Here is a 144,179-nt window from a genome sequence, read left to right on the forward strand (position 1 = left end):
ATGACTTCTAAGTGCTTACTTTTGAGTCTTCAAGCTCTCAGCATACAATTATAGCAACCTTGGCTGCAGGATTGAAATTGTTTAGTGAGAATTTAATCTGGTTATTTTAATAGTCTGGTTCAGCTATCGACTGGAAAAGCTTCTGAGTTATTGAGAAGATGATTTATATATCTTAAGAGGTATTTATTGTATCTGAGAATAAAATACGAGAAGCTCAAATGACTACACAATTGGTTTACATATCAACTTGACTTCTAATATACTTCTGATCATATCTTTGATTCATCAGAACTAAAGAAATTAGGACAAGACAAATTTCAACAAGTTGATGCTTTCTTTATTAGTAACTTGTAAATAATAAGTCTAACATAATATAGAAAAATAAGTTACAAAGAAATGCACATTCTGTGAATTTCTTAGGTGAACTCTTCAAACTTGTAATTACTCTTCAGCTTGGACTACTACTTTCTGTAAAATAAACATGTTTTTGCAATTAACAAATAATCCAATTCTTGCATGGACTGATTTCTTGAACAGTATTCTAAATATAGTTGGACATGAATTTTCAGAACAAATCACTGAGAAATGATATTAAACTAGCAGGATACTAGTAATAATCAATCTGTTACCACAATGAAACTCCCCAAAATAGGTAGTTTCACTTAGTTTCAGAGTGAAATAACATAGAGTTGAAAGTATTACCCCTTTCACTGCTGTCAGCACTTCTGATAGGTCTCACTTTTTCCTCAGCCAAGAACAACCCCATTCCATTCTCCACAATGATTAATATGGATTTTGACTAATTTTATTGCATTTCCTACACTTCTCAGAACCACAACAGGGTTATTTTGGTCCTCAACCTTTCCCGCCCCAAGCTTCCTCCTTCAAAAGATCATCCTCTCCTATTTCCTCCACTTCCAGTATGATGCCACCTATTTAGCCTTCCAAAGCGACATTCTGGTTCACTCCTCAAACAGCCACATTTTCAACACCGTTACATCTCTTTGCAGTACCTTCTCATGCCAACACAGCTATTTTTGCCCCCATATTCTCATTGTGCTAGTCTCCAAAACAATCCTATGTGAAATGAAAATTTAATTTTACTTCTTTCAATTCAATACACTATATTTATTTGGCAGGATGCGTCCTCTTCTACGTTTGGGCGACATAATTCAGATTTGGACACCATGCTGTGGAGTATCTCCATTCCACCAAAAGTGTAACCCTTACCTTCTGGTTGCCTGCAGTTTAATTCTCTACCCCACTTTATCTCTCACCTTTCTAGGCCTCAGCTTCTTATGCTATTGCAAAATAAGCTTAAAGATTGTCATCTCATCATTCAATGATGCATTTTATAGCCTTCTAGGCTCAACATTGTTTCCAGTACTTTCAGATCATAAATGTTGCCTTTATAGTTTTACTTTTGGATGGCCCCTTTTATAATGATTCTGTTTTAACCAGGTACACATCTTTTGTTTCACTACTTGTCCCTTTTTACCTTGTGATATCAGTCCATTTGTCACATAATTTCTTCTAATTTTCATCTTATCACAAACCTTCCCTGTTATTGTTTTACTCTTCCCTTATTTCCTTCCCATGCCTAAAAATTGATACACCTCTAAGCAGTTGTGTTAAAGAGTTAATGGCTGGAGGTCTTGGCTTTGCTTCTCCCTCTCCAATGCTGACAGGCCCACAGAGTATTTTCAACAGTTTTAGTTTCTCTTCAGAGTTCCAGCACCTATGATCTTTTGCTGTACCACTTGTCAATGCATTGGAGCAGAAAGTGATTGTTACTGAGTAAAGTCTTTATACACCCCTACTGACAGGAGCAAGAATTTGGTGCAATTATTTTCAGAGGTAAAACTAGTAAAAACTGCTGAATGAGACATACTGTTGCAACTCCTCTTGTGTACTTCAAAATGGAAGTCTTGTACGACCAGTACATTCATTTCCAGTATAACATGCTTTTAAAACAAAGAACTACGGGTGCTGGAGATCTGAAGTACAAGCAATTTCTGGTGAAACTCAGCAGGGCTGGTAGCACCTGAATCGGTTCTGATGAAGCGTCAGGGGATTTGAAATGTTAACACTGCTTTCGCCCCACAAATGCTCACAGCCCTACTGTGTAATGCCAGGATTTTCTGTTTTCATATAACATTTTTAAAAACTGTTCTTTCTTTTTGGGATTGGTATGCCCTGTTGTCATTGTTGTTGCCACATCCCACTCCCAGTCCCATTGTCTTCTCCACTCACTGCCTTCCATTCGCAACTCTGTTCTCTGCTTCCCTCATCCAGCTTGCTACTCAGCTTAACATATCGCTTAGAGACTTGGGGCAGTGAGTAAGGCATACAGATGAGGCAATGAAAGGTTAGGGATTGGGAGTAGGGTGGCACAGGGGGCAACAGGAGGGGCAGTGAGTGAGAGGTAAGCAGAATGTTTTTGAGTGAGGAGTTGGGGGAGTGAGCAGGCATCCAAGGTAGGTCAAAAGACTCAAGTTGAGGGCATATATGGATTTTGGCAACACTAAGAGGTGAGGTATTACCAAACTCATGAGGGAGAAAGTGAGGCGAGTAATTGAAGCACCATTTTAAAAGAAAGTGACCTCCCAAGTATACAACTGCTTATGTAGTGAATATGTTGTGGCAGCAAATACAGCCTTCGCTATTATGTGTGTGTTGAAATCTAGTGCATTGATAAACCTGGCTAGCAAAATAAGCAGGGTCCTATTCGCCTCATCTCAAACATTACATTTAAGGAGTAAGGATTGTACTGTCCCCAATTCCCAAGCATTTAGTTTTTCTTCAAATTTTATACATTGCTCCCTTGACTGTTTCAAGGCATGCCAACAGTTCTCTTCTGTGATAGAAACTGTCAGACAGAAGTCGTGCACCTAGATACAATTCTGTCAGGCTGGAGACCTCTTGCAGCTGCTAGTGGATTAATATCTACAGTTAGGATATACTAATGTAATAATATAGAATTAAACGCTTCAGATGAATGTGACATTTAAAACAAAAAGAAAATTACCTGGACATCACGGCTTTTAGCCCTGAGTTTGTTGACCTGGGATTCTGCAATATCAGCACGCTCCTCCGCCTCCTCAAGCTCATGTTGCACCTTTCTGAACTTGGACAAATGAATGTTAGCCTGTTCCTCCTGAAATGATGTCAAAAAGAGTTATGATTTGGCATAAGAATGTAGTGGTACATTGAAAATGAAATATGGCACTGAAACACACTCAGTCGACATAAATGAACACCAAGTAACTTCAAATAATACAGCATTCAGAATTACTTACAGACTCCTCAGATTGCCTCTTGTAAGCTTTAACTTTCATTTGTAATTTGTCAACCAAATCCTGCAGTCTCAAAAGATTCTTTCTATCTTCCTCAGACTATTTAAAAATTAAAACAAGAATATGTAAATTTGTCCTTATCCAGTATCTTGTAAGCAAATGTGTTGAATGGTGAATTATCAATGTCAGTAATTTTATTGTATTTAAAATGTCATTTCCAATATACATTCTGTACCTGATAGGTGAGTTCCTTGACCCTCCTTTCATACTTGCGAGCTCCTTTGACAGCTTCTGCGCAACGCTTCTGCTCAGCTTCAAATTCGTTCTCCAGTTCACGTACCTAAAGTAAAAGAATATAAACAGTTAGGCTCTCAAACAAAGGAAATGCTCCAGATTTCCATGCCACCATTTAGACTAGTATTTTAGCATTTAGCATTGCTACATACCCTGGCTTCCAGTTTCTGGATCTGTTTTTTTCCCCCTTTCATGGCCAACTGTTCAGCCTCATCCAAACGGTGCTGCAGGTCCTTCACTGTTTGATCAAGGTTTTTCTTCATTCTCTCGAGATGGGCGCTGGTATCCTGCTCCTTCTTTAACTCTTCTGCCATCATAGCAGCCTTATGGTAATTAAGAATGATATATTTATTTCTATACATCAGCAAGAAGTACCTAAGTTTGACTGGCTAGTTTGAATGCAAAACTTACATCAGTAATCGCTTTTTTGGCCTTCTCATCTGCATTTCTTGCCTCTTGAATAGCATCCTCTACCTCAGACTGAAGGTGGGAGATATCTGTTTCAAGCTTCTTTTTGGTGTTGATGAGGCTGGTATTCTATTAAAAGTTAATCAATTGTATGAGAGAAGTCGTGAACGTTTATTCAGCCTAAAATCTTTGAACAATATTCTTCAATTGTCCAGCAACAAATTACCTGAGTATGTAAAAGCTGTACACGCTCACTAGCATCAATAAGTTCTTGTTCAGCCAGCTTTCGAGCTCTTTCTGTCTGTTCCAATGCTGCTCTCAATTCTTCTATTTCAGCTTGCTGAAGGTTGTTTCTGCGTTCAGACATAGCCAGTTGCTCCTTCAGGTCCTCATTGCTCCTCAAAGTTTCATCAATTTGTAACTGTGCTTCCTGAGTAGCATTGAGAAAGTTTCTCATTAACTTGCAAATGTTAATTTTGTAACAGCTAATGCAGTAAGTAATGCAGAGGTCAGTTAATTCAATTTTAATATTTGCTATAAATGTTTGAAGGAATACAGTGAAGCAACTATTAACCGTACCTTAAGTTGCGTCTGTACAATCCTGAGGTGCTTCGTAGCTTCTGTAGCCTGCCGATTTGCATGGCTCAATTGAATCTCCATTTCATTCAGATCACCTTCCATTTTCTTTTTGAGTCTTAGAGCATCATTTCGGCTTCTGATTTCTGCCTCCAAAGAAGTTTGCAGAGTGTCTACAACTCTCTGATTGTTCCTCTTAATTTGATCAATTTCTTCATCTTTCTCAGCGATCTTTCTGTCAATTTCTGATTTTATTTGATTTAATTCCAGCTGGATACGCATAAATTTGCTTTCTTCATGCTCAAGTGATGCCTAAGTAAGACAAAAAAATGTATTTGTTTTAAGCAAAAGTATTGGATGCTGTGTGTTTAGCCTACTTTAAAATTTATTTGAAATGGTGTAATCTCTTCAATGAAAATCTTGACTATTTATTCACGTACCTCTGCTTCTTCCAGAGCTGTCTGAATTTCACTCTTTTCTGTCTCAACCTGTTTCTTAGCCTTTTCTATCTCATGCAGTGCCTTGCTACTCTCTCCAAGCTGTTCAGTCAAATCTGAGATCTCCTCTGTTTAAAGAAACATAATACTTTCTCTTTAGCAACAAAAATTGCATTTATAATATCTTTAATGTAGTGAACTGTTCTATACGTCTTCAGAGTGATATTAGAAAATAAAATTTGACACTGGGCCAAATAAAATATTAGAACAGGCAATCAAAAGTTTGACCAAAGAAGAATGCTTTAAATAGCATCTTAAAGAAGGAGAAGAGATGATGAGGCAGCAAGATTTAGAGAATTACAGAGCTTAAAGGATGGCAATGGCCACCAACAACAGCGGAATTAAAATTGGGATTACACAAGTGAGTAAAACAGGCTAAGAGAATGCTATAAATTTGAGAAATAACACACGTTGAAGATTCTTGTTCTCTCGCTTAAGTGTTTCAAGCTGGTCCAAAGATTCCTCATAAGCATTCTTCATTTTGAAGAGTTCGGTGCTTAAAGATCGAGATTCCTTCTGAGATGCCTCCAATTCAGACTGGCATTCTTCGTACTTTTGTTTCCAGTCCGCCAGAATCTGTCAGGACACAACAGCTTGAAAAGTTATTCTTTATCCTCAGGCAGAAAGGCTCATAAGTTTTCCACTTTTATAGAACCAAGTTTTAAGGAATTAAGGGCTACGGGGAGAATGTGGGTAAGTGGAGTTGAAATGCCCATCAGCCATGATTGAATGGCGGAGTGGACTCGATGAGCCGAATGGCCTTACTTCCGCTCCTCTGTCTTATGGTCTTATGGTCTTAAAACAAATTGTTTTTACAGGATGTAGGTGACGCTGGCTAGACCACTATTTATTCCCCATTCTAATTGTCTTTAAGAAGAAAGAGGGGAGTTGCTTTCTTAAACCGTTGTAGTCCATGGGGAGTAGGTAAACTCAAAGTGCTTTTAGGAAGAGAGTGACAAGATTTTGATTCAATGATTATTTGTCACTATTATGCAGTTCCAAGAAAGGATGATCTGTAGCTTGAAGAGGAGGTTACAGCATGATGTTCGTATGAATCTGCTGCTCTTGTCCTTTAACATGATAAGTATCACAGGTTTGGAAAGTGCTGTTGAAAGCAGTTTTCCAATTTGCCAGGTTCACACCAGCAACTTGGCTAAGAGTGCAGCTAGTTCTGGAGCACAAACTTTTTGTACTTTTGCCAGAACATTGTCAGGGCTTATAATCTTTGCAGGGGCTAGTACTTTCAGCTATCTTTTTGATATTATGTGAAGTGAATAAAATTGGTTGGAGACTGGCATTACCCAATAATATTGCCAGAAGGCCACCCTCTCACCTTGTCAAAGTTCCTCTGCTTCTTATCAAGAGCAGCTGCAGCAGCATTAGCTCTCTCCACATCAATCATTAGATCTTCCACTTCATTTTGAAGTCGCAGTTTGGTCTTTTCCAGTGATGCACACTTGGAATTTACTGCCTCGATTTGATCCTCAGCCTCTTGGAGTCGCTGGGCAAGTTTTTTCCTAGGAAATAATTATAGTAGTATGCAAAATTGAAATATGGTAATTTCAGAAGAAAGAACTGAAAAATGTACACAATGATAAAAACCAGAGCAATCAGGCTCTTTTTCACAGGGGTAAAATTGAAGAACAGCTAATGTTCTGGGGATCTGAGTCCAAATCCCACCATGGCAGGAGGTGAATTCTGAATTCAATTTTAATAATCTGTAAATAATCGTCCTAATGATTTCCCTGGATCCATTTCGATTGTAGAAAAGAATCTTGATTCACTAATGGCCTTTAGGGAGGAAAACTACCATCTTTGCCTAATCTGGACTACACATGACTCCAGACCCACAGTAATATTTTTTGATTCTTAACTGGACTCTAGCCAAATAAAGATAGACAATAAATGCTAGCCATGAATGAATAAAACTAAATCTTGTATACAACCAAATTTAACAGGCTGTTCAGCACTCTGTCTCCATTTTATTAGAGGATCAGATGGAACTGGAGAAAGTGCAGAAAGGGTTTATAAGTATAATCTAATAACTGAGAATTACAACTATCAGGAATTATTGAATGATTTGGTGCCTTTTTCTTTAACAAAGGGAAGGTTTATTGTTTACTTAAGAGATGGAAATGTGTTGCTGGAGAAGCGCAGCAGGTCAGGCAGCATCTAGGGAACAGGAGAAAATTGCAAGGCATCTATACAGAAATTGTCCTTTGGGCAAATGCAGCATGGGTTCATGAAGGGCAGGTCATTCTTAACTAATCTTTTGGAATTCAATGAAGACATCACGAGCAAGGGACCCAATAGATGTGGTGTACCTCGATTTCCAAAAGGTCTTTGATAAGGTGCCACACAGGACACTGCTGCATAAGATAAAGAGGCATTACGGGTGAAGTATTAGTGTGGATAGAGGGTTAGTCAACTAATATGAAGCAAAGAGTGGGGATAAATGAGTGCTATTCTGGTTGGCAATCAGTAACTAGTTGTGTGTGTCATGGATCAGTGTTGGGACCTCAATTATTCACAATTTATATAGATGATTTGGAGTTGGAGATATTTTGTAGTGTAGGAGAAAGTGAGGACTGCAGATGCTGGAGATCAGAGCTTAAAAATGTGTTGCTGGAAAAGCGCAGCAGGCCAGGCAGCATCAAAGGAACAGGAGAATCGACGTTTCGGGCATAAGCCCTGAAGAAGGGCTTATGTCCGAAACGTCGAATCTTTTGTAGTGTGTCAAAGTTTGCAGATGACACTAAGAAGAGTGGCAGAGCAATGTGTGCAAAGGACTTTGAAACTTTGCAGAGGAACATGGATATTTTAATTGAGTGGGCAAAGGTCTGGCAGATGGAATACAATGTTAATAAATGTGAAGTCATCCATTTTCGTAGGAATAACAGTAAAAAGGACTATTACTTGAATGGTAAAAAGTTGCAGCATACTGCTATGCAGAGGACATGGGTGTCCTTGTGCAAGAATCACAGAGGGTTGGTCTGCTGGTACAACAAGTAATTAGAAGGCAAATGGAATTTTGTCCTTCTTTGCTAAAGGGATTGAGTTTAAAAGCAGGGAGGTTATGTTGCAGCTGTATAGGGTGCTGGTGAAGCCACATCTGGAGTACTACATGCAGTTTTGGTCTACTTACTTGAGAAAGTATGTACTGGCACTAGAGGGGGTGCAGAGGAGGTTCACTAGGTTGATTCCAGAATTGAGGGGATTGACTTATGAGAAGTGACCGAGTAGATTGGGATTATATTCATTGGAATTTTGAAGAATGTGGGGGGACCTTATAGAAAAGCATATAAAATTATGAAGGGAATAGATAAAATAGACATTGAGAGGATGTTTCCACTGGCAGGTGAAATTAGGACAAGAGGGCAGAGCCTCAAAATTAGAGGGAGCAGATTTTGTAAATCTGTCGAATTCTCTGCCCACTGAAGTAGGTTTATGCTACTTTAGTAAATGTTTTTAAAGCTAAGACAGAATTTTTTAAACAATAAAGGAATTAAGTGTTATGGTGAGAGCGTGGGTAAGTGGAGCTGAGTCCACGAAAGATCAACCATGATCTTATTGAATGGTGGCGCAGACTCGAAGGGCTAGATGGCCCTCTCCTGCTCCTAGTTCTTATGTTCTTATATTTTATTTTCTAAGATGCTAAGAGTGAAACTCACTAACACAGACACTATAAATAAATGCATGTATGTAGAGATAAGCTAACTGCACAATGGAGGAATTCTGGGAAACGGCACTGAAGTCAACACAACTGGGAAGCAGATCACAACAGGACACCCTCATTGATGAATGCAAAGAAGAGTATTGAATCGGAGGATGTCACTAAGAAGAATTCTTGGAGATGGCATTGCAGTCATTAAGACTGGTTTAAATATTGCAGAGGAACTGGTGTCAAGGAGTGGTTAAACTACAAACACTACATCTGGGTGCAGTCCAGTCTCCCTAACAACTACGAATCGTGGACCCCCAAAGGTCAGCAAGAGAACTGAGACAAGAGGCACCCAGAAAGAAGGATAGGCTGGAGCAGAACAGATGGTATCCAGCGTGGAGGCACAGCAACTGACCCAAGCTCCAGATGGAGTCAATGGAGGTGGAGGAAACCAAAGAGGTGGGGGAGTGGATACCAGTGAAATAAGTAAAGGAAAACCTGCCAGGCCCCCAAAGCCTCACAGCAAAGTGGAAAGAGGCACTTACATGAAGATGACACCAGCAGGATGACCACCATCAGAAAAAGAGGCGGAGCCCCACAGGGGAAATAGAGAGGAGTACCCTCCAATCCACAACGACGGACCCTCCAAGGGGACTGGTATAACCTAGCCCCAACCTGGTGAGAATCAGGGGGTACCCACTGCACCGCCGCTCCAGGCAACTGGTAGCTGTGATCCTCTGACAGTCCCTCTGTCAGACTCAGGACTGGACTCTGCTGACCTTGTTCTCACCCTGACAACACCAGACCAGGGAAGTGACCCCAGGGAGGAACTAGACAGCTACCTCAACTCTGTGAGGGTCCAACAGTTCATCCACACCACGGAGATGCAGTCAGTCCCCCCAGCCACAGACCATTGGTGAATGGACATTGGTAACCTTATAAATTTTAAATGGGTATTAAAATTGCCAGCATTAACATGCATTGTGTTAAATCTTCTGCACAATCTGTCTCCATGTTGGCTTTCCTAAAGCTTGGGGCAGGTATCTTCACATCCTCTTTGACCACAGGCAAGGTTCAAGAGGACTGGAGATTAGCCAATGTTGTTCCCTTCTTTAAGAAAGGAAGCAGGGATAATGCAGGAAATTATAGACCAGTGAGCCTGATGTCTGTGGTGGGGAAGCTCTTGGACAAGATTCTGTGGGACAAAATATATGCACATTTGGAAGAAAGTGGACTAGTTAGTGGCAGGAAGCATGATTTTGTACAGAAAAGCTCATATCTCACCAACCTGATTCAATGTTTTGAAGAGGTGACAAAGGTAATTGATGAGGGAAGGATTGTGAATGTAGTTTATATGGAGTTTAGTAAGGCATTTGATAAAGTCTTACATGGCAGATTGGTACAAAAATTAAAATCACATGGGATTCAGGGTGGGCTGGCTAGGTGAATACAAAACTGGCTTGGTTATAGAAGACAGAGTAGTGGTGGAACAGTGTTTTCAGAATAAAGACTGATAACCAGTAGTGTTCCACTGGGATAAGTCTTAGGTCCTCTGTTGTTTGTAGTATAGATAAATGATCTGGAGGAAAGTGTGGGTGGTCTGATTAGTAAGTTTGCAGATGATGCAAGATTGGTGGAGTTACTGATAGTGCCAACGATTGTGAAAGGATAGAATAGGATATAGATTGATGACTTGGGCGCAAAAATGGCAGGGGGAGGTTAATCCAGACAAATGAGAGGTGATGTGTTTTGAAGGATCAAATTTAGGTGTGAATTATACTGTAAATGACAGAGCCCTTAGAAACATGAACTTACAAATGGATGAGGGTGTGCAGTCCACGGTTCCCTAGAAGTGGCAACATAGGTGGCCAAGGAAATCAAGAAGGTATATCGCATGCTTGCCTTCTTCAGCCAGGACATGGAGTACAAGAATTGACATCTATATAAAACTCTTGTTAGGCTGCATTTGGAGTATTTTGTGTAGTTTTGGTCACCTCATTACCAGAAGAACATTGAAGCTTTGGAGAGAGTGCAGAGAAGGATCACCAGGATGTTGCTTGATCTCAAGGGCATTGGCTATGAGGAAAGGTTAAAACGACTAGGATTGCTTTTACTGGCAGCTGAGAGGAGACATGATAGAGGACTACAAAATTATGAGAGGCATAGTGGATAGTCAGAGACTTTTTCCAGGGTTGAAGTTTTAGTTACAAGGGGCATAGGTTCAAGGTGAGAGGGGGTAAGTTTAAGGGAAATGTACAAGGGAAGGTTTTCACAGAGAGAATGGTAGGACCCTGGAAATCACTGCCAGAAGAGGTGGTGGAAGCAGACACATTGGTGACATTTAGGAGGCATCTAGATGGTTACATGAAAAGGGAAGGAATACAGGGACACAGACCAAATTAGGGTAGAAGTTTTTTTTAGTTTAGTTAGGGCATGATGGTCAACATGGGCATGGAGGGCCGAAGGGCCTGTTCCTGTGCTGTACTTCTTTTTTGTTCTTGAGAAAGGAATAGAGGATACTTTGATGTGAATAGGTAAAGTAGGATGATAGGAATCTTGTGCAGAGCATAAAATGTGGGCGGCACGGTGGCACAGTGGTTAACACTGCTGCCTCACAGCGCCAGAGACCCGGGTTCAATTCCCACCTCAGGCGACTGACTGTGTGGAGTCTGCACGTTCTCCCTGTGTCTGCGTGGGTTTCCTCCGGGTGCTCCGGTTTCCTCCCACAGTCCAAAGATGTGCAGGTCAGGTGAATTGGCCATGCTAAATTGCCTGTAGTGTTAGGTAAGGGGTACATGTAGGGGTATGGGTGGGTTGCGCTTCGGCGGGGCGGTGTGGACTTGTTGGGCCGAAGGGCCTGTTTCCACACTGTAAGTAATCTAATCTAATCACTGTTACAGAACAGCTCAACAGCACGGCCTGTCTGCCTTGTAAGCTGTAAGTAAAAGATTATGGAAATCTGTACGCACTTGGCCTCTTCCAGTTCCTCTGTGCGCTGGATTGCATCAGTTTCGTATTTTGTCCTCCACTGAGCAACTTCACTATTGGCCTTGGACATGCCCCGTTGGAGCTCGGCCTTTGCTTCCTGTTCCTCTTCATATTGTTCACGGAGCAAATCACAGTCATGGCGGGAAGATTGTAGAGCATGCGCCAAGGCATTCTTAGCCTTTAAACAAAATATGAATGAAAGGAAATGACCAAGTGAAAATCTTAAATAATCTTGTATTTCAAGTACAGGTACGTATCCCTTTATCCGAAATGCTCGGGACCAGCTGCTTTGTGGAAATCGGAATTTTGTGGTTTTCAGAATGTGACAGTTTAATGGCGAAATTTTTTAAAATCTTACTGGAGAAGCAGACTTCTAACGAAGAACGTGCTTGGCTGCGCCCACCCCCCACGTTACATCTGAGTGACACGCATCGAGTGCTTGTGACATGGGTGCCTTCACAGAGAAACCTCAGGCCTGTTGGTGCTTGACCACGCCCCCTCCCATGTCACCTCTGAGTGACACACATCAAGTGCGTGTCGACTTGGGTTAACTGCTTGCTTGCCAAACAATCTTGTTAATGAGAAAAAAAACTTCACAAAAAAACTTTCGGATTTCAGAGCTTTTCAATTTTTGGATGTTCGGATAAAGGGTTACGTACCTGTACTGGAATATATACTGACATTTAAAAATTACCAAAAACCAAACTTGAAATTGTGTGCATGCATGCATTAAATATTAGCTTGCTATAATCTGTGAAATGACAGAGACCAAAGTTTTTTTCACAAAACTTGGACACACACTTGGCATCTTGCCAATCTGTTCACCATTTTATTTCCTGTTTATCATACTCCAATTGCCTGCAAGTTGAATACCTTCAGTTCTTCTTCCAGTTGTCTCTTTAGCTCTTCAATCTGTTGAGTGAATGCTTGTTTTCCTCTTGTCAGTTGAGAAACGAAAGAATCCTTTTCTTCCATTTGGCGTGAAAACTCACCTAGGAACAAGTGAAGGATTGACTGCAACTCAAGTTTTAAAATTGCAGGATAAATGGTATTATGCTTAAATGCTCTAAATTCTGACTTCATTCCAACAATTACCATTTTCAGTTTGCAGACGAGCTTTCTGGGCTGATAGATCATTAACTAGACGTACATTCTCATCGTTCTTTGCTTTTGTCTCACTAAGTTGGTCCTCTAGGGTACGACAGAGCTTCTCAAAGTTAGCCTTTAAGGAAATAGTCTCTGTCAGTTTCATATGTTAAACCAAAGAGCTGCTTCATTCATCCAACAATCATTGTTTTTCAGAAACATACCTTAGATTTAGATACAGATTCCATGTTGCTTGCTAGGTCATCAATCTCCATCTTCAGCTCACTCTTTTCCTTCTCCAGCTTCTGTTTCACCCGTTGCAGGTTGTCGATTTGTTCCCCAAGTTCAGCCACACTATCAGCCTGCTTCTTGCGAAGAGCAGCAGCTGTGGCTTCATGCTGGAGGGTTGCTTCTTCCAGATCGCGGCGCATCTTCTGAAACTCTGCTTCACGTTTCTTGTTCATTTCGATCTGTGCTGCAGTCGCACCACCAGCTTCTTCTAGTCGTTCACTGATCTCTTCAAGTTCCCGAGCAAGGTCAGCTCTCTGCTTCTCAGCCTTAGCACGAGAGGCACGTTCAGCTTCAATTTCTTCTTCAAGCTCTTCAATACGAGCCTAAAGTAAACAAATATATATCTTTAACTGTGCTTTATGTGATCCTACATGATACATAAGTTATTCAAAGTTTTGTAAACCTTGTGACTCACCTGAAGCTCTTTGATTTTCTTTTGCAGCTGAGCACCAAGGACCTGCTCATCCTCAATCTTACTTAGTAGTTGACTGATTTCAAATTCCTTTCTGCAATGCAAATAGATTGATTTAAATAACTTGTCTACATAAAAATATGATACTCTAGCTGTTTAAAACCAGAATATCAATTCTTCTTACTTCTTCAGTTTCTCATCCAGTTGCTGTTTGTCATTTTCCAGATCCATTATTGTTTCTTGAGACAATTTAAGATCACCTTCCAGTTTTCGCTTGGCCCTTTCAAGATCCATGCGTAATTTCTTCTCTTGTTCCAGAGATCCTTCGAGCTGATAACATACAATGTAAAAGCAAGCACATCTTTTCAGAATGACAGCAGAAAGAAAGGACCTATGATAGATTTATATATTTTATTGCAATGGATACTTACATCGTCAACTTGCTGTTCCAACTTTGACTTGGCCTTAGTGAGTGTATTGACTTTGTCTTCCTCAGCTTGCAAGTCATCCAGTGTCTGCTGGTGGGCCTCTTGTAGAGCTTTCTTTTCCTTTGTTAACTTGACAATGCTTTCATCAAGGGTGGCCATTTCCTCTGTAAGGTTCTTGACCTGTTTGCAAAAAATGAGTGTATAAATTCTACTGGTATCTACCATTTGTAACATCACTTGGATGAATCAATTATTTTGACATGTCTCAGAAAAACATCTGCATTTTGCCTTTCTATAAAATTGACAATAAGTAAAGTCACCGTAATCTTACCAGACCATAGGGCTGCTCTTTCATTAGAGAGAGTCAACTGGTGATGTTTTAACCTAAGTGTCACCACATACCAGGTGAGGGGAGATGTTGAGAAGAAGGGTCCTTCATGGTAACCTCAGCTGGTCTGGGAATTGAACCCATACGGGTAGCATCATTTGTATTGCAAACTGGCTGTCCAATCAACTGACTTAACTGACCCCCTAAATTGGCAATATGATCACTATATATTTGAAAAAAAAAGACACTCAGTACGTGCAAAACAATTTAAAATCTACATGTATTCATACCTTGTTTTCTGTAGCATGTTTCTCCTTTTCAACTTTGGCTAAAGTAAGCTCCAAGTCATCGATATCTTTTTTCAGTTCTGAGCACTCATCTTCCAATTTTCTTTTCTTGGCAGTAAGCTCAGCATTTATTTCTTCTTCATCCTCTAGCCTTTCATTTGCTTCTTTAAGTTTAGCCTCAAGCTGAATTTTATTTTTAATGAGCCCCTCGCATCTTTCTTCAGCATCTGCCAATGTTTCACTTTCCTGAAAGATAAAATGTGCATGCTTAATAACAAAGATCATGAGATATGTAAATTTTGCTGAATGCAACCTAGGACAGTGGGCTGGATTTTTATTTCTGGTGGGGCGCTAAATAAGATTTTCTGACCACATATCAACACTGGATGTAATTTCAAAGTGGTCTAAAGAGAGTTGGTATGGTAGAGAATGGGTGAAAGAGGAATATGGCAAATTCAGATTGAATGGAAATGAGGTCATTATTGTGGTTGATTACTTATTTTATAGATACTAATGACACCAAGATAATAGCACAGTCAAGTGATGTTGAAGTAATAATCCACCATGATCAAATTAATGATGGAGTAGGACCAATTGTCCAAATGGCCTCTGCTCCTGTTCCTGTGTTCCAGTGGAAGAAAAAGGAGATAAGTGGCCGGGCAGAGCAGGCACTTGTGAAAGAACTACACTGTGACTGACTGATACAGGATTTTAGAGGCAGTGGCCATGTTACATGTGAAGCATTCTATTTCCTACAATAGGACTCCTGTTATATTGACACACTGGCATTCTTAGGAAGCTTACTATTCATGCACCATGTAGAGACCCTATAAACACATCTTTGTTGTCTCCCAGCCTTCATTGCTTAGCAGTATAACCCTCGAGATCAAGAATCTGCCATTATTGCTGCTGGGGTTCCTCCTGATTGATGCACAATTCTTAGAAGCTTGTTCTTAATTCCAGTAATGGCCTTACCTGCCTCCAGCAGCATTATCATGTTTTTTTCTGCACTCACTGCTCTTCCCCATGATCTATGATGACTCATTTCCCACCATACTGGCCACAACTGACCCAACTTGCATTGATTACACTCTGAAAGAGCACTGAAAACACTGTGTCTGTTCTGTGCTTATGCAGGATGCCATCCTTGGGATCTCCTCTTTTTATATAGTGTTCTGAATAACATCTGTCCATAAGAGTGTACCTTTGTCTCATGGATCAGCTTTGAGACCCTTTGTGTCTCTTGCCTCCTCTAAGGAATTATAATTGACCCATCAGCAAGTTGACAGTTTGTTCATTGGTATGCTTGATTACCGAGAGACCATTTTCAGGAAGCTAGCAAATTCTACCCACTTTTCACAATCAACAGTAAGTCAGAATCTTCTTAGGAATCCATCATGCCATGTGGTGGTGAGATTTCAAGTGTCTATCTTCGTTCCCACCTCTGACACGCTATAAAAACTTGGTCCAACATGTTACTAATCTAAGAGAGAGCTAGAAACAAGTACAATGTTTCAAATCAACTGAATTATGCCAACATATTTGGGCACATATTATTTGGTTTCGAATTTAATTCATTGTATCATAGCACTTTTTTATTGGCTCATCGTAACATATATCAAGATCTCTTTTTACTGATATTAAAGTTTCAATTCTGAGGTCTAAATTTCATTTCAACAAGAATATTGGAATTAAATTGCACTCATACTGTTATCTTTGCTGCATTTAGCACCACAGGATTGCACATAATTTAGCATTAACTGGCAATATTTCTATACAAATTTAAAACAATGGTTGGCCTCCAAAATACCAAAAGGTCAGAAATGAAGAGGTCACAAGCTGTTTTAAGCGCTGAAAGCTGGAGTAGAGTAAGACCATAAGACGTAGATGCAAAATTGGGGCGTTCAACCCAATGAGTCTGCTCTGCCATTTGGCTGATGTGTTTCTCAACTCCATTCTCCTGCCTTCTCCCTCTTACCCTTGAACTCTTTACTAAACAGTAAAATGGCGTCATTCATTGATGCTTCAGGTGTGTGAAAATAATACACGCAAGCATTTATTGTCCTACATGTTGAGTGCAAAGTTTCATTGAGAAATTATAGAAGTTTAAATATTTATTAAATTCAGTAGAAGTTGAATTATCTAAGTAACAACGACTGCACTGAATTATTTTATCAAGAATTGTGATCAGGATTTTGTAGAGGTGTAGAGGATTCTTTAAGACCGAGATTTCTGCTTCTCCACGAGTGGAAAAGCACCCAGGAACAAGTGGCAATCTGGCAGTTAATTTGTCATCCAGTGGGCTTCTTCATGATTCAAGTCCAGGGATAGTGAGGCCTTGCCCTGTTTGAAGCACCTGTCAATTAGAGGCTGGCAACCATTGTGAGAAACTGTTACCAAGGCAGGACGCAGATGATGGAGTGGGCAATGGAGGGAGAAGAGAGAGGGAGTCAGAGGCAAGGGTGGGGGTGTTGATTTCAGCGGCCAACCCAATAATCCTCATTCATGCCCCAAGTTACTGGGTTAAATTCAATTATTAATTGACCATTTAAGTATCTTTATTGGTGACGGTTGATCATGGATCTTCCTGCCCTTAATTGCTGAGGTGGTGCCTGGTGGCAACCCATCCAATTATTTGCTCTTTTCAACACCTATCCACCAGGCCTATGGGGGGAGAGGGGGGGTGTTCCTGAAATTCAGACTTGATATATATGAAAATTGATGTAATCAGAAAGCGTACCGACTGTACTTGAAGAACCAGGTCATTTTTTTCCTGTATCAGTGTCACCATTTTCTCCTCCAATTCCTTTCTTCTTGCTTCAGATTTAGCTAGTTCTTCTTTAGTCTTTTCAAACTCCACTTTCATATTCGCCATTTCCTTTTCAGATTCAGCGCTCTTTAGAAGAGGCTTGATCTTGAAGAACAGTTTCATCCATGGCCAGTGCTTGACATTCATGAATGCACGGATGTTGTACTGCAGGGTAAAGACAGATTCCCTGAAGGTGAAAATGACAAAGTTAATTGTATAAACAATATCTATACATGATTTACTTACTTTTCCATCTCTTAATACAAAACATACCAGAAAGATGTAAATTAATTTTACCTTCTCTCCATCATTTTCTTGAATTCAACTCTCATGAGAAATCCACGGCTAACAGCTTGTATGCGGGTAACAAGTTCTGCTAACTTGTCATCTCTCATCTCTTCAAGAAGACCAAGGAGACCAGCTTTGAAAAACACCTTTAATGAAACAAATGTTTTCAGGTGGTGACAAAGTCTATTAATCACCTGGTAAAGTATTAGACACATTTTTAAAATGGTCACTAACCTTAGTATGACCAAACTTATACTGGGTGTGATCAACATCGATGGAGCCCAAGAGTTTTTGAGATGCTTTCTTGCTGTCAATGAACTGTCCTTCAGGAATTGCACTTGCATTCAGAATCCTGTATCTGTTATGTTTAATGTTTGAGAATTTTAAGAAGTGTAGCTCCATGTTAATTTTCATCGAATCATTGTGCATTTACACAACTTCTTACCTTTGTTTAAAGTCACCATACAGAATTCTACTTGGAAATCCCTTTCTGCAGATTCTGATTCCTTCAAGTACACCATTACATCTGAGCTGGTGCATTACTAAGTGATTATCCATAGCGCCTAAAAAAAAATGGTAGGAATGGTGGTGATAATTTTTCTTTTAGCTACATTTTTATTCCAATAATCAATGTGTAATCGATATTTATAGGTGAATAGGAAAAGATCAAAGAAAAGTAAATTCTGTAGTCTGCTCCAAGATTTGTTTGAGTTCTAATACAGCATATTTCAACTACCTGGAGTCTTTGTCTCATTTGGAATTAAGCAGCGCACAAAATGTGGGTGAGTAGACCTCAAGTTAGTCATCAGTTTATTCAGGTTTTCCTGTAGAAGACAATTGATCTTCATTATTTTTGAGGCATTTCCATTAATCTGTGTTTACCATTATGCTCTATTGGTAGAAATGTATGGGGGCATTTGAACCAGCAGGTAATCTACCTTAACTTGCTGTTTTTTTGTTTCCAACACACTGCCATCAACCTGGAAAAATTATAACAGTTTTCCAAGGATGACGCTCCATTCTAGTTCCTCAATTAGAGTAGTAAGATGTTGAAAACACATATATCTTTCACCCATTAAAAGGGCCATCATGGACCTGATGGGACACCTATGTTTTCTTTATTATATAGAAAATAGAAATAGGTGTAGACCACTCAGCCCTTCAAACCTGCTCCTGTAGTCAATGTAATCGTGGCTAATCATCTAAGTTAGTGCCCAGTTCCCACTTTCTTCCCATGCTTTCAGATCCTTTAGCCCTAATGACTTTATCTAACTCATTCCTGAAAACATTCAATGCTTTGGCCTTAACTGGCCTACGAGAACTCCACAGACTCACCAGACTCTAGGTGAATAAATTTATTCTTAGTTTTAAATGACCTATCCTATATTCTTGAACTGTGACCTTGTGGCCACAGCTGTTAATTTGACATGTCATGTGTCACTAGCAAGCCAGCATTTGTTATTCATCCCTAATTGTCCTTAACTTAAGAAGCTTGCTAGGCTATTTCAGAGGGCAGTTTAATTAAGAATAGATATGGATGACAAGCTTGCATCTTGAAAAGACATTTGTTACAGAAAGCATGGTCACCATTACTGAGAAAAATATTCAATTCTAGACTTTATTAATTGAATTTAATTCCATAATCATTAATGGAACTTGAATTTCAGTCCTCAAAGCGATATTCCAGTATTCTCTGGAATACTTGTCCGGGATTGTACCCCAACACCATTTCCCCTGGGAGAATACTTCTTGGAAGTAATCACTTCATGACTAAATCATGCAGTTCTAATATATTAAAAAGAAACGTACCCTAAACAAAGCTGAGACAGTCTGAAAAGATGAACCCTTCTTTTTGCCTCCCTTCTTGCCAGCTTCAGCTGCAAGGTAATATTTTCAGCAATTAGTAATGGAAAACTTTTGAACAAAATATTCTCAAAATTGATGATCAAATCATACCTTCTGCAGAATGACCAGCGTAAAGTGTTTGCAACAGTTTCAGAGAAGACTTCTGGTATAGCCCAATAACAGTTTCATTCAGTGGGTCCTTGTTCTTTTCCAGCCAACCAGTGACATTATATTCAACAGTGCCAGCATAGTGGATTAAGGCAAAGTGAGCTTCAGCCTTGCCCTTAGCAGGCTTGGGTTTCTGGAAGTTCTTGCTTTTTCCAAGGTGCTGATCATATAGCTTATTTTTGAAAGTGAGATCTGAAGCCTTGGGAAACATGCACTCCTCTTCCAGGATTGAGAAAATACCCATGGGCTGTTAATTGAAGTAAAAGAAGAATGAATAAAGTGTATCAGATGTCCATTCAATTATAAGCATATGGCAGCTACAATCATATTATATGTCCATTATTAGCATCAATCCTCTATCAATCTTAATGTCCTCACCTTTTCAATTAGCTCAATACAAGCAGCCAGATCCATACCAAAATCAATGAATTCCCATTCAATTCCTTCTTTTTTGTATTCTTCTTGTTCCAAAACAAACATGTGGTGGTTGAAGAACTGCTGCAGTTTCTCATTAGTGAAGTTGATACATAACTGTTCAAAGCTGTTAAACTGCATAGTATAGAACAATTAAAAGAGATAATCAGTCATTGAATTTTCCACTTTGTTTTTAAAAAAGCATAATGAATATAAGCACCACTTATATGGACGTGGAACATATTATTTTTATAAAATGTGACAAATCCCTGTCATTTTTTTCCCTTTTCATATCCATACGTACATACTTATATGGAAAATTGCCTATTTAAATTTTGCAGCCTGTAATTACAGCCTACACCAGTGGAGGTGCTATAGCACCACTGTTGCAGTTATTGGGCGAGAGGGTTACACATCAGTCCCACTATAATTGTGAATTTAGAACTTTATAATATGATATATTTATTTGTATATGAAAATAACAGCAGAATGTAGACTAAATTAGACTTTTAGATCAGGTCAAATGATCCCTTGCCCTCTAACCTTGAATCTGCAGTCTCCTTTTGATGATTATAAAATTGAGTGGTAATTCGTTAAAAATAGTACAGCACAACTTATTAATGTGTTATATTATAAGTTCATATTGAACTATTAAAATGAAAACAACCTACGTAAACGTGTCACTATGTAAAGAAATAAACACTTTCCATTTGATATTTATGGTACTTTTTATGACTTCAGCATATTTTAAAGTGACATCAGAAATAATTAACTGTTTTTGAATGCAGCCACTGTTTTAATGTAGGAAACATGGCAAGCACATTTGTAGAGTGCATGGTCACACAAGCAGGAATGACAGACAATCCACATTGGTCATTGGATCAGGCAACTAAAAAGAATCTTCTGCAGTTCTTTGATAGTAATGGAAAGTTTTACATCTACCTAAGAGATCAAAAGAGGGCCACCATTTAATGCCTTATCTGAAAAAGAGCACAGTGTTCTCTTCATACTGAAATGTCAGCCTGGATTATCAAGTCTCCAAAATTGTGCTAGAACACCTATGTTCTAGTTCATAGGCGGGACTGCTGCTAGTGAACCATAACTGACACCACTGAGTCCCTTACTCCAAGTGGAACAATTGAAATGTCACTAGTGGCAGGAGAGTACAATTACACTAAGGCAAGTTTGCATAAATAGTTTTCATTTGAAATGTATGCATAGAAATGTATAACACATACAAAAATAAAAGATTTTACTTTAACACAAGATGTAGTTGATCCCAACCATTTAACTCTGTCAGCTGGAGCACACAGTAGGTATTAACTTGTCATTCAGAAAATACCAACTAGCATCATCATAATACATGTAATTTAGATATTCCTCAAAAATAATGTAATGTCTCTTACATCAAAGATTTCAAAACCAGCAATGTCCAGCACACCAATGAAAAACTGTCTGGGCTGTTTTGTGTCCAATTGCTGATTAATACGAATCACCATCCACAAGAACATTTTCTCATAGACTGATTTTGCAAGGGCACCAACAGCATTGTTTACCTATCAAGACAAAGCACACATCAGTGACAGAATGTACATCAGAACACTAAGAAGCAATTTCACCAGAAGGACATCAGAAGTGAAAACAGTACCTGCTGTACAGTCTGACCTTTTGTCACAAATTCATTGCCGACCTTTACTCGTGGATAACACAAAGATTTGAGTAAATCAGCAGAATTGAGACCCATCAGGTAAGATGCTTTGTCAGCAACTAACAAGGAGAAAAGTGGTTCAGTCATACTGTAAGGTGAATGAAACCAACCATCATGCTTGTATCAGCCATTTGAAAGGATTATTACACTGTCTTGTACTTACAGCTTTGGAAATATTTCCCTTTCTTGCAATTATATAATAACATTTTGAAAAATATTGTTGCATTTTCTTACATCGCTGCACGGAATATGCATTCCAGATTTAAAAGTTCACTCTCGACAAACAAATTCTCTTCTGCTCATTTCATCTCTATGTATTTTATCGATTTGACCTTTGGTTAGAAAATCTTTTGCTCCTTGATTTTGAGCATTTGTTCCAAAACTTCACTTTTTCTGTTCTTTGGAAACAGAAAATACTGGAAATACTTGACAGCTTTGGCAGCTATCAGAGAAAGTGAAATGCAGCCAATTGGCAAAGTCTTCCAGTCCCAAAGGTGGACAGCATTAACATGGGAAAGCAACATAATTAGACCAGGAGTTAGAGTATATACCCTGTCCTGATCTCACCACCACTTGAATTAAGTTCTAGGTGGAAAGAGCCAACTTTCCAGCACCACACCAATTGACATTACTCAACAATTAATAGAGAGCATTCCTGCCTAGCGGCAATTATCTCAGCTTAAATAGAACAAAACAGAGGAGGTCCACCCAACTGAGAAACTAATCTGAGCAAGCTATCATTGAACTGGGGTCTCTCTATCTGCCATAATTTGTCATACCTGATTTGTGTCCGATCCCCCCGGTTTTCCTTTCCTGTAACTATTTTGTTCTATTTCGAAGTGTCTTCTTGGATCCATGTCACTTTATTGGTTTAGTCAGATTATTGCGTTAGAATCCTCATCATTGTGTGCAGATTATTTCATGCCCTCCCCTTACCTCACCTCGCCCCTCTGGAATCTCCATTCAATTCTCAGTATTTTCTAATTCTGGTTTGGAGTTCCTATATCAAGCCTATTTTCTCTATCTCTCTCAAGACATTTAAAGATGCCAACCTTTACTTGTGGATAACACAAAGCTTTGAATAAATCAGCAGAATTGAGACCCATCAGGTAAGATGCTTTGTCGGCAATTAAGAAGGAGAAAAGTGGTTCAGTCATACTGTAAGATGAATGAAACTAGCCATCATGCTTATACCAGCCATTTGAAAGGATTATTACACTGTCTTGTACTTTTAAAACCTACCTCTTTGACTGAGCTCCTCAACATGGTTTATGTAAAATTTTAATTGATAAAGCACCAGTGAAACACATCAAGATTTCTAACACGTACAAAGCTCCTAAATTTCTTTTATAACTTAAAAGATGAGGATTACTCCTGAACTTGCACAATAGCAATTGAGATGGATTAGGACAAGCCCCAAGGAAATTCAACTTCAGAGTTATCACTAGGATGTTACTGATGCAAAATAGTGCTTTATTAAATTTCCATCCTTGTTTTTACTCAAAATGCGAGAAACCACAGTCATAGAACTAGTAATTCACAAGCTTGACCTGCATAAAATGTATGTGAAGCATAGGTGGAACTATATCAATCATTGTTACTGGGAGCAATTGGATGTAATGAATTAATAATATTGCTGAAACAAATCGCAACATTGTGTATTGATTAAGTTGTTTCCTTGTATGTACATATATAATACATAAGACCCACGAGGCTACAGAAGGAACCTTCTTTAATGTCGCAAATTATAAGATCTGGAAAGCCCTGGTTGTGTGAGTTGTTGAAGCAGATTCAGTGATAACTTTCAAAGTAATTGGACAAAAGAATTGAAGGGAATACATTCAATGGTCATGAGGAAAGAGCAAGGGTGGCTGTATCAATGATCCAACAAATTAATGCTAAGCCAAATGGCCTCATTACACAAGAAAGCACAGAATATTGCGCTGCCATGTAAAGTGATTAATATGGTAGCATATCACTTCAGGAATTCTTCATACATAATGCAGCGCCAGTAAAACATTTGTGATCCCTTATTTTATTAGAACTTGTCATTACATGTAGCTCAGAACAGCTTAGTGTGGTCTCAATGATAAGGAAACATGGGAATAATATTCACCAATAGTACAGATTTGACGAAAGTTCACTTCTCCAAACAAAAGATATGGTTATGTTCCATTACCAATGTAACAACAAAAGAATGGGTCAAGGTAGGCACTAATGAGATTCTATCCCTCAGTCGTATACCTGTGCAAATTTAATTTCCAATTCCGTATCATGCTAATATTTTGAGATGCAAGACACATCATTATGCTTTATAACATTCCTCATGATGTTCAATTGCTTTCATGTTACCTTCAGTGCCATCGGGCTCTGCTTGTTCCTCCCGTTGTTTCTGCTTGAACTTTAGGTTGCCATAATGCATTACTGCACCGGTAAGTTTGTAGATGCCTGTTTTCTCTTCGCTTGTAAAGCCCAAAATGTCAATGGCTTCCTAGCAACCAACAAAAATAATCAGTAACATGACAGTACTCTGAAAATGAATAGAAATTTGAAATTCACAAACAGAGTATTAACTTACATCAGTGGCCATCAGTTCCTCATCATCATTGATACTGGGAACAGTGATCTCCCCCTGGCTAACAAAATGGAAGTCGTAGGGGTTGGTGGTAATGAGTAACATTTCTGAAATCAAATAACAGCAGCACATTAATTGGTGAATTTTAATTATTTTTATTTTAGCAATAAATGAACTTAAAGTCTACTAGTAAAAAAAGCAACAATTAGTGAAAATTTCAATTAGGTTAATCTCCAGATCTCTTACCAATAAGTTCTGGCTTTTTGTTGCATGTAACCTGATAGAAAATGTGATAGCTTCTTTCAGCTTTTAACTGGAATGTAACTCTGGATTTCTCCAGGAGATCTGTATTCGGAACATTAGAGTTCATTAGGAATATTGCCTCCTTAATAAATTAATTGGAGCATTTCAAACTTTTATTAGTACATATGAGACTGATAAGTACTTACAAGTTTCAATATCAGCAGAGGCCAGTTTTCCTGTGGCTCCAAAGTGAATTCTGATGAATTTACCCTTTGAAATAGAATTTCAGAAACATAGCTGAACTCCTTGAGAGATGTTTCACAAAATGAGTATTAAATGTGCTTTTAAGGTTTTTGTTTAATTTATTTCGTGTTGTTTAGCATATCTAAAATTGACTTTTAATATGTTATACTGGTGCTGCCCAAACACTTACAAAGCGAGACGAGTTGTCATTTCTCACTGTCTTGGCATTACCAAAAGCTTCCAGCAGAGGGTTAGCCTGGATGATTTGATCCTCCAGAGTTCCCTAGAAGTATATTTGATAAGTCTTATTAATGAAGCTACTGAGTTGTTGGATGAAAACAATATGAACACAATAATGTTTAACTAGTATGACATCAAAGCGGAATTTTGTTAGAACAATATAATTACAGCGTGATTTGTTGGAAAAGTTTCAAAGTTGTGATAGTCAATGGAAATAAACAGTACATTTCAGAGAGAAGAGAGAAAATGTTGGAGAAATTCAGCAAGTCTGGTAGAATCTGTGAAGAGAGAAAATTAGAGTTAATGTTTCGTTCTGAAGCAGTGTCATATCAGACTCAAAACATTAACTCTATTCCCTTCTCCACAGATGCTACCAGATCTGCTGACTTTCTTCAGCGTTTTCTATTTCACATTTCCTGCATCTGCATGCTTTGCTTTTATATGCAGTTGAGTGTAGTTGAGGGGTCTAGCAAGAAGTCACTTGGAGATGTAAGAGATTTGGAACAGGGAAGAGAAGAGTTCTTTTCACTGAAAAAGCTGTGAGATTGCATTGGCATTCTCAAGTGTCTAATTAGAGTTAAGGAACCACTTGCAAATACGTCTTTACACACACACACGCACACATACACACACACTCACAGCTCTGCATTTTCCCAGCTGGGATCTACCCTTGTTTCCCTTCTTATTCTCATCTGTCTGTTGGCCCTTGATATCATTTAAATGTACCATTTTAATGGTCACCTTTACACTGAGGACATCCGGTTCTACCTTGGCACTGCCTGTCTTGATCCCTCCACTTTTGCTCATTTATCAAGCTACTTATCTGACATTCAGCATTAGATCTCTCTCTCCCCCTGGCAACTGTGACCTTGTCATTATATTTGATCTTAAGGTGAACTTCTGACCATATTTTGCCGCCATCATTAACACCACCAGATTCCACTTCTATAACTTCATCAACATTGTCCCTGTCTCAGCTCATCTTTTGTTCAAATATTAATTCTTTCCTTTCTAAACTCTGGGCTCAAGTCTTTCAGTGCACTCCTGGTACATCCTCCACATTCTCTAAAGCTTGAGGTCAGCAAGTAATTAAACAGGTCAATGATATGCTGTTCTTTATTATGAGAAGAACTGAACATAAAAATAAGCGTGTATGCTTCAGTTATACAGAGCATTGGTGAGACCACATCTTGAATAATACTATGTGCAGTTTTGGTCTCCTGATTTAAAAGTAATCTGTAAACTCCAGAGGAGGTAGTTCAGAAGAAGTATATTCAATTGATACTTGGAGTGATCAGGTTGGACAGTTTTGGCTTACTTTCACTGGAGTTTAGAAGAGGGAGAGGTAATTTGACTCAAATATTTAAGATCCTAAATTGTTTTGATTAGGTAAACTTGGAATGGGTTTTCCTCTTGTGCATGAGTCCAATCCTGTTTTAAAATGAAGGATCATGCTTTAGGACAAAAATGGAGTGCAAGTTTTTCAATCAGAGAGTTGATTTTCAAGCTTCTGAGTCTATGGAGGCACAGAGGCAAGTAATGGAATACAGATAGACTCCTGTAAGGCTGACAAATTAAAGTTTTTATAGGAGGTAAATGGGAGTGTGGAATTCAAAATAAAAAGAGATGAATTGTGATCTTATTGAGTGCAGTGCACTCTTGAAAGGCTGAATGATCTACTTCTAATTCATATGCCCATTCACACATTGACCAAGATGCTGCTGCCCTATTCAATTCCATTCATTTTTCTCACCTGTGTTCAGTAACCTACATTGACTCCTCCCTAAAAAAGGTCTTGATGTTAAAATTCTCATCAGTATGTTCAAGTTCCTTCGTGGCTTTGTTCCTCTCAATTCTCTAATGTCCTGTGGTCCAGCAAAACTCTGAGATACCTGTGCTTATCTAATTTTGAGCTTTTCAGCATCTCTGATTGTAATTACTCCAAAACTGGTGGCTACGCATTCACTTGCCTAGATCATAAACATCAAATCTCAACTTGCATCTTTCTGCTTCCATACTCAATTTTCTCATTTAAAAGATTCTTTAAAACCTAAATTCATTGACCAAGCATTTGCTCACCTGATCTAACATCTTTATTTGTATTCAGTATAATGTTTTGTTTTATTATGCTCCTGAGAAGCACCCTAGAATGTCTTATCATGATAAAAGTATTACTAAATGCAAGTTGTGGTGGATTCCAAGTCAACACCTAAGAATAGAGTTGCTAAATAATTGATTACATAGGTAGTTGAGGAAAAGTGCAAGATAAGAAATAGGAGTAGGATCAGACATTGTGAATCTTTTCACCACTTAATATAATCTTGGCTAATTCATGGCTTCAACTCCAATTTCTCCTCCTCCCCCTCAATTTCTGGTCCTTGCATTTCTTGCTATCTCGAGGGAGCAACTACTTGTCTGTCTCAACCTTAAATGTATTCAACAATAGCACATCTATAATCATTTGGCATAGAGAATTCCAAAGATTCACAACTCTCTGAATAAAGTCATTTCTTCTTATCTCAGCCCTAAATGATCAACCCCATATCTTGAGACTCTCTCTCCCGGCTCTACATTCCCCAAACTAGGAATTTAATGAAATGGCAACAAATAGAATGCACAAGCCTTTGACAATTGCTTCTCTGGGTAATAGTCTCTGACAGTAGCTAATTAGACCCAATAGAACATTTCTATGCTGTAAATGTAATGTAATTTTATCTAAAATATGAAGCAAAGGCCTTGGTTTAATTGCATCCGAATATATTTTCTGAAGTGCTAAGCTGCTGCGAATGCTCCAGTGCCAGCAAATTATTACAAAAAGTCACCCTTATATTATCAACAAATGATTTGCTGACATTTTATAACTGAATATTTAGGGCTCTCTTCAGTTTAACCATTCATTTAGAACTTGTTGATTTACTTTAAGTGAACCTCCAGTTTGCTCCTTCTTCTTGGCATCACTACTTGCTGCAACTGAGGCAAAGTACTGGATGACACGTTTCGTGTTCACAGTCTTCCCAGCACCGGATTCTCCACTAAGGACAGAACAGAGAACTGTAAAAATATTTAAGAGTTTTCGTTTCAAAATCAAAAGTACTGTAAGGTTCAGGTGCTAAACATGTACATAAGCTTAACAATCTTACGTGATCAGAATGGACTGATTTTCACGATCTGGAAACAGAAAAAAGACCACCATTAGTATTTCTGCAGTCCTCCACTGCATTGCTTATTAGGATAGGGCATAATCGAAACATGTAGCTTTTGGAATGCTGCTACAGTCTAATCCTAAAAATATTGATATATGCATGTAAATTTTGCTTTACCTCTGCACTAGTCTAAGACACTGTTATTCCTTACAACTGCAGGTAACATTAGGAAAGTGTTTGTAGGTGAGCCAAACAATGAAAAGAGAGCAATGGGTTCTATGACTAAATGATTTAAATTGCAGAAGAAGCTGAAACAAAAGAACTGAACAAGCAAGCAGAGATTGCTTCAGTCCCATGGAAACCAAAGTTAAGTGCCATAGATATGATAAGAAGTAAGAGCAAATTGCTTTTAGATAGAATTATGAGGCCACCATGGACACAAAATGCCTACAGTGCCACAACTGCACTGATAATACCCACAGGAGTAGGAAAATAAGTGTTAATAGAAGTTATCAGACTGAAGCTATAGCAAAGCAGGGCCTTGACTGCATGCTATCCTATGACTAGTGAATGAATGTCACTAAAAGACTAGTCTTGTGAAAGGTAGGAGCTTTGGATGACAGATTGGGGTATAAAAATGGAGTCCAAACAATGGAGCCAGGGTAGATTATTTCAGGAGACACTCAGCAGAGACACTAAGCCTTTGAGCCACAGAATGCTATGAAAAGATATAAAAGAGACCTAAGGGGCAATTTTTTTTCACACAGAGGCTGGTACATGTATGGAGTGAGTTGCCAGAGGAAATGGTGGAGGCTAGTACAATTGTAACATTTAAAAGGCACCTGGATGGGTGTATGAATAGGAAGGGTTTGGAGGGATATGGGCTACGTGCTGGCAGGTGGGACTAGATTGGATTGGGATATCCTTTCGGCATGGACGAGTTGGACCGAAGCCTCTGTCTCCGTGCTCTACATCTCTATGACTGTATGATTCTAAGTCACTTAGTCACCTCACTAATATTTCCAGTGAGGTGCAGACACTTATCCCCAAACCTTTTCATTTATTTTAATCAACTTGTTCAGACATATAATAATATACCTTCAAGGCAGCTGGGACTTGAACCTGGACCTTTTGGCCCCAGAAGTAGGATCATCATTGTTGCACCGCAAGATCCTATTGTCTTAATGCAAGTCCTGAATGGTAAGTTTCTTCTGGTATATTTTAATTTTTGTTACAGTGCTCCTTAGCTGTTTACATGAATTTTAGCTGTTGGTATTATTTTTGAAAAGTTGATAGCGGCTTTGGTAATGAAGTTTCCAACTCACCAGTTTGCATGAACTGATAGGCGTTATCAGAGATGGAGAAGATGTGGGGAGGAGCTTCTTGACGCTTCTTGCCCCTGTAACCGGTCACTACTTCGGGATTGTACACGGGCAACCACTTGTAGGGGTTCACCGTGACACAGAACAGCCCAGAGTAGGTCTAAATTCAGAGAATCGAAGGGCATTAGAAATTCTGCAACATTCTGAGCAATAAATCACATTTCTGCTGTTACTTCTGAGGGAGATGGGTTCGCTTACATAGATCATCCAAGCTGCATAACGCTCTTTGAGGTTAAACAGCACAGCTGGTTCACTCAGATGAGTCATCATGGCCATATCTTCGATTTTATCGAATTTCGGAGGGTTCATTGGAAAGACTTCATCTTCTTTCACAGTTACAGTCTGCAAAATGACCCGTAGATCTTTAGTCACGTTCTTAAAACAAAATAATTGTTAAAGTTTGTTTTATGAAGGCACACTTTTCTGAAACACACACCTGCTTATTTATGGTTTCAACGACCACTTTACCACCTTCTCTGCTCTTGATGGTGCCTTTGGTGAACTCCTCTTTCGGATCCACACAGAAGCAAGCAGTCTTCGCTTCGAAGGGTCGATTTTGGGCTTCAATCCGTTCTTTCTCAGGCTTTCGAAGATAGATCGCCGCCTCCCCAAAAACGGCCATCTCTGCGTCTGAGCTCATGATTGCAGTTCACTGCAGAAAACAGAATTTAAATTATTATTGGAAGATAGTTTATGTAATGATTCTACGATAACTGTACATCTGTGTGTACGTTTTACACTGCATCCCATCACAAAGCCAGACACCTTCAAGTCAACTCTGCACGCCCAACCCAAGTGCTGACAAATAAAACCTAATGATTCTTTTGTTGCCCGCTGCTGTGTGAGATAAGTTCTAACACCAGTCATTTGGCGGTGCAAAATGGGTTCCACCCCAAAGTGAAACAGAGAGTCAATCAGCCTGTTAAATATGTGAGACAAGACATGTCAATACGGCTCTGATAGGAGATCATGGGGCGAAGCAGATTTATTTAAGAGCCCAGGCACCCGTTTATTAAAAGAGCAATTGCTGGAAAAGCTCTGCATCTGTGGAGAGAAATCAGTTATTGTTTCGGTCGAGTGACCCTTCGTCAGAACTCTCAGAATTGAAAAGGGTCACTGGACCCGAAACGATAACTCTGATTTCTCTCCGTAGATGCTGCCAGACCTGCCGAGCTTTTCCAGCAATTTCTGTTTTTGTTTCTGATTCACAGCATCCGCAGTTCTTTCGGTTTTTACCCATTTATTAAAATTTGGTGTCAACTTTTCAGTTTGGAGTAACAGCGGTTTGAAAATCCTTGCAATGATTAAAAATGAGTATATTGGAAATCGATTAGAGATTGGGTAAATCGTTCAGTTGTGGGGTAACTGGACTGGCAACAATAAACTGGACAGCACAAATGGAGACCACCCAGTATCAAACCCAACTGATCTGAAAGTTGTAAACCTCTGTTTGTAACATTGAGATACACCGGTAGTGTCACTGGCCTTGTAACGTTTTTAAAACATTTTCTTCAGAAGAAAACAGACCAATTACAGGCGGTTTAACAATTCACAATGTTTATTGAACATACAGGACCATGTTATTATTCAGAAGGTTTTAGACCTACGTTTGTACCAAGAACTCGTATAGGACTTCAACATATTTAAAATGAAGTGCAATATTTACGTCAACAGCTAATATATATCCAGTACACAATACACATCGCGCGATGCTGCCAATATTGGAGCTATCGTGTTTTGCAGCATGTTTGTAACTCTGGCCAGGTTGCATCTTCAGTTACAATATTCGCTGGCTACCCTACATCATAGAGTCATAGAGATGTACACGGAAACAGACCCTTAGGTCCAACTCGTCCATGCCGACCAGATATCCCAACTCAATCGAGTCCCACCTGCCAGCACCCGGCGCATAACGCTCCAAACCCTTCCTATTCATATACCCATCCAGATGCCTTTTAAATATTGCAATCGTACCAGCCTCCACCACTTCCTCTGACAGCTCATTCCATACACGTACCATTCTCTGCGTGAAAACGTTGCCCCTTAGGTCTCTTTTATATCTTTCCCCTCTCACCCTAAACCTATGCCCTCTAGCTCTGGACTCCCCCGACCCCAGGGAAAAGACTTTGTCTATTTATCCTATCCATGCCCCTCATGATTTTATAAACATCTATAAGGTCAGCCCCCGACCCTCCAAGGGAAACAGCCCCAGCCTATTTAACCTCTCCCTATAGCTCAAATCCTCCGACCCTGGCATCCTTGTAAATCTTTTCTGCACCCTTTCAAGTTTCACAACATCCTTCCGATAGGAAGGAGACCAGAATTGCACGCAATATTCCAACAATGGCCTAACCAATGTCCTGTACAGCCTCAACATGAAACTCCTGTACTGAGTACTCTGACTAATAAAGGAAAGCATACCAAACGCTTTCTTCACTATCCTACCTACCTATCATGTCCTGCTATTGTTACATGTACTATATTCTGAGGCATCTGGAATGCTTTCTTCATACACTTTCACAGTTGCTCTTGGAATGGCGATAGGCGACAACTTGCGTCCAACAAGAATGTATTTCCAGCTGGTCACCGACACATACAGTCTCTACTCATATTCGCCGATTCCCAATATCTGCACTAAACCGTTTGTGGATACTGTCAATCAACCTGTTCCTATCCTCTGGAAGCAAGTGGGCCTTCTTGCCCAGAGGCAGGGGCACTGCCACAAAAGCCCTCACGAAAGCATTTTGTTTCTCTTTGTCCTAGTCAAGGACGTTACTGCACAACTTTGGAGTAGGTGGCACTTGAACCCGGGCCTCTCCAAATGTAACTATGTGTCATGCTAGGATTGGAACCCACATCTCCAGAGGTTTTAGCTTGGGACTCTAGATTACTAGGCTAGTGACAGCACCATTATACCAAGCCTCCACCTTTATAGGTTTGACCAAATTGTTGAATGACCCTACCATATTTGTTTTAATCAAAAAACTGAGAATAATTCAATACCTAAGCTACAGTAATGTAAATGCGCAACCGCGGCATCTAATGTCATAGAATGTACAGGCCATTCACCACAATGCTAATCATATCAGTTTGAAAGTTTCATGCATGGACATTATACTTAGTTTGTCTTACCTTCTTGGATACAAGTAGCCAGAAGTAACGAATCCTGTCCAGTTGCCAGGAGCTGGAAGCAAAAATAAACATCAATCGTCGCCAGGCAAATGTTTTATTGACTTGAAAGACTTTGGGCATGAACCTGCCGTTTGAACCTTGTGATTGATGTACTAGAATTATGGGTTTGAACAGCGATGTTAGCGTCTCTCCCCATCCAGTTTCTTTCAGCGCAATGAATACGTTTCTGATCCTTTGGTCAACAGTTACACGTTGAACTCCCGCAGAAAACGTTTTAAAAGGTGCCTTCCGAGGCAGATGTTCCCCAGTTTAGACCATCAGCATCCTTTGAAATTCAAGATTGGTCTGAACTGTCAAGGACACGCCTGCTTTAAGTGCTTAGTAACTGTCTTGACCAAGCTTCAATAAATGTATTAAACATTTTGCAATTCAAGTGTATTTGGTATAATTTTAAAAATATATTTTAAAAAGACGCAAGAAATTTCATATCAGTTTCAACAGGGCAAAAAGGCAAAAGACCATGATGAACATTAATCAGGAGAGGAACTTAAGAGGAAAATGTGACATAAATGTAAAAAAAAATGCGTTATACAGAAATCTATGGGAAACTGACACTTATGTATCATAGCTAAATAAAAATAATATTTTGTTATTTCTCCATCGGATAGTTTTCTCAGAGCATTGATTATTCTAATGTTTAACGTTAAATAGCCGCGTCCATTCTATTACGAAAACGTGGGAGAGGTGACCCAATCGAACCTACCTTTGCTATTGGTTCAGTGGAGGATGCCGAGAACCATCCACCGCACCTGCTTTTATAAGAAGAATGTTGCCCACATAGCGGCTGGCTTCTCCAAATATGGAAAATGTGACAATTGGCCCGATTCATTGACCCGACGCGGTTGCCAACTATCTTTTTCCCAACGAAGAGTTATAATTAGTCGAAAAGCGTACAACCCCTTAGATATTGGAATGACGGAGTCATTAATCTTCCTGCCACTAAAACATATTATCAGTCGATCCGACGCTGATAGACAGCCTCAGCAATGTTTATATAAACCAGTGAATGATACCTCTACCAAATTGCCTCAGTTGGAGTTGCACAGCAGAGACCAAGACTAGTCTAAGTGTCATTTATTATGGTTTTCAATTATCGAGAGTTGTGTAGGTAAATAACAATTTCAGCCTGGTGTAAGTGAATGCTGCATTGGCAAGAGGCTAGACCTGTTTTTAACTGGAAAGGGGATTTTGTGGGCGGAAGGAAAATTATAAAAGTAACTATAGCGGGAACGTGGAGACGACCTGAAACTGCGGCTTAACTGGGGATGTATCTGTTATCAGGATGTAACCTTGATTTGAAAAGATGAGTGGTGGAAATATCCCAGATTGTGATGATTTAACAGATTAAAACATCGCTGTACCGGATTATTTGCTATCCATTACTTTCAATGGAAGCAAGCCACAAAATACATTTCCAGAGAATTGGAGGTGCCGATGTTGGACTGGGGTGTACAAAGTTAAAAATCACACCACACCAGGTTAAGTCCTAAAATGACTTTGCAGCTCTTGAGAAGTCGTTACTTGCCGTCATCGCCAATAATCCTTCATCAGCTAGTTCTAGCTCCTCAATCAGTTTCTTAGTCTAACTGAACTTCATAGTTTGCATTAGAGAAATCCAGAGAATTCATTACTTTATACACTTATTAAACGCTTAGGACATCAACGCCATTTGCTAGCTCGCCTCTAAGTTACAGCCCATCTTGACTTTGAACTGTATCGTTTTGTCTACAGTGTCGCAGGGTCAAAATCTGGAACCTCCTATTTAACTGCGCTGCCGGTGTCTTTACTGCCTCAACTACCGCTTTCTATTAGGGACTGGCAAGAAATACTGGCCTTGCCAAAGACACTCACATCTCAGGAACTAATGAAAAATAAATTTAAATTAAGCCCCCCAAAAATTTGCAACCAAGACACATATGCAAACGTAGTGGCTGTAGTACCGCCTGCCTCAGGCTGTCTACTTCTTAGTGGAGTGAACAGGCTTGGCTCCCCGTTTTAAATTCTTACAATCACACTTTAGTGCTAGACTGTATAAATCAGCGTGGTCCCCTGGTTTCCCTGCTGTCTGTCTGTGATCTGCTTTTCTCTTTTTCATTCCTGCTTTGGGAAGAGCTTGTGTGGTCTGACAGACTCCCGCAATCAGTGACGTGCCGGTTAGATTAGAGGGTGCATAAAAACCAAGCGGCGTTCGGGATCTCCCTCCTTCGGGAGCTGGAGCGGAACTCTGTCGGAGAGCGCCGCAGGTTTGTTGCTTTCTGAATTACGACAAGGATCGCTCCCAAATCTAAGAATAATTTTTTAAAAAGCATGCTTGAACCAAATTTACTTTCGAGTAAGTAGCTGTTGAGGACAAAGTCAATTGGACAGAACGCACTGGGAATTCAGTGACATTAGGTGAGGAACTCCAGTAAGAGACGTTCTGGTATATGGTTCTTGGGTAATTAGGGCAAAATTATGACTTCGCAAGATGTGTAATGAACTGTTTCTTTTTCACGACCATTTTAAAATGATCGATAATAAACGAGATACATAGACTCCGCTCCCGTTTGATGCTAACGTGCACATGCCCAGGCAGTTAATTTACTAAACAAAAACCCGAAAGAACTGCGGGTGCTCGAAATCAGGAACAAAAAAAACCAGCAATTGCTGGAAAAGTTCAGCAGATCTGGCAGCATCTGTGGAGATAAATCAGAGTTAACGTTTCGCGTCGGGTCGGGAAGGGTCGACCCTTCCTCTGAACTGTTAATCTACTGCATGAAGGGTTCTTGCGTTTCTTTTAATGCTTGGTGGTTCAACCCCTAAAATATCACCCTTCTCTACAACAAGTAAAACAATCTGAAAGGCAAGAAGGAAAGTTCCTTACAAAAGAGACCTAAAGGGCAACTTTCTTTCACACAGAGAGTGGTACCAGTATGGAATGAGCTGCCAGTGGAAGTGGTGGAGGCTGGTATAATTGCAACATTGAAGAGACATTTGGATGGGTATATGAATAGGAAGGGTTTGGAGGGATATGGGCCAGCTGCTGGCAGGTGGGACTAGATTGGGTTGGGATATCTGGTCGGCATGGATGATTTGGACCGAAGGTCTGTTTCCATGCTGTACATCTCTATGACTCTATGACTATATGGTCAGTATCTATCTGAAGTGTCCCATTATTACAACGCGTCACATTCATTACTGTGAGCCACATGTCACATTTCCAACATTGCATGTTCCATTGTGTGGCTGGAAAGTCAATGCACCACTTCCCCACCCCCTCGCCTACCCCCCAAGAAAAAGAACAATTTATGAGGAATCAGGCTCCACTAGTAAGAATTTGAGACTAAATGTCCCAAATGTCTCTGACTTCACAACCACTGTTGGCAGTACATTCCATGCACATACCACTCTCTGCATAAAGAACCTACCTCTGACATCTCCCCTATGCCTTCCTCCAATCACCTTAAAATTATGACCATTGGTGACAGCCATATCTGCCCTGAGGAGAAGTCTCTAGCTATCTACTCTATCTATGCCTCTCATTACCTTGTACACTTCTATCAAGTCACCTCTCTTCCTTTTCTCCAGTGTGAAAAGCCCTAGCTCACTCAACTTCTTTTCATAAGACATGCCCTCCAATCCAGGCAGCATCTTGGTAAACCTCCTCTGCACCCTCTCTAAAGTACCTACATTCTTCCTATAATAAGGTGACCAGTGGAGTAAATTGAGGGATGTGTAGGTTAGGTTCATCTTCAATTAAGATAAATGCCTGACACAACATTGTGGGCCAAAGGGCCTGTACTGTTCTGTACTGTTCTATGTTCTATATTCATCTCTGTTCGGTTTAATTAGTTGGATGCTGTCAATGTGTTCTACAGCAGTCGTCGATTATCAAGCTCTGCATCACATACATTGTGTAAGTGCAGAGATGAATTAGAGCACTTTTCCCATTGGAAAATTGCTATTATACAATAAAAACTGAATAAAACACTGTCTGGGAATTCTGTGTGTCATGACCTGAAATGATTTAAATCTACAGCTCTTTAAAACTGAAAATAAAAGTTTCTGCAGCTTACACTTATGTTTTCCATCTGTTGCTGGAATGCATTGATTGACAGCGTACACAGTATAGCTTTAAAAAGAAACACGGTCATAAGTTTTAGTAATTTTAATAGGCTTCTCTGTCTATGAATTGCAATTGTTTCTGCCAGCTGAGTCCATTATGAATACTTGGGTAAGCTCCAAGGTATACACAACCACCTAGTTCAACAATTGGACTGACAGATTAACTTTGAATAATGTCTCAAAACTGTCTTGATTTGTGACAACAAATTAATGACATGAGGGAATCTTAGTTTTTTTTGAATGGCTTTTTTGAAGTGAAGGTTCTTTTCAGCATGAATTGTGTTACTATGATAGCTTTGTTAGATTGTTAGAAGTTTTTTTTAAATGCCCATTTCAAAGAGGCCTCTGAGGTATATTCATAGTGTCATAGAGTCGAGATTTGCAGCATGGAAATAGACCCTTTCGCTTAACTTATCCATGTTACCCAGCTTTTGCATTTAAACTAGTGGCATTTGCGTGTGTTTGGTCCATATCCCTCCATGAGAGAAAATGAGGATTGCAGATGTTGGAGAGTCAGAGTCAAAGTGTGGCATTGCAAAAGCACAGCAGGTCAGGCAGCATTCTAGGAGCAGGAGAGTCGATGTTTCAGGCAGAAGCCCTTCATCAGGAATGTGGGGGGGGAGGTGAACGGAAGAGGGCTGAGAAATAAATAAGAGAGTGGGGGTCAGGCTGGAGGGAGGCAGCTGAGAAGGTGATTGGTGGATGCGAGTGGAGGGTGATTGTGACAGGTCGGTGGGGAGGGTGGAGTGGATAGGTTGGAAGGAAGATGGACAGGTGGAGCAGGTCAAAAAGGGCAGTGCCGAATTTGAGGGTTAGATCCAGGATGAGGTGGGGGGAAGGGAGGTTTGGAAACTAGTGAAATCAACATTGATGCCATATGGTTGAAGGGTCCCAAGGCAGAAGATGAGGTGCTCTTCCTCCAGATGTTGGGTGGCTTGAATTTGGTGGTGGATGAGGCCTAGGACTTGTGTCTCCTTGGTGGAGTGGGATAGAAGGAGCTTCATCACCTGATGAAGGAGCGTCGCTCCGAAAGCTAGTGTGCTTCCAATTAAACCTGTTGGACTATAACCTGGTGTTGTGTGAGTTTTAACTTGGTGGATTGGGAAGGGGAGTTGAAGTGGTCAGCCACAGGGTGGTGGGGTTGTTTGGTGTTTGTGTCCAAGAGATGTTCCCTGAAATGTTCCACGAGTTGACGTTCTGTCTCCCCAGTGTAGAGGAGACCACATCAAGAGCAATGGACACAGTAGATGAGGTGGATGAAAGTGCAGGAAAATCTCTGCTGGATGTGAAAAGTTCCTTTGGGGCCTTGGACAGAGGTGAGGTGGGAAGTATGGGTGCAGGTTTTACACCTCTTGCAGCGGCAAAGGAAGGTGCTGGATGTGGAGGGTGGAATGGTGGGGGACTGTGGACCTAACGAGGGGGCCACAGAGGGAATGGTCTCTGCAGAACGCAGGCAGGGTTGGGAAGGGAAATGTGTCTCTGGTGGTGGGGTCTGATTGTAAGTGGCAGATTAGGACCAGGGCGGTTCTATCCTTGTTGCAGTTGGAGGGGTGGAATTCAAGGGCAGAGGTGTGGAAAGTGGAGGGGATGCACTGGAGGGCATTGTTGATCACGTGCAAGGGGAGATTGTGGTCCTGGAAATCAGAGGCCATCTGGGATGTCCTGAAATGGCATTGCTCCTCCTGGGAGCAGATACGGCAGAGGCTAAGGAATTCAGAGTAAGGGATCGCATTTATATAGGAAAAGGGGTGGGAGGAGATGTAGCCCTGATTGCTGTGGGGGCTGGTGGGTTTGGAATAGATGTCTGTGCTGAGTCAGTCACTGGAGATGGAGACGGAGAGGTCCAGGAAGGTGAGAGGGATGTTGGAAATGGTCCAGGTGAGCTTAAGGTCAGGGTGGAAGGTGTAAGTAAAGTTGAGGAACTGCTCCACCTCCTTGTGGGAGCAGGAGTTGGCACCAATACAGTCATCAATATATCGGAGGAAGAGGTGGGGGATGCCGCCAGTGTAACATATCCCTCCATACCTATCCCATCAATGTACTTGTCCAAATGTTTCTTAAATAATGAAATTGTACTCTCCGCCACCAACTCAGGCAGCCCATTCCAGCCGTTCAGCACCCTCTGTGTGAAAACATTGCTCCTGTCTCACCTTAAACCAATGCCCTCTAGTTTTAGATTCCTCTACCGTAGAGAAAACAGTTGGCTATCTACTTTATCTATCGTTAAAGATAAAAAACTGCAGATGCTGGACAAGGTCGTAACGCAGGAGGCTGGAAGAACACAGCAAGCCAGGCAGCATCAGGAGGCAGAGAGTCAACATTTCGGGTGTAACTCTTCTTCAGGACGTCACCACCTCCTGATGCTTCCGGCTTGCTGTGTTTTTCCAGCCTCCTGCTTGTTACCTACTTTATCTATGCCTCTCATAATTTTAAAGACCACTTTAAGGTCACCCCTCAGTTTCCTACACTTCAGGCAAAGAAGACTGGATCTAAAAGTTAAAGTTCTAAATTGGAGGAAGGCCAATTTTGATCGCATTAAGCAAGAACTTTCAAAAGTTAATTGGCGGCAGATGTTCACAGGTAAAGGAACGGCTGGAAGTTGGGAAGGGTTCAAAAATGAGATAATGAGAGTCCAGAGACAGTGTGTTCCTGTTAGGGTGAAAGGAAAGATTGGTAGGTGTAGGGAAAGCTGGATGACCAGAGAAAATGAGGTTTTGGTTAAGAGAAAGAAGGAAGACAGCAGAGATCAAGTGAATCTTTAGAAGGATATAAAGGCAGTAGGAGTGTACTTAAAAGGGAAATCAAGAGGGCAAAAAGAGGATATGAGGTAGCTTTGGCAAATAGGGTTAAGGAGAATCCCAAGGGATTTTATAAATACATTAAGGATGAAAGGGTAAAAAGGGAGCAAATAGGGCCCCTCAAAGATCAGCAAGGCAGCCTATGCTGTGGAACCACAAGAGATGGAAGAGATACTAAACAAATATTTTGCATTAGTGTTTACTGTAGAGAAGAACATGGAAGATATAGAATGTGAGGAAATAGATTGTGACATCTTGAAAAATGTCCATATTTCAGAGGAGGAGGTGCTGGATGTCTTAAATCGCATAAAGGTGGATAAATCCCCAGGACTTTGTGGGAAGCTAAGGAAGTGTTTGCTGGGCCCATTGTTGAGATATTTGTATCATTGATAGTCACAGGTGAGATGCCCGAAGACTGGAAGTAGACTAGCCCCAGCCTATTCAGCCTCTCCCTATAGCTCAAGCCCTCCAACCCTGGCAACATCCTTGTAAATCTTTTCTGAACCCTTTCAAGTTTCACAACTCCCTTCCGATAGGAGGGAGACTAGAATTGCACACAATTTTCCAAAAGTGGCCTAACTAATGTCCTGTACAGCTGCAACATAACCTCCCAACTCTTATACTCAATGTTCTGACCAATAAAAGAAAGCATACCAAATGCCTTCTTCAGTATCCCAATTACTGCACGGTGGCTCAGTGGTTAGCACTGCTGCCTCACAGTGCCGGGGACCCGGGTTTGATTCCAGCCTCGGGTGACTGTCTGTATGGAATTTTCACATTCTCCCTGTCTTTGCGTGGGTTTTCTCCAGGTGCTCTGGCTTCCTCCCACAATCCAAAGACTTGCAGGTTAGGAGAAGTGGCCATGCTACATTGTCCATAATGTTCAATGATGTGTAGGTTAGATGCATTAATCAGGGGTAAATATAGGTTAGTAAGGTAGGGGTGGGTTACTCTTCAGAGGGTCACTGTGGACCTGTTGGGCCGAAGGGCCTGTTCCCACACTGGAGGGATTCTAATTCATACCTGTGACTCCACTTTCAAGGAACTATGAACCTGCATTTCAATGACTCTTTGTTCAGCAACACTTCCCAGGACCTTACCATTAAGTGTATAAGTCCTGCCCTGATTTGCCTTTCCAAAATGCAGCACCTCACATTTATCAAAATTAAAATCCATCTGCCACTCCTCAGCCCATTGGCCCACCTGATCAAAATTCCATTTCACTCTGAAATAGCCTTCTTTGTTGTCCATTACACCTCCAATTTTGATGTTATCTGCAAACTTACTAAATGTATCTCCTATGTTCACATCCAAATCATTTATATAAATGATGAAAAGCAGTGGACCCATCATCAATCCTTGTGACACACCGATGGTCACAGGTCTCCAGTCTGAAAAGCAACCCTCCACCACCCCCCTGTTGTCTATATCCAAGTGGCTAGTTCTCTCTGTATTCCAAGAGATCTAACCTGGCTAACCAGTCTACCATGAGGAGCCTTGTCGAATGCCTTACCGAAGTCGGTATAGATCATGTCTACCACTCAAACCTCATCAATCCTCTTTGTTATTTCTTTAAAAAACTCAATCAAGTTAGTGAGACTTGATGTCCCATGCACAAAGCCATGTTGACTATCCCTAATCAGTCCTTGCCTTTCCAATAATGTAAATCCTGTCTCTTAAGATTTCCTCCAACAATTTGCCCACCACCTATGTTAGGCTCACCGGTCTACAATTCCCTGGTTTTCCTTACCACCTTTCTTAAATTTCTTTGGAGCATTGGTGGCGTTATAAACGTTTATAAAATAATGAAGGGTATGGCTAGAGTGAATCGATAAGGTCATTTCCTGGTGAAAGAGTCCAAAACTATAGGACATATGTTTAGGTGAGAGGGAAAAGATTTAAAAGGGACTCGGGGAAAAATAAGGTGGTATGTGTATTGTATGAGTTGCCAGAGGAAGTGATGGAGGCTGATACACTTACAACATTTAAAAGGCATCTGGATGGGTATTTGAATAGGAAGAGTTTAGAGGAAAATGGGACTAGATTAATTTCGGATACCTGGTCAGCAGGTTATAGTTCAACAAGTTTATTTGGAAACACTAGCTTTCAGAATGCTGCTCCTTCATCACCAGAGGGGCCTGTTTGTGTGCTGTACATCTCTATGACTCTAATTCCTAGGCTAGCCAGCTTCTCCCTGTAACTCAAACCTTCCAGTCCAGGTAGCATCCTAGTAAATTTTTTCTCCACTCTTTCTAATTTAATAATATTTTTAATTCATGCAGTACTCCAAATGTAGCCTTACCAATGTCTTGTGCAGCTGCAACAAAGTGTCCTAATCCTATACTCAGTGCCCTGACTGATGAAAGCAATCATGCTGACAGCCTTCTTCACCATCCTGTCTATGTGGGACTCCACTTTCAAGGAGCTATGAACCAATTCCCCTAGATCTCTTTGTTCTGTAACCCCCCCCCCCCCCCGGGCCCTATCATTGATTGTGTTAGTCACACCCAAAATTAAACTCCAACTGCCATTCCTCAGCGCACTGGCTCAGTTGATCAAGTTCTCGCTGTATTCCCAGATAACCTTCTTCTCTATCTGCTCTACCATCAATCTTGGTGTCATCCACAAACTTACCAACCATACCTCCTAAATTCTCATCCAAATCATTTAGGTAAATGACAAATAACAGTAGATCAGCAACAATGCCTGTGGCACATCATTGGTCACAGGCCTCCAATCTGAAAAATAACCATCCACCAAGACCCTCTGTCTTCTACTGTCAAGCCAATTTTGTATCCAATTGGCTAGCTTTCCCTGGATCCTATGAGATTTAACCTTACTCTACAACCTGCCATGCAGTACCAAGTTCATGTAGACAATATCTACTGCACTGCACCTCATCCACCATCTTGGTCACCCCTTCAAAAAACTCAATCAAATTTGTGAGACACAATTTCCCATGCACAAAGCCATGCTGACCATCCTAAATCCTTGCCTCTCTAAATGCCTGTATATCCTGTCTCTCAGAAACCCCTCGAACATGTTATCCTCCACAGATGTTAGGTTCACTTATTTGTAGTTCCCAGGCATTTCCCTCAGCCTTTTGTAATAAGGGCACAACATTAGCCACCTTCCAATCTTCGGAAACTTCACCTGTGGCTGTCGATGAAACAAATTTCTCTGCAAAGAGTTCGCAATTTGTTCCCTAGTCTCCTACAAAGCCCTGGGATATATTTCATCAGGTCCTGGGACTTTATCCACTTTATTGCATTTTAAGACTTCCAGCACATCCTCTTCTGCACTGTGAACTCTCTTCAAGTCATCACTATTTATTTCACTAATATCCCTAGCATCCATGCCTTTCTTGACAGTAGATACTCACAAGAAATATTCATTTAGGATCTCACCTACCTCATGTGGTTCCATGCATAGATGGACTTGTTGATCCTTAAGGGGTCCAATTCCCTCCCTAGTTACACTTTTGTCCTTCATGTACTTGTAGAATCTCTGGAGTTTCCTTTACTTTATCTGCCAAAACCATCACATGTCCCCTTTTAGTCCTCCTGATTTCTCTCTTAAGTGTACTCTGACACCCTCTGTACTCCTCAAGGAATTCACTTGATCACAGCTGTATATACGTGACATATGCCTCCTTTTTCTTGAGCAGGGCCTCAACAACTCTAGTCATCCAGTAGGATGCCCTACTCCTGCCAGCCTTCATGCATAAACACAACATGCTGACCCTGAACTCTCATGAACTCACTTTTGAAAGCCTCTCACTTACCAGATGTCCCTTTGCATGCAAACAACCTCCCCAATCGACTTTTGAAAGTTCCTGTTCAAATCCCACCATGGCAGATGGTGGAATTTGAATTCAATAAATATCTGGAATTAAGAGTTGAATGCTGACCATGAATCCATTGTCAATTATTGGAAAAACCCATCTGGTTCACTGTTCTCTTTTAGGAAAGAGACCTGTTGTCTTTACCTGGTTTGGCCTACACGTGACTCCAGATGCACAGCAATGTGGTTGACTCTTAACTGCCCTCTGGGCAATTAGGGATGGGCAATAAATGCTGCCTGGCCAGCAATGCTCTCATCCTGTGAATGAATAAAGTAAAATAAAAACTTTTAACTTGTGGACCAGATCTATTCTTTTCCATAGGTATTATAAATCTAATGGAATTGTGGTCACTAGTCCTAAAGTGCTCCCCCACTATTACTTCCATCACTTACCCTGCCTTATTTCCCAAGAGGAAGTCAAGTTTTTCCCCTTCTCCAGTAGGGCTATCTACATATTGCATGAAAACTTCTTTATGACTACATTTAACAAATTTCTCTCTATCCAAGCCCTTAACACTATGGCAGTCCCAGTTGATGTAAGGAAAGTTAAAATCCCGTGCTTTTACAATCCTATTATTCTTGCAGCAATCTGTGATCTGCTTACATATTTGCTCCTCCATCTCCCGCTAACTATTGGAGGGATAATAGTACAATTTTATTAAAATGATCTCCCCATTTTATTTCTCAGTTCTACATGTAGACTCAGTGGATGAATCCTCAAGAATGTCCTCTCTTAGTACTACCGTGATGTTCTTCCTAATCAAAAATGCAACTCCCCCTCCTCTCTAGCCCACCCTTCTATCCTTCCAGTAGCATCTGTACCCCAGAACATTGGATTGCCAGTCCTGTCCTGGCTCAGCTATGTTTCAGCTAATAGCTATAATATCCCAGTCCCATATACCCATACATGCCTCAAATTCATTTGCCTTACCTGTCAGTTCTCTTGCATTAAAATAAACGCAGTTTAAACCAAACTTGCCTTGTTTCCTGTCACGCTTTCACCTACCATATCTAGCATGAGGATGATCAACTCAGCCTTTATTATTTGACTTGCTCTCATTAAGTTCTGAACCTTCTGTTTTGTCTCCCTACTGCTATAAATCCTATCCCTCTGCCAGACTAGTTTAAACCCTCCTGAGTGGCTCTAGCAAATCTCCCTGCCAGGATATTGGTTCCCCCTCTATTAGTGGATATGGGATGAGCAGATACAGAGGATGCATGGAGGGGCATGAAGAGGGCAAGGGGAATATGAAGGGCTGTGGGGAATGTGAGGGGCATGGATTCATTTGTGGTTAACAGAAATGAGTGCTGACGGCTTGAGGGCCTTACATTCATCATCAAGACAGAACCAATGTCCCAAAAATGGAGGTGAAATTTCTAACCGGTTGGCTAGAATGTTTAACTTTTTAACTTTGTTTCTTTATTTTTCTGCTTTGTATCTAAGATTCTGCACCTTTAAGATGGCACCATAATTGGCGACTTGTAAAGTTTCCACTGTACTCATGTGAGTACACGTTACAACAAACATAATTCTAATTGATATCTGGCCACCTCCCCCAACACCTTTGCCCCGCGGTGAACTTTTGAAAGGAGGTATATTTGTTGAATCAGAAAGTTTCCGAATTTGACCTTAACACCTCCTCCAAGATAATTTGGCCTTTTGGTTTTTTTTTATCTGTTTCAACCATTTGAAATTTTTCATGTTCAAACTGTAACAAACAAAATAAAAATAATTAAATGACTACTAGATATGATTCAAAATTGCAAGCATTTTACAAAAGACAGCTGAAATTAGGATGAAAAGGCTTTAAGTCTTCCTCTCACCCTCTTACATTCTCTCTCACAGGTGCCATGAATTGCTTCCATTTTTGGAATACGAACAAAAATGTACAATTACTGGAGTCTTTCAATTTAGTTTCATTTTTCAAAATTAGTGATCTTTTACTAATTTCACAACATATAAACAAAACCTACATTCAAATACACAAGCCTTTAGCTAAGTGAAAGCAGTCTGGATATAATTTCTGTAATTAAAACTTTTTCCTTTGTTCTCTTTGACTTCTTTAAATAATTGAGCTGATTTAAGAAACATACTGAGGAGGACAATAATGTTTGCAACTTTCTACAACAGACAATCTCAGAAGATGAGCATCCCAGAAAATAAGCATTCCAGAAGAAGTCAAAAATCACAGCCACAATGCTCAATGCACTAGAAGATCAAGAATTTTCATAATCGTAACTTAGCGATATGTCCGACATGTTCAAACCTCAGAATTTGTCAATGATTCACTGAATGCATTCTCTAAATATAACCAAGCTAACACATATTCTAACCTTGCAACTTATTCATGTTGTAGTATAAGTTATGATCCAAAAACTAAGCTCCTTCTTCTTTAACAGCGTAACAATTCTACCTTTGCACTTGTAATTTTATTACTTAATTGCATATATCTCACATTCTTAACTTTTCTCATGGGCGTAATTGTACCGTATAGATGTTCAAAGTAATATTTCATCACAGATAGCTGACCTGTTGAGTATTTTCTGTTACTGAATAAAGTACTACTGAGTACTCCAATTTTGTCCTTACTTTGTCTTTGATTGTGGTATTTAACTAATTTTGCAGGATTGTGCATGCCATTCTCAGGTGATGGCTCTAAGTGTATCTATTGAGATAGTTTAGACTGTAATTTATTACAGTTCAAAGGTGTGTCAATCAGCTGGTGTGTAAACTTTAAGATATGACTTGTAGATCCCTGTTCTCCTTCTGTGTATTTAAGAAAAGATAGAAAATATTAGTCGAGTGCTGATATCCCAAATTTGTTGGTGTGTTGCATTTTGTTACAATGATATTTGTGATGCATAATGTGGTAACTCTGATGTACTAAGAATAGTTTAGCATTGGCTTACAAGAAAATCTTACATCCAGCAGTTTTAAGATATTCATACATCTTTGTGCATTGATGAGTATATCAAATCAATGAAAAACTCTTCTTACAGTTTTTTAAATCACTTGTAGAATGTGAGCTTCATTGTCTGGGCCAGCATTTATTGCCTATCCCTAGCTGCCCTCGAGGAGGCGCTTGAAGTGCTGTTGTCCATGTACTGTAGGCAGACTCACAACGTTATTAGGGAGGGACTTCCAGGATTTTGACCCAACAACCCTGATATAATTCCATGTCAAGATGTGAGTGGCTCAGGAGAAAGTGAGGACTGCGGATGCTGGAGATCAGAGTTGAGTGTGGTGCTGGAAAAGCACAGCCGGTCAGGCAGCATCCAAGGAGCAGGAGAATCAATGTTTCGAGCATAAGCCCTTCATAACATGAGTGGCTGCAAAGGGATCCTGAAGGTGCAGGTGTTTTGATGTATCTGCGGCCCTTGTCCTTCTAGATGGTAGTATGGCTTACCTAGTCCTTTTGGAAGCCCATAGAAAGCTCGCAGTCAATATCTGACAACTGGTTTTATGTTATCCATTTCACAAAACTCCAATCTTGGAATATTATAAATGCAATTTGAACAAACTATAACGCCTACTCCTGAATTTCCCTAAAGTACATAAAATATATCAAGGAAGCTCATTTTCATTAAATTTGATATAACAATAAAATCTCTGTTTAACATTTTCTACAACAAATAGGAACTGTGGAAATGCATTTCTAAATTTTCCCAAATGTATGTATTCAAAAGATTAACAAAACAATTCATAAGCGAATATCAAATGAAACAGCTCTAGATTTGCAAGGAAATAAAGATTTTATTGTTCTTAATTGAATACAAAGAAATTCACATTATGCAGATTTCTTGTAATCACTGCTGAATTTCTGAATCAGCTTCACTCTTCACTTTCTAGTCCTTTCTGTAAAGTAAAATTGAAAACAATAGTTAGAGGCTGATATAAACAAATATATAGCTGATACTCATACTTTAATATCTATTAGTCAAGAATTTACTGGCAAAATAGCATTCACTGTTACTTATACTTAAAAAGTTTAATCTACTTCAAGTAAGGGGTAGATATACAGCTGAATACAAATATCCAAATGTCACAAACTTTATTGCACCTTTCTATTCTCAGTTTCTCAAACATGCTAACTTACACTGTAACACACTACGGATGTACATTGAATGTCATTAGGTTTCTTGATATTTTTAATCAACTTGTTCAGATATGTTATGAACACCCCTGGAACAGGTGGGATTTGAACTCTAGCCTTCTGACTGAGTGGTAGGGACATCATGAGATCCTTTTACTTGTACATTGAGAGAAACAAAACCTTACAGCTATGTAAGGCTAGAATTAATAGTTAATAGCCGCAGCACAGTTTTATTGGCCAATCGCCTCTTTGGCATTGAAAATTAGCCATTATAGATATGGAGTCCTTTTCTTTAATATTTTGATTTTTAGAGGGAAAATGTTAAAAATATCAAATTTTAAACATGTTTGTTTCTTTAATACTTTAATTTCTTTCTCACTTAATCCGATCTTTATTTTTACTACCATTTATCTTTTCCTTGATTTATCAATTAATTCATCCCTTTAATTCTTTTTCTCAGTCTCACAGACAGGACACATCCTTCTCGATCACATGTTCAAACATATTATATAGGTCATCATGGAGACAGGTAGGCCTTGAACTCCGACCTGAAGGAAGGGATACTGAGAGAAGAGTGCTTCTTGATATGTCCTGTATTTATTTGGTCAATGGAGGAGATCATTGCACTGACTCAGTTCTCTTTCATTGCAGCATTTTGTTTTCCCACCTGAACTTGTTTCATATTTACAGCAAGTTTGGTGGAAACACTTTTTGAGCTGAAAGGTGCAGGGGCAAGACTAAATAATTGGCAAACATCATTATATACTTAGTTACTTCCAAAATCTGACCACCAGCTTGAATGTTTTGACATATCACCACACTAAGTTTGAATTTACAATGTGCACGTTACCTTGCTTACAAAATCACGACTTTTAGCCCTGAGTTTGTTGACCTGGGATTCTGCAATATCAGCACGTTCCTCTGCTTCTTCCAATTCATGTTGTACCTTCCTAAATTTAGATAAGTGCACATTGGATTGTTCCTCCTGAAGAAAAAGGTGGATAGAATAGATGTGACCAGCCAAATATAAGCAATTACAATTATAGTTCTGAAAGTAACATATTTATCAAGCAAGCAACAGCAATCTTATTAGCAAAATATAAAGTAGTTGTACTACATTTTTTATCTCTGTTAATTGGAATGTCAAGGACACAAACTTTTAGCATCTATTCTTACGAATCTAACTGTACCCAGAGAACCACTTGGAATGGCTTCACTTTCCAAACCTCCATTTATCTGGTGGCCTCCAAGCATCTATCCTTAAACACTTCTAATCCCTTAGTCACAGAATGCCTGTCAGGAACACAATGGTACCACCCTGTTTATCATTACAACTGCTTTGTGATCCCTCCATTGTTGCTAAATGATCACATGGTGTATCTGATACCTGGTTGAACACAAATTTTCACAAAGTATTAGGAATATGTTATCTTCAGTCCCCACCACAAGCTAATAGTTGATGTAAAGTGAGCTTTTAACCACATGAATGTACAGCCGAAAGATTCCCAATTTTCACCTCCAATACCTTATCCAATCCTGTTCTCGCCTCAGATTATCTGCTACTGAAAACCTCATCCATGCTTTTGTCATCTCTAGACTTCACTCTTGTAATGCACTCATGATTGGTCTCTCATTTTCTACGTTCCATAAGTTTGAGGTTATCCATAATTCTGCTCCCAAATCCTAACTTGCATTACATCCAGTCCTCCTGTGTTCATGATACTGGATTCCATTCCACATATGTCTCAGTTTTAAAGACTTCATATCTGGTTATAAAGTCTTCCAGGGCCTCACCACCCCTTATATCTGTTATTTCCTGCAGCACTGAAAATCTCTGAGACAACTTTGCTCCTGTAATTAAGGCTACTTATACATTATGATTTTAATTACTCCACCATTGGCAATTGCCCTTCAGATCCTAAAGTGTGAGACTTCAAAATTTTCTCCCTAAACCTTTCTTGGTATTCCTTTGAAGACAATCCTTAAAATCTACATCTTTGATGATGTTCTTGGACATCCACCCTATTACCTGTTTATACAACTCAGTGTCATATAGTTAAAGCAATGAAGTGGTGGAGGCTAGTACAATTGCAACATTTAACAGGCATCTGGATGGGTATATGAATAGGAAGGGTTTGAGGGATATGGGCCAGGTGCTGACAAGTGGGACGAGATTAGGTTGGGATATCTGGTCGGTGTGGATGAGTTGGACTGAAGAGTCTGTTTCAGTGCTGTACATCTGTATGACTCTATGACTCTTAACTGCTTTTCCAGTGATTAGGAATTGGCAATAAATGTCAGTAACACAGAACTCCCTTTGTTTAAAAAAATAGTTGATGTCATCTCTGTAAAGTACCATTGGGTGTTTCCTATGTTAATGATGCCACACAAATACATGTTATGTTGACTTAAACCTTTCTTTGCAGTTAATTACATAATCATAATGGAATAAACAATAGCTTTGGATAAAACCACAAGCATAAGCACGTGGATGAAGATATGTTACATTTTCTTAGCTGTGTGCTTGAAAGTATAAGCATTACTTACAGCCTCTTCAGACTGCCTCTTATAGGTTTTAACTTTCATTTGCAGTTTGTCAACTAGGTCCTGAAGTCGCAGATTATTTTTTCTGTCTTCTTCAGTCTGTGTACAGAATTTGAACAGTAAGTTAAGGAGAATATTTACTGATGACATTACCATTTGTAAAGCTCTCCAGCTAAATGTCTGTATTAAACAATTTAAAGTTTTCAGACTAACTTAATTATTTACGACTTAGTTACTTACTGACAGCTCAGCGTTCCATTCTATGAGGCAAATCAAACCAAGCAGGAAAATTCTAAGTTTGAATAGCTGTGCTTTTTTAAATTTAAAAATGTACTTTATTCATAAAGGTATCTTTATGTACATATATAGTTACTAAAGTAGTTCCATTCTGTACAGTAACATATTAAGAAAACAAACAAACTATCAGAGTTTGACTGTATCCAGCAAAGCAACCAAAGGCAATTCTTACTTGTATAAGATTATATTTACATACTTTTGAGGATGTGCTTTTTCATTAGTCGATCAGAGCAACAGAAGTGGAGCAGTGTACTGTTTTTGGTTTAGAGACTGAGAATAGTGTATCAGCCTAGCTTCTCTCTCATGGGACTGCTGTATGTCTGATGTCTGCAAATGATGGGTCAGGACATGTTAATGCTCAGTGAAGGTGGTATCAAGCTTTGCTGTGGCACTCTGTGACTAAACAACTATCATGGACAGACTATCAAGAGATATACATGAATAATAATAATTTGGTGAGGTACCAAAGCATATGCAGATATTCACATCAAATCAAACCCTCAGAAGAATGAAAACTGATGAGAAACAAAATACAATTTCCGAATACAGGATCTTTGAGTTCATAAATATGTAAAATTACTGTTCCTAGTAGAACTGACATAGGGATCAGAAGGCTCCATCTTTTAATTCACTTTGCATTACATCTCAATCAGGATGCATTGCTTACCCTTAGTTGAAAAAGAAAAATCAGGAAAAGCGTCCTGTTACCATTCAGTTTTGGGGAGGTATGAAGCAAGAATGCCGAGTGAATCAGAATTGGGCCAATTAAGTTACTATTCATAATAGATGGCTGGTCAACACACACTGGCTGATATTTCTCACAAAGTGACTGCAGTACTTGAATGAATTATAGAAGGGTGACTAGTCTTTCTGGTATTGTATTGCAACAAGAGGTAAAGGTTTAAAGAAAAGGAACGAAAAACATCTTTGATTTAGAAAATAAATTAAAAGTTAATTCAAATTACATGTCCCTACCTGATACAGGAGTTCTTTGACCTTCCTTTCAAATTTACGCAAACCTTTAATTGCCTCTGCACATCGTTTTTGCTCAGCTTCGAGTTCATTCTCAAGCTCACGTACCTACAATATAAATGAAGTAATCTTCAACAAAAAGCTAAGAATACCTGAATACATTTATATTTGTTCCAGTAGAAGCATTACAAGATTTTCTCTTTTGAGGATCACATTATTCATAAAGAGGAAGTACTAATGAATTGTGCCCTGGTCTAGTTTGCACAATTCTTAAGATTTCATACCCTCGCCTCCAGTTTCTGGAGCTGTTTCTTTCCACCTTTCATAGCCAGCTGCTCTGCCTCATCCAGACGGAGTTGCAGATCTTTCACAGTCTGTTCCAGATTCTTTTTCATTCTTTCCAAATGAGCATTGGTGTCTTGTTCCTTTTTCAGTTCTTCTGCCATCATAGCAGCCTTGTAATGACATTATGAGATATCATCAGCATTAACAGACAGATAAAATGCGTCTTAAAGAGATCTAGTAGAGTACCATGGAATTACTATTAAAATTGATACAGGGCCTTACATCTGTTATGGCTTTCTTTGCTTTCTCTTCTGCATTTCTTGATTCTTGAGTAGCATCTTCAACTTCACTTTGAAGCTGGCTAATATCAGTTTCAAGTTTCTTCTTTGTGTTTATGAGGCTGGTATTCTGTTGAAATAATTGGTCAGAGATACTATGGTCCACATACCATAATGTCACACAGCTAAATCAGTCTGAAAGATTTCTGTTGTTTCACTTTACCTGGGTGTGCAGGAGTTGCACACGTTCACTTGCATCAATTAATTCCTGCTCAGCAATTTTGCGTGCTCTATCTGTTTGTTCAAGGGCTGCTCTTATTTCTTCAATTTCAGCAAGCTGTAAATTGCATCTCCGTTCAACCATGGCCAGTTGTTCCTTCAGGTCATCTTGGCATCGGAGGGCCTCATCAAGATGCAACTGGCATTCCTTAAAACAAGATTGGTAATTGATATTAACAAATTGTACTTTAAAAATTCTCACATACAATCTAATTCTAGCCATCAGTATAATTAGGCATTATTGATGTTTATTGTTTCATTTTTATCTTGCAACCTTCTAGTTTAAGTTAACCCTGCAAGGTAAATAACTAGGTGGTCCATTGACAATACATTATGTACATAATGGAATTTTGCGTGCGATAAGTAATCTCAATTTAAAGATGGACATATTTTACAGCTTTTAAAGATCAATCAAAGAAAATCTTGTACAAACATTAAAAATTCACCATAAAAGTCTTCGATTCATTAACACTAATTTATTATTACCAAGCCTCACGTACCTTGAACTGGACTTGCAAGTTTCGGAAATGTTTTACAGCATCTGCTGCTTGGCGGTTTGCATGATTCAGTTGAATTTCCATTTCATTCAGGTCTCCCTCCATCTTTTTCTTGATCCTCAAAGCATCATTTCTGCTCCTAATTTCAGCATCCAAAGCAGTCTGCATAGTGTCAACTGTCCGCTGATAATTCCTTTTGATTTGGTCAATCTCTTCATCTTTTTCCGCAATCCGCCTGTCCACTTCTGCTTTCACCTGGGTCAATTCCAGCTGAATACGTAGGATTTTGCTTTCTTCATGCTCCAAAGATGCCTTAAAACATGTGACACAGGACAAGATCAAATATTTAATCAGGTAATAGATTACCGCAGCTGCTAGAAACAGTGGTGTACTTGTAATGTCACTGGGCTAGTAAACCAGAGGCCTACGATAAGGGTCTGAGGACATGGGTTAAAGTCCAGAACAACTGGTGAAATATGAAACTTATCTGGAACATAAAACTAATGTCAGTAATGGTGATTGTGGCAACTATCATAAATGATTGTCATGATCTATCTGGCTCACTAATACCCTTCAGGGAGAGCTACCCTTATTGATGAGGCCTTCATGTGACTACAGAGCCACCACAATTGTCTGAGGCTTAAAAACAAGCCACTGAGTTCAGGGGGAAATTAGAGATAGACAATAACAGCTGGTGTTGCTTGGTGAGACTCAGAACTCATGAAAGAATGTTTGAAGAAGGTTTGAGGAAAAAAATTGTGGAGATGCAAATGGTCTGGCTACAATGGCCATCATAACATATTAAAAAAACTAGCTTATCAAAACTCTACTATTCCCATGAGTTTGTGTTACAATATTTTGCAATAGTAACATTATCACAAATGGTCATCCTATGCTGCCATAACTTCTTCAAGAAACTAGCAAGAAATTCTGAAGTCCACATATACGCAGTTAGACACAAATATCCAAAAACTACTGCCAGTGAGACTTTGCTTCACTGCAGAGTAGCCCGTTAAGATCTCTCCAAGGTTGAACCTTTTCGAGATACTTGATCTGACAAGAACTTTGACTCATACACTTTTGATTTTGCTGTTGAAATGTTTACACCATGTTGAATGAAATGTAACTGCCATATTAAGTTCATTGTTCCTGCTAGACAACCTCATAGAACCCGGTAGAGTAAATTCATTGCTGTGAAATAGCAAATTTCCTCGTTAAGAAATTCCACATATTTTCAAAATAATAATGTTCTTGCAACTTTCTTTTTGTTTTCTATCCTAATTTCATGTTTAAATCCCAATTATCTTTGATCTGTAAAATTGAAAGACATAAAAGTGAAAGGGTTCAGTTGTTTCCATTTCTTGGTTTGCTGTCAAGAGATTGTTCACCTTACCTAACGGCAGAATTGTTCCTGGTTTCCGAAAAATCTGCCTGACTCAGTTACATTCAAGCTGACCTTGTGAGGAAAGAAACTTGTATTGCAGAGACCTGACTTTTAGTAATGAATGTAATGAATAAAAAATGTGCAAACATTGCAAGTTCTTGTGATAACTTTCTTAGAGGTCAGAGAAGGCCAGAAAATCCAACTGATTAAAACTAATAATGCTGTCCAAACAGACACATCACTCACAGTGGCAAACATCCAGAACTAATTGGTGGACTTACTTTACACTATCATTTCCTCTGCACTAACAGCATCTCACATTTAGCCTTCTCTTTAATTTTAACAAGATACAATGTTTGCAAATCTATTGCTTATTAAAGTCACCACCAAAAGTTAGAGTTTCCAATTAACAGTATAATTTTTAGTGAAGTAATAAATATTCTCAGTGCCATTCAATCTGTTTGACTAAGAATTCAAAAAAATTAAAGTATTCAAACTCATATTCATACATGCAATCAACTTATAGAACATAGAACATAGAAGAATACAGCGCAGTACAGGCCCTTCGGCCCTCGATGTTGCGCCGATCCAAGCCCACCTAACCTACATTAGCCCACTATCCTCCATATGCCTATCCAATGCCCGCTTAAATGCCCATAATGAGGGAGAGTCCACCACTGCTACTGGCAGGGCATTCCATGAACTCACGACTCGCTGAGTAAAGAACCTACCCCTAACATCTGTCCTATACCTACCCCCCTTAATTTAAAGCTATGCCCCCTTGTAATAGCTGACTCCATACTTGGAAAAAGATTCTCACTGTCGACTCTATCTAAACCCCTAATCATCTTATAAAGATTAGTAAACTTTAATCTTCCATACCATCAAATTATAATCTTAAATTATTTTGTTCCAATCCTTGCAGTCTCTTTCATTGATCTAGTATTTCATTTCCCTCTCTTTATTTATCTTTCTATAGCTGATCTAACAGTAAATTCACCTTATTTCCTCTCAATCCTTTGCTCAATTTCTTTCTCAATCATTAAATCTTCCTGGTTCAGTATTGCTGGTTCCTCCAGTATCTAAAGTCTCAAGATACTCACTTGCCTCACGTTTATATCACTAGCTCACACATCCAACAGGCTATGGCACAGAAAATATTTGAATTAATGGGTACAAGGAAGAGTCAAGCTAAAAGTGAAAGTTATAAGATTTTCTGCCTCCACAAAAATTCAATAAGTCCCAGTCAAATCCAGCAAACAAACCTCAGCCTCTTCCAATGCTGCTTGAAGATCAGCCTTTTCTTGCTCAGCTAATTTTTTGGCCTTTTCCAGCTCATGGATAGTCTTTCCATTCTCACCAATCATTTCAGTCAGATCTGAGATCTCCTCTGGTTAAAGAAATAAATAGTTTTTGAATTAAGTTATGAATAAATTTTCATTTAAGTTGAATGTTTATATGCTTGCCAGAAATCATTCTGTCACTTAGAAGAACTCACGCTGTAGATTCTTATTCTCTCGTTTAAGAGTTTCCAGGTTATCCAAAGCTTCCTCATAAGCATTCTTCATCTTGAACAGTTCTGTGCTTAGAGAACGGGATTCCTTCTGTGTTGCCTCCAGGTCAGTTTGGGTCTCTTCATATTTCTGCTTCCATTCTGCCAGGATCTAAGATGTCACAGGAATGCAGTGAGCATGTTGTTCAAAACTACATGTAACTGACTGTAAATAACTCAACTGTTGTGATGTTACCTTGTCAAAATTTCGCTGCTTCTTATCAAGAGCAGCTGCAGCAGCATTTGCTCTCTCCACATCAATCATTAGATCTTCCACTTCACCTTGCAAGCGCAGTTTTGTCTTTTCCAACGAGGCACATTTAGAATTCACTGCTTCGACATTGTCCTCAGCATCTTGGAGTCGCTGCGCAAGTTTTTTCCTGAAGGTGATAACAACCATTCAACTGTTGCCAAAACAGCGAAAACATCACTCGAAGAAAGCACAAGTTAAAATTCTCTTAATGGACCTACTTGGCCTCTTCCAGTTCCTCTGTGCGTTGGATTGCATCAGTTTCATATTTTGTTCTCCACTGAGCAACTTCACTGTTGGCCTTGGACATGCCACGCTGGAGCTCAGCCTTTGCTTCCTGTTCCTCTTCATATTGTTCACGGAGCAAATCACAGTCATGGCGGGCAGATTGTAGAGCATGTGCCAAGACACTCTTAGCCTGAAATATTTCAATTTGAAAGGAAATGGTTAAAATACTATGTTTAAAAGAGTAAACACAAAAGAATCTTTTCCAAAAAAAAAATAGTAGCCTATGCAAGGATCAATCCTTTATCATAATTATCAAAATAAGCGCAATGAAATATCACTCAAAGAACAAGGCAGCAGATGGCTCAGTAGTTAGCTCTGCTGCCTCACAGTGCCAGGGACCTGGGTTCCATTCCACACTTGGGCAACTGTCTGTGTGGAGTTTGCATATTCTGTCTGTGCCTGTGTGGTTTCCTCCCACAGTTGAATCACGTGGAGGTTAGGTGGATTAGCCATGGGAAATGCAAGGTTCCAGGGACAGTGTGAGTCTGGGTGGGTTGTTCTTTGGAATGTCAGTATAGACTCAATAAGCTGAATGGCTTGCTTCCACGCTGTAGGGATTCTATGATTTATATGAAATTAAATGTCTATAATATTTGAATTAATTCCTAAGATCAATCAAGTATTTCAGAAAACACATTTATAATTCACTAAATGGTAAAGCATGATCATGCCACAGTTTTCACCTTAGTTTCTTCCTCCAACTGCCTTTTTAGCTCCTCAATTTGTTGTGTGAATGCTTGTTTCCCTCGATTAAATTGTGAAATCAGCGCATCCTTTTCTTCAACCTGGCGACTTAGTTCCCCTTAAAATTTAAAAGAAATATAATTGAACCAAACAAAAATTGGTAATGATAACTCTGGTCTATTGTTGGAATGTTTACCTTAAGTACCTCTTCTCACAGAGCTGTACATGAAGATATGAAAGTGGTCAGTATTGAGTTAGTTTTGCACCAATCATGTTTGCTCACCATCGACATGTGTGGTGAAGCATGATAATGGGACTGGTCAAAAAAAATACCATGGATACAAAAGATCCAAAGGAGGTAATAAATGAGAATATAATTTCAATCTGAACCTTCAAGTAGTTATGAAGTTTACAAGAGACATACCATTTTCTGTCTGTAATCGAGCTCGGTGTGTTGATGTGTCATTCATAAGACGCGTTTGTTCTTCATGTTTTGTTTTTATTTCATTAAGTTGGTCCTCAAGAGTTCGATAATTTTTCTCAAGATTACCCTGCAATTCAATTATTTATGACACATAAACAGTGCGTATATATACAGTAATAACTTGTCTGCAATAGTTACAACAGAAAGACAATTTGTGACACACCTTTAGTTTAGAAACCATTTCCATATTGCTGGCCATGTCATCAATTTCCATCTTCAGCTCACTCTTTTCCTTCTCCAGCTTCTGTTTCACACGTTGCAGATTGTCGATTTGTTCCCCAAGTTCAGCCACACTATCAGCCTGCTTCTTGCGAAGAGCAGCAGCTGTGGCTTCATGCTGGAGGGTTGCTTCTTCCAGATCGCGGCGCATCTTCTGAAACTCTGCTTCACGTTTCTTGTTCATTTCGATCTGTGCTGCAGTCGCCCCGCCAGCTTCTTCTAGTCGTTCACTGATTTCCTCCAGCTCACGGGCATAGTCAGCCCTTTGCTTCTCTGCCTTAGCACGAACCGTACGTTCAGCGTCAATTTCCTCTTCGAGTTCTTCAATACGGGCCTAGCATTTAGAATATATTAACTTTGATCATGCTTTATCTGACAACAGCCAAGTAAACACAGATAACTTTTATATAAACATACTTGCAGTTCCTTGATTTTTTTCTGCAGCTGCATTCCAAGAACCTGCTCATCTTCAATCTTACTCTGATACTGGCTTATTTCAAAGTCCTTCCTGCAGTACATATACAATGAAAGTTACAATCTAATATAACATGCAAACCATGAGGATATTACAAAAAAAAGACCATTTCTTACTTCTTCACTTTCTCTTCCAATTGTTGTTTGTCATTTTCTAAGTCCATTACTGATTCCTGAATCAGCTTCAAATCTCCTTCAAGCTTCCTCTTTACTCTCTCAAGGTCCATGCGAAGCTTTTTCTCTTGTTCTAGAGAACCTTCAAGCTGCAATAAGCAACAAAAATCATCAAACTCTTTGAGACTCTCAACAGAAATATTCAAAGTTCATAATATTCATGAAGTAATACCAACATCGTCCACTTGTTGTTCCAATTTAGCTTTGGTTTTGGTTAAGGTATTAACTTTGTCCTCTTCAGCCTGGAGGTCATCAAGTGTTTGCTGATGAGCTTCTTGAAGGGCTTTCTTCTCCTTTGTTAATTTGACAATGCTTTCGTCAAGGGAAGCCATTTCTTCTGTAAGATTCTTAACCTTTTAAATAAATCCCAGGTTTTAGTTAGTTAAATGTGCAATTTATATAAGTTAATAACTTTATTCCCGATGCAAATAAATACCTTGTTTTCAGTGGCATGTTTTTCCCTTTCAACTTTGGCTAGTGTGAGTTCCAGGTCATCAATATCCTTCTTTAACTCCGAACATTCATCTTCTAGTTTTCTCTTCTTGGATGTTAACTCTGCATTACATTCCTCTTCATCCTCCAGTCTTTCACTGAGTTCCTTGACTTTGGCTTCTAAATTAATTTTGCTTTTGATGAGCTGGTCACACCTTTCTTCTGCATCTGCCAGGCCGTCTGCTTCCTTTTTGGGAAAGAAAATATATCCTTTTTTACCTGAGCAACTTATTGACTCCTTGTGATAGAGAGCTGAGGGATAGAGTACTTGTGTACATTTAAGACTGAGTTGATAAATTCCTGATCTGTGGGAAATGAAATGTTACATGGAAAGCACAAGAAAGTTGACATGAGGAATTTTGGATCAGCCATGATCCTATTGAATGGAAGAGCGGGCTCAAAGGGCCAAATGCCTATTCCTGTTCCTATTTTTTATGGTCTTATGGTCTTAATACTCACTACCTAAGATTATAGAGATTGAGAAAAATATGGAACTGCATTTCATACAATTGCATCCCTAGCACCTTATTCTAGAAGACTTCATTTAAGGCCACATTATTACAAAGTAGAGGATCGCAAAGGCATGTACAGAATTAGAGCTTTTCATGAAATGTGAGATAGAGCTGCCAACTCTTAGTGAATGTGTTTCAATTCCAGTCTGGAGTTTATGATGCTTATTAATCAAGAAATTGACAAATCTGTCAAATTGTGAAAAAAGAAGAGTTGTCCCATGATCAGGTCCAGTCACATGCCCAGTCAGTGAGTACTTTGTTAAGTAGTCCAGGGGCTTCAAGGTTCAGAGCCCACACTGAGTTAGAAACCAGAAGGAAGACTGCAACACAAAAGCAGGGAAGATATGCAGAACCTTTCTTAACTATTGACCTGACCCTAGCTATAGTATTATCGCTCCTGTACAAGGTCAAGCTGGCAACTCCATAATGATCGAACATTTCCTGATGGCCATCTTAAATAGCACCTTGGATTGGGAACACACTTTGTTTCTAGAAATGGGCAAGTAATTCTAAAACCAAGTAACAAAAAAAATGAAAACATTTAAGTTTATTGTGTGGGTTACTTACTGACTGAACTTGAAGCAATAAGTCGTTCTTTTCTTGAAGCAGGCTAACCATTTTTTCTTCCAATTCTTTCCTTCTCGCTTCTGATTTCGCGAGTGCTTCTTTAGTCTTCTCAAACTCTACTTTCATATTGGCCATTTCCTTTTCAGCTTCTGCACTCCTCAAAAGAGGCTTGATCTTGAAAAACAGTTTCATCCATGGCCAGTGTTTGACATTCATGAATGCACGGATGTTGTACTGGATAGTGAAGATGGCATCTCTGTAGAATGACATTAAACAGAAGTGTTACTATCATTTGCATTGCTTAATCTTCATTACTGAAATGATTAACTTTACCAAATACCTTCTCTCTAACATCTTCTGATATTCAACTCTCATTAGAAAACCACGACAAATGGCTTGTGTGCGTGTGATGATTTGGGCCAATTTGTCATCTCTCATTTCCTCTAGAATACCCAGGAGACCAGCCTTGAAAAATACCTTGAATAGAATGAATAATATTTTAACTAGAAGAGTTACCCAGTGGTTCACTGTCCTTTGATTCTATCATACAGGCTTTAGACCCAAACATTTACCTTAGTATGGCCAAACCGATACTGGTTGTGATCAACATCAATGGAGCTTAGCAGTTTCTCAGAAGCCTTCTTGCTGTCAATAAATTGTCCTTCGGGTATGGCACTTGCATTTAAGAGTTTGTATCTGTATTTTCCAAAGAATATGTTATTTATTTTTATATAGTGCCTATTTTATTAATCTAGTGTATAATTAAGAGACAGATGTTATATAGATCAAAATCACAATTATCATCTCTATCACTAAGGGCATCTGTGGCAGCATTTTAATATCCAAGTCAGAAATATTTAGTTTTAAGATCCACTTCAGAGAGTGGAGCACCTTATCCAGAATGATTCCTTAATGTATTACTGATGAAGTGTTAAAGGTTTTGGATCAGACTCAGCCTTCTCAGATGGAGTGAAAATTTCCCACAGCACTGTTTGAACAAGGGCGTGTATTTTGTATGCCAATATTTATTCCTCAACTTGCATCGACAAAGCTTGATTACCTGGCTGAGAAACCCAATGCTGCTTTTGGGATCTCGCTGCTTGTGAATTGGCTGCAGCGTATTTGAAAAATGTGTGCCCGTGTGAAGAGCTATGAAATGCTTTGTAACATCCCACTGCCATGAAGTTCATGATATCAGCGCTTTCCAAACGTTTTCCCATCATGACCCTATTTTGGAGATTGAAAGTTGCTGGGATCTCAGACTCTGGAAGTGGGGTGAGGTGAGGGAAAGAGATGATGATTGTGAGAGTATGGAGAGAAAAGGTGTGTACAAATGAAGTGGGGGAGTGACGAAATGCCTTTTTGGGGAAAGTAATGCCTGTGATATGGAACAGATGCCTGTGATATGGGCATGAAGGACTATAAGGGGGCAGAATGTGTGTGGTGAGGAGAAGAGTTGCATGTTTGTGAGGTGGGGAGCGGGATGCTTGTGCATGGGGTAAGCGGAAGATGCTTGATGGGCAGGAAATAACTATGGAAAGAGAGAAAATGCCTGTGAAGGGGATGGGGAATTGGAGGAGCATGGGGCAAGGAAAAGATCTGTGAGAGGTGCGGGGATCTGTAAAACACACTGGGATTTTATAGAGAGAGTACATAACTTCCCATTAGGTTTGTTTAACAATAGCGTTCAGGTGTATTGGATTAAGCCATGTTCACTGTTTACAAAAACAATGCAAAATTTAAAGGGTCCTCAGCTATTCACAAGTGGTTGGAGCTCCACAACAGGCATTGCTATGTAAGGGCCCACAATCACAAATATTTAGCTATTGACCCCAAGTGGTCTACAGTTTGGGAAGCCCTTCTCTATATCAATACAATTCATTTCTAGTTCACTCTATAAAGTAAATTGTTACCTTTGTTTAAAGTCAGCATAAAGGATTCTGCTTGGAAATCCCTTTCTGCAAATCCTAATACCTTCCAACACACCATTGCATCTCAACTGATGAATGACCAGCTGATTCTCTATCAGACCTAAATGGTGAACATAACAAAAACAAAATAGCATTTTAAGAAACTCTGGATCCTGATATTGGCATTAGTCAAATATAGACAAGGAGATCTGCTGATTACCACTTATATCACCACCATTCACTCCAACCCCCACACCTAAGCTGATGAATCAATATTCCACATTAAATGCCACTTGGAGGAAGCACTGAGAGTGGCAATGGCATGTAATGATGTCTGGGTGTGGTACTTTAATGTCCATTACCAAGCATGGCTCGACAGCACTGCTACTGACTGAGCTAGTCAAGCTCCAAAGGACATAGCTACTAGACTGGGTCTGTGGCAGGTGATGAAGGAATGAACAAGAGGGAAAAACATATTTGACTTCATCATCACCAATATGTCTGCCAGAGATGCATCTGTTCATGAGAATATTATTAAAAATGGCCACTTCTGGAGACAAAGTCTCACCTTCACATTGAGGGTACCTTGCATCATGTTGTGTGGTGCTATCATTGTGCTAAACGGTATAGGCATTACAGACCTAACAACTCAAAACTGGGCATCCATCGGGTGTTGTGGGCCATCAGCAGTGGTAGAATTATACTTAAAGCACAATCAGAAACCTCATGGCTTGACATATCCCACATTCTACCATTACCATTAAACTGGGGGTATCAATCCTGGACAAAGAAGACTGCAGAAGGGCATGCCAGGAATAGCACCAGGCATATATAAAAATGAGGTGCCAAGCTGTTGAAGCTACAGCACAGAACTACTTGTGTGCCAGACAACAGAGGTTGCAGGTGATTTACAGAACTAAGCAATTCTATAATGAAGGATCTGACTAAGCTCTGCAGTCCTATCACATCCAGTTTTAACGGATAATTAAATAATTAAACAACTCATTGAAGGAGGAGGGTCCACAAATATCACCATCCTCAATGATGGGACAGCCCAGCACAGTGCAAAAGATGTGGCTGAAACATTTACAACAATCTTCAGCCGGAAGTGCTGAGTTGATGATCCATCTCGGTCTCCTAAGATTTCCAGAATTCCAGTTGCCAGCTTTCAGCCAATTGAATTCACTCCACACCAAATCAAGAAACAACTTGAGGCAATGAATGCTTCAAGGGCTAATGGGCCTCAATAATGATTCCTTGTCAATACTGAGGAACTATGCTCCAGATCCTGGCTTCCAGTACTTCTGATCTGTAACACTGGCATCTACTGACACTGTGGAAAATTGCCCATGTATATTATTACAGAAAAAGCAGGACAAATCCAGCCCAGCCAATTGTCACCCCGCCAGTCTTCACTTGATCATCAGCAGGGTGATGGAAAGTGTCAACAATAGTGCTATCAAGTGGCACCTACCAAGCAACAACCTGCTCAGTGACACCTAGTTTGGATTCTACAAGGGCCATTCAACTCTTGACCTCATTACAGCCTTGGTTCAAACAGGGACAAAAGAGCTGAATTCCAGAAGTGAGGTGAGAGTGACTGTCCTTGACATCAAGGCCACATTTTTCAGAATGCACAATTAAAGAGCCCTAGCAAAACCAGAATCAATGGGCATTGGAGTTGGGAATCAGTTATCTCAGTTCCAGGACATATTTGCAGGAGTTCTTTAGGGTATTGTCCAAATCCAACCACTTTTACCGACTTCCTCAATGACCTCCTTTCCATCACAAAATCAGAAGTGGGGATAATTGCTGATGATTCGCACAATGGTCAGCACCATCACAACTCCTCAGACACTGAAACAGCCAATGTCCAAATGCAACAAGACCTGGACAATATCCTTTAAGGCATGGAAAAACTAGCCATTTGAATATAGAACTGGCTCAAAGATAGAAGACAGAGGGTAGTGGAGGATTGTTTTTCAGACTGGAGGCCTGTGACCAATGGTGTGCCACAAGGATCGGTGCTAGGTCCAATATTTTTCATCATTTATATAAATGATTTGGATGTGAACATAAGAGTCATAGAGATGTACAGCACTGAAACAGACCCTTCGATCCAACCTGTCCATGCCGACCAGATATCCCAACCCAATCTAGTCCCACCTGCCAGCACCCGGCCCATATCACTCTAAATCCTTCCTATTCATATACCAATCCAGGTGCCTCTTAAATGTTGCAATTGTACCAGCCTCCACCACTTCCTCTGGCAGCTCATTCCATACACGCACCACCCTCTGCATGAAAAAGTTGCTCCTTAGGTCTCTTTTATATCTTTCCCTTCTCACTCTAAACCTATGCCCTCTAGTTCTGGACTGCCCCACCCCAGGAAAAAGACTTTGTCTATTTATCCTATCCATGTCCCTCATGATTTTATAAACCTCTATGAGGTCACACCTCAGCCTCCGATGCTCCAGGGAAAACAGTCCCAGCCTGTTCAACCTCTCCCTAAACTCAAATCCTCCAATCCTGGCAACATCCTTGTAAATCTTTTCTGAACGTCTTTCTGATAGGAAGGAGACCAGAATTGCATGCAATATTCCAACAGTGGCCTAATCAATGTCCTGTACAGCCGCAACATGACCTTCCAACTCCTGTACGACTAGTAAATTTTCAGATGACACCAAAATTGGAGATGTAGTGGACAGCAAAGAAGGTTACCTCAGATTGCAACAGGATCTTGATCAGATGGGCCAATGGACCGAGGCGTGGCAGATAAATGCTAGTTGATGCGTTTTGGAAAAGCAAATCAGGGCAGGACTTACACACTTAATGGTAAGGTCCTAGGGCGTGTTGCTGAATAAAGAGACCTTGGAGTGCAGGTTCATAGCTCCTTGAAAGTAGAGTCGCAGGTAGATAGGATAGTGAAGAAGGCATTTGGTATGCTTTCCTTTATTGGTCAGAGTATTGAGTACAGGAGTTGGGAGGCCATGTTGTGGCTGTATAGGACATAGGTTAGGCCACTGTTGGAATATTGCGTGCAATTCTGGTGTCATTGCTATCGGAAGGATGTTGTAAAACCTGAAAGGGTTCAGAAAAGATTTCCAAGGATGTTGCCAGGGTTAGAGGATTTGAGCTATAAGGAAAGGTTGAATAGGCTGGGGCTGTTTCATGGAGTGTCAGAGGCTGAGGGGTGACCTTATAGAGGTTTATGAAATCATGAGGGGCATGGATAGGATAAATAGACAAAGTCTTTTCCCTGGGGTGGGGCAGTCCAGAACTAAAGGATATAGACTTAGGGTGAAAGGGGAAAGATATAAAAGAGACCTAAGGGGAAACTTTTTCATGCAGAGGGTGGTGTGTGTATGGAATGAGCTGCCAGAGGAAGTGGTGGAGGTTAGTACAATTGCAACATTTAAGAGGCATCTGGATGGGTATATGAATAGGAAGGGTTTGGAGGGATATGGGCTGGGCGATTGCAAGTGGAACTAGATTAGGTTAGGCTATTTGGTCGGCATGGATGAGTTGGACCGAAGGGTCTGTTTCAGTGCTGTACATCTCTATGACTCTATGACTGATAGTGGCAAATAACATCCACACAAATGCAAGGCAACTAACATCTCCAGTAAGAGAGAACCAACTATTGTCTCTTGACATTCAATGGCATTACTATCACTGAATCTTCCACTATCAACATATTGGTGTTTACCAATTACCAAAAGCTAAACTGAGCCAGTCATATAAATTCTATCACTACGTCAGCAGGTTAGAAGCTGGAATACTTGCAATGAGTAACTTATCTCCTGACTATCTAGGCATAAGTCAGCAGTGTGATGGAATACTGTTCACTTGCCTGGATGATTGCAGCTCCAAAAATACTCAAGAACCACCCAGGAGAATGAAGCTATATAATTGCCACCACATCCAAAAACATCTACACTAACTATCACCAACACTCAGTAGTAGTAGCGTGTACCATCGAAAAGATGCACTGCAACAATTCAGCAAGGGCACATAAAACAGTACCTTCCAAAACAATGACCACTAGTATCTAGAAGGACAAGGCAGATGCATGGGAACACGACAACCAGTAAGCTCCCTTCCAAGCAGCTCATCATCCTGTCTTGAAAATATATTTTTGTTCCCATTGGGTCAAAATCTTGGTCCTCCTTCCCCAGCAGCATTGTGAGGTACATACAGCAAATAGACTAGCAGCAGTTCAAGAAGGCAGCTCACCACCGTATTCGCAAAGATAATAAATTCTGGCCTAAACAATGATAACCCCACATCCTGTGAATGAATTTAAAAGAAGTGCCAATACATTATGTGAAAATTCATACCTGGAGTCTTGGTTTCATTGGGGATTATACAACGTACAAAGTGTGGATGAGTGCTTCTTAGATTGGTCATTAGCTTATTCAGATTTTCCTACAATACAGAAGAGAAATAATTTATCACAAACAAACAGAAAGAAATTGAATGTAATTCTGTAATAATTACTGACTGATTTATTGAATATAAACATGGCTGAGCTACCTCAACTCAACTTTCCCATTCTCCACGCTCCCCCCCCACCCCACATATCTTGTAATTCTTGTGAAAGTAAATATCAATCTATTTCAGCCTTGATTACATTCAATGCTGCAGCATCTAGAACCTTCTGGATTAGAGAATTCCAAAGATTCACAATCCTCTCGAGTTAAGAAATTTCTCCCTATCTCAGTGAAAAATGATTAATCCTTTAACATGAGGGGCACAGCCTTCGGTTAAGTTTCTCAGTCAAGGGGAAACAGTCTCTCAGTATCTATGCTGTCAAGCCTCTTCAGAATCTTGTACGTCTCAATGAGATCAATTGTTATTCTCTTCAACTCCACCAACTTTAAGCCCAGTTTCTCAACATGGGCCAAACCTTTCACCCAGGACACAATCTGGTGAACTTTCAGCGTGCTGTCTACAAAGCAACTATATCCTTCTTTTGAGACAGAGACAAAAGTTGAATGCAATACTCAAGATATAGTCTCACCAGAGGTTTGTACAATTGCAGCAAGACTTTCCATATTCATGTATGTTAATTTTTTAGCAATAAAGGCCAATGTGCCATTTGTCCTCCTAATTGCCCAATGCACCTGCATGTTTTTTATCAGACAAGTTGCTGAATACTCAATTAAAATGTTCATATATTTTTGTATTCTCGTTGAGCCTTCATTGTTTTATTGTGTAGTCAAGTTTGGGGCTAATTAGTCTCTCAAAAGCTTGAGATCATGGTCTTTTATGCAAGAACTCTTTAGTTAAAGCTGAACATATACATACATAGTGCAAGGTTCAAACTTCTACTCCCTTCCAAATTCCAATGTACTCATGATTCTGTTATCATCACTATTTCATCCCTATGTATCCTTCTGATGTTAACTCTATTACTCTACACTCATCATGCATTAGATTCCTACATAGCTTCGTATCATCACTAAACTCAGACACTTCATCAAATCCATTCATATAGATTATAAAAAGTCGAGGCCCTAACACTGATCCTTGTGTCAATCTACCAGCCACAGCCTAACAATTGAAAATGCCCCATCTATCCATACACTCTGCTTCCTTCCCTTTAATCAATCCTCTATCCACATTAATACATTACTCCTAACTCGTGAGTCTTTTTTTTATATTCACTCTTTGTCTTATCAACTGCCTTTTGGAAATCCATGTACACAATTTGTTCACCTTACGCGTTTCATCTTTCATGTTTCACCAATCCATGTTCCTCTTCTTCATTGTTTCTTAAAACATTTTAATAAATTTGACAAGTATGATTTTCCTTGTGCAAAATCATATTGAGCTGGTCTTATCACACTGTAATTTTCTTCATACATTGTCAAGACTTCCTAAATCCTAGTGCTTTTTTACCAGTGACTATTGTCAGGCTAACTCGTTTATAGATTTTATTTATCTCTCTCTATCCTTTTGTGAACAGAAAATTACATCTGAGAACTGCCAAACTGCTGGGACATTTCTAGCAATTAAGGAATATTGGAAAAGCATAACAGCGCACGTACCATCTCTACAGCCTTTTGCAATTCTATAATGTAGCCTTATCAGATCCCAAGGTTTTGTTGGCCCCATAAAGCTTTCCTGATTTTTTTTTCTCTGCTGACATTATTTTGAGTTCCTCTCTCATTGGCCCATTGGTTATTCTCTAAATCTGCTGTGTAATGCGTGACTTCTACTTTGTTCATGATGTTGATGAAATATTACTAATTGTGGAAACATTAAGTTGAAAGTATACCCTAAAGAGCGCAGACACAGTTTGGAAAGAAGAGGCCTTCTTCTTCGCACCCTTCTTAGGGGCACCAGTATCTGTCAGAAACAAAATTTAAAACAGATCTTGGTCAGTGCTGTTTCTCTGGTTGGTAAAACAATGAATGATGGGTATTGTTAAGCTAAATTATTTTACCATCGCCAGAATAGGCAACGAAGAGTGATGCAAGAAGCTTCATTGATGATTTCTGATACAGGCCAACAACAGTTTCATTCAGAGGATCCTTGTTCTTTTCCAACCAGCCACTAATATTGTAATCCACGGTGCCAGCATAGTGGATCAATGAGAAGTGAGCTTCAGCCCTTCCTTTGACAAGCTTTGGTTTCTGGAAGTTGTTTGACTTTCCAAGATGCTGATCATACAGTTTATTCTTGAAAGTAGTGTCTGAGGCTTTAGGGAACATGCACTCCTCTTCCAGGATTGAGAAGATTCCCATGGGCTTAAATGCAATAAGAAGTTTTCTTAAACTGCAAGAATCCTTTGTGTAATTTAGCTTTACAAATTCAAGTTCCTTCTTTCAGCTCTCCCTGATTGATTTTTATTTTCTTACCTTTTCAATGAGCTCAATGCAAGCAGCCAGGTCCATACCAAAATCAATGAATTCCCATTGGATTCCCTCCTTCTTGTATTCTTCTTGTTCCAGAACAAACATGTGGTGGTTGAAGAACTGCTGCAGCTTCTCATTAGTGAAGTTGATACATAACTGTTCCAGGCTGTTGAACTGAAATCATGAAAACTGATAATGAAAACATGCAAGGTCAACAGCAAAAAAAAGTGCTTATTCAGAAATAGTTTTGTTCTTACTCACATCAAAGATTTCAAAACCTGCAATATCCAGCACACCTATGAAATATTGTCTGGGTTGTTTTGTTTCTAATTGTTGATTGATTCGTGTAACCATCCATAAGAACATCTTCTCGTACACAGATTTTGCCAGTGCACTAACCGCATAATGAACCTTGAAACAACCCAACATAAAATGTATAAGACTTAGAAATCATAGCTAGATGAAGAAATTTAAGGAATGCTTGTTTTAGCACTGCAAAAGTACAATATCATACCAAAATAATACAATTATGTGTAATACCTGTTGTACAGTTTGCCCTTTAGTTACAAACTCATTTCCGACCTTTACTCTTGGAAAGCACAAACACTTTAACAATTCTGCGGAATTCAAGCCCATTAGGTAAGCAGCCTTGTCAGCAACTGTTGAAAGACACAAATATGTTAATAATCAGTTAATAATTGATTTATAGCCCCAAATGAACTGCAAAACATTTAACACAGGTTGGTTTAAATTGAAAAATACAGTGGGTAAGCTCAAAGTTATGCTATATTTCACTCCCACTTGCATCTTAAGGTCATGAGAGCCCTCTGTGCATTTGTGCCGACAACATGTTGGAATCTTGCAATAAAATATTGACTGTCCCAGTTTCCATGACACTTCATAATGCACTTCACTTCTGTTTGGTACTTTGGCTTATGTTAGGGTCATGAAAAGAACACATCATATTCTCAAAGAAATATCCATCAAACTCAGTTTTGAAGTTTTCAACTGACATGGTACAAAAAGACAATTTGAGGAAAGCACATTCCAGTTCTCCACTACTATTTGTATAAAGCATTTCCTGATATCACCTCTGAGAAAAGGCTTTGTAACGATTTTATTAAGGGTTTAGAGAGTTATGAACAACTCGCTAACACCGATAAAAAGAAAATAGAAAATCACCATTCACAATTTTTCATTCATTTAATAATTTCCATAATGAAGTCATGAGTGGCATTAAATGAGCAAAATGTGGCAGGTACTCATGTGACTTGGCAAACGTTATCTATCTTATACACTGCAGGCAAGGATGCCCTGAGGCATGGTACATTGGCGAGACCGAGCAGAGGTGACGGCAACGGATGAATGGATACTGCACAACAATCAACAGACAGGAGCGGTTGGGGCATTCGACCTTGGACCTTTGGGTGACCGTCTTCCAAGGCGAACTTCAGGACAGGCAACAACGTAAAGTGGCCGAGAAGAGGCTGATAGCCAAGTTCGGTACCCATGGGGGATGACCTTGGGTTCATGTCACAGGTGACCCCACTGCACTACACACACACACACAGATACAGACACAGACACATACAGACACACAGACGTACACATACAGACAGACGCACATTCACAGACACACGCGCACACACACACACAGACACATACAGACACTCCTACACATACACTCCTAATCCTACAGACACACACACTCCTACAGACCTGTACACTCATGCAGACCCTCTCTCATATACAAGCTCTCTCTCATACACTCATACATACACTCACACACTTACACGCACATGCCACCCTCTCATAGACTTATACCCCTTTACAATCACACTCACACACATACACACTCTCAGAGACACTCATAAAACCCCCTCCCCACACATATACCCACATGCACACATGCAGATTTAAGTTTGTGGGGTAAATTTGTATTTGCAGAATTACATTTTAATTTGCTCAAAACTTTCATGAATCCATGTAAGATTCTGTAAATCCGTTTTTTAAATTAGAATCAGTCTGAACATTGTGACACAGACAGTCTCACACAGGGCACCTATCACCTTAAATGCATTATCTGGCCTGACATGACACCAATTGTTAAAGTTCACTTGAGAATGTAACTTTAAAAATGTTCTGCAATTTACATATGAAAGAACTGAAACCAACATGTTCATTCTAAAAGATGAGAGACTTAACAAACAATCCAGGTCATTTTCAATATATAATTTCAGTTACATCACATTGTAGACTTTTGCTATAAATTCTGTGTCTTACGATCTTATTCTCCACAACCACCTGATGAAGGAGCAGCGCTCTGAAAGCCAGTGCCTCCAAATAAACCTGTTGGACTATAACCTGGTGTTTTGTGATTTTTAACTTTGTAGCATGAAGGTATGGATGGTATACTGGAAATTTCAGTGATTCATAATCCACATGTTCAGACTATATGTTAGGGACCATAATTTCAAATCCCACTGCAGCAATTGGTAGAATTTAAATTTGGGGCCCTTGTAGTGATAGTGCATCTGCCTCTGAGCCAGGAGGTCCAAGTTCAATCCCCTCTTGCTCCAGAAGTGCGTAATAACATCTTTGAACAGATTGATCAGGAAAATCTCTAGAGCTGGAGCAGACGTTTTGACACATTGCTCTACAGTGTCACAGTGGCCACAGCCTGAAGATACATTTTGACAGTTGACATAGTAAAAATAAATAGGAAATGTTCACTCATCAATTTATAAACATAAGTCTTAATAGATAATTACATCAGAAAAAGGTGAAGTGAGGTTTGTGAATAGGAAGTATAAATCTTACTTTGTACAGAAGATTTTTTAAAAATAGCATGTCAATATTTTACCTTCAGAGCCATCAGGCTCAGCCTGTTCCTCTCTTGGTTTCTGCTTGAACTTAAGGTTACCATAGTGCATTACTGCACCAGTGAGTTTGTAGATATTTGCTTTTTCCTCAGATGTGAAACCTAGGATATCAATGGCTTCCTACAGAATCAAAGAAAGAACAATTTCACTGCGGAAGAATCATGAGTATCAGTTATTCAATTATTGTCTGAATCTGATAACTTACATCAGTAGCCATTAATTCTTCTTGGTCATTAATACTTGGTACAGTTATCTCTCCCTGACTGATAAAAGGATAGTCATATGGGTTGGTGGTGATGAGCATTATTTCTGAAAAGGAAAGGTTCAATGAATTTACGAATTAGTTACAAATACTTTTGGTAAACTATTTCAGATACGTTTCTCACAAAATTCAGTAATTTCTTGAAATGACTTTGTATCTTATATTAGCTCATATATTAGCATCAAATCATTAATTTAAATATCATGGGAATGCCAAATTCCATTGTGACTTACCAATTAGTTCTGGTTTCTTATTCGATGTAATCTGGTAGAAAATATGGTAGCTTCTTTCAGCTTTCAACTGGAAGACTACACGAGATTTTTCCAACAGGTCTGTTGGGCATAATTATACTTCAGTTTATGTGGCTGAAACTTTTGGAAAATAAAGTTAAATTCCACAGATCTCAAAGAATCTAAATATAATGATACTTACAGGTCTCAATATCAGCAGAAGCCAACTTGCCCGTAGCTCCAAAATGAATTCTGATGAATTTACCCTTGGTGTTTAGAGCAAATGTTTCTGTTAGTCTTCAAGCTATCTTTTGGATTTAATTTCCTAACAGTTTCCAATTAATCCTGAGGTTTGTTTGATGACTGTGTTAGTTGAAATGCTACAGTATTCACAGACAATGGGTAGAATTTGACCAGCCATGTGGCATTGGGTTTACAGGCAAGAAGACTGGCAATATCTTTCCACCACCCTGCTATTTTTCCAGCTGGGGGAACGTTGGCTGATCAGCCACCTCTAAGGACAATGATTAAACCACTTAAGTGGTAAATTAAGATCTCTTTCTGTCTCTGTGAGCATATTGCCGATGTTGAGATGGCAGTCTGCCACATGGGAATGCTACTGGGTGATACGTGACAACCTTCAAAGAGGCCATCATTAAAGGCCACACCATGGTACATGCAGGAGCTAATCAATGGCATTGGCTGTCCACATGACATTGCAACATGCCACCAACGCATGCCACCTGTCACCGCAACCTGCCCCCAACTCAACCACATGCATTCCTAACGGAAGTATGGCTCAACATCACTTACCTCTTTTGAGGGTGTCCAGCCATTGAGGCACCCTTTCCCTGCAGCCGTGGCCTCAGCTATGGCCGCCACTAGCAGTGAGGTTGCTGAGGTTGCTGAATTGCCAATCCTCTGATTGGCCAGACAACTCTTAGGAAGGGTTGCTTTATCATCATTAATCTATTTGTGGCCCAGTACTGGCTATTGTTAGCAATATGTCTTTCTGAGTCCCACAGCCAGTTAACACATAATTGTCACACACCATTGACCGCAACAGTAGGATTTCTGCCATTAGTGTAAAGTTCTGCCCAATGATATTTTACAAATATTAGGGCAATAAAATTTCATGATACTTACAAAGCGCGATGAATTGTCATTTCTCATTGTCTTGGCATTACCAAAAGCTTCAAGGAGTGGATTGGCCTGGATGATTTGATCCTCCAGGGTTCCCTAAAAATTTTGCAAATTAAATCAGCTCCTGCATTTTATCAATTACAAAGACAGCAGCTAACAAAAAGTGAACACAGTGAATATGAAAGGTTCAGATTTAAAAGTTTAAGGAGTAGTTAAATTCTAAAGAAACTTTATAAGCTGTTTTATCCAGTGGGAGAATCCACAACAACAGGGTGCAACCTTAAACTTAGAATTCAACTGCTCAAAATGTGAATTCAAAAAAAATTGAGAAGGGGCATTTAAATCCAGAATTTGCTTTTCATAATGCTATGGACATGAGCAAATTAATTCTGTCAAGAAAGATGTGTGTATTTTTGTTTGTTTAAACTGTCAAGGGATATTGATAAAAGATAGCTAAACAGAAGGATGGTGGTATCTTGGGAATAACACTGAGCTAGTAATGCAGAAGGGGTAGGCCTACTCTCATGAGTTTGAGTCTAAATTCCATCACGATAGTGGGTAAAGTCTAATTTCAGTTAATAAGATTTGGAATTGAAAGCTTATCTCAGTAATGGAGATCTTGAACCACTCTGATGGACTGTGGTAAAAGCCCATTTAATTCAGTAATGTGTTTTTGGGAAGGAAATCAACTATCCCTACCTGATCTGGCTATCATGTGACTCCACATCTAAAGCAATGTGGTTAACTCTTAAACTGCTCTCTGAAATGGCTAAGGGAGTCACTTATTTGAAGAAACAATAGATAAGGGTAACAAATGTTGGCCTTGCCAGTGATGGTCACATCCCATAATAGAATACTCTGCCACAGAAAAGCATTTGAGGCCAAAATATTGAATGCTTTCAAGAAAGGGTTAGATACCATTCTTAGGGCAAAAGGGATCACAGGGTATGGGGAAAAATTGGAAACAGGTTACTGAATAGGATGATCAGCCATGATCATAATGAAAGGTGGCGCAGACCCAAAGGGCAAAATAGCCTACTCTTGCATTTACTTTCTACGTTTCTATGCAATAACCTCAACGGAATTGAGGAACAGATCGACCAACATGTTCTAATTGAATGGATTAATTTTATTCCAACAAAGACACATACACAAATTTAGATTTAATTTATTACTTACCTTCATCTTAGAATCCTTTTTCTTGTGAAGATCGCCACTGGTTGCAATAGATGCAAAATATTGGATGACACGTTTTGTGTTCACAGTCTTTCCTGCGCCGGATTCTCCGCTGCAGTGAAAGGGATGAGCAATATATAGGCCAAAAATATTCCATAAATATTAAAGTAATACTTTTAAGTGGTAGTTAATTGATATTAAAAGTATTGGTTCTTACGTAATCAGAATGGACTGGTTCTCACGATCTGTGAAATACAAATCACATTACATTGAAGACAAGTTGTTCAAAGCACAAGTGAACTGCTAAAATTCTAAATAGCAAAGTGTACACAGTTACTATCGACAGAGAATAAACACCATTAAGAGAATGGATTATTACCATTCAACATGAACTGATAAGCATTGTCAGAGATCGAGAAGATGTGAGGAGGGGCTTCTTGTCGCTTTTTGCCTCTGTAGGCCACGACAACTGCAGGATCATACACTGGCAACCACTTGTACGGGTTTACCGTGACACAGAATAACCCAGAGTAGGTCTGGAAAACAAAATGCATGAATTGAGTTTTGTGATCCCATTAAAATAGGACTTTGGCACAGGCTGGACTTTACTTACATAGATCATCCAGGCTGAGTAACGGTCTTTGAGGTTAAACAGCACGGACGCCTCATTCAGGTGGGTCAGCATGGCCATATCCTCGATTTTATCGAACTTTGGAGGGTTCATTGAAAAGACTTGATCTTCTTTTACAGTCATTGTCTACAAAAGTAAGCAGAAATTAGGATAGTTGACAGTACTGAGGGAAAGCTCAGATAAATATTTATTGACAATATCAAATGTATTATTTTGGAATAAATGTACCATATCTTGGAAACCACAATCAAAGGAAAGCAACACGCACCCTGTTAACCCAGTAAATTTCTTGACAAAGGTTCATTAGATCCTCACTCACCTTTTTATTTATAGTTTCCACAGTGACTTTGCCACCTTCTCTACTCTTGATTGTAGCTGGTACATACAGATCAACCGGGTCAAAGACATAACAAGCTGTCTTCGCGTCAAACGGTTTGTTCTGCGCCTCAATCCGCTCTTTCTCCGTTTTGCGGAGATAGTGAGCAGCCGCACCAAAAACCTCCATTTCCGCGTCGGAACTCATCTTTGCGTTTTACTGTGTAAACAAAGATCAATGGATTTAATGGAGAACATTTGCCTCGGTCTAAAGACAGTGATGGTCTTCAGATCCTTTAAAGTGGAAGCCAACAGATGCGAGCTATATTTTTTTGTTACCAGGTTGTAAAGGTAGATTTTGTTAACCCTGGTAAACTAACATTTACAGTACTTACTCCAAATGCAAAATGAATGGGAAGTGGTATGGGGTCCCGCTCTTTATTTTTATTCTAGTCCCTACCTGACATTACATTATAGATGGAACCTGAACTGTTCTACCCGAGGTTACAGAATATTATGATGTCTATTTTCATTTCCACTGGCTTCCGGTTAACCATCTCTTTGTCTGTCTAGTGTTCTTTCTATATCTCTCTCTCTCTCTGGAATTCTCTCTCTCTCTAGTCAGCTAACCCTGACTCTCGTTCATCTGCATAACTAAAGCCTTTGCCCAGCTACTATCAGTTCTGAAGAAGGGGTCACCAGACTGATACTTCAACTGCCTTTCTCTCTGTTTAGATGCTGCCAGACCTGATGAGTTTCTCCAACAATTTCTGTTTCTATTTCCATTCACTTGGTTGTCATTTCCAGCATTAGATTAGATTCCCTACGGTATGGAAACAGGCTCTTCGGACCTGCAAATCCATACCGACCCTCCAAAGAGTAACCCTCCCAGACCCATTTAGAGTCATAGGGATGTACAGCATGGAAACAGACCCTTCCGTCCAACCCGTCCATGCCGACCAGATATCCCAACCCAATGCAGCTAACACTAGGGGCAATTTAGCATGGCCAATTCACCTATCCTGCACATCTTTGGAATATGGGAGGAAACTGGAGCACCCGAAGGAAACCCATGCAGACACAGGGAGAATGTGCAAACTCCACACTGACAGTCGCCTGAGGCAGGAATTGAACCTGGGTCCCTGGCACTGTGAGGCAGCAGTGCTAACCACTGAGCCACCGTGCCACCCATAAGTTTATCATCAGTTTTTATTCCAAAATTAGGGAAATTGTAGTAAACAATTTCTACTTACCATCATCTCAAAACTTGGTCGGCCTAACTGAAACCTTCCAAACATGCCCAAACACGCACATCTTAGACTTTGAATACAATAATTTGAATTCTCCATACACTATTTCAAGCCAGCAAAGAATATAATTCACCAATCTTCAACCCTTAATTCTTCTTCAAAGTCCTTGAACATTTTTCCCTTCTGAAATCTTTACCCATCTTTCTGGTAATTCTAGCCAGGTTTCTCCATTTGCCACAATATTAAAATGGCTCTTATTTGTGTCACAAATAGCATTCAAAGTAATTGTGTTTGACCACAATACATAAGCTCATAGCCCAGGATATCTGTCGCTCTAACATCACCAACAAGCCGAGGGGCTAACCCTGGTTCAATGAACAGTGCAGGTCTTTCCAGAAGGAGCACCATGCATGCATAAGTATGAGGTGTCAATTTAGTGAAGTTACAACACAGTTTGCCTGCCAAACAGCAAAAGCAGCATATACCATACATAACGATTCAATGGACCAGATTCTGCAGTCCTGCCACCTATGGTCAATTAAACAATGTTCTGGAGGAGAACTGTCCACAAATACGCCCATCTTAAAGGATAAGGGAGCCCAGCGCACTGACACATTTGCAAGCATCTTCTGCCAGGAGTGTTGAATAGATAATCTATCATGATTCCTCCTACACTCCCCAGAATTACAGATTTGAGCCTTCAGCCAATTCAATTCATTTCACATGATAATAAGAAACATTAAAGGCATTAGATATCACAAAGGCGATGGGCCCGACAAGATTTTGGGAAGACTTGTGCTTCAGAATTTGCTACACCCCTAGCTAAGCTTCCTAGTAAATCTAAATCACTGACATGTACCACACAATGTCAAAAATTGACAGATTATGTTTTGTACATGAAAAGCAAGACAAATCCAACTTGACTGATCAGTGTACTATGTCTACTCTCACCAACTTACATAAGTCATTGTCAATGTCTTGTCAATTGTCACTTGATCAATAATAACCTGTTTACTGATTCTCAGTTTGGGTTCTGTCAGGTCAATTCAACTCTTGATCTCATTCTAGCCTTAGTCCAAATGCAGATGAGTTGAGCTTTAGAGAGGACATGCTGGTATCTGTTCTTAATCTCATGTCAGCATTTGAGAAAATGAGGCATTGAAGAACTCCTTGTGTAATTGAAGTCTATGGGATTAGGGTAAAAATCCTCCATGAATTGGAGTCATGCTTAGCATAAAGGGGATCGGTTGCAGTTGCTACAAGTCAATTCTATCAGGTATAGGACAACTCTGAAGGAGTTCCTCAGGAGTTCCTTAGTGTCTTGGACCCAACTACTTTAAATGTTTCATCAATGACCTTCTCTTCATCTTAAAGTCAGAGTTGGGAATTATGCTAATTTTTTTGTTCATTTTCTTAGTACCATTTGTGACTCCTCAGATACTAAAGTAGGCTGTGTCCAAATATAGCATAGCATGGACAACATCCAGGTTTGGGCAGTAAGTCACAAATAATCATTATGCCACAGAAGTGCAAAGGAAAGGCCATCTTCAACAAAAGAAAATTTAACCATCATCCCTTGATATTCAATGTTATTAATGTGACCAAATCCTTCACAATCAATGTCCAAGGGATTGCCATTGACCAGAAACTGAACTGGAGCAGCCATATAAATATTGCAGCTACAAGAACAGCTCAGAGGCTAGGGATTCTTTACAAAGTAACTCATCTCCTGTTTCTGGTATTCACTATGTAAAAGGACATTAGTTTGGCTATGATGGAATACTCCTCGCTTGCCTGGATGAGTGCAGCTTCAACAACACTCAAGGAATTCAATATCGCTGTGGTTGTGGGTTTGTTCGCCGAGCTGGGAAGTTGATTTGCAGACATTTCGTCTTCTGTCGAGGTGACATCTTCAGTGCTTTGGAGCCTCTCGTGAAGCACTGCTGTACTGTGTCTTCTAGAATTTAGTTGGTTCACTTACTGCTGCTTCTAGTTGCTGGTTCCAGTTGTTCATTGTAGTGCTTGGTTTATTAGTTCTAGGTCTATGTGTTTGGTGTTGGAGTCCGTGGATGAGTGCCATGCTTCTAGAAATTCTCTGGCTCTCCTCTGTTTAACTTGTCCTCTGATCATTGTGTTGTCCCAGTCAAATTTGTAATCCTTGTCACCTTTGTGTATGGCTACTAGAGACAGTTGGTTGTTGCATTTAGTGGCTAGTTGGTGTTCGTGAATGCGGATTGCTAATTGACTACCTGTTTGTCCTGTATATTGTTTTGTGCAGTCTCTGCATAGAATCCATGGACTCCATCAACAAAGACATAGATCTAGACCCAATAGGTATCCTGGCCACTACAATGAATAACCGAACCGGCAATCAGAAGCAGCAGGAATGGAAACAAATAAATTCCAGAAGACACAGTACAGCAGCACTTCACAGGAGGGTCCAAAGCACTGAAGATGTCACCTAGACAGAGGCCAGAACGTTTGAAAATCAACTTCCCAGCTTGGCAAACATACACACAACTACGACAACTGGCACCTGAACTACAAATTTTACACAAACCTTTAAACTCAACATCTTCCAGACAAAGCAGCCCACTTGATTTGCTCACTGACTAAGATGTTCAACATTCACCCACTCTACCACTGATGTACAGTTGCATGCTCAAGATAATTGAAACAACTTTCCAAGGTTCCTTACATAGTGCCTTTCAAAGTCTGTCACCTGGAAAAAGAAGAACATCAGATAGATGGGAGGACCTCTATCTGCAAGTTCCCATTTCAAGCTGTGCATGAACCTGACATGGCACTGTTTCACCATTCCTGCCATAGTCACTGGGTCAAAATATTGGAACTCTCTCCCAAACATCACTGTGAATCTACCCACAGCACATGGATCTCAACAATTCAAGAAGGCAGCTCACCTTTTCAAGGGTCATTCTGGCTGGGTGGCAAGCATTGATGTAGTCACTGATACCCATAACCCATAAATAAAGAGACAACGCCGGTGCCAGGCAACAACTATCTCCAGCACTAGAAAGCCTAACCACCTTCAATTGGCACTCAACAAGATTTCTGTCCACAAACTCCCCATCATCCAAAATTTGCAAGTCAGCATTGAACAGAAATTGAACTGGACCTGGACAGATAAATATTGTGGCAATAAGAGCAGGTCAAACGTAGAATTTGTGCAGTAAGTAATCCCTGATTTCCCAGAATGTATTCACTTTCAACAAGTGACAAATCAGAAGTATGATGAAATATTCTTTACTTCTCTGGATGAAGGCAATTCCAAAGCACTCTAAAGCTCAATAGCATGCAAGACAAAGCAGCACACTTGATTCTTATTCCATTCACCACAGTGAGCATTTACCATCTCCACCATTTACCCACCAAGGTTGCTGCATGACCATAAAGGATTTATGGGATTGGTAGCGACTCATCAAGTCTGCATCATCACCCAAACCTGAGACCACAATCACTGAGAAAGACAAGGGTAACAGCTGCATAGGAGCACCACTGCCTGCAGCTTGCCATATTTCACCCTCGAAAAACTAATCCAAACAGAATCCCAATTCTGTTGCCATTTAATAATTTACACCAAATATCATTAGTGGGCGGCACGGTGGCACAGTGGTTAGCACTGCTGCCTCACAGCGCCAGAGACCCGGGTTCAATTCCTGCCTCTCAGGGTGACTGACTGTGTGGAGTTTGCACATTCTCCCCGTGTCTGCGTGGGTTTCCTCCAGGTGCTCCGGTTTCCTCCCACAGTCCAAAAATGTGCAGGTCAGGTGAATTGTCCATGCTAAATTGCCCGTAGTGTTAGGTGCAGGGGTAAATGTAGGGGAATGGGTCTGGATGGGTTGCGCTTCGGCGGGTCGGTGTGGACTTGTTGGGCCGAAGGGCATGTTTCCACACTGTAAGTAATCTAATCTAATCATTTATTGACCTCCCCACACACAATTATAATCTAGCAGCAGCTCAATTCTAAAATTCTCATGAATGTTTTGAAATCCTCCTAAGACCTTACTTCTTCCCATCTCTATAACACAATAAATCCTGCAATCCATGGGGTTTACTGCAATCCTCCAAATCTGGCCATACACACAATTCCTATTTCAATTGTCCAACCATTGGCAGCCAAGCATTCAGCTGCCCAGACCATGGCTTCTGGAATTCTCTCCTTAAATCTCTTCCCCAACCCCCGTCTCACTCCTTCAAATAAACATTGAAATGCATCCCTAAAATTGTCCTAAAATCTACTTTTGTGCCTCAGTATCAGGTCATTATTGGTAACATGCCTGTGAAAAGGTGCGCTTTGCTTCATATGTCAAGGCTTTTCTTGAAAATTTAAATAAACCTGAAGTGCAATTATACTAAAATGTTACATGAACTCAAACAGTTTCATTTTAAATACATTATAATATCCATTTAAGTATAAGTACCCACTAAATAAACGCTATTTGGAAGTTTAGGGAACTAGTCATTGAGTTGAAAGGCAAAACAGAAACTGAAGGGGTATCATAACTTGCATAAAATTGCAAGAAATTTGTTTCCTGATCTCGCCACTGAACATTATGAGAAACTCAGCAATCAAGTAAGTAAGGCAAAGGCATTCATCTAAAGTCAACTTATTTTGATTAAAATAGTTTTGTAGCTAAGAAATGCTGAATGAAATGCCCTGTGTTGCAAATCTGCGTCCTGGTAAGCAATGAGGTTCAAACTGAAGTGTGTTGCTAGAGGGTAAAACATCTCCACGATGCTAAGGAGCACAGGTTGTAGCGGACGTATTGCATCTGCCGCTGTGTTCCAGCTCAGTAAATGACGACGTCACCAAGCTGATCTTTGTTGGAATGTAACTGTGTTCACATCCTGTTGGGAATGTCGGCACACCTGACGAACGTGAAGACTATAGCTACACGGGCAAGGTGGAAGCGAGCAGGAAAATATCCGTTTTTGTTAAAACAAAAGAAAATCATTAAGGTTATATTTGTCATGCTTATCTGATCCATCTTGATGGCTTTATCAAGCGTTCCAGTGGGCAGACAATGTCTGTCATCTGTTGTTGGTTGAAAATAAGCGTACATTGTTACCCGTTCTCTCCGTTTCCCTTAATAAATGATAACTGACCTTTCAGTCCCAACCAAGTCTGTGGACTGACCTGTTATTTCCTCTATTAAGTACTGTCAACAGTTACAGAACAGTCTATACAATGCCATTTGATTTAGACAGGTAAACTGTTCTTACCTGTTCTTACAAGAGCAGACGGTCTGAAAGATGCTCGCAACTGTAAGGAACAAAACACAAATATTTATTGGCACACATCGGTATAAAAATAAACACAAAGAGAAATAACTGAAAATGTTATATGGATTGAACTCAAGTTTTAATTCGAATGAGTTGCCAGGAAAGTAGCGATTATAAACCGATTTGATGGCCTCTCAAATGACAATGCTCGGTGTGAACAAGTCTTGAGGCATGAAGGTATTACAGATCGGTACCCAAATCAACAGCCCTCCCCTCACTCAGCACCATTTCTGAGTTTATGGCAAAATCTTACGCTGAAGATTGAGCAAGGAACCCAGACAGCACCAGACAGAACTGCATTTTTATAGGGAGGTTCGGCCGGAGAGGCAATCTTTTGTAATTGGTTGGCAACATTTTGCTCAGGAGGTTTGCTGTGATTTTTTTGATATCATCTGATATAATTAGAAATGCTTTATTGGCCTATTGGCCTATAAAATATTTCAACAATGTAATTCTACATCGATCAGCGGCCAGCCAACACTATCACTTTCGCTTTTTTTGGCAGTGTACTGTGATTTTGATTTTTAAAAATGAATGGAATTGTTCTCTGCCTTTGGAATGTTGCTATATAGCTATTAAATGGAATTACTTAGATAGGATGTTACTATAATCTTAAGAAGGTAGCTATGACACAAAAACCAAAACATTCAATTATCATAGTTCAAAGTGTATTATTTTAGCTCCAGTTATGTTTTATGTTTAAGTATACATTTGTGGTTGGACCCAATAGTCTTTGTATTTGGTTATCTATGTTTGACTGATGAGGGACTTGTGGAAATCTCACTGTCCATTCTAATATCTCAAGAGGTTGGGTGTCTTTTACAGACCCCATTATGTGGAAAGAAGTTTCACACACTGAGTAACCTTGATTGTCATTGGTGAGCATGCGGTACTGATTCTTCATCTTGGCTACCACTCTGGATAATAATGTTGTAATGTTTCTGTTTTAAATGTGCTGACAGAGAACTGAGAACACATAACATATAGGGTGTAGTTTAAAGGAATGTTGAGCATCCTTGGAGTTGCAAAGTGTCTCTCCCAAAGCCGTCCACATTCATTCCAAATGTCTCAAACCAATTTTAAAAAAAAGTAAATTGGTGGAAAGTATCAAGACTGGCATGCGTTGCCATTTTCAAAAATATAAATCTTTTTAAAGTTTTGCTCCCTGCAGCAAGATGTTATTTGGTTGACTTTTATTTCAGACTTCCAGCCTGTACTGTACACTACTGTATCCAATTACCTCTTTTATCTCCATGGCATTTTTTTGCCAGCTTTGTAATTAAAGATGGGAATGTGTCTTGAGAGTCTCTTCAACTTGAAGATCAAGATATTATTCAAATCCTGTGTCAGTTGCTTGAAGACCCTTCATAAAGGCTATTGCGGTAATTGATTATGCAAAGATTTCATCAACACTTTTGATATTAGCATGGCATTTGAGTCTGCACTCATTTTAACTTTGGTGAGAAAAATATTATAGATTTTCAGCTGGCTGTAAGCTTACTTGGTACTATTCAAATCACTTTGTAGGATGACTTAAATTAGTTACTTTGCAACTTTCATTTCTGCCCACTTCATATACATCAGTAGCTGCCAACTTCCATATTGATGAAACGACCTTAATGGATGCAGGATCAAAGGTTGCCTTTTTATTTGCACTCAGGAGCAGTCTAGCACATTATACAGCAAGACCTAGTTTGTTAATGGTGCTTGTTAAATCACAAGGCTCACAGAGCTAAGTTACATCACCAGTACCAAAATTGCTTTAACAAGTCTTCAATACCAACACTCCACTAGATCCTTTTTTTCTCTTCTCTCTCCTCTGTCCTTATCTTTTCTCCCAATCTCACCCTTTGTCATGTTTACATTCTCTTTCAGATTTTTCACTTCTGACCCTGACTCACCAGATCTCAACAAAAATCTTGACTTCACTCCATTATAACTCCATCTTACAGAATTACGTTCAGGATAATACTGACCACTTCTTCTGCCACCTTATAACCAAGTCTTTGGGAAGGATACTTGTACCTCATAGAGCAGACACTTTATGCCCAACTTGCTCTGCTTGAACCCCTCCCTCTGCCTCCTACCCTCTCTAAACCTTTTCATTGGGAACTGGTGACATGACATCAGCCATTTTAATTTGATTTCAGTGACTCGAACTCATCTCTCTAAACCTTTTCATTGGGAACTGGTGACATGACATCAGCCATTTTAATTTGATTTCAGTGACTCGAACTCATCTTTGTTTGAATTTCCTACACTTACCTGTGTCTCTCAGATCAAAGCCTACTTTATCATTAAAATTACTGACTATAGTCGAGCTGTTGCTATTGTTTTCTGTGGACCGATGTCCCACCATTAAAGATCTAGCCATTGTTTTCTAGACAATTGGTGATCAAATCTCCTGGGGAGATCTTACTGTAAGGCATCCAAACTCACAGCCTCCAATCTACTTCTACCACTTCCTCATGATCCTCAAATTATACTGAACTGCTAGATGTTTCAACCTACTTTTTCATCAGGAAACTTTATTGTTTTCAATATCCAACTTTACTTTTATTTCCCTTTTCTCTGTCCTGTTCCTTATATCTGTGGATCTTCCAATATGCTCTGTTATTGTTAACCTCGAGTTTTCAATACAAATGTTTGGTTCTTACATGGCTCTAACCTACCAGGTTGGCCTGAGAACTCTCTATTTCGTATCAAATTAAATTCCTCAGATTATAGTTTGCAGGAATTCAGACATGGATACAGGCAATGCCTTTCAGCCATAGACATGCAATGAACTAAAACACTATTTGTATCCTCAGGCAGCAATCCAACCTAGTTTTCATTCCTTTTCAATCCTGACTTTTCCTACAACATACTCAGGAAAGCTTGATATACTTAATGTGAGATGATTATGTTATTAAGTTTCCCTTTTAACTTAAAGTAAAACTGTTAGCTCCGAAAATTGGGGAATAGGGAGTGGTGATGAATTCTTGGCAAAAACTTCCATTTGCAGAAGTGCTCACATGACTTTAAGCACCAATGGGGATGTGATTAAGAATGGAGAGAAACTCAAAGAGAAAACATTGATGTGCCAATTTGAAGAATGTTCTTTCATGAACATTCGCAATGCTAAGAAATGTTTCTGTTGAGAGGCATGCAAAAGTGAATTGGAACTCTCCCAAGAACAGGTTATGTCTGCACTATTTGAAGTGCTGGAGAACAAAATAAAATTCTCCACATCAATTTTTACCACATCCAAATGAGCCATTTAATGGGCCTGATACAAGAATCTGTGAATTGTCATATTGTCATGACTTGAAGAAGTGGGGATTCACTGAGAAGTGCCTTGCTAGTGATAACCAGATCTGTAAGCTCAGACAGCATTGAATGACTGTTGAAGGACACTAGAAGTTTTGATCAGGCATGGTGGTGGGTAGTGAACCCTGAATGGAGAACTGTGAATGACGTCTTTTTAAAGCCTATTTTTAAAGCTAAATAGCTGCTAGAAATATGAAGTAGAATAAAAATGACTTATTTGTCACATTTTAGCTGTGTTTGTTAATATGAAATTAAACTTTTTCTTTAGTTTGATGCATCATTGCCTGTTAATTAATATTTGATCAATACTATGACAATCAGGGAACGGTTATATTCTTGTCTCCACCATGCTGCCAGACAGTACATTCCAGAACCACTGGCCGCGTGAAACAGAAATGTCAGTACTGCTTCATTTATCAACTATCTTAAATCTGGTCCTTGAACCTTCTGTCATGGAAGCTGTTTCTGGACATTTCGCTGTCCAGACCCTTTATGATTTTGAACACTTCTATCAAATCACCTCTCAACCATCTCCTCTAAAAAGAAGAGTTGCAACATTTCCTGTCTGTGTATGTGACATAATTTCCTTGTGGCTGGAACAATGCTTGTGAATCATTTCTGCATTCTACCTAAAGCCTTCACATCCTTCCAAAGGTGTGTCCAGAGCTGGATGCAACAATTCAGTTGAAGCTGAACCAGTGTCATATGCGGGTTTAATGTTATGTCCTTTTTTATCATATGACATGCCTGTAGTAATGCAGCCCAGGATACTGTAAGCTTTATTAACTGCTCTTTCTGCCACCTTCAAGGACTTACCTAAACATAAACCCATGTCTCTCTGCTCCATACTATTTGTAAGTATACAAGCTTTATCTCATATTGTTTTCCTATGCTTCTTCCATTGAAATTAATAATTTCATAATTCTCTATTAACTTTCATCTGTTACTTATTCACTCATGCCACGTTCCTATCCATATTTTTTAAAGTTCTACAATGACCTCCTCACTGTTTGAAATGTTTCCAAGCTTTGTATTATCCATATATTTTGAAATTGTGTTCCATATATGGTGGTCTAGTTCATTAATACATATGAGGAAGAATAGGTCCTAACATTAACCCCTTAGGGAAATCTGCTATACAGTGTCTTTGAGTTCAAAAACATCAATCAACTACTATTTGTGATTACTCTCAGGCAACCAATTTGGAATCTCAATTGCTACTGTCCCATTTATTCCATCAGCTCTAACTCTGCTGACAGGTCTGTGATGTGGCACTTCATCAAATACCTTCTGGAAATCCATGAATACTACATTAAACTGCATTATTCTTATCAACCATTGTGTTGCCTCATCATAAAATTCATGCAAATTAGTTAAAGTTGATTTGCCTTTAACGAACCTTAAGTAATCCGAGTGGCAATTTATTTTGCCCTGAATTATCGCTTCTAAAATCTTCGCCACGACCAATGTTAAATGAACTGATTTATAATTGCTTTACATCAGCTTTTGAACAAAAATGCAATACATGCAATTATTCAGCCCTTTGGTATGCCTGAGTCTCAGAATAATAGGAAAATTATGGCCACTGCCTACTCAATTTCCATTCTCACTTCACACAGTGTTGTTGCATGCATCTCATCTGGCCCATGTCTTATAAACTTCAAGTACAGACAACCTGTCCAATACCACTTCCTTACACATTTTAAGCCATTTGAATGCCTGAACTGACTCCATGATTCATCATGTCCCATGTAGCATCATCCTTGCTAGAGGCAGATGCTAAATATTCATTTGATATCTCAGGAATGCATCCTGTCTCCATGCATAAATCAAATTGTTGGTTCTTAATCACTGTCCTCCCACAGTCCAAAGATGTGCAGGTTAGGTGGATTGACCATGCTAAATTGCCCATAATGTCCAGAGATGTGTAGGCTAGGTGAACTAGTCATAGGAAATGTAGGATTACAGGGAATAAGGTGAGGGTATAGGTCTGTTTGGGATGCTCTTCAATGTTTCGGTGTGGATTTGATCAGCGAAATCACGTACATCCACACTACAGGGGATTCTACGATTCATGCTGTAGGAATTCTATGCTTACTTGCTTTAACCCCTGTCCCTTGACATTTTACCTAGTTAAAATTAGCTAAGTTTAGAAGAAATTTCAGAAAAGCATTCATGAAATAATAAACATTTAAGATGTCCTTGCAGAATTACAAATGACCTCAAGGGATGTCACTAATTTTTATATCAGTATAAAATCATGAGGGACATAGATAAGGTGAATGACAAGGGTCTTTTCTCTAGGGTGGGAGAGTACAAAACTAGGGGTCAATTTTAAGAAGAGAGGGAAAAGATTTAAATAGGACATGAGAGGAAATCTTTTTACACAGAGTATGTTTTGTGTGTGGAATGAACTGCCAGAGGAAGTTATGAATGCTGGTAGAGTTACAAGATTGAAAAGATATTTCGATAGGTTCATGAATAGGAAAGGTTTAGAAGGATATGGTGCAAGGGCAGGCAGGTGGGACTAGTTTAGTTTGGGAACATAATCGACATGGACTGCTTAGACCAAAGGGTCTGTCTCCATGCTGTATATCTCTATGACTCTATATTTGCAAAAGCCAAATATTCCATATCAATTGTTTGGGAGTGGGTTTGGGGAATGTAATTGGCAACCCACATCATTTTTTAAATAATCATCTGTTGGAAGAGTCTTTCGTCAGGTTAGTTTTCCATACAACAACCAAGATATAAACAGCTGTCAATTTATGTGCCACTATTACTTTTCAGGGTTCAAGAATGGGTATCTTAATGGGGTGATTCAAGAAGGCATCTGGCCATTACCTCTCGAGGAGATTGAGGACTGTGCTTGGCATTCCAGTCACATCTCCATGAATTAAAATGAAATTTAACCAAAGGACAAATTGGGATAAGTTAATTGGAAACTCATGCTACAATGATGATGGATCAAGAGTCTAAGTCATTGCAATATGCAAAAGTTTCAGCTAATACTGGAGTTGGGGAGTTTGGCCAGAAGGAGTTACATTGCACCATAACTGATAGGAACATAGGAACAGAAATAGGCAGGTCAGCCCCTTGAGCCTATTCTACATTCAATTAAACCATGGCTGATGTGTGGCCTAACTCCACATACCGTTTTTGGCCCCCTTTAATAGTATATTTTAATATCTTTGTTTAGCAAAACTTTGTCTATCTCAGATTTAAAATTAACAACTGATTGATCATCCACTGTCATTTGTGAAAGAGAGTTCTAGACCTCTACTGCACTTTGTGTGTAGAAGTGAGTGCAAGCAATGCTCCTGAACATTCTGGCCTTAATTCTCAGGCTCCCTATTTCCAGAATCTTTGACCAGTGAAATAGTTTATCTTCATCTGTCCTTTTTTCCATGTAAATATTTTGAAGATTTCAACCAGAAACTTTCTAAATTCTAAAGAAAACAGGCCTGATTTGTGTAATTTCTCCTAATAACTCAACCCCTGAAATCCAGGTACCATTCTTGTAAAGCAATGTTGTACTGTCTCCAAGACCAACATATCCTTCTGGAGAGGTGGTGCCCAGATTTGCTCACAGTACTCCAAGTGGGGTCTAACCAGGGTTTTGTATAACTGCAGCATAACTTCTGCATCCTTGTACTGGCCATCACTAAGGAGAAGGTGCTGGAGAGGCTGGAAGATCTAAAGGTGGGTAAATCACCCATACCCGATGGACTTCACCCCAGAGACTTGAAGGAAATAAGGATTGAGGAGGAACTTTCAGGAATCACTGGAGTCAGGGAGGGTCCTAGCACACTGGAAAATAGCTAATCTAATATCCCTGTTTAGGAAGGGAGGAAGGCAAAAGACAAGGAATATAGGCCAGTTAGCTTAACCTGATTGTTGGTAACATTTGAGAGTCCATTATCAAGGGTGAGATTGCTGAGTACTTGGAAGTACATGTAAAATAGGGCTGAGTCAGCATGGCTTCATTGAGGGGAAGTCTTCTCTGATAAATCTATTAGAATTCTTTGCAATGATAATGAGCAAGTTAGACAAAGCAGAACCAGTGGATGTGATCTATATGGATTTCCAGAAGGCCATTGAGCAGCACAGGAGGCTGCTAAATATCATAAGAGCCTATGGTGTTAATGGCAAGATACTGGCATGGATAGAGGATTGGATGATTGGCAGAAGGCAGGGAGTGGGGATAGAGGATGGCAGCTGGGTATTAGTGGAGTTCCACAGGGGTCAGGGTTGGGCCCACAACTATTCACGCTATAAATTTACGATCTGGACAATCAAACTGGGGGCATTATTGCTAAACTTGCAGATGACACAAAGATAGGTTAGTGTACAGGTAGAATTGAAGTAGGCAGGCTGCAGAAGGACTCAGACAGACTAGGAGAGTGCGAAAAGAAGTGGCAGTTGAAATATAATTTGGGAAAGGGTGAGGTTATGCACTTTGGTTGGAAGAATAGAGGTATATAGGTGATTTTCTAAATATTGACGGACTTCAGAAAACTGAAGCACAAAAGGGACTTAGGAGTCCTCATTCAGGGTTCTCTTAAGGTTAACATGCACGTTCATTTAGCAGTTGGGAAGGCAAGTGTGATACGAATATTTATTTCAAGAGGTTTAGAATACAAGAACAGAGATGTACTGCTGAGGCTGTATAAAACTATGATCAGACCACATTTGGAATACGGTCAGCAGTTTTGTGGCCTATGTCGAAGGAAGATGAGTTGGCCTTCGAGAAGGTCCAAAAGAAGTTTACAAGAAAGATCCCAGGGATGAAGGGCTTGTCTTAAGAGGAACAGTTGAAGACTCTGGGTCTGTACTTGATGGAGTTTAGAAGAATGGGGAGGGATCTCAATGAAACTCACAGAATACTGAGAGGTCTGCACTGAGTGGATGTGGAGAAGATGTTTCCACTAGTAACAAAGACTGGGACCCAAGGGCATAGCCTCAAAATGAAGGTATGACCCGTAGAATTAAGAGGAGGAAAACTTTCTTCAGCCAGAGAGTGGTGAATCTGTGGAACTCATTGCCAAAGAAGACTGTGGAGCCAAATAATTGAGTGTATTTAAGACAGAGATGGATAGGTTCTATGGGGGTCAAGGGTTGTAGGACAATGGAGTTGAGAAACATATCAACCATGGTCGAAAAGTGGAGTAGACTCAATGGGTTGAGTAACCTAATTCTACATCCAATGGTCTTATGGTACATTTGTGCTTCCATATCTATAGCTTGATTTAAACCAACAAAAGTTGATTCAAAACATTAACTCTGTATCTCTCTATAGATACTGCCAGACCTGCAGATTTTTGACATCATTTTCTGCTTTTATTTCAGATTTTCATCATCTGCAGTTTTGTAAAATTTTATTATTTAGTCTTAGTCTTAGTCTATCTATTGTTAATGGTTATCTGGTGGATTTGTTGTATTATTCAGGCTCAGACTAAAAAATAACGGGTTATTTATGGCTCACCCTCAACTTTCAGCTGGAAGGCCAATGAATGGACAATTAAAGCTGTGGAATATCACCCCTCCAGTCCAAAACAATTTCCCAATGTTTTCTTTTCCAAATCCCACATAAGGTCTGAGTCAGTGAGTGTTCCCACTTCTAACCTTATGATGGAGGGAAAGTCATTGATGAAGGAACTAAAGACAGTTGGGCCTAGGTCACTACCCTGAGGAACTCCTGCAGTGATGTCTTGGCATTGAGATAATTGACCACCAACAACCACAACTACCTTCTTATGTGCCAGCAGAGAGTTTGTCCCCTGAATCCCATTGATTAGTGAAGTGCACGTGGCATGTACTTGGACATGTCAAGAATAACCTTGGGTGAAGTAACAAAGATTGGAGGAATCTGCACTGCAACATTTGGTCTTTAATTTGCACTCTCCTTATACATGTGAGAATTAGGAATGCTAGGAATCTAGAACAATTTTCTGGCAGATTAATTACTACAGTGACACAAACAGAAAGAAGCAAAGTCAGAACTTAGATAAGCAATTGAGTGATTTGGCTCAGCCGAACCAACAATGTACACTGAATGTACAACATCTACCAGATGTAAGAAAAATGGAATAATCTCCAGGGGCATCTCAGCAACACACACAGCTATACTCATGAATCAGTGCTAGAGGAAATGACTGTTATTATCCAGTAGCCATTATGTAACTTGTCAGCTGATTGGAATAAGGTGGCAGGATGATAAAGGTCTGATTGCTGCCAGGTCTGTGATCTCTAGGACTGTGTAATGCATTGTCTAAGGCTGTAATCGTGGTGGATATTGAGGATGTGATCGATAAAGATTATACGGAGAATATATGGCAACATGTATGCAGGATCTAGCACTTTGCAGCTTGGAGGTTTGAAGCTTAGGCTTAGCATCTTCCCTGCTTTGCTCTGTCTGCAGCTCTCAATTTCATTGATGTGTCATGATAAGATCCTTGAGAGATTTATCTTGGAATTAGCATTATTATCATATGTACTCATGTGAGTACAATGAAAAGTTTCTAAGTCACAATTTACAGTGCCATCTTAGGTACACAAGTATCTAGGTACAGATTCTTAAGTACCAATTCTTCAGGACAAAAGTTAGAAAAATAAAGAAATAAAAGTTCAGCATAACAGTCCTTCCAACCCAGTCCAGACCGGCACCTAGCCTCCGGACCATGACGGGCTTCACCTTAATTCTGGAAGTCCATGCTGAGGCCATGCCAGGCTGAGAGATCACCACATTGGGCCACCGAGAGACTGCCATGCTGGGCTGAGAGATTGCCATGCTGGGTCCTCACAAAGGCCAAGAGTCTGATTCCATGCTATAAGGCAGGAAGTTCAAGACATTGCCGAAAAGAAAGGAGGAATAAAAACACAAAAGAGAAAAAAATTAAGACTGGACGCCCATGACCAGTGGAGTGCCACAAGGATTGGTGCTGGTTCCACTGCTTTCCTTCATTTTATAAATGATTTAAATGTGAACATAGGAGTTATGGTCAATAAGTTTACAGATGACACTAAAATTGGATGTGTATTGGACAGAGAAGAATTTTGTTTTGGAGTACAATGGGATCTTGATCAGATGAGCCAATGGGCTAAGGATTGGCAGATGGAGTTGAATTGAGATAAACGTGAAGTGCTGTATTTTGGAATGGCAAATCAGGGCAGGACTTATACACTTAGTAGTAAGTCCTGGGGAAGTATTGCCGAACAAAGAGACCTTGGAGCATAGATTCATACTTCCTTGAAAGTGGAGTTGCAGGGAGATAGGATAGTGAAGAAGACATTTGATATGCTTGTCATTATTGGTCAGTGCATTAAGAGTTGAGAGATCATGTTGTGGCTGTCCAGGACATTGGTTAGGTCACTTTTGGAATACTGCATGTAATTCTGTTCTCCCTGCTATTGGAAGGATGTTGTAAAACTTTAAAGGGATCCGAAAAGATTTACAAGGATGTTACCAGGATTGGAGGGTTTGAGCTGTAGGAAGAAGCTGAATAGACTGGGGCTATTTTCCCTGGAACATTGGAGGGTGAAGAGTGACCTTATAGAGGTTTATAAAATTATGAGGGACATGGATAGGGTAAATAGACAAGGTCTTTTCCCTGGGGTAGGGGAGTCCAAAACTAGAGTGCATAGGTTTAGGGTGAGAGGGGAAATATTTAAAAGGCACATAAGGGGCAATTTTTTCACACAGAAGGTGGTGAGTGTATGGTATGAGCTGCCAGAGGAAATGGTAGCGGCTGGTACAATTACAACATTTAAAAGACATCTGGATGGGTATATGAATAGAAAGAGTTTGGAGGGATATGGGCCAAATGCTGGCAAATGGGGCTAGATTTATTTAAGATATCTGGTTGGCATGAACGAGTTGGACCAAAGAGTCTGTTTATGTGCTGTACATCTCGATGACTTTAAAAGGACAGGGCAGATGAACTCTGGCTGAAGAGTTCTATTTTGCTGCCATCTTGAAAGAAAATGAACTGCAAACTGAGAGATGTTCGTCACTTACTGTATCCTAAAAGAATCTCATGGCATAAATGTTAATGTTCACAATAACAATGACATACAATAGTAGTGCATTTTGTGACCTGGATTTGATGCTTGAGTTCTAATTTTAGCAAGCAACATAATTCACTGATAATTTTCTTAGTGAAGTGAATGTTTTTCAGAAGTTGCTTCTCAGTCAGTAAGGAGAATGATCAATGTGAGTGAAGACATCGTCTGAGTGAGATTGAGATAAATGCCAAGTGACAGTATCTGGGAATTTGATTCAAAGCAGAATTCAAGCCAGAGAGGGGAGATGTGGAATTGAGGATTATCAGCTCAGCCATGAGAGTGGAGCAAATGTAATGGAGTGAAAGACTTATTTCTTCTCGAAGGCCCTGCTGGTTATTAACCTGAGCTTCTCACAGTATTGACCAGAAAACCAACTTCAAATTCTAGAAACCCCAGACTTCCTGGAAGGTTTTTCATTGCCATTACAAACTTTTCATCCAATTTTGTGAGAAAATTAGATGCAGTTACGGTCTAATGTCTAAAATGGTTTGAGTGGTTAATTAATTTCCATGTTGTTTTTCCTTGTGTTACCAGCTGTTTGGGAATACATATCTGTATTTAAAAACTAGAGAGAAATACTGGAAGATTTTGCACTATTCTCTTAATTGAAAAGAGTCTACTTCTTCCAAACTGAAACCAACAGTTTAATGTGTGCTGTAAGCTACCAAATTTTACTTGAAATCAGGTGACTTCAAAGAATCAGCTAAGCAAAGCTTTAAGGAGCTAAGAAATGTGTTTATTGTCTTAATTACTGGGGCGGGGGGGAACCCTTTGAGAGGACTAGAGCCCCTATGCTTATAGTTGCCTCGCAACTGTCATTGATCCTGTTCTCCAAACCATAGGAGTGATAGTAAAGAAGGTATCATTGATGATGCAAGCTTCTCTTGAAAGTTTGTGCTCATTTGATATTTCTGGAAACCAATTGACCTTCCAAACGCAACCATTTTTGTCTAGCTGAAAGTCATGGACTTTGACCAATTCTCAGAGATTGAAGTCCAAGTTGATCTGATTCAGAAATGGACATCTACTATCAATCTGCAGCCGTCACCCATTCAGGTCAATCCACAGGAAATGCAGCAGATGGAAGAAGTCATGACATTTTATTCTTTGTTTCCAGACTCTTGGCCCATAGGTTTTTCTTTGTTTTTGCCTTCTTCTTGAAATAAACCATAATTTCTACATAGACTTGTCCTGTTTATGTTGTATGTCTGTGTGTGTGGGATTACGGGCATAGAGTTTCAATTCTGGATCAGAGCAAAGGTGTTAACTAGAGTTTGCCACTTGCTTGATGAATAAGTTTTGTTCATAAAAAAACTGATTGTTTTATTAAAGATGGCTAACTCTTGTAACTTGGATAGTAATATTAAAGACAAGCAATTGGCCATTTTGATAATTGAATCAACATACATACACTAACAGTGGGACTGGTGGAATAATGGGGCTTGGCTTTCAGAACATTCCTCAGGTCACATTCACAAAAAGCTGTTTAATTATTCTTGAAATACAATTTTACCACCTCCTTGGTGGCTCTTGATTGCCTGTTTGATTTGTTTCTGTTTCTCATTTGCTCTCTCGCACATACATGTACATTTAAATTTCAATTTGTTACTCATTCAGGAATGTCAAAGTTCAGCAAAGTAAGCAAAGATGTTTGTTTTAAGTGATCTTATGAATATATGAGAACAGATCTTTTGTGCACAATTTGGTTCAGTGTTTTAATAGAGCAGGAGTGCTACACCTAAGTAGCATTCTCAGCTCCCATTCACAAAATCTGAGTCCCACTCCAGGATGCAAGATCAAAAATCAAGGCTGATATTCCATAATGGGACAAAAAATACTGTTGGAGGTGCTGTTTTTAGAATCAGACATTAAACTGAGATCCCATTAGCCTGCTCAGATGGAATAATTGGGATGCCCTTCACATCTGGGAGAACAGTGAAAGGGGTCCACAATCTAGCAATATTCAGTTGGGCTTCAACGGTAATGTGTGGGAATTCCAAGGGTCTGAATCAAGAAAGTGGTGGTCAGGATCAGGAACCACTAAAGAGGGAGGTTGTGGGAACTCAAGCAGGTTGTGAGAGTCCTATGGGAAATTAGTACTGGGAATGGCAGAGTAAAGTGATCCCAGGATTAGCATCTATTGGAAGTGGAGATTATTGGATGGCAGCAAAGGAAGGGAGACTTGGTCCAATTTGAGGGCTGGAGCTCATTGGAATTTGATTGTCTGGCTGCAGATGTAAATCAATTACTTCAAAGAAACCCAGTGCTTCTGGGTCAACTCCATATTAGGCAGCCCAGAGGTCTTCAAACCAAGGGATGGTAAATCCATAGTTTGAGGAGGAGATCAACCCTAAGCAATGGAGAAAGCAGAGTAACAACAGAGCAGGATGGTTTTGCAGATGTTGGAGAAAAACACATGCCATTCCCAGTGTCATAGGAATGCTCGTGAACTGGCAATAGGCTCCTGGTCCGAAAATGTACAGTGCAGACTCTTCCAAGCTATTGTCCTGTATCAGCAAACTATATCCTATGTGCACCATAATGCCCAAAATGCAGCTTGTACAGGCATACCTGGTTCTCCAGCTGCTCAGTGACATGCCCAGTGAAAAGTTTGTAGTGGCCACTGTAATAATGGTAATAATTGTCCCTTCTGTTTTCAACTACGTGGCATGGGAAATCTCAAAATTGATCTCCCTAAGTGTTGTTTACATGAATCATTGCCTAAATGAGGGATTGATAATGGATCATTGCTAATAATTAACTGTGAAATTTCCCTGAAGTAGTGCTTACAAAGCTGTTTTGAACTGACAAACCTCACAGGATGAAAGGAATTTCGATTCGTACTGAATTATGTTAGGAAACCACAAAGTGTATGTGCTGGGAAAGTACCAATTTCATGTCCGAAACTCCACCAACACATATAATGCACAATTGTGATGAGTAGCTCTTAAGCAGCTTTGGAAATGTTTTGGGTGTAATATCCAATGTTGAGAGACAAAGAACTTCAAGCATAAATGGGAATTTCAGAGGAAGTCTAACATAAAGAGTAAATGTAATCATATCATTATGACATTTGTGCTTTCCTATGATTGGAATCCTTAGCTGCTAATGGAAGAGTGTACCAACAACAGTCTGATCCCAGTTGTCCTCACATTCATGTCCCATCTGCATTGATTTCCAGACTGTTTGCATTTGTTCACGTTTTGCTTGTTTTTACTGCTAATGAAAAGAAACAACGTAATTATATTTTGTGTAGGTGACGTGGGAGTTCCTAAAATTTCTTATGTCGTCTGTGGGTATCACCACCAATTATTCTTGAATGTAATACTTGATAGCGATTTCAGGGGCAGTTAAGAGCCAACTGCATTGCTATGGGTCTGGAGTCACATGTCAGCCGGACTGTGTAAGAATAACAAATTTCCTTCCCTAAAGGACATTAGTTATCCCGATGTTCCTTTACAACAATCAACAATATTTGGCATGATCAACATTTCTGAGGCTTGAAATATATTTCAGATATTTTGTTAATCAATTACATTAATAAATAATTAAATTCAAATCTAACCAACTGTCAAGATAATATCACAAGTATTGCATCTTCAAAAATTGCTCCTTGACCAGTGAAGGATACAATCCAAGGAAGCTGAGTCAAGGAGCAGTAGGCTGGTCTTTTCAGTTTGAGGGATTCGTAAGAAACAGTCTTCAATCCACAAAGACTGTCTGGATGGCAAATATTTTCAGTGTGGCAGGGTTGCACTGCTGGTCTGGGAATGATCGAATTGATGTTTGTGCACAGCAACTAGCTGGTTCAAATGTGGACAAGAGCACTGAATACCAGAGGTGAGGCAAGAGTGCAGCCCTTGACATTGGGCAAAATGTGGCACCAAGTAGCTCACTACTGATTGGAGTCATACATGGCACAGAGGAAGATGGTTGTGTTGTTGGAGGTAATTCAGCTCAGCTTTAGGACATCACCATAAGGTCAGGAGTGGGCATGTTCGCTGATGGTTGCATAATGTTCAGCACTATTTGTGACTCCTCAGATACTGAAACAGTCCATGTTCAAATACAACAAGATGTGGACAATATCCAGGCTTGGACGGACAAGTGGCAAGTCACATTCATGCCACACAAATGCCAAGCAATGACCAACTCCAATTAGAGACAATCTAACCACCATCCTTGACATTCAGTGGTATTACCATCACTGAATCCACCACTATCAACATCCCAGGGATTACTTTTGATCAGAAACTCAACTGGAGTCACTATATAAACACAATAGTTACAGAGCAAGTCAGAGGCTACATCTACAAGGCACAAGTCCTTGAAATGGTTCAGAAAAGAGTTACAAGGATGTTGCCAGAGTTGGAGGATTTGAGCTAAAGGGAGAGGCTGAACAGGCTGGGGCTGTTTTCCCTGGAGCTTTGGAGGCTGCAGGGTGACCTTATAGAGGTTGATAAAATCATGAGGGGCATGGATAGGATAAATAGACAAGTTCTTTTCCCTGGAGTGGGGGAGTCCAGAACTAGAGAGCATAGTTTTAGGGTGAGAGGGGAAAGATATAAAAGGGACCTAAGGAGCAACCTTTTCACACAGACGGTGATGCATGTATGGAATGAGCTGCCAGAGGAAGTGGTGGAGGCTAGTACAATTCCAGCATTTAAAAGGCATCTGGTTGCTTATGTGAATAGGAAGGACTTAGAGGGATATAGGACAAGTACTGGCAGGTATGACTAGATTAGGTTAGGATATCTGGTCGGCATGGTCGAGTTGGATCATGGAGGGTCTGTTTCCGTGCTGTACATCTCTATGACTCTAATCAGGAGTGTGATGAAATATTCCCCACTTGCCTGTGTGGATGCAGCTCCAACAACAGTCAAGAAGCTTTACACTATCCAGGATTAAGCAGTATGCTTCACTGGCATTTTGAGGGGGGTGAAAATGTGTTGCTGGAAAAGCGCAGCAGGTCAGGCAGCATCCAAGGAACAGGAGAATCGATGTTTCGGGCATAAGCCCTTCTTCAGAAAGGGGGGGATCTGATTGAGGTTTACAAAATCATGAAGGGTATAGACAGGGTGGATAGATACAAGCTTTTTCCCAGAGTGAAGGATTCAATAACGAAAGGTCATGCTTTCAAGGTGAGAGATGGAAAATTTAAGGAGGATACACATGGCAAGTACTTCACACAGAGGGTTATGGGCATTTGGAACACGTTACCAGCAGAGGTGGTAGAGGCAGGGATGGTAGATTCATTTAAGATGCGTCTGGACAGCTGCATGAATAAGTGGGGAGCAGAGGGATACAAATGCTTAGGAATAGACTGACAGATTTAGACAGTACATTTGGATCAGCTCAGGCTTGAAGGGCTGAAGGGCCTGTTCCTAGCCTGTAAATTCTCATTGTTTTTTGTTCTATCTATAAGCATTCACTCCCTCTAGCATGGACTCTCAGTCGCAGGAGTGTGTACTATCTGGAAGATGCACTGCAGCAATTCATCAAAGATCCTTAGACAGTACCTTCCAAACCCACAAACATTTCAATGTAGAAGGACAAAGGCAGCAGGTACAAAGGAACACTACCACCTGCATGTTCCCCTCCAAAACAGTCATCATCTTGACTTGAAATTATATCACCATTCCTGTCACTAGATCAAAATCTTTGAATTCCCTTTCAGAGGGCATTGTGGGTCTACCCACAACATGTCGACTGCAGCTGTTCAAGAAGACAGCTCACCACCACCTCCTCAAGGGCAACTGAGGACGGGAAATAAATGCTAGCCAGCTAGTGATGCCCATGAACAATGAGTGAATAAATAAAACCCAGCAAGTTGACTGTTGATTGATCCATCAACATGGCATGCAGCATTTTGCAACACTCTAGTTCCAACTTACAGGGTGTATGGACTCCAAAATGGCACTCCTACTCAGCACCTGGAACACATGGCATAGTGAAGTGCTGGTGTTACATGCACTGTGTCAGGTGGGGAAGGTGGTGAGGTGGTATTGGCCAGATATTCGGCCCTATTGTCACGTCATGCAAGGAAGCAAATTCAGCTTGGAGAATCCAGAATGTTGGTTCAGCTCTGATGTTGATTGACTGGTAATTTAAGAGGTCTTTCCATATTCACCAATGGAGTTCCATCTCCATATTGATTTCAGACTAGTCATTATGGTCACATCATTGGCTGATTTAAAGGACCATGCTCCCAAAGTTTCTGGGAAAGGTGGGAAGATATTTAATAAGTTACAGAGAGCTCATTATTTGGACCAACTTTCAATATGCAACAGCAGCAAGAGTATACCGGGGGCAGCAGTGCAAACAGACTGAAGATTGGTTTGTTCAGTTGGCTGGACAGCTGGCTTGTTATGCAGATTGATATCAACAGCATGGATTCAATCCCTTCATCAGCTGAGGTTACCATGAATGACTCTCCTGTCAACCTCTCCACTTACCTGTAGTATGGTGGGCCCCAGGTTAAACCACCATGAGTGTCTCTCTCTAATGAGAGAGCAGCTCCATGGTCGAGTTCGATGATGATGGCTTGACTTTGTTTTTATCCTTAAGTTTGCATCCAATCTGAATGACTGATAGTTTTGGCAGTCCCAATAGCGCCTGAACTCTCAGTAGTGGGCACAGCCAGGACTGCAAGCATCTCCACAAAGATGAATGTTGGTGATTGGAGTAAGGTGTAAGGGTTGGGCTTTTAGGGAGGGAAGGGATCAGATGCCACATGGAGAGGGGCAAAGGAGAGGTGGGCAGCAGGTTTTGGAGGGCAAGTGAGAAGGAACAACAAAGGGAGATGTGAAATGGGAGGTGTCACCAATGTGTGCAGGACTCCCCCCCCCCCCCCCCCCCTCCTCCCCCATCCCTATCCTCCTGCACTTTCAAAAAATAAACCAGTTTTAAAAACAGCCTTTGCATTCGGACCCTCCAGTCAATACCCAAAAGTGGTCTAGGCGATACATTACCCTGTATAATAGGAAACAGATCACAGTTGGGCAGGAAGTAAGCTGGAAAGCTCACATATTTAATCTGCTCCCACCACTGAAAACATGCTTAGCAAAGGCAGCCAAAAGCTCCATCCCTGTGGAAAATAAATAGTTTAAAAAGCATTGGAAATCTAAAGCAAATACTAGAATATGAAAAAAAAGGTTATTAAGAGGGGAAAAAAATCTAACTGAAAAAAGTATAAAACCTCAGGGTGTCCATTTTGAAATATAGACCGGTGCATTTATTCTGAGTCAATAAACCTTGCATCTTATGCCAGAAACGTTGACTCTCCTGCTCCTTGGATGCTGCCTGACCGGCTGTCCTTTTCCAGCATCACACTCTTTGACTCTGATCTCCAGCATCTGCAGTCTTCACTTTCTCCCAATGCATTTATTCAGCCTGTTTTACTGTTTTTACTTTTTGCATAAAGCCAAGGGAATGAGATAAGATAACATTGTGTTGTGTTGTGTTATAAATTGTTTCTAGCCAAAGTTGTTTTAAATGTGTCATTATATTAATATGATTGGTGTAAATTTGTGTGACTGATTTATCAAAGGAACTACTTTTATCTGAACAACATTGTTGTTATGGTATAATGATTTACTTGATCTTTTTCAATAAAGTGCTCTGCCTGCCAGGGAAGGCAGAGAACTCATTGCTGCTGCCAGTCAGCTACAGATTCATCAGATGTTTTTTGTTGATATATTTGCAAAGGTATCTACCCAATACAAGGCTTTTCAGCACTGTTATAACAGAAAACTACTTGGAGTGATTGGAGCAAAGTCAGCCAGGTGAATCTCATAGCATATGAATTTCCTGTTAACCTGGTCCAATCAGGGAGTCCTGGCTGACAGATATAAACAAGAGTGTCAGAGGTTCTGCTCACTCTAGGAGCTGGCTCTAAGCTAGCAGGGTCAGTGTCATGTACTATGCACATGTAAATAAAGGGTGACAGGATACCGGCCTTCATGGAGTTATTGCATATTTTATCCATTTTGATCTTTTGAACTCGATCACTCTTATGTTACAATTAGTTACATTCTCACCTTAAGTTGAAAGACTGAGTCTTAGCTACTAGACATACTTGTGTAAATGTCAAATTTTTTAGACTATTTTTAAAGATTCAATTTATAGGGTCAGCTATTACATGGGCACTATTTTTGAGGGGCTGAAATTCATGCTGCAGTTCAAGATACTGTATTATTAGCAGAAGTCGATTTGATTGCTCAACTAATCCTGGATAAAAGCAAGAGAAACAAGAATGAATTACTGGTCGGAAATTGTATTTTACAGACCGGTACGAAAATTTAACATGACAAAGATTCATTAAAATTCTGCAAAATCACACTGTTCAACAACGTCATGGCCTGGTATAATGGCACACTTAAAATGAAACATTTATTAAATTCTGAATGTGTAAGCATCTTGAACTTTCTGCTAAATTCTTCCGTTTCCCTCCCATTTACTCTTGTATGTAATGAACCTCAACAACATTAACAAATTCATCAAAGAATTAAAGATATATGTAGCTAATATATCTCACTTCTATTCAGATATAATGGCACAATTAAAATTATTAACTTTTTAATGATAGTAACTTTTGGATGTATAGGGAACAAAATGTGATAACGACTATTAGACTTAGTACTGGTCTGAATGAATGAATGAATCAAAACATGCTGTAGTAAACCAAGTGGGTTAAGTAGAGTTATGAATGAATGAATGAATGAATGAATGAATGAATGAATGAATACAGACGCAATATAGTAAACAAAGAGCAATGAGTAGAGTTACCAGTATGAATGAAAGAACGTGATTTTGTTTAAGTGGGTTAATGGGAGCATGCAATTTCCTTTGTAAGAGATTTATAGTGTGATATAGTAGGGTCAACTTTTACACAAGATATTTGGAAAATACAAGATTTTGTGGCCAAAAGTAATGGTTCGACTTTTACGTGACATCAACGTTTACTGTATATGTGGTAATTTCATTAATGTTTGTACAAAATGGCTACCTGCATTTGGCAAAAAAACTTTGCAATTCAAAGTAATTCATTTAATAGAAATGCTGCAGGATGTTTGTGAGCAGTATTAGTGAGGATATAAGTACATGCCTTCCCCTCTTTACCGACAAAACTATGTTGCTTTACTATTGTAAGGGTATCTCTTATTCTTTGAAGAGAAAATGAGGCCTGCAGATGCTGGAGATCAGAGATGGAAATGTGTTGCTGGAGAAGCGCAGCAGGTCAGGCAGCATCTAGGGAACAGGAGAATCGACGTTTCGGGCATTAGCCCTTCTTCAGGAGGGCTAATGCCCGAAACGTCGATTCTCCTGTTCCCTAGATGCTGCCTGACCTGCTGCGCTTCTCCAGCAACACATTTCTATCTCTTATTCTTGTATTATTTGAATATACTGTCATAGTGACAAATTCATTGGAATTAGATTTTGGTGAATTTAAAATATTTTCAGTTACCTGTGTGAGTGATTTGGCTTTTGCAGAATGGACATCATTTGCAAAAATGTCACAAAAACTGTAAAAAGACCAAATTTAAAATTAAAATTAGATTAAAATTAAAGCCAAGGTCTGAATTTGTATAGAAGCAAAGGACTTAGCAGCAGGAGTGATCAATTTAATCCTTTCAGCCTGCTTTGCCATTTGGTAGGATCGTGACTAACCTGGATGTGGTCTCAATTCCACTTTCCTGTTTGCACCTACCCACTCCCATCCCCCACGCCCCACATCTCCTCACTCCCCTGTCTATCAAGAATATTCAAATTCAGCTTTGAATGCATTTGATAATGTAACCTCCATTGCTCTCTGAAGAAGAGAATTCCATAAATTAATTACCCTCAGAGAGAAAATAAAATGCTTCTGATCTGTGACGATGCTGTCACTTTGACAAGGTTATTTTGTCCTTGGGTTTTTTTCAAGGGTGGTCATAAATGCAGAGGTGCCGAAATGTCTCGGAATGAGCCAAGATTAACAATGGCAGGGGAGTGGCCAGTTCTCCCCGTTCAAGTTTCTTTCTAGTTTGGTTTAGTTTTAGCAGGCACTCAGAAGCTGCTGCAGTGCAGAAAAGGTTCCATCCTTCAGCAAACGATTCTTGACTGGCTTCTCTCTCTGACACCTCTCTGCCTGTAAGAACCTGTGTTTGAATTTCCCTTTTGCTAAGGGGTGTTTTTATGGGATGTTAAGGGAATTGGAACAGCTCCTTAGTTAAATTGCTTTGTCAAGTTGATGAGGTTTCAAATAGTTAAGTTATTTTAAATTCTGTTTTCTTTTGTTTGTGTATCAACTGTAGTCATAGAGTCATACAACACAGAGACAGACCCTTTGGCCCAAACTGGTCCATGCCAACCAAAATATTCATCCATGCTAACCTCATTTCCCTGCACTTGGCCCATATCCGTCTAAACCTTTCTTATCCATGTTTTGTCCAAATGCCTTGTAAATGTTGTTAATGTACCTGCCTCAACCACTTCCACTGGCAGCTCATTCCATATGCGTACCACCTTCTGTGTATAAAAGTTGTCCCTTGGGTTCCCTTTTATTCTTTCCCCACCAACCTTAAACTAATGCCCTCTTGTCCTCGATTCCCCAATCCTGGGAAAAAGACTGAGTGCATTCACCCTATCATGATCTTACACACTGCTATAAGAACCACCTCAGTCTCCTATGTTCTAAAGTAAAAAGTCCTATCTTGTCTAAACTCTCCCTATAACTCAAACAGTTAAGTCCTGGCAACGTCCTTGTAAATTTCTTCTGCACTCTTTCTAGTTTAATAATAGTGATCAAAACTGAACACAATACTCTCTAGTGTAGCCTCACCAACATCATGTACAACTGCAACATAACTTCCAAACTCCTATACTCAGTGCACTGACTGATGAAGGCCAGTGTGCCAAAAGTCTTCTTCACTGCCTGGTCTACCTGTCACTCCACTTTCAGAGAACTGTGCACCTGAACTCCAAGGTCCCTCTGTTCCACTGTACTTCTTCAGGCCCAACCATTCACCATGAAACTCCTACCTTGATTTGAGTTTCCAAAATACGAGACCTCACATTTATCTATCTTAAACTCCATTAACCATTTCTCGGCTCAATTCCCCAGCTGACTGAGGTCCTGCTGCAATTTCTGATAACCTTCCTCAATGTCCACGATATTGTCTCTATTAGTGTCATCTGCAAACTTACTAATCATGCCTTGGACATTCACATCAAAATCATTGATAAAGATAACATACAGCAATGGGCCCAGCACCAATCCATGTAGTACTTAAATAATTCTGTTTTGCTTAAAGCCGTGTGGTTTGACCAGCTGTATCACACCTGGAAAATCCACTTCACATCTGCCTTTAATAAAAGAAAAGGTTAGGGTCTAGGCTACCTTTTTGAAACATTTTGAAGGGGTCTGGCCTGGTCCATAACACATCCCCATCTTAAAAGAGATCTCTCCCACTCCTTTGTTTTGTCAGTCTTCGATGACCCTCAACTTTCACTAGCTAAATAACAACCTTGACCCTTCATCTGCATCTCTGTTGACTTCATTTCCTTCTGAAATCATTACTTCAGGCTAACCTGAGCTGCCATTTTACATGATCCCAAAGTGAGTTACCAAATCAATCTCCTCTCCATCACTTACTTCCAAAAGTACGTATGTTTCACATCCATGTGCACTCACTTGTTCCTGAAACTTCACTCTTGCCTTTATGATGCATACATTCAATTATTACAATGTTCTCTTGGTCAGATTCTCATCCTTTTCCTTCCCTAAACTTTGGACAAAACTTCTGTATCTTCTCCCAAAAGTAGTGTACACCCATCATCCTTGAACTATATTTACCCCGAACTTCAAATGCCTCAAAGTTTTCATTCTTGTCCATGCGTTTAAAACTATCTAATGGACTTGCCTTTTCCTATTTTTATAATCTCTATCTATGCTACAATTACCCTCCAAACCTTGAACTCTCCATTTCTTTGACTTGAGGCTCTTACATAACAGCCCTCCCATCACCCTGTCAATATTTACCAATGTTTCAGTTGATCACTAACAATTCCACCCTGCCATCTCCCTCTCCTCTTCTCTTTCTCTTCACATTATGGTCTTGGTTGTCTGATGATTGCTTGTTGTGGCTGTCCACACATATCTATCCCTAGCAAAGTTTCCATGATATGTAGGACTAGTAGAAGACATAGACCCCTAGAACCATCTCAACCAATATGGAAATTGAATGTGCACTGTCAACATTGTTAAGCACCACATTCCAATCATCTTTGCTAACCAAATCTAATCTCTCTTCCTTTAAGATCTTCCTAAAATTCATGAATTTGAGTAAACATTCAATCATTCCTATTAATAATTCTTTCACTGTCTCAGTCTAAATATTTTCATTATGCTGTTGAGAAGTAATTTGGTTAGAAACAAAAAAAATTGCAGATGCCTGAACCCAAAATAGACAGGCAGGAGGCTGAAAGAACACAGCAAGCCAGGCACCAGGAGGTAGAGAAGTCAATGTTTTGGGCGTAACCCTTCTTCAGGATTGGGGGTGGGTGTGGGGTGAACTGCAGATAAAATGGGTGATGGGGGGGACAGGGTAGTGAAGTGGGGATAGGTGAAGACAGGTAGAGGGTACGACCTGGTTGGTCAATGGGAGGAGCGAATCTGTTTGTTGACAGGGAGCAGTGAGAGGGAAGGGGAGGGAGTGGGAAGAGAGTCGGGGTATGGGGAGGGAGGTTATTTCAAATTTGGTACATTAAATATGGTATTAAAGGTAAACAAATTGTTGCTGTGTTTATGCACATAGCCTTGCTTTAATCCACATGGGATGTATTTTTTTGCATGTGGTCCGTGAGACAAACTATGTAGAGAGTACAAAATTGATGATGGACTTTGCGTAAAAGCCAGAGAGCCATGGAATTGAGAAAAGAAAGAGTCACATAAAAAAAACAATAGAAGAGACAGCAACATGAGAAAATATTGCAAAACATTGAAAGTTATCTATTCATCTGTTTTGTTTTATAACTTTGGTTTAAATTTACATGTAAAAGTATTCTATCTTGTAATTTCTGTCAGAATGTAAACCACTTACAGCAATAAGACAGATTTCTTTTTTTCATCTCCAACTTGTTAAGAAAAAAGGTTAGAATATTTTGTCATAATTTTAGCATTATACAAACTAAGGAATAAATAGCCCAATTTTTAGTAGACAATTTTTGAATCATGACAGATTGATTTTCAAAATGTGAACAATTAATATAATTATCCAAATAAATGTAGACTGATTTATATAAAATATTAACTGTGGATCAGGGTTTTTCTTTTGTAATGGCACATCAAATCTGGTTTGCTTTCTTTTATCTATAGTCTCTTCCCTCGTCTTAACTCATTTGCCAGTTCACACTTTTAAAGCATGCTAGCAGTTCAAATGTCACTGCGGCTCAAGTGATAGTTTCCATTTGTAAGGCAGCTGCTAATTCACTTTTATAGTAAGTCATCAGCTGTTCCGGATATTTCCAGCAATTTTGACTCCTACAATCTTGGTCACAATGGAGCCAGAAAAGGCAATGTTGTAGATAATGAATTATATTTCTGTACAGGATAGTAAGAATAAGAGGCTAAGTTCTGAATCCAGTGTTACAACAGAAGTTAACATATAACATAGGTTTGTACTTTCATCTGATCCTCTCCAGTTGATGATTTGATGTAGTACAATGGAGCATAGGAGGTTGAGAGGTGACCTTATAGAGATTTATAAAATCATGAGTGTTATAGATACGGTCAATAGTGGTGTCTTTTTCGCAGGATGGGGATTTCAAGAGCAGGGGACATGTTTTTAAGTTTAGAGGAGAGAGATTTTAAAAAGACATGAGGAGCAAATTTTTAACACAGAGGTTGATTCACATGTGGATGAACTTCCTGAGGAAGTGATGGATGTGGGCACAATTAAAACACTTAAAAGACATTTAGGTAAGTATGTGAATAGGAAAGGTTTGGAGGGATATGTGCCAGGAGCAGACAAGTTTAGTTTGTGATTATGATTAGACCGAAAGGGCTGTTTCTGTGTTGAATAACTGCGATTCTATAATGCCTGAGGCAATGGCAAACTCTGTAACTCATGTACCCAAATGGCCATTCATGTTGGCATCTTTGTGAGTGAGGTAATGCCAAAGTAACAGCATGGCAGAGTTCAATCTTGTCTTGACTTAACATCTACAGATGTATATTTTGTGTTACATTTTGCAATGTTAATACATCGATTTACCTATTCATTCTTCCAAATGTTGTGGGTCTCTGCAAATTGTAGAGCTTCTACAACTGTATGAACGAAAGCAGCACAGGCCAGGAATAATTTGTTCCACCAAATCTGTCTTCCTTCTGGTTATTCTGAGCAACTACTTAGTAAAAATAAATGTGTGTGGATCTTGATGCATATGTGTCAGCATTTTATATGTATTAAATGTTATAAACTATATTCTATGCTTACAGATTCAAGTCATATTCATCATAGATGCAGAAAATAAACTTTAGATGCTAGTGTATAAAACTTAAAGATGCAATTTAAAATTTAAAGATACAATTGTGAAGCAACAATTCACAATATATATGCCATTTATCTGTTAATTTGAACAAAGTTTTCATTCAAATTGACCACATTGAATATGACCACATTGGAGTCACATTTCCTGCTAAGAGCAACCAGAATTGACTTTCTGAATCTACTCATGGGATATGGGTGTCATTGGCTAGGTCAGCATGTATTGTTTATCCCTCATTGTCCTGCAGATTGGCCCCAATTAGGGCCCTATTCTCTGCTTTTCTGGGAAGAAAGCAGAACAAGAAGTGTGATTGACTTAGCCACATATGCATGGTGGAAGGGACTATACCTTGCAACTGCTCATGTTGGCATTCCAAATGTATCAGGTTTGATGCCATATATCCAGTTTGCTCATCACCAACTCCTTAATGAAGGTTTTCGTATGAAGATACCATCATGAGACAATTTCCTCTCCAGGGGTTTTGAATGGCGATGATTGAAGCCTTTTCAACCTACAACCAGTTACACTTATTCCATGTATCCACTATACAAATATACTTCAATATATATTATATACATCAAGAGTTACATATATCAAATAGTGCAAACATTGAGTTAAAACAGCACTACACAGTTATTGATTCAGCAAAGTGAGGCCAATTAAATTGAAACCTTATGTGAAAACGTTTACAAACTCACACCATAAGTAGATGACTTTCTTACCAACAATCAAATAAGAAGCTGCAATTTTTTTTTATGTTACCTAAACTATAGCACACAATGTCAACATAGTTCCAAAATGATTTTTGTCAATGTATTTATTAACCAAGGATTTTTTAAAAAAAATAATTTTGGATATGGTCATCACCTGGCCAGACTAATATTTATTGCCCACCCCTAATTGTTCAGAAGGCAGTTAAGAGTGAACTATATTGCTATGATTCTGGAGTCATATGTAGGCCAGACCAGATATAGATAGCAGTTTTCCTTCCCAAAAGGACATCAGTGAAACCAGGTAGGTTTATCCTAAAAGCAGCAGCAGTTTCATGGTCATCGTGAGACTCTTAGTTTCAGATTATTATTGAAGTCAAATGTCACCATCTGCATGACTGGATTCAAACTTGCAATACTAATTTACTGGGTGTAAATTCTAAAAAACATTTTTGATTTCAATCATAACAAAATTGATATTATTGTTTACAATGTTCATGAAGGGAAAAGGAAGCAGACATTGTTGCAATATTAGCTAATGAAAATGTAAACCATTGATATGGTGGATTAAACTAGTTGAGTGGCAGACAAATTCTTGCCTACAATTCCTGCCAAATGGGCTATACTGTAAAGTATACTCTTCTTTGTGGTTCACAAAAAACCTGCCTGATTTCCATTGTCCCAGAATGAAGGAGAACACATCCAATTGATCCCTAAACATTTTGTGGTGACAAAGCAATTATCATTTGAAAGTTAATGTCACTAGTATTGTTAAATAATGATGCATTACTCAGCCATGACTCGATCCAAGAACAGCTGTAAATCACAAGATCAGTCTGAAGCAATAAATGTAATTGGATTAATGTAAAATGAACAGACATTCCAGTATTTTCAGTTTGTGAGATTGAAATGGGTTTGTTAAGACTCAATGGCAACAAAGGGCGCATGGATTTGTTGTCCAGATTGTATTTTCTAGTTTTATAGAAAATGAAAAACCAATCATATTAATTGAAAAGGATGTGTGAAATCTTCCGGGTGCTTCTTTTGTTAAAGTATATAAAGGTCCAGAGTTAATGTCAATCCTGTGCTTCCTGCTTACTTGCTTCTATGTACATTCCATAAGAATGGCAACTGACTGGACAACCAGGTTAATGTTTTTATCTTGATTACCAGCCTGAAAATATTTCTAAAATTTGCAACAACTGAACAACAGGCTACATGAAATGAGCTTACTCAGTGTGGCGCTGTTAGGTGTTGGATGTAGAGCAGTAGAGATTATCTTGAAGTTCTGTTGGTTGGTTTACTGTTTCAAGTTTCTATTAAAATTAAGCTGCATAACAACAAATATAAATTATTCCACAACCAGCACAATCAAACTGAATAGTAGCAAGCAATCACTTCTTTGTTCTTTCAAGTTAAACATGTCTCTTGATGTATTTAACAGTAATAACATGGTGTAGTTTTATTGACAAAGTTGAAAATGGAATAAATGCCAAAAATAAGTATTTGAAGCAAGTTTTCACAGTCTTTCCACTGTGAGCAACTTTACGTGACTCTGAAGTGTCAAAGCTTTTAATCTTGTACTCCCAGCACAATTCCCAAGAACTGCCAATGTATGATAATATGAATACGATGTGAGAAGCAAGTGCTGATTGTTGACAAGTCAACTTCAATCGTTAAAGGCACCATCTCTCCGGGTGGTGTGTGTTGGAAGGATTTGCAGGTTAATGGACGATGAACACGCCAGCCTTGGCCATTAAGGCAAAGTGGAATTAATTTCAAAACTATTGGTTTAGAGGCTGCAATTCTACTTTTAGTATCACAAGTCCCAACCAGCAAACTCAACCCTTCCACCTACCAGATTGGCAGCTGTTCAAAACCTGATCACTTTAAGTTTTGACAAAAAGTCATTTATTTTAAAAGTGAATTGTTTCTGTCCCCATATATGCCTCCAAATCTGTAAAGATCTATTGTTTTTTTTCCTTTTAGGTTTCCAGCATCCAGAGAATTTTGTTTTTAATTTAGATGGATCATCGTCCTTACATTTGGAAATTTCAATGTTCCAGTGGTGACTGGATCTTCATATTTTATCTGGTCCACTGTTGTGGTGCTGCAATGATACTGATGGTGACATTGCTGATCATTTGGGGCCAATTCACTTCACAAACCTGTTTTTGTTTCTTTATTGGAGTGTGTTTTGCACAATTGGAGAAACTTAAACCCTTGATGAATTACAGGATAATTATGTTTAAGGAACGCGATACAGTCTATCTTAGTTCATCCTAGACTCCACCATGTGGAGTTTCTAAATTTTTCTTAAATGATTCATCTCCACTAACTTATCTGCAGTCCATTTTGTAAGTGATGACTCTTTTCGTGAAGAATGTTCTGACACCAGTCTCAAATTTCCCTTTATCCTATTCTTGCTGCTGGTTTGAAATAACATTCTGATTTTATGTTTTCCATAATGTTTAGTAATTATCCCTTGCTATAAGATTACAGGCTAGATATTTCACCTTTAGAATGATATACAAGGCACAGGCCAAACTACTGACAAGCTCAATATTAAGGTCATGGGGAAAGAGAAAGCAGAACATATAGTTGGAGACAATTGACATTAGGAAATGTAAAGTTCAATATTCTGTTTGTTAAATTGATATGTAGTTTGCAATGGTTGAACATATTGGATTTTGAATCCATTGGGAATCTTAGATTTATTTTCAGTTAAGTACTTTGATATTATTTGTGGGGTTATATGTTGATCTTTTCTCATGTGAACTACCTGTGGGATTAGATACATTTTTTTGTGTACCATGATTGCACTTTATTTTCTCTGCAAGAATCAAACTCAATGATCAGCACTGATGCCTCTCAATGCCAGGAACTTGGGTTTGATTCCATCCTCAGATGACCGTCTGTTCAGAGCTTGCCCATTCTCCCTGTGTCTGTATGGGTTTCCTCTGGGTGCTCTGGTTTGCACCCACAGTCCAGAGATGTGCAGGTTGGGTGGATTGGCCATGGGAATTGCAGGGTTGCAGGGGTAGGATAGGGGGTGGGTCTGGGTGAAATGCTGTTCGGAGGGTCAGTGCAGATTTGAAGGGCCAAATGGCCTGCTTCCACATTGCAGGGATTCTATGAAAAACTATTTTCATTTCTAATCTTAATTTAGAAGTAATACAGGTGACCCTCTCCTTATCCATGGGTGATATGTTCCAAGACCTACTACAGATGCCCAAAGCCACACATAGTAGCAAACCCTATCATTTAAAAGGGGAATTTACCTCCCCAGCAGCCCGCGGAATTATTTCTGGAATATTTTCGGGCCGCGGTAAACTGCGGGTAACTGAAACTACAGAAACCAAATCCATGGATAATGTATACAGTTTACAATCAAAGATAAAGCAATCTCTTTAAGAATGTTTAGGCTAATGAAACAAGGCACATTTTGTCAAAAAATATTTGATTTTGCATTCATCAGGACAATTTGCAAGAATTGCCAAACAAAAGAGCAAACAACGTTTGTCCTGTACAAGAGGAAAGTCTAATTATTTAGCTAGTCAATTCTGATTGGTAAAGGTGAACAAGTAAAGTTATCTATTGATCAGAATCCACTTGTCAATCAACACAGCACTCTCATTTTATGGAGTTTGAACATTGTTTTCCCTTTGATTTGGTAATTCTTGTGCATTGTCTTGATGTGTGCAAGGAGAAAAGCTTTGACAAAATGTGTCCTTTCCAGCAAACCTCAAGCTACATACTATCAAGCAACTAAAGATTTAGATTCATAGACATCAATCCCCCACTTCTAAAGAAAAAAAATCAAATTATCTGTCTTCATTTACATTGATATAGATACAAAGTCATTAAGTCAGATTTGAACAAATATCTATGCCATGTTACACTTTGAATCTCACTGAGTAGCATCATACATTTTAAGCAACAGCGACATTGCATTATGTCAAAGCATTTCCAGTACAGTTTGAAATTTTTATACAAAACTCTGAAACAAATACTCTTTCTCTCTGGTTTGTGGAATGTGATCTAAAGACTCTGGGCATGTTGAGCATTGTGTCTGCTAAAATCTTTGGGTCCCTTTCCATTCAGAACTATTCACAGAATATGTATTTGCCTCAATGTGCATTGTATTATACTTTTCTTTGTAACTTTGTTGTTATTGCTATCTCAAAAGCATAGGATGCCAAATTTGTCCAAACTAATACAAATTGGATTGGAGCTTGCCAGCATTTCTTATCGAAAGTGCATGGGATTTTGTAGTGCTCACATGATAAATGAGAGTGAGTGTCAGATTGGTGTCTCACTTGAAAGACTCTAACCATTGTAGTTCCTGTTTCCAGGAATATGAAGTTAGCTCTCAGCCTGTATCTTACAATTTGAATTTGATTTGCCAATCGGTCACAACTTTAAGTAAAACAGAATTCCCATTGAATCTAATCCAAAGACAGTATGGTAGAAATACTGCAATGGCACACATTTTATATTTTAATGGTTACCATGTCCACTTAGTGCTGCACCCCTTTAGTTGTGTGCATTATCATTACGCATGTGTTTTGCATATGTATATACACCAGTACAACTTACATGTTATCCAAAAAATTGTTCAAGGCATGGAATGATATAAGTGACGTTTAAAAGAGGCAGATCGATTCAATTCACACCAGTGGATTCACATGTCAATCCTTATGGCACTGGGTGCTAGTATTAGTTCATTTATAGATTATGCTAGAGAGATTTTGGTTCAAAAATTAAAGTATCAGTTTATGCATAAAATCAGAAAAGGTCTTTCTTACTGGCAGTTACATATTGGACTGTGGATACAGTGCAGAGATACAGGGGTGGAGACAAGTATTGATTGTAGCAGGTTGTTTCCTCTATATCAGACTTAATAAGAGCAGAACCCCTCACACTTCCTGATTGACTGCTACCACACATCCAAACATAACACAAGGGAAAGCATAAAATTCCACCTCAAGTGGATGGGAATCCCAAATAGTGGAATCTTCTCTGTCCTCAATCTTTATTTTCTGAACAACTACCTCTTCAAGCCAGAGCTATGAAATTTCTGTCTAATGTTTTAATTTTTTTTGTTAACTCCTTCCCAAGTCAATTAAAAGTACTGACGACCTTATGAATGTTTAGGCACATGGGCTGGAGGGCAGGCAGGCCATACTTGGAATTCCCTGCTGTCATGTAAATTGCCCTGAGGAAGTCAAATTCATAGAAGAGTCAAGTATAAAGCCTACCATGCGCCACTGGAGGGGAATCTCCCTTACGAATGGGCATCTATACTTGTGGCACTGCTCCTGCCATGTTATTTGTGGGTATCAGGCACAATCTGGTAACTTCCACAAACTAATATCTATAATATTCGATTCCCATAACTATGCAATGCAATAGTTCTCTGAATGAAATACATTTCTGATGCACTCCAACTGTAGTGGCTAGAACTTTACATCCATCCACAATCCAATGGGATTGAGTGAAATATTAGTTTTATATCTCATTACAACTGTTTGATTACTATCACATATTGTTTGCGGAACTTCGCTGGGCGTAAGTTAAGACCCCTCAGTGCAGTAAAGCTAATGTCTCTGATCAACCAGATGTACTTGTCTAATGGCACCATGGCCAAAGCAGAAATTCTGGCATGTAGATGCATCCTTTGAATTCTTGTGTCTGCATGCTGCTGAATGTTTCACATCCTTCATCTTCCAGACCATTTACTCCAATAAATTCTTCTCATTATCAGAGGATTTCCTGACCGCAGCCCTGGTGCCTATAACAACTCAAATGTGCACAAATCTTTGATACTTGCAACATACCCTTTTCAGTAAAACTGAAAGGAGACAGCTTTTGATATTTATTCCAAAGCTTTTGCTTATCCAAAGCATTCAATTCAAGACTAATTTGTCTATAGATAGCGAGTGATGTTTAATGTAGCTCTGCTCCCTCTCATTGTTAGGTAATTACTTAAGGCATTAAATGTCCCTTATTGTCTGATAATTTTTTTTCTGACTTCATGTGAAAAATTCTCTGGGAGAACATTATAAATTTCACCTGAAATAAACTTATGCTTGGATGTCTGGACGTGTAATTCACTATGGACAAGTGCAAAATTTGCTGGAATTATTCTCAGAATGTTATGGTCTCATTAAATCTATGTCCATCCTTCAAAAATATCTGCTGCAATAGCTAGGGACTGTTATCATGCGAGCCCACAGTTTACTTTTGTTTTTAAAAATCATATGTTCAACAAAAGGGATTTTGCGTTTCTAAGCCTTTAACCTTTCTAGCAACTTTTTGTGGGACATAACATGGCAACATCTAATGGAATACTTTACACTTTGTGTTAATGAATTATTTTAAATTTTGCTCCAACCAATGATTGTCTCTTGTACAGAATGCCCTTTTTGCTTAGAATTCACTTTGGAATCAGTGACTTGAATTAGTAGAAAAAATGGTTACTGACCCTTATTCCATTCCTTCTACTTGTGTAGCTTTAACACTCAGAGTTGGTCTTACTTATTAGATTACTTACAGTGTGGACACAGGCCCCTCAGCCCAACAAGTCCACACCGACCTACCGAAGCATACCCACCCAGACTCATTTCCCTACACCTAACACTACGGGCAATTTAGCATGGCCAATTCACCTAATATGCACATTTTTGGACTGTGGGAGGAAACCCATGCAGACACAGGGAGAATGTGCAAACTCCACATAGTTGGTTGACTGAGGCGGGAATTGAACCCAGGTCTCTAGCACTGTGAAGTAGCCAAACTAACCACTGTGCCACCCTGCCACCCATGCTTTTTCTCTGCAAGTTTTGACTCCACAGAATGGTGAGTGGTTTGGAATGGAGAAGAGATAACATTGCAATTACTTTATTAATAAATCATAACACTGACAGATCAATTTAGTGTGGAAGCTTTCCTGTAAAAATAAATAGTTGCATTTAGGAAATTAAAATGCTCTCTGAATTGAATTAACCTCGACCTTATAATCAATCGTAATTCTAAATCAACAAACTAAAACAAAATTGGATTTCTCACATTTAATCTAGAAAGGTTTCACAGAATAAAGGTCAAAGACTGTAGCAAAAAGATGGGTCAGGACAAGCAAAAGACATATTGAAATATTAAAAATAAGATTTACTTACCTGATCTTGGAGTATCTGGTCCAAGTCTAAAGAACAAGGAATGAACCAACATGACAATGTTTTCAACACTTGATGATGTAAATTAACTAATGATAATGCCAAGTTTAGAAATCTTGTGAGATACCAACCTAGTGCTCTACTAAGTAGCATAACTGAGTGTAAAAATGTCCCAGATGTGGGTTGGTGGCACTTTAACCACTCATGTATGCTTTAGATTTGTAGTGGTACCTGTGAGTCTCTAAAACTTGCCCAGTGCTTATACGTCTCAAACTACATTGAAGAATTATATCTCTGAATAATATGGTTTACAGAATTTGTTATTTTACCATATGCACATGGTGTGTGCAGTGTTACTGCAAATGGTCCCCCTTTCCCAGTCAGTCTTTGTTCATCACCATACTTACAGTGGAGAAGCCCGAGCCCCTTATAATTGTTTCATTATTTACAGAAGAAAGCTGCTTTGATGCAATATTAGCTTGATTCTCTTGCAAACCTTGTTCAATTCCAAGTAACTAAAAGACTATTTCTACAACACAAATTAAATCATCCCCTCTACATATAAGCTAAAAGTACAAAGTTTATATAGCTACTATGAAGGAACAGAAGAGACTATGCACTATTGGTATGAGCTATTATGGTAATCAAAAGAAAAGCTATGATTTATTTATTCTACATGGACATTAAAAGGTCCACCTTTTACCTCTATTACCTTTGAGCCCTGGAGTCTTGGCACAATGTTGAATAGTATGAAGTTGAAGTAATAGTAATGGTAGGATAGTATTGAGAGCAGACCATTGAGCCGATCACACAGTCATTGACCATTATAATCACCAAGATCCACCACTCCCAGAATTACCAGCAGCCATATAATTCCCTGACTGGTTTAAGTGAAAATAATCCAGGGAAAATTAATCTTCAGACCCTAAAGGCTATCAAATGGAGATTTAGGAAATGTATGACCGTGATTTTGTTAACCCATTTATTTACTTATTTTTATGTAATGTCATATTAGTCATAGCCAGCAAATGGCAGAACTTTCTTTAGAATGCTTGAAACTTTTCTGTACCCATTTCATGAGCCAGAAACTTGAACCATAAGTCATCAACTCTTTGCTGAAGAATAAATCTTCTGAATCTTTTAAAACTAGCTCATGCTTATGAAACTTCTTTGATCATAAAATGATGCAGCAGCAGCCAAGAAGCAGGTCATTATTCCAATATGCTGCTGCTAGCTATTTGATAGAGCTATCCAATTAATCCTCTGTTCCTTCCTCAAAGTTCTGCAGGCATTTCTCTCCAAGGATTTATTAATTATCTTTTCAATATCATATATCAATATCACTACTTGCACCATCATTTCAAGCAGTGCATTTCAGAACAGAACAACCCCATGTATAAAAAATATTTCCTTATGTCATCTATGATGTTTTTGCCAATACCGGTCATTGATTTTCCTATCTTTATTGACCTTTTTGCTTTATTTACTCTATTACAGCTATTCATGGTTTTAAACGCCTCTAGAAAATCTCTTCTTACCCTTCCTTGCTATGAAGAGAAAAATTCCAATCTCTCTAACTTCCCATATATCTGACATCCCTCACTCTGTTACTATTCTTGAAAAACATTTCTGATGTCTGTGCAACTTACCTACACTACGATGCATAGTATTAAAGCTGACAAAATCAATGTTTTGCAAATGTTTTGCTTAATTTTCTTGCTTGAATGTTTTATTATTCTTTGAATAAAGCTAAGGATCACATTTTAAAGTAGCTCTCTCAACAAACATTTGTGGACGTATATGTCCAGACCTCTTGTATTCCCGAATTCCCTTTAGGATTGGACTATTTCCTTCATATTGACCTTCCTAATTTGTTTTCTACCAAAACTGATCCCTCTACACCTCTCTATTAAATTTCATCTCCCATGTTTCCCCTTTTCATTACACTGTTTTCCTGAAGATTGTTACTCTCCTCCTCATCATTAGCTCTTTGCCAAGTTTCACTTCTTCTGCAAAGATCAAACCAGCTCCATACCATTAAAATATATAAAATGGTGCAGTGATCCCTAAATACTGACCTCTGGGGAACACCACTGTATACTTACCTCAAATCAGAAAAAAATGATAATGCACCACTACTCTCAATTTGATGGCCATCAGCCAACTTTGCATTTAAGGTGCCACCACTCCTTTAAGTCTATGAGGTTTAATTTTGTGAATAAATCATTCTGGGTTATTTTACCAAAGACCATAGTCCAACACATCACCCATATCAACTTTGATATTTCTTCAAAGAACTCGATCGAATTAATCTAACAAATTTGCTTTTAACAAATCCATACTGACTTTCATTTATTAGTGTAAATTATTCTAAATGCCATTTCATTTTGTGCTGGAATATTAATCTCACCATTTAGCTATCTGGTCAATACAAGTTTATTCCCTTTTTTTGAACAAGGTTCTGCTCATTACGTGGCAGTGCGTCATGTCGCACCTTCAATACTTCCAATGAAGACTGCAACATTGATACCGAAGATTCCACCTACCAGCATTCCATCTGAATTGGATGACTTTTCTACTCTAGCATTTGCCAGTCTTTTAGTTACCTCTTCCCTATTTAGTTTTTAATCTGAAACATTACGTTTTGTCCCCTCACCCCCAATGTATGTTAGTCAAATCATCTAGCCACGTGGACACGTTATTTATCATAAAGACTTCAATTAAGTATTTGGTCACAAGCTCAAGTTTAGTTGGTGTGACAAAAGCACTTTAATCTCTGGGCATTGAGATAAATTGTCGCGAGGCTAAATGTATCTTTTTTATGTTTAGTTTCAATTATTTAACCATAAATGCGTTGTGATGCAAGCTTTTGAATTGTCATTTTGTCCACGCTAGACATAAAGGTGAAAACAAACTTTGTATAACATATATGTGTAATACAGCTCAATCGCACTCATTCAGCAATAGAAAACCCCAACAAAGAAGTGTATTGACAATTGCAGTCTATCTGTGCCAGCAGCAGTTTATTGTTGCCACAATCTGTAGAAAGTGAGTAGAGATATAGCAAGAGTTTGAAAGCCAATACTGTGCTCAAAGCCAAGAGAATTGAATAAGGCATAAATAGAAATCAACTTGGTTGACGGACAGGTGGAAAGACTACAGGATGCCTGCCAAGACATTGAGATTGAAAACGAAATGGTGAAACTATCATTGGAGGAAAGAAAAAGCCCCGTTCCCATTGCCAGAGAATAATTGCATTTGTACAACGCTGAGCTAATAGGCCTAAGATTCATTTCTGGACTGTGCAGAGTTATCCGATTTCAGCTGAAGCTGTCACTGAAGGGACACTACAACCAGCGACACTGGTCAAAGTTTCCTAAATATGGTGAGGATCAGATAGCCCCTTGCTGAAAATGTGAGCAGGTGAACGGTGGATAAAGGTTGGAAAAAATCTGGCTGACGGCGACTAGAGACGAATAACTTAGCAATATATATTCTCTGAAGAAAATAATTACATTGAACCATTAACACACAGTGAGAGAAAAAACATCATATGCTATGTTACACATGTCTGTTTTTTTGTGCAAGTTTATGCATAATGAAATAATCAGCGTGACTGTGTCGAAAACGATCAGGTTACCAATAATTTGAAATACACAGCACAAGTAACAAACTAAAAGGAGAACTTAATCTTTAATAAATTAAATTAGTGAATATTTTGGAATGAAGTCACTTTGAATTGTGTGAAGAAAACTTGTCATTCTTGCAAAATACTGGCTACTTCAAGCAGTGCAAATCTTTAGTACAACTACATGAGTAAGGAAAGCTGTGGGATCAAACTGATTTGTTCAAGGAATGTTAAGACTTTAGAACAGTTGAATCTTAACAACCTGAGGTAACAGCTGTGGGGTAAATATGACATTTAAATAGCTTAAGACTGTGATTCTATTTAGAGAGGCGACTCGAGTTCTGGATGCAACTTGCTTTGAAGAAGAAATTTAAGACCTTAACTGCTTTATCATGCAGACTCGAGAAATCTTTTTTAGTTATCAATGGAAATAAGATTTTTTTAAAAAATGAGAAGTGAAGTCCCCTTCCACTTGGTCAAACGGCATCTTTAACCAGCATCATTCCTTCATATGAAATTAATCAGCTGGGGACTCAACTCAAAGCTAAAGAACATGCCTCCATTATTTCCAATGATAATAAACTAACTGATGTTTCTAGTTATCTGTTAACTAATAACTCAACTGGTGTTCTAATGTTGCCTAACTTTTTTTCCATTAAATTCACTCTCAGGATGTGGGTATAATTGGCTAAGCGAGCATTTGTTTTCGAGAAGGCAGTTAAAAATTAACCACATGTTGAGTTGCTTTTAAGTTGAAAAATGTGGTGCTGGAAAAACACATTAGGCCAGGCAGCATCCGAGGAACAGAAGAATCGACGTTTCGGGCCTAAGCCCTTCTTCAGGGATTGCTTTTAAGCCAGACCACGTAGGGATGGCAGTTTCCTGTCAATATCTCTCTGCAAACCTGTTAAAGGTGAAAGAACTCTTAAAATAGCTACATAAATGTTTATTTGTAACCTAATTAAATGACATTAATGAGCCAAATGGATTTCCCCCCAACAATTGACGATGGTGATTAGACTGTTCATTCCGGATTTGTTATTGAATTGAAATCCACTATGCTTCCACCAGCGGAGCGTTCGAACACAGATTCCTAAAACATTAGCTGGATCTCTGGGCTAACAGTTCACTGAAAATACCACCAGACCATCTCCATTCCCTCTGCACAAAACTAGATGAAAGTTTTGAAATTCAGCTTTGTATTTCTCCTGGCCATCGTTTAAAATAATCACGCTTCCCCAGAGAACAATCTGAGAAGCGATTTTTTTTTCCATATAACGTTGAACAAAGCCCTGGAAACGGTACTGTTCCAAAAGGTCAGCATTTTGTGTAGAACACGGTACTAGAATCCGTGCTGAAGAAGGGTCATGGGACCCGAAACTTTAACCTTGCTTTCCCTACACAGATGCTGACAGACATGCTGAGTTTTTCCAGCAATTTCTGTTTTGCTACGAGAATACAACACTGGGCACCAACTAATTTAGCAATAAACTGAAGAAAATGTTAATCAAATCTCTTGGCTATTCTCGCGATATTAGGAACACCATTCAGTTCATTGTAACGACGTTAGCTTCATAATTGTGATCTGTTCAGAAAGTTTGGAGTGGTTTAGATTTTCTCTGAAATATGTTATTTAAATTAAAATGCATACGATGGAACCCAAGCCAGTTTTAATTAAGTCTTCTTTAATGACCGATACAAAAGTAAAATCTTATTCAGTTATCCGATTGAAAGAAACAATGGAGAGCTCATCTGAAAGTTTTTAGAGAGATAATTATCTTCTCTGGATGGCTAAGGAAAATGGCTAAAGAATTTAGAATCCATCCGACCAATTGAGAAGAACTATCTGTTGTGACTTTTTTCCTGATTTTGATAAACAGACAGAAGATTCACTGACAAAGTTATCCAAACACTCATTTTGCATTGGATTTCAATGTACAGGCTTTAGAGGGTTTTTTTTAGTAAAGTTTTTTTAAAAATACAACTTCGATCTAGAGTCAACCTTTTGGACATCTTGTTAAGTTGTGCCAAAGCTTGCAATATTAACGCCTTCTGGGTCAAGAAACAGTAGAGTCGATCACAATATTCATTCCCTTGAACATTGAAAAGGTCTCTTTGAACAGTGATGTAGCTATTCCACTGCGTGGACACTAGTTTATTCTGGAAGTTGTACATCGAGTTGCATATGGGTACCAACATTCAAGTTTCGTGAGCATTAACCCAGCGGCACCGAAATAACATAATCTAATCTGGAGACTTCTGAAAGTATTTTCCCGTCAGCAATATTCCTCTGGGTAACTTGTCAAGGAAAAGGAGATCATTTTACATTTGCGTCTTAAGTGCGGAGAGGATTTGAGGTCAGTGTTTGGAATGTCTGAACAGCGCAGCGAATTCTCCCGAGGGCAATGCAACAAGATCTGACATTCAAATGCCACCTGTTCTTCACCGAGCGAAAACACCAGCACTGCCCGGCCATTTAAAGTCACCAGCGGAGCTCAATTTATCGTTGGGATCACTTGGCTCAAATTTAACACAGATGCCACCCTCTGCTCTTTGCCTATGACATGCCTTGAGGCTCCTTATTTGAAACCCATTCTTTACAATTGCTCCTGTTTTATTAAAGATTACATACATTGGTGTTCCTTCACGACCACAATCTGCTTCAAGTCACTGAATAAGAAAGATACATTGGTCCAGTATCGCGTTTAAGCGCTTTCTGTAGCATCAAATGGAATTTGATAGAACCATCTGTCCCCGGTTCTTACAAATGCATTGCATTCTCTTCCCCGCCAGTTACACGGTGTGTCAGTCTGATCTGTTCATATTGTCCCCTTTCACCAGAATATTCCTGTAATCCCATTAAGATCTCGGTGGACTAGTCGGATCGGAAACCGCTTTCGGGCCTTACGTCATGTGCAGGTTATTTGGAAAAGCTTAAAGCCCCTCCGTGGAAAACAACGGTTGAACGAAGTGAGCGGTTTATTTAATAGGCAGGTTTAAAGGTAGAATGCGCTCCATTGAACAAGGAGAGGCGTGAAGGGGAAGTATTTAATCAGGGCGGCAATGACTGCAATGATTTTGGATATTGATAAAATAGGGGTTTTTTTTTGCGCGCGTGTCCATGCTGCTAAAGTTGTTTCTGCCGTCAATCGAGCCATATAAACTGACCTTGTCTCCAGAAACGATTTCGTTTACTGAAGCTGAGTCGGTCATTTCTGTGAGATGGCCGTCTCTGGGCTATGATAGGTACATGGTGCGAGTTACCCGGAAAGGAGAGTGAAGCAGCAGAAGGGGTGACCATGGTGTAGCAGCTCGGCGTGGGAATAAACAACTACTTTTGGTGAAGTCCTTCCGTTTGAAAGCCAGGGCAGGAGGGGAGCACTGAGACCATTAATGGAGTTGGCGGAGGGGTCAGACCCGAAAAGGGCAAACTGGGATGGGAATATTAACGCGGGCGACGCGTCTTGGAGGTTCCGACCTTCCAAGGGACACATCTGTGTTATGCCTGAGTCAGTTACCTGCTCACTTCATCAATGCTGAAGAAGTCATACCGGACTCCTCACATTAACTCTCCTCCCTTTCCACAACACCTGCCAGATTTGCTGAGATCCCCCCCCCCCTCTCCCCCTCAGCGTTTTCTGTTTTGTTTCTTTTTGTTTCAGATCTCCAGGATCAGGCAATATTCTGCCTCTATGTGCTCGCTGCTTCACATGGAAGGCTGCTCAGGCGTGCGGAAGCTATGAATGAGCTGCATCACCTACTCCGTAACAGAGTTACCTGCGAGAAACGTTGCCTCGTTAAGCTTATAAATTGCAGTAGTAATTAAGCTGAAAGTTATGCAGTCAGACTTCATTGGGTTTATTAATCTATGTGTGGTAGATCAGTGATATCGATACCCAGTGTTGCCAAGACTGGAAACCCAGCGTCTCTAGTCATGGACAGCACACATTTTATATTGTAAAAGAGTTACCAAGCCCCAAATTATACATCGTCTTCCATTTCCCGCATCTCTACAAAATGTTCTGCCTTTGCCAGAAAGGGTATTCCATTCTAACCCTGATATGTGTATGACAGCGGAGTTTCCAGGGTCTGGACAAGATTCCTGAAGAAGGGCTTATGCCCGAAACGTCGATTCTCCTGCTCCTCGGAAGCTGCCTGGCCTGCTGTGTTTTTCCAGCACCACATTTTTCAACTCTGGACAAGATGTCTTTACGACAAACCAGTGTTATCCTTAGCCAACTTTTGAACGTGAGAAATGTTTGATATGTTTGCTCTCGCATTGCATAGGTAATGCTAACAGAGCCGAAACGGAGTCAGGCCATTTTACAGTAGTTCCTTTGCGGTACACGAACGGAGAGCTATTCTGATCTTTAACCCCCTTCGGGGAAAGTCGCAGAATAGCCCGAAGAAAGAAAAATAATTGGCATATGTAGCATCCAGTCTAGGTGTCGTCAGTAAATGTGTTGAGCAGTATCGAGTGCACGGGATTCAGGAGGAAGAGAGGTGAGTGGGAACGGTACTGTCTGCGAAGGAGGTTAAACAGTGCAGGAGAACGTCCAGTTTTTATTTGCTGAGCCTTTCTGGGCCAATACTAGACAATTGCCGCACAGTGGGCTATTCAGTGAAGCACGACTACTCTTTCCCCTTTTATTACTGGCCCTGTTTAAACAAAATGTGGATTAAATATGCTGGAAATTGTTTAACTCCACTGTTTTATCATTGGTGCAAAGCAGGTGACCCAAATGTCATTTGTAATGTTTCTGCGGAACTTCTGATCAGGTGCTGTTTTTATTTTGGCGTTAAACAGCTGTTTCCCAGGAAGAGGAGGATCGTTTTGGGACTGCAGTTGCCTTTCTCTGCAATGGCCTCAGAGACATGCAATTCCCTGCGCCTTCTTGTGGTGAGAGTAGGTATAACAATCATACAAACTCGTCCTCCTGGTTCCTTTGATTCCTGATTCTGAAGACTTGTGAAAACCGTATTTTCTAGTCATGATTTGGAGGAGCCGGTGTTGGACTGGGGTGTACTAAGCTAAAAATCACACAACAACAGGTTATAGTTCAACAGGTTTATTTGGAAGCACTAGCTTTCCAAATAAACCAGCTGGACTTTAACCTGGTGTTCTTTTAAAGTGATTTTCTTGCTCTACATTGTCTCTGCCCCCATCCACCCTCCCCAAATCTGCTGAGATTTTAATGGTTTCCGCACCCTTTTCCCGCCAAGTTTGTAAGGTTCGGCTGTGAATTCACCTTCGGTCTGTAGCATGCAAACAGATGGTTTAGCTGATTGTTCATCTGCAGCCAGGCAATGTGTTTAATGTTGTGACATTCTGTAATGCAGCTGGTCTCAATAATAATGTTTGTTGTTCATAATGTGAGGCGACAAATACATCTTACATTACTGATGAAGATGAGACCTGCTGTTGTCTGCCTTACTCGTGTTTGGTTTTTTTAAAAACTATTGTCTCTGCTTACCTCAATAATGTTGTTCATCTCCAGGCAAGTGCTCCAGTAGCAGATGACAATCTGGCACCATTCCTGTTCCCAGACTCCATTTCTTTTAGACAAATAAAACGGGATACAGGAACCCTGGAATTAAAAAAAAGGATAGCGCTGGAAATGTCACTCACCTCAAACAGTAACTGTAGAGAAAAGGGGGCGGGGGAATAAATTGTAGCAAAGGGTCACTTTGCTAGAAATCTTGTCTTGTTTCCCCCTTTCTCTACAGAGCCGATGTGTCTTCCCAGCATTTCCTGTTTGAGAACTGTCACTCAAAACATAAACTGCAAGTTTCTTTATAAGCAGTGAATGTATTCGTATGACAATACAGGCGTCATTTCAAATGTGTTATGAACGTGAAATTGTATCAGGAGTGACAAGATTTACCAGGTTGAGAGCTTTAGTAATGAATGTATCGAGAGATACCTGATGCTCAGCATCCGATTTGGCAATGTTCAGAGAATCAGGACATCATTTAACGTCCTTCGCTGCACCGATACTTTCCGTCCGCTGAACGAAACCACTGCTTTGTAGTTCACCTGTGTGTTCATTTGTGAAGAAATTTTACACCTACCGGTTTGAATGTGATACGATTTCGTTAAGATATTTCTGCACAGCTCCGGATTTATTCCCGATCGCCCCATTGTGAAATGATTTTTAAAGAACCCCCAGCATGAGCTGGTTAAATATTTAATATTTTTTTCATTGCTCCATGTACTTGTTAACAGGAGGCTGGGTATCCTGGCTGACCCGGGCACATTAGCTTTTTCTCTAAAGGCCAAGTTAGAGGATGAGTGCTTTCTAACCGTCGCCAGTGTCGCCATCAAGTGGACTGCGCTAGAACAGCAAATGTAGATACAGGATAAACTACAAGTCCCAGAGGTTGCCAGACCTGCAAGGTATTTCCAGCACTTTCTGTATTTACTTCAAATTTTCTGTCACTTTTTTTAAAGCCTTATAGGAAGCCCTATACCCACTTTATTTTAATTTGTCACTCCGAATGTGAGTCCCAAAGTTGTGTTAAAGACTGCTGAATCCGAGGGAGTGATGGGTTTTGGGATCAGGATTGCCTCGGAATTAATTTGAGTAAAACTTTACAGTTATACTTTAACTTTTGCTCCTATAGTGTGCTACTGCGACTGGTGCGTTGTAAAGTAAATGCCCAGTGCCAATCTGACATTAGTTGGACTGCATTAATTACACTGTGCATCATGGATCGTTGAGAAATAGAATCCACTCTGACTGCCCAATCAGGGATTAACAAGTGCACTGCAATTAGATCCTACATGTGTAGTATTTAATACTAGTGACATGGGAGCAGATTAGCAGCTGGTTCCTCAGAACCCTCTGAGGGCTTTAACAATGTTGTAAACTGACCACTAATTAATTTAAATGCCTTTAAGATGGAATGACGCTGGTGAACATTTCCACAGAGCAGTCTCCAGTTATCAATCCACCTCTGTCTCCCTTCACAGAGAAGCCACCAAGTATGGATCCAAAAAGCTTTCCCACTTTGTTATTTCCAACTGTAAAGTAAAAACAAAAAATGCAACCAGGGTGCCAAAGTACATGTTTTGTTCCAGTTAAAGCTTGACTGAAATATCTGAAGTTGACTACAGTGTTATCATTGCAGAAAATAAAACTAGTAAGATGTCACTATTTGTTATTTATAAAACATGTTGCATCACTTTACCTCTGGTGCATCTGACGTCACTGACTCACTGTCATTATGACATAAGGTGATTAAATCTAAATCATGATAGACAATCCAAGTGTGTAGTTTTTAACGGGATTAACAACAATTATTTCTATTCAAATGGTGCCTTTAACATTGTAGAGTGTCCTGGGATGGTGCCCAGCTGTAATGTTGAACAAAATATTGCACTTAGTGATAGGAGATAATGAAAACCCTGCTCAAAAAATTATTTTGGGAGTAATTGTTTAAAGGAGTGAAATGAGTTGGCGAGAATATGAAGGAACTCCAGATGTTATAGTATTGGCAACTGGACCTCAAAATCACTCGGAAAAATCAGCTCACTTGGGACTCTGTTGCAATAAAAGCAAAACACTGGAAAGCTGAATTAGCAACAGAAAAGACTGGAAAAAACTAGGTAGATCTGGCAGTATCTGGGGAGCGAAACAGAATTTAACGTTTCCAATGAGAGCTCTAACCTGAACTGTTTCTTAAAAGTTAAGACTTCGTGTTGTCTGGCATGATACACTCGTTTAGTGCATGGATAGTGATAACAGATGCAATTTATGGTTGACCAGAAATCTTTTTTCTTATCACAGGTGTATTTCACAGGTTAGTACTCCAACTGTTTAGTCACATTATGTGACACACTGTTTTTTAGATGTCAAAGTCTGGAGTTGGACTCCAACCTGGCACTTTAGGCTAAGGGGCAGGGACACTGCCTACTTAGCAATCCACTGAGCTACACATACAGTGAACCCCACAATGCAGCACAATGCTCATTTGCCACAGAGGACTTCCAGTGACACGTCCTTTAAGGATGGATATAATTTCATTGGAGGCAGGTCAAAGAAGGTTCACTAGGATGATCCCCAGTGTGGAGGGATTGCTTATGAGCAAAGGCTACTCACTGGGGTTTAGAAGAATGAGAGGTGGTCTCATTGAAACATATAGTGTTCTTAAGGGGCTTCAAGGAGCAAGTGCTGAGAGGATGTTTCCTCTCATGGAAGAGTCTGGGGCGAGAGGGCACCGTCTCAGAATAAAGAGGCACCAATTTAAGACTGAGATGAGGAGGAATTTCTTCTCTGAGAGAATTGAGAGTGTTTGGAACTCCTTGCTATTGGCGACAGAGTCTCTGTGTACATTTAAGGCTGGGATAGGTTCTTAACCAGTCATGGAATTAAGGGTTAAGGGGAAAGGAGAGGAAAGTTAAAGTGTGAGGAATCCATGATCCTGTTGATTGGTGGAGCAGGCTGGAGAGGCTGTTTGTGTTCTTGTTTCTAATGATCCCCTGCGATGGGATGCAATTATATTGCAGATCCCTGAATCCAGCAGCACAGTTGCTGGGAGACAGGATCAGTGGGAGCAGTCGAGCTCCCCAAACATTAAGTACCAGTAAAGTTCCCTGACAATGACAAACAGTAAATTAACGGTCAGCAATGAGGAGTCAGCTAGTCAAATGTTTACACTGCAAAACAATCATATCCCGTACTCCATCAAATTTCAGCAGTGACCGCCACCAGTTCTTCAAGCAATTTCACGGATTACTCGTTCGTTTCGTACAAAGCCTGTTGCAGATACAGCCTTGGGTTCAAAACAGAGAGAAAACAAAATCAACTCGCGGGCGTCAGACCCGAAATCTGGAGACATCCAGGTTCCAGACCTGACCTTCGATGAAAAGATTTTCCTACTTTTCGCCTCTGGCTCGTCTTCCTGGTTTCAAGGCACTTCCACAGTTCCTGTTTCTCATTTCCTGCGGATTTTATGTCCTCAACTGCATAAGTTAGAAAATGACATTCCAAACAGTACACAGTCTTAACCCTTCTCCACGCCCACTCCTCTGTGTCAATTATTAAGTGCCCCAATGTTACAAATTCCGAGTGACGTTCCCCTCATTTCCTTGCGTCAATGGTTACAAGCTCAATATGAAATGGCGCAAAAAAACGTCTGACACATTTTATTAAATACTCAACTTCATCGTTTCTTGAGGCTCCCCTTCTTGATTTTGAAATACCCAGCTCCCTTTTTAGAGGATGGTGAAAGAATACAAATGTTAATTTCTGAATTCAATAACCTCTGGTATGGTCAGGACCAGCCATGTTACTGCTGCAGGTTCCCTGGGGGGTCGTAAAGAAGTGACAATTTCATAAAAATCCTCCAGTTATACTTATTTTGTCAGTTTGCAGGTGCAGTTGCAATCCCAGTGCTGTTGCTCGAAGACTGCCCTATTAATCTTCCACAGGATCTGTCCGTTTAAAAAAAAAGTTTATGCTAAAACCCAGTACAAATTAATGGCTTATAGATATTTAAGACAGGCTGTTAATGGCAACAGTGTAGTTTAAGGAATGTTATATTACTGTATTGAAAAATAAATAAAATCACCCATTTTCAAATAAAAATATCGTTAAGGATCTATTTTGGAGATAGAACTGATGAATTAAGAGCATGAATCCCTGTCAGTGTTTTTTTCCCTGATTTGTCCACGGGATGTGAGCATCACTGGATTGGGCAGCATTTAGTGCCCATCCCTAATTGCTCTGAAGAAGATGGTGGTGTGTTATTTTCTTGAACCATTGCCGCGATTGTGCATTCACAATGCCAGCAGGGAGGGACTTTGACGATATTGAATTTGCTTATCTAATACACCATTTGGAGAACTCAAATGGTCATCCTTCCCAAGTGGTGAGTAAAGAATTTGAGTGATGGTAAATTCAGATGTCAGTCTGCATAGTATTATATGGAGATTGCATTGGAGTTACACTTACCTATGCATTGTACACAGTTTCATCATGATGGTCTGCTGGATAACTTTCACTACCGATTAACTTTAGACAGAGTTAAAAATCAGCAGTTCTACCAGCTCTCTTTCAACATCAAATTATTGCAAATGAAATGCATAAATGTATAAAAGTCAAAACTAATTCTGCAAGTAGTAGGCGCAGTGTTGGTAAAGTCCCTGAGAAGAAACAGGCAATCCTGATGATGGATGGATGGCATCACTGGCTGGAACACATCTTGAGGAGTAACAGAACATGAAGGCTGTGTGTAGTCTAGTTCAGCCTCACACAGTGGCTCAAGAGAGGAATGACTGGGAGGCGTCACTAGCTAGAACAGGGAATTTGTGAACATCATTCACTACTGCATCCATTGGAATCAACAGTTTTAAATTACAGCAGTTTCTTTTCTTAAACAGAAAGTCATGCTTAAAAAGACCAATACATCAGTTTCATTCTAAGGAAATATAATATTAATAAATGCAATTGAAAATAAACCTTTAATCTTCAATGTTAACTGTTATAATCATCTCTCTATTCATGCTTCTTTTAAGATTAACAAGAAACCATCCTTGGACCAAACATTTGGTCATCTATTCAAATATCTATGTGGTTCAGTGTTAGTTTTTGTTATGAAACCTCTGTGATGTCCCTTGGCATGTTTAGCTCTCCTAAAATGCAATATAAATGCAAGTTATTGTTGAAAAGTGAAACATGGCAGCATCATTTTTTTTAGAAGGTCTTGTTTTGCAGTAGTAGTGACCTTATCTTTTGACCAGAAGGTCTAGGTTCATCTCCCATCTGTCCCATTCAAAGTCCATCTTTACCAGTAGTATTTCCTGTTGTCACCATTCAGAGAATGCTGTGCATGCATACTCCAGTTACTTAACCAACTGGAGCATTTTAAAGTAACAAAGAAAGTGCTTTAATCTGACCACAGGTTCAAACTTAAGAAGATCGCAAACAATTCTCCAGAATTGTCTTCAATATTAAAACAGATGTTAAAGATTTTAATGTAGCCTATCTTAGTTACGCTACAACCAGAAGCAAAATTTACTTTGAGGCTATTCAGTCCAAGTGATGTCACATCACTGGAGAAACTCTGAAACAATCAAAACTTGAAGAAGTAAACTGTAGTTTTACAATCTACATCCATATAATAAGGAAATTATGCAATTATGATAATTATTTGACAATTATGCAATATTTTCAGTATAGCTGCTCTATAATCACTCAGTATAGAACTTTGATTTCTCCTTTCTGGTTTTAGAGAAAGACTTGTTTCAGTTTTATACTATGACAACAGCTTTAGAAGTCAATTATATATAAGACCAGATCAGAAGGGTTACCTTTTCAGAAACTATATAATGAGCTGAACAGGATATATTAGGTGGGTAGAAAAATGCATAGAATTATTCCTGACAGATAATGTTCCAGACTCCTTCCCACTATCACTGGGTATATCTGGCTTCTCGACCAGAACAGGCACACGTGAGTGAAAATACAGTGGTATACAATGTAGACGAGCTACCTTCAAAGTCTCCAGTGTTTTATCTGACACTATGAAGTCTCATGGTTTTAGGTCAACCATAGCCCAGGAAACAATCTGCAAATTACCATCTACCATCCTCCTAAAACTGATGCATAACATTAGGCATCACTTGGGAGTGTAAAAAAAAAAGCAGCATTAGTAAAGTTCCACACATAGTAAAATTTAGATTAAGTACATGCTCTGCAAATATTATTAAAATAGTTACATTGTAAATAGACCAAGGAGATATAAGGATGCATGTGACTGCATTTTGTGATCAACAGTAAAGCAATTTCTGTGTCATGGCTGTTCCTTTTCTTGATGACTATTTAAGTCTGGCTTAAAGTCAAGAGGACCAAGTGTATCAGCAATGCTGTTAACAAGCAGGTAAGCAGCCAATCATATTAGGATATTCTCACAAAGAGCAGATCAGGAAGTTAAAAGCATTTCATCCTTCACTTCAGTTATATACATAATTATGATTGGATAAAAGGAAAAATGTCATCCAATCAAACTTGTCTAAAAATTCAAAAATGTATACTTTTTAATAACACGAGAGGAATATGATATTCCAAACGATGGAAAAGTAGCTTTTCATGGCAAATGTAGCTATTTAACAATAACTGTGAAATTAGGATAATATTAAAACCTAATAAAACTAATATTAAATAATATTAGTTACATCATATTCAACAAGGTGTAATATTTTCAGTACATTTTATAGTGATATTAATGGTAATAAATGTAACATTTACTAGTAAAAGTGAACATTACCATAAATTTTTAGATTTCCCATTGATTGCACATTGGGCAATGTGCTAACAGTTCAGTCTTTGGAGAAGTATAGATTTATTGTCAGCAATATTTGAATTTCCATGTTATTCTGTACAAGTGTGGAGATCGCAATGGTTTAAGTGACATGGTTTTGATGGTGCTGACAGCTTCCTGGTCATTATGAGTGCAAAGTCTAGACTAGAATATTCAGCTAATGCAGAAAGCCAATTGAATTTTGAATGATATTGGCAAAATCATGGATTATAAGTTTAAAGAAACTGTGACCAGCTGTACAGAAATCTGGTCAGACCATACCTTATCACAACGTCCAATTCCGATTACAGAAGCAGATTCTGTGGGAACGAGAGCGACTCGCAGTTGGTATGTTGCCCCCAGGTGCCAAGTTCCGTGATGTCTTGGAGCATGTTTTCAGGATCCTTAAGGAGAGGGGGTGCAGCCCCAAGTCATGGTCCACATCGGCATCAACGACATAGGTAGGAAAAGGGATTGGGTTGTAAGGCAGATATTCAGGGAGCTAGGGTGGAAGCTTAAAGCTAGAACAAACAGAGTTGTTATCTCTGGTTTGTTATCTGTGCCACCTGCTCACAAGGCAAGAGAGAACAGATTGCAGGGATGGTTCACATACCTGGATAATTGGGGCTCATTCTGGGGTAGGTGGGACCTCTACAAATGGGATGGTCTACATCTGAAGCAGAGAGGTACCAATATCCTGGGGGTGGGGGGGGGGGGAGGTTTTCTAATGCTCTTCGGGAGGATGTAAACTAATTCAGCGGGGAGATGGGAACCAGAATTGTAGCTCCACTGTACAGGAGGTTGAGAGTAGTGAGGTCATGAATAAGATTTCAAGGTTGCAGGAATGTACTGGCAGGCAGGAAGGTGGTTTGAAGTGTGTCAACTTCAATGCCAGGAGCATCCAGAAAAAGGTGGGTGAACTTGCAGCATGGGTTGGTACCTGGGACTTCGATGTTGGCCATTTTGAAGACATAGATAGAGCAGGGACAGGAATGGTTGTTGCAGGTCCCGGGGTTTAGATGCTTCAGTAAGAACAGGGAAGGTGGTAAAAAAGGAGGAGGTGTGGCATTATTAGTCAAGGACAGTACTGCGGTGGCAGAAAGGATATTTTATGAGGACTCATCTACTGAGGTAATATGGGCTGAGGTTAGAAACCGGAAAGGAGAGGTCACCCTGTTGGGTGTTTTCTAGAGACCTCTGAAAAGTTCCAGAGATGTAGGGGAAAGAATTGCAAAGATGATTCTGGTTAGGAGTGAAAGTAACAGTGTAGTTGTTATGGGGGCTTTAACTTTCCTAATATTGACTGGAAACACTAGAGTTCGAGTATCTTAGATGGGTCAGTTTTTGTCCAATTTGTGCAGGAGGGTTTCCTAACACAGTATGTGGATAGGCCAACAAGAGGCAAGGTCACATTGGATTTGGTACTGGGTAATGAGCCAGGCCAGGTGTTAGATTTGAAGGTCGATGAGCACTTTGGTGAAAGTGACCTTAATTCGGTTAAGTTTACTTTAGCAATGGAAAGGGACAGGTATATACCGCAGGGCAAAATTTATAACTGGGGGAAAAGCAATTGTGATGTGGTTAGGCAAGATTTGGGATGCATAACATGGGAAAGGAAACTGCAGGAGATGGGCACAATTGAAATATCGAGCTTTTTCAAGGATCAGCTACTGCATGTCCTTGATAAGTATGTACCTGTCAGGCAGGGAGGAAGTTGTCGAGTGAGGAAACCGTGGTTTACTAAAGAAGTTGAAGCTCTTGTCAAGGGGAAAAAGGAGGCTTACGTAAAGATGAGATATGAAGGGTTAGTGTGCTTGAGTGTTACAAGTTAGCCAGGAAGGACCTAAAGAGAGAGCTAAGAAGATCCAGGAGGAGACATGAGGAGTCTTTGGCAGATAGGATCAAGGAAAACCCTAAAGCTTTCTACAGGTATGTCAGGAATAAAAGAATGACTAGAGTAAGATTAGGGCCTGTCAAGGACGGTAGTGGAAAGTTGTGCGTGGAGTCTGCAGAGATAGGAGAGGAGCTAAATGAATATTCTTTGTCAGTATTCACACACGAAAAAGACAATGTTGTTAAGGAGAATATTGAGATAAAATATATACTGAGATATTAGAATAGATGGGATTGAGGTTCATAAGGAGAAGGTGTTAGCAATTCTGGAAAGTGTGAAAATATTTGAGTCTCCTGGGCCGGATTTATCCTAGGATTCTCTGGGAAACTAGGGAGGAGATTGCAGAGCCTTTGCCGTTGATGCTTATATTGTCATTGTTACAGGAATAGTACCTGAAGACTAGAGAATAGCAAATGTTGCCCCTTTGTTCAAGAAGGGGAGTAGAGACAACCCTGGTAATTATAGACCAGTGAGCCTTACTTCGGTTGTGGGTAAACTATTGGAAAGGATTATGAAAGGTAGGATTTATAATTATCTAGAAAGGAATAATTTGATTAGGGATCCATCAACAAGGTTTTGTGAAGGGTAGGTTGTGCCTCCCAAACCTTACTGAGTTTTTTGAGAAGGTGACCAAACAGTTGGATGAGGGTAAAGTGGTTGATGTGATGTTTGTGGATTTCAGTAAAGAATTTGATAAGGTTTCCCATAGTAGGCTTTTGCTGAAAATACGGAGGCCTTGGATTGAGGGTGATTTAGCGGTTTGGATCAGAAATTGGCTAAATGAAAGAAGACAGAGGGTGGTAGTTGATCAGAAATGTTCATCCTGGAGTTCAGTTACTAGTGGTATATTGCAAGGATCTGTTTTGGGGCCACTGTTGTTTGTCATTTTTATAAATGACCTCGATGAGGGCGTAGAAGGACGGGTTAGTAAATTTGCGGATGGCACTAAGGTCGGTAGAATTGTGGATAGTGATGAAGGATGTTGTAAGTTACAGAGAGACATAGATACGCTGCAGAGCTGGGCTGAGGGGTGGCAAATGGGGTTTAATGCAGAAAAGTGTAAGATGATTCACTTTGGAAAGAGCAACAGGAATGCAGAGTACTGGGCTAATGGTAGTGGTAGTGTAGATGAGCAGAGAGATCTTTGTGTCCATGTACATAGATCCCTGAAAGTTGCAACTCAGGTTGAGAGGGTTGTTAAGAAGGCATATGGTGTGTTAGCTTTTATTGGTAGAGGGATTGAGTCTCAGAGTCAAGAGGTCATATTGCAACTGTATGAAACTCTGATGTGGTCACACTTGGAGTATTGCATACAGTTCGGGTCGCTGCTTTACAGGAAGGACATGGAAGCATTCAAAAGGGTGCAGAGGAGATTTACCAGGATGTTGCCTGGTATGGAGGGAAGGTTTTATGAGGAAAGGCTGAAGGACTGGAGGCTGTTTTCATTAGAGAGAAGAAGGTTAAGAGGAGACTTAATAGAGGCATACAAGATGATCAGAGGATTTGATAGGATGGAGAGTGAGAGTTTTTTTCCTCGGCTAGTAATGGCTAGCATGAGGGGAGAAAGGTTTAAACTGAGGGGTGATAGATATAGGACAGGTGTTCTTTACTCAGAGAGTAGTAAGGGTGTGGAATGCCCTGCCTGAAACAATAGCAGACTCACCAACGTTTAGGCCATTTAACTGGTCATTGGATAAATATATGGATGATAATGGAATAATGTAGGGTATATGGGCTTCAGATTGGTTTCACAGATTGGTGAACATTGAGGGCTGAAGGGCCTGTACTGCACTGTATTGTTCTATGTAAGCATCTAGAGTCATAGAGTCATAGAGATGTACAGCATGGAAACAGACCCTTCGGTCCAACCTGTCCATGCTGACCAGATATCCCAACCCAATCTAGTGTCACCTGCCAGCACCCGGCCCATATCCTTCAAAACCCTTCCTATTCATATACCCATCCAAATGCCTCTTAAATGTTGCAATTGTACCAGCCTCCACCACTTCCTCTGGCAGCTCATTCCATACATGTACCACTCTCTGCATGAAAAAGTTGCCCCTTAGGTCTCTTTTATATCTTTCCCCTCTCACCATAAACCTGTGCCCTCTAGTTCTGGACTCCCCGACCCCAGGGAAAAGACTTTGCCTATTTATCCTATCCATGCCCCTCATAATTTTGTAAACCTCTATAAGGACACCCCTCAGCCTCTGACGCTCCAGGGAAAACAGCCCCAGCCTGTTCAGCCTCTCCCTATAGCTCAGATCCTCCAACCCTGGCAACATCCTTGTAAATCCTTTCTGAACCCTTTCAAGTTTCACAATATCTTTCCAATAGGAAGGAGACCAGAATTGCAAGCAATATTCCAACAGTGGCCTAACCAATGTCCTGTACAGCCGCAACATGACCTCCCAACACCTGTACTCAATACTCTGACCAATAAAGAAAGCATACCAAACGCTTTCTTCACTATCCTATTTACCTGCGACTCCACTTTCAAGGAGTTATGAACCTGCACTCCAAGGTCTCTTTGTTTAGCAACACTCCCTAGGACCTTACCATTAAGTGTATAGGTCCTGCTAAGATTTGCTTTCCCAAAATGCAGCACCTTACATTTATCTGAATTAAACTCCATCTGTCACTTCTCAGCCCATTGGCCCATCTGGTCAAGATCCTGTTGTAATCTGAGGTAACCCTCTTTGCTGTCCACTACACCTCCAATTTTGGTGTCATCTGCAAACTTACTAACTGTACCTCTTATGCTTGCATCCAAATCATTTATGTAAATGACAAAAAGTAGAGGACCCAGCACCAATCCTTGTGGCACTCCACTGGTCACAGACCTCCAGTCTGAAAAACAACCCTCCACCACCACCCTCTGTCTTCTACCTTTGAGCCAATTCTGTATCCAAATGGCTACTTCTCCCTGTATTCCATGAGATCTAACCTTGCTAATCAGTCTCCCATGGGGAACCTTGTCGAACGCCTTACTGAAGTCCATATAGATCACATCAACTGCTCTGCCCTTATCAATCCTCTTTGCTACTTCTTCAAAAAACTCAATCAAGTTTGTGAGACATGATTTCCCATGCACAAAACCATGTTGACTATCCCTAATCAGTCCTTGCCTTTCCAAATACATGTACATCCTGTCCCTCAGGATTCCCTCCGACAACTTGCGCATCACAGAGGTCAGGCTCAGCGATGTAAGTACGAGGTGTGGTGCATAGAATATTCAACTTTTCTATAGTTTAAGGATTTGGATCATCAGGCAAAAATGAAAAGAATTTGGACTTCTTGTCTGGAAAGGTGATTAGGAATGGAATCAAGGTTTGCAGAGAAAGGGCAGGAAAGTGAATGTGAGGAATGTTGGAACAACCATGATCCTTTTGAATAGAGACAAAAAAACTGAAAATGCTGGAATCCAAGGTAGACAAGCAGGAGGCTGCCAGAACATAGCAAGCCAGACAGCATCAGGAGGTGGAGAAGTCAACGTTTCGGGTGTAAGCCTTCTTCAGAATGGTTGACTTCTCCACCTCCTGATGCTGCCTGGCTTGCTGTGTTCTTCCAGCTTCCTGCATGATGCTACTGAATGGCAGAGCATTCAAGGGGCTGAATTGCCTACTCCTGTTGCTATGCTGTTGTCTTCTGGATTTAAATTTAGACTTAGATTTTATTGTCATTTGCACTCAATTACAGGAATACAGGAATACAGTGAAAAGTGTATAAAGTCGTTATTTTCTGGCACCATCTTTGTATACAAAAGACAGGATTAAAAACAGAAGCAGAAATAAAAGAAAAGGAAACATCCAGATCCCCACTCTCCCAATAGGGAACCTTGAATAATAATTTTAACCTGTTAGAGTAGTGACAGGAAAACAAGTTACAGCAACCTTAGGATAGATGTCATGCAATTCTTCTTTTAAAAAAGTTATCCACAGAGAGTATAGATTTATAGACAGAACAGTGGAGGACAATAATGTTAGAACTGATTAAGAAACAGTTAGTTGCCACAGCAAAGGGTGGGATCATTCTCAACGGATAAATAGATGTATTATCACAGTGGGATTTTGCCATCTTCATCTTTCAAGCAAGATTGCACTCAGATTAAGTCGGGGTAATGCAAGCCAGGCACGAAGCATGATAGCTAAATGTCTACAAACTATCTTACCTCTGATGGTACAGAATTGGGAATGTTTTTTATGTCTGCCTTCCAGCTTCAGTAACATTCTCCGACAAAATATGTCATGTACAATTTCAGAAGTTTGGTACCAACCATATCTGTGACCTGGATGCAATATTGGCATCATTATTATATAAATAGATTAAGTAAGTGATTGGAGTTAATGTTATCCATGAATTTATGGAAAAGATTTTGTGCTAGACTAATACAAATAGTTACCATAAACAGTCACTCACAAAAAGATAATATTGGACTTTAGTAAATGGAAACAAATGTTAGTTCATAAAACATTTCAGATTTAAATATCCTCACCATATTAATTAATACTAATTTCCTAAAGCTGAAAAAATTGAGGTTCTCTTTTAATTATATAATGCTATTCAATGGTACTATTTGCATAGTGATTTGATTAGAAACACTTGATTTATAACGGTCGATCTTTGGGTGAAAAACCTCAGTTAAATAAAAAGGATATCTCGGTGTCAAATATTTCAAAAGGCATTTTTCAAAGGGCCAATGAATAGCAAGTGCAAAGATTCAACTAATTTGTTGCTGGGGAATTCTGCATAACCAAAACTTAAAGGAAGGCTAAAAAATTAATATTACTGTTGAGGCTGTACCAAAACCAATGTTGCATGTATGTCTCTGCTTTTTATTGAAAAATCCATGTGTTAGAAGCCATTGTTGAAAAAGAGACCACCGCCCAAATATTTTTCTTTCAATATCTTGTAATAGGTTCCATCCCACTCTTCCACCCTGTTGAATAGATACCTTTTCCTAACATACTTTATGTGAGGATGAAGGGTGTGCTTGTTGGTTAAATATGCACTATAAAACCAAATGTATTAAGCTTGGTGATTCCGATCTGCATGCCCATCTTACTTGGAAGTGAAGGACAGGTCCATGATTATTCATGTTGTTGGGTCATTGGGTCATAGGGCATGGTCACACTGTTGGAGAACATAGAAATGGAAGCCAGGTTAATTCCCACGATAAGTTAGGGAAATTATTAAATTTGGCATTCTTGTAAACTTCCTACGAGATAGCAGACAATTGCCAACAGAAATGGCTCAAAGAATGTTCTCACCTCTGCAAAGAAAAGCTGAGAAACCAGTGCAAACCTAAACAGGAGAAGGAAAAAGTGTATTTTAAAATTTCGTCACATAGCAAAAGGAATCACGGAACTTAAAACATAACTTAGTGATTGCATTTTACAGGGAGCATCAGAAGGGGAAACATAAATGAATCAACATATAGAACAGAAATTCTCTGATATGTACATTTCTAAGTCAACACTGTGGTCCTGGAACAGCACAGCAGGTCAGGCACCATCCAAGGAGCAGGAAAGTCGAGGCTTCGGGCATAAACCCTTCATCAGGAATGAGGATTGTGTGCCGGGGGCTGAGAGATAAATGGAAGGGGGTAGGGATGGGGGGAATGGTAGCTAGGAATGCAATAGGTAGTGAAGGTGGGGGAGAAGGTGATAGGTCGGAGAGGAGGGTGGAACGGATAGATGGGAAAAACGATGGGGAGGTCAAGAGGGTGGTGCCGAGTTGGAACCCTGGGACTGGGAACAGGTGGGGGAGGGAAAATGAGGAAACTCGTGAAATCCACATTAATCTCGTGTGGTTGCAGGGTCCCAAGGCTGAAGATGAGGCGTTCTTCCTCCAGGCGTCAGGTGGTTAGAATTTGGTGATGGAGGAGGCCCAGGACCTGCACGTCCTTGATAGAGTGGGAGGGGAGTTAAAGTGTTCAGCCACAGGGTGGTGATGTTGTTTGATGCAGGTGTCCCAGAGATGTTCTCTGAATGATCCACAAGGTGGCACCCTTGTCTCTCCGATGTAGAGAAGACTACATCAGGTGCAACAAATGCAGTAGACAACATTAATGGAAGTACAGGTAAATTTCTGTCAGATGTGGAAGGATCCTTTGGGACCTTAGCTGGAGGCAAGAGGGGAGGTGTGAGCACAGGTTTTGCACTTCCTGCGGTGGCAGGGGAAGGTGCCGGGAGTAGGGTGGGGAATTTGGATCTGACAAGAGTGTCGCAGAGGCAATGATCTCTCCGAAACGCAGAAAGAGGTGGGGAGGGAAATCTATCCCTAGTGGTGGGGTTTGTTTGTAGGTGTCGGAGGTGATGAAAGATGATGTGATGTATATGGGGGTTGGTAGGTTGGAAGTTGAGGACCGGGGGGGTGGGCGGGGGGGGGGTTCTATCTTTGTTGCATTGTGAGGGTTGGGGTTTAAGGGGGGAGTTGCAGGAAGTGGAGGAGATACGCTGGAGGGTATTGTCGACCATGTATACATATCTAAGTCAGGAAAACTACCATTTAAACCATAGGAATATGCACGGACTTCATGTGCACTACAATAATAAGATTGAATGCTAATTTTAAATAGTATCAATCAATATTTACTTTGGTAGCCACATTATCAAGTTCTAGAATATCTTCTATGCTTTGACTGCCCTTTCTAAAGCTGAATAAAGTCAATTTAAAAGTTAAAAGTTATTCTTGGCAATGTTCCTACTGGAGCTGTGGAACTAAGCTAAGGCTAATTATTTTGTACAACATGCAGTTAAATATTAAAGTAAGTTGGACAATAGCCATTTATTTTCAGAATCAGGGTTCAAAATTAGCCCAGAAAAATCGAACAGATGTCGCTTTCTCTGCTAGACTCTCAGGGTTCTATATAAAAGTGTCTGGGCACTGTCATTTTAGTGATGAGCAGCACAAATAGCTGTTCCAACCTATCCTAAGTGGATGACAATCTAACTTCAAAGTTTAATAAAGTGGCTGCTTGGGGAAAGATCACACTGGTAAAGCTACCAGAGTCTTTACCAGACCATAGGGCTGCAATCCCATTGCAGAGAAGCAGCTAATGATGGTGGTTTAACCTGAGCATCACCAAAAGCCAGGTGAAGAGAGAGGTTGAGAAGGAGAATCCTTCACGCTAACCGCAGCAATCATAGGAATTGAATCATGTTGGTATGACTCTGCATCGCAGCCAGCCAACTGAGCTACCTGACCTTTGGTGTAGCACAATGTACCAGAGAAAAGTGCAGGAGCTTTACATTGTTTGAAGCAAAGTACTTATATACATCATTGCTTGATGCCTGACACTGATTCATGCCACAATGTCACATGTTCTATTCGCCACTACTAACTAATAATTTACAGCTGCAAGTTTTTTTTAAATGTTAATAACTGTGTTGTAAAGCAAGCAGTGGTATTTGTCCATTGCAGATAATACTGATGATAACATTATTCTGCCTTTCTTTATGTGCTGTCCAAAGCTCTTGGAAAAGGCACTGGCATAAAGAATGAGACTGCACAGAGAAGTAGAGTCACACACCTTTCTTTAATTCAGTCTTGGGATGTGGGCATCAGTGGTGAGGCAAGATTGCCCAGGGGACTGATTAAAGCCAACTCTGTGTGTCTGGAGTCATATGTGGGCCAGACCAGGTAAGGATGGCAGTGTCATTCTCTAACGAACTTTAGTGAACCAGTTGGGTTTTTTGAACTATCAACATTGGTTTTATGGCCATCAATAGACTCTTAATTCTATATTTTTATTGAATTTAAATTTCACCATTTCCCATGGTAGGATTCAAATCTGGGTCTCTGGTTTAATAATCTAGTAATAATACCCCGACTGCAATCATTAGAATGGGGGAATACATGGTAGCTTAAAGCTTTCACAGACGGAAACATACTAAATTATTGTTTTAGTTGCACATTAAATCTGGAGTATTGTGGAACAATGGCACTGGGCTAGGGGAGGTGATGGTCTAGTGGTATTATCACTGAACTGTTAATCCAGAGACCCAGGTCATGTCTGCGAACCTGGGTTTGAATCCAGTAAATGGTGGAGCCTAAATTCAATAAAAAATCTGGAATTAATCGTCTAACAATGACCATGAATCCGTTGTTGGAAAAACTCACCTGGTTCACTAATGTCCTTCGGGGAAGGAAATCTGCCATCCTTACCTGGTCTGACCTACATGTGAGTCGGGGCCCACAGTAATGTGGTTGACCTTTAACTGTCCTCTGGCCAATAAATGCTGGCCTAGCCAGTGACATCCTCATCCCATGAATGAATTTTAAAAATTTAATTGAAGAAAAGGTATAACCCCATGCTAAAAGAACTTGAAACCTTTGTTGTGACCACAAATGACTGGGGAGCTGATTCACCTTGTTATAGTGAAAGGCATGGAAGAGTGCACACAGTTCTTGTGGTGAAGCAGATAGCAGCCCTAACTCTGAGAAAGGAGCTATACGTTTGAATCTCATTTTGGGACTCAGTACAGAAGTGGACATTTAAGAAGACCAATGACTAAAATAGAAGGAGCATGAAATATTGTGGTGGTGAGAAACAGATTCTGAACATCTAGAGGTGAGAAAGGGTCATCACACAAACAGATTCTGCAACTTGTATTGTTAATGGTGGTGCATGACAGCTCACTCAGGAAGTCACAGTTGCTGTGGTAACACACATTGTAGTCCAGCGCTAACAGAGGTTCCAACATTCATTACATTAAATGAACTTTTGGAACATTGAATCAGGAGTAGGCCATTCTGCCCTTCAAGCCTGTTCCGCATTCAGTGAGATCATTGATGATCTGTGGCTTAACTCTATATACCTGTCTTTGGTCCATATCACTTAATATCTTTGCTTAACAAATAAAATCTATCTCAGATATAGCATACATTGCCATTTGTGGAAGAGAGTTACAAACACTTATCCTTGATATGTCAAAGTGCTTCCTAACATCCTTCCTGAATAGTCTGACCCTTACTCTCAGACTACATCCCCAGGTCTACAGTCCCAAACCCATGGAAATAGTTTATCTTTGTGTATTTTAATATTTTAGTATTTAATCTAGTTGTCTGCACAGTCTGTTCTGACACAACACGATAGTTCTGTTACTGTGAGATCCCGATTTATAAGAAAATCGCACAATGGCAGCACCATTTAATCCAATGGTTTCAGAATCGTTATAGCCAGTACATGTAAGGAAAGTTCATGTTCTACAAATAATGGTCTAATTTCTTCCATCATGTCATAGCCAATTTGCATTGAAGAAATGTGCATTTTAGCAGAACTGACTGTATTACAAATGCACTTTCCTTATCCATGATGTTCTCATATGGGGCTTAAAATCAGAGCTTTTGACTCAGAGGCTGGATGGTACTGCTGCAGCATGAGACCTCCCATGCTTATACTAGAGTGTACCTTTTAGTGCCAAGACTTCCAGTGTGCAGGTCACGTATGGAATTTAAATCTGCTATACAGAATGGGTGGCATGGTGGCTCAGTGGTTAGCACTATTACCTCACAGCACCAGGGTCTCAGGTTTGATTCTAGCCGTGGGCGACTGTCTGTGAGGAGTGTGCACATTCTTCCTGTGTCTGCATGGGTTTCCTCCCACAGTCCAAAGATGTGCAGGTCAGGTGAATTGGCCATGTTAAATTGCCCATAGTGTTAGGTGCATCATTGAAAAGGAAATGGGTCTGGGTGGGTTACTTTTCGGCGGGTCAGTGTGGACTTGTTGAGCTGAAGGACCTGTTTCTACACTGTAGGGAATCCTCTAATCTATCCGTCCTAGAGTGGGAAGCATTTCCAACAATGCATTGTTTCTGTTCTTAAACTAGTATCTTTACGACAGCTGCAATTCAAAACACAGTATATCTTAAAGAAATATGACAGGGCATCAGGCTAGCTTGTAATTTCTATTAAATACAGTAGAAGAACTGACAACCTATCAGCTCTATAACATAAATTATGGAAAATATAACTTTTAATTATTTGGAATTGGGTGGCATAGTAGCACTGCTGCCTCACAGCAACAGGGATCTGGGTTCAGTCCTACCCTCAGACACCCATCTGTTTGGAATTTGCACTTTCCCCCTATGTCTGCGCGCGTTTCCTCTTGGTACTCGCAGAATCCAAAGATGTGCAGGTTAAGTGGACTGGCCATGCTAAATTGCCCATAGTGCCCAGGGATGTGCAGGCAAGGTAGGCAAGCTGAGTTAAACATAGGATAGGGTTGGGGGTTGGGTCTGAGTGGGATGCTCATCAGGTTGGTATGGACTCAATGGGCCTAATGGCCTGCTTCCACACTGTAGGGATTCGATGATTCTAACTAATAAAACAGAATGGCTGATTTAAGTACACAATTGTTTTTAATGAGAGCTGAATAGGCTTATTTGAAAGCAGAACTTCTGATTAATTCAGTAACCAAACTTTTTGGTGTTGGAATACAAATTAATTTTTTTAAAGTTGTGGTCAGTTCAAGTACAGTTATTCATTTCCAAAGTGAAAACTGTAGGAGACTAACAGGCCAGAATTTACTGGAGCCATCATCTAATTGTACCTGCTATTCATTAGAATTGTTCTTGCCCATTTCACACCGAGAGCCTTTGCACTGCATGTATCTGTAAGAGATAGATAGCGCCCTCTGCAGAGTAACTGAAGTCTCTGAGCAAACAACTGATAATTCCCAAACCAATTAGATTGAGGATTGAATTGTGTGTAACCTGTTTCCGG

The 144,179-nt window shown here is 39.7% G+C and overlaps 1 protein-coding gene and 2 long non-coding RNA genes across 9 annotated transcripts in view; 1 reads left to right on the forward strand and 2 right to left on the reverse strand.

Annotated features, from left to right (window-relative positions):
* Positions 1 to 315: 315 nt before the first annotated feature.
* Positions 316 to 81,817, reverse strand: LOC122562022 (uncharacterized). The gene is made up of 79 exons (XM_088000358.1): positions 81,780 to 81,817; positions 75,290 to 75,505; positions 74,953 to 75,096; positions 74,719 to 74,875; positions 74,557 to 74,584; positions 74,343 to 74,451; positions 73,167 to 73,259; positions 72,223 to 72,286; positions 72,024 to 72,122; positions 71,734 to 71,837; positions 71,510 to 71,648; positions 69,187 to 69,305; positions 68,908 to 69,057; positions 68,650 to 68,820; positions 68,235 to 68,538; positions 68,067 to 68,137; positions 66,124 to 66,211; positions 61,787 to 61,904; positions 60,446 to 60,569; positions 60,214 to 60,350; positions 59,874 to 60,129; positions 58,739 to 58,981; positions 58,479 to 58,655; positions 58,246 to 58,391; positions 58,072 to 58,162; positions 57,599 to 57,988; positions 57,376 to 57,502; positions 56,951 to 57,069; positions 56,201 to 56,397; positions 55,926 to 56,109; positions 55,676 to 55,841; positions 55,443 to 55,567; positions 52,797 to 53,105; positions 52,241 to 52,444; positions 52,022 to 52,147; positions 51,739 to 51,909; positions 51,458 to 51,562; positions 50,189 to 50,284; positions 48,492 to 48,626; positions 32,743 to 32,794; positions 30,047 to 30,261; positions 29,809 to 29,952; positions 29,554 to 29,710; positions 28,226 to 28,253; positions 28,003 to 28,117; positions 25,036 to 25,128; positions 24,809 to 24,872; positions 24,606 to 24,704; positions 24,363 to 24,466; positions 24,137 to 24,275; positions 21,725 to 21,843; positions 21,483 to 21,632; positions 20,041 to 20,211; positions 19,606 to 19,909; positions 19,459 to 19,526; positions 18,386 to 18,473; positions 18,095 to 18,212; positions 17,884 to 18,007; positions 17,659 to 17,795; positions 17,293 to 17,548; positions 14,556 to 14,798; positions 13,941 to 14,117; positions 13,694 to 13,839; positions 13,513 to 13,603; positions 13,031 to 13,420; positions 12,816 to 12,942; positions 12,594 to 12,712; positions 11,702 to 11,898; positions 6,405 to 6,588; positions 5,482 to 5,647; positions 5,015 to 5,139; positions 4,578 to 4,886; positions 4,225 to 4,428; positions 4,002 to 4,127; positions 3,743 to 3,913; positions 3,532 to 3,636; positions 3,300 to 3,395; positions 3,029 to 3,157; positions 316 to 468 (listed from the first exon to the last, which is right to left on the reverse strand). Exons 2-79 carry the CDS (start codon positions 75,491 to 75,493, stop codon positions 442 to 444), a joined length of 11,667 nt encoding a protein of 3,888 aa, XP_087856484.1. The 5' UTR covers positions 75,494 to 75,505; positions 81,780 to 81,817; the 3' UTR covers positions 316 to 441.
* Positions 81,818 to 100,296: 18,479 nt separating this feature from the next.
* Positions 100,297 to 144,179, reverse strand: part of LOC148145281 (uncharacterized) — a 53,340-nt gene continuing 9,457 nt past the window's right edge. For 3 of the 6 annotated variants that reach the window (XR_015761375.1, XR_015761377.1, XR_015761372.1), the window contains 5 exons: positions 138,722 to 138,755; positions 138,517 to 138,584; positions 124,729 to 124,842; positions 115,630 to 115,655; positions 102,568 to 108,252 (listed from right to left, as the gene is read on the reverse strand). This is a non-coding gene — a long non-coding RNA (uncharacterized LOC148145281). Of the gene's footprint in view, positions 101,442 to 102,567; positions 108,253 to 109,684; positions 109,782 to 115,629; positions 115,656 to 124,728; positions 126,279 to 137,622; positions 137,740 to 138,516; positions 138,585 to 138,721; positions 138,756 to 144,179 lie in introns of those variants that run through there. The other 3 variants (XR_015761378.1, XR_015761374.1, XR_015761376.1) reach the window with 3 other exon arrangements.
* Positions 118,378 to 135,446, forward strand: LOC148145282 (uncharacterized). Of its 2 annotated transcripts, none has more exons than XR_015761379.1 (4): positions 118,378 to 122,224; positions 122,917 to 124,164; positions 125,481 to 125,651; positions 127,953 to 135,446. It is a non-coding gene; the product is annotated as an uncharacterized LOC148145282 (long non-coding RNA). The 2 variants fall into 2 exon arrangements; XR_015761380.1 differs by having other exon boundaries at positions 122,917 to 124,160.

Source organism: Chiloscyllium plagiosum, unplaced genomic scaffold (genome assembly GCF_037043375.1).
Source record: "Chiloscyllium plagiosum isolate Xiang-an unplaced genomic scaffold, Cpla_swu_hap1 HiC_scaffold_25, whole genome shotgun sequence".
Classification (NCBI taxonomy): Eukaryota; Metazoa; Chordata; class Chondrichthyes; order Orectolobiformes; family Hemiscylliidae; genus Chiloscyllium; species Chiloscyllium plagiosum.

Bases quoted from the DNA above. Each gene is read 5' to 3' on its own strand.
- LOC122562022 (XM_088000358.1), bottom strand. From the start codon at position 75,493: ATGAGTTCCGACGCGGAAATGGAGGTTTTTGGTGCGGCTGCTCACTAT. The intron at 29,711-29,808 runs GTAAGCGAACCC...CTCTGAATTTAG, and splicing joins ATGCAGCTTGGATGATCTAT to ACCTACTCTGGGCTGTTCTG. The intron at 18,213-18,385 runs GTAGTTGAAATA...ATTTTTTTTTAG, and splicing joins AAATGAGACAAAGACTCCAG to GCGCTATGGATAATCACTTA.